Source organism: Colius striatus, chromosome 1, assembly GCF_028858725.1.
Source record: "Colius striatus isolate bColStr4 chromosome 1, bColStr4.1.hap1, whole genome shotgun sequence".
Lineage (NCBI taxonomy): Eukaryota > Metazoa > Chordata > Aves > Coliiformes > Coliidae > Colius > Colius striatus.
The window spans coordinates 194,381,148-194,514,020 of NC_084759.1; the positions used below are offsets into that span (position 1 = coordinate 194,381,148).

A 132,873-nucleotide genomic window follows, 5' to 3' on the forward strand; every position below is an offset into this window, starting at 1 on the left:
GTGTGCCCGAGTTCCTGACAGAAGAGGTGGTCCTTTTTGAACCTTCACTCAGAGTGCCTCTGGGTGAGATCTGGTGTCAGGTCTGGTGCTGCCCAGTCAGCAGCCGCGGTCGTTTCCCTCCTCACATTCCTCCTAGAAGTGTTGGATGTTTTCCAGCATTTCACACAGCATCCCTGCTTACCAAATCCCGTGCTCTGAAATTACTTGCTGAACAGATCGAGTCTCTCTGTGCAGACTGCTTTGTCCGAGCTCAGGGCATTGTCTCAGACCAGGCCTGGCCTGAGCCTGTGTTTCATCTGTCTACTAGCAAAAGAGGTAAAGCTTACTGTAATCTTAGGGGTTTTTGTGGTTTGTTTGCATGGGGCTTTTTTTAGCTTTTGAAAATACTTGTAGCACTGATAAGGTGCTATTCCACGGCTATCTGTAGCTTGCCTGTAATTACCATTTCCCCTTCTGATGTGGATGACTGATGTCAGCCAGCTAAAAGTGGTGTGAAAGTGGATAGGCTGTAAAGACACACATCAAACTAGACTTGCACTGAGTACAGAACAGCTTGAGTCTGTTCTAAGAGGTAGTCCAGTACTAGGGGTTTTTTTCCCCAATTGCTAAGCTTTGGAGCTAAATAAAGACCATATGAGAACGAGGTATGTCTGGAAAGTGGCTGAAAGGCAGGTTGATAATTGAAATGCAAAGCAGACATATGCTCTCTCTCAAACTCCATATTGCCAACTTTTACAATTTTATCACGAGTTTCGTAATCAGCATTCTTAAAGCTCCTTGGATCAAGTAGCAGTGCAAGAATTTCAGCTTATGCTTTTACTGTTGAAGAATAAAGCCTGGATATGTGACTGGAAGATATATTTCAAAGACAAAAGTAGAAAACAGACAAAAGGTCCCAAATGGGTGCATTTTTTAAGAGATGAGACAGGGCTAATTGATGATTGTGAGTATTTAAGAATGGAGTATTTAAGCAAAGGAGGGAAACAAAGCCAATGAAATGACTGATTCTGTAAGTATGCGCAAAAAGGGAAATTTTCACGTGGAGAAAAATCTCCTGTGCCCAGAGCTATGGAGTGCAGTTAAAGCCAGGATGAGGCTAGCTGGCAGAATTTTTCTTCTGCTATAAAGCAAAACAAAAAGGTATATGGAGATGAATAACAGTTTGCCTTTAACAGCAGCCACTCCAAATGCAAAAGGAAGAAAATTAAGTACATCTACCTAGTTAGATGTTCCTGCATTTTTTAAATAATCAAACAGAACACTGTCATTGTTCCTTCGTTTCAAAACCAACCATGTCACTTCTTATAGTTCTTGAAAGAGAACCCACATAACCAGTGGATTAATTAATCTCTAATATTTACACACCAAGAATCATATGACAATGCTGTGCTTCTGCTGTATCTTACACAATATGAGAAAGGCCTTTCAAACAGTAGGAGCTACGTAGAGTTAATAGAGCAACTGCTGTGTCTGCCATAAAACTTAAACTGGTGAAGATGATTAAAGGAAATTGGAAGTGTTCTTAGATGACGTGAGCTGGTGAGCAGCTATGCAGACAAGTGGGTGTGGGGGAGATTCATTCATTCATGGCATGTGCATAGGATCCATTCTACAATCCTTACCTGAGAAAGGACTGGAAGAGTTTGTAAAGACTTGATGGTCAGGTGTGCAGTAGGAAAAACCTTTTTTTTTGGGGAAATAGTTAAGAAATAAATTTCCCCTCAGACTGTTTTCACTTCAAAGGACTCTTCGTGATTTTTGTACACCCAGTGTTTTCATCATCTCATTAAAGTTTATGAATATGCTTTCTCAAGACTCCTGTCATGGTGTGGGACCTCACCTCCAGTGCCCATCTCAGGAGCTTGGAAGCTTCTTTGGTGTTAGTCCCTGAAACTGAGACAAGAGAAAGTCTCTCAGAAGTTTCCCCATCTTTTCAGTGAGAAGAGTGAAGCAATAGCTTGACAGATGAAGAGATTTGAGAAACAGGAAGGGATGAGGCAATTCTTGATGACTGTCAGAGTTTAGAGATACAGAAATGTGACAAGAGCAACCACCTAGAGCTGAGGATGGAGGAATTAATGTGAACAAGGAGCCAGAACAGAGGAAATTAGAGGGAATCTGGAAAGACAAGACAAAGGTTTATAACTTGTGTAGTTATGAAGTCAGTCTTCCCAGAAAAAGTCACGATTCCTAAGTTTCTGTCTGTTGTCCAGCAAATTATTTGATATACCCTATTTTCCAGTGACTTATCCATATAGAAAGACAAGATATTACTTCTGCCAGTTTCTCTGGTTCAAGTGGTAAAGATTTCCTTGTGACATTTTAATTATCTGGGGAAACGATGTCAATGTTTACATTAAAATGAAACTCTTACTAACATGTGCAAGTTACCCCATCTTTCAAGAGGGAGAGAATTGCAGATTTGGGGCTTTACAGTCCTATATTTAAGGAACAGGTAAATGGTCTCATGTAAGAATTTGGAACACCATGAAGAAAACACTGCTGCTCTTTGTGTTCAAGATACCACTATGTGTTAACTACAGCCACTGTCACCTGAGTAGCACCTAATACTTTGAAGTGGGAATGAAATTTCTTCTTCCAGTGTTCCCATTATTATCTGCTGTTATTTTCTCCCTTCTGCCTTTAATATCTTATTTTCTCACTTCTACCTTTAATATCTATTTCCTTAACAACTGTAAAAGTAATTCACAGATGTAGCGCTCGTTATGTAATGCTTGTTATTCCTGGAGCCATCAGTCTGGCTACGCACCTAAGAAGCCCTATCTACAGGCACAGAGATTCAGGTTGAATTCCTAGAAGCACAACACATTCCTCAGAAACCACAAAGCTGACTCATTCGGAGTATTTCAAGTAATAACTCAGTTCAGTGCATCATACCACCTCAACTCTGATACATAAAAGCTGGATGCAAAAACCGTAAGCATCAAAAAAAACCCCTTATGCCTTCCTCAGCAGGCTTTGAATTAAGACGGGGGGCTGATGTGTGCTTGATAACCTCTGCCAAGCAGATGGGGAAACAAGCTCTCGGTTTAAAATGAAAACCAAATTCTTATCTCTGCCAAGTAAAATTAATGTTATAACCTGTTTTTTACTTTTGTTTCCTTTTTGCTTACACCTTGAAACTGAAGAGTGAATTTCACTTTCTGTACATACTGTTTCCTTTTCTAATTATCACATTCAGTTAGACTGGGTTTCTAGAGCCAGGCTGAACTGTGCAAGCGTAGCAGCTGATCCCAATGGACTGACCTCTGGGTTAGGGATGTGAAACTGAAGTTCTTAGAAAGAAATGGATTTTTTGTTTTTTCCTGCTTTAATCCAGAATCTGTTCCTGCCTTAGTAATGGAAGGATCTGCTTCTAATTTCTAGCTGGAGTGGGTCATGAACACAGTCAGGGAAATTACCAGAAAGTGGTTGTGGCCCTACTGATCGTGTTGTAACTAGCATCAGCATTTTAGCACTAACAACATTTTTTGTGCTAATTGTGTATGTGCCTGTCATCACTTTTCAAACAGTTGATATAGCAGGTATTACAAGCTCATACCGTGAAACAAGCGTGGTGCTGATGGGGCATTGCTGCCTGTCCTGGCATTGATGGGTGTAACGTACCTTTCAGCTCTCGACAGAATAAATCTTCATATATGAATAAAAACCAAACAGAGCCATAAATCATTGATGTGCTCTGCTTCAGGGAATTATACTTAAGACTTCTTATGAAGAATGAGTATCTGAAATAATTATATAAATGCATGACAGGCTGGCAAACAGCTCATGGCTCCTTTGGGAAGTACTGCTTGCTGAGGGCAACCTCTTTTCTTGCCATTCCAGCAACAGAGGGTTTATTGTTGTCATATCTAGAGAGTAGTTTCCTTGCAGAATGTCTTCAGCCGGTCAAACACAAAATATATAATAAATAAAGTGTTTTCCTTGAGGAAGTGGTCCATGTGTTTATTAAGCCCTCTAGGAAACAAGCGAACAAAAAGAGATGCAATTAGAAACCAGTATTTTGGTAGTAAAAATGTCAGTAACTTTAATCACAGAACATCAACACAAATTGGAGTAGTTTCACCGAAGTCAGTCAGCATCCATTACAGCCGCCTGTCCTTCATGCTCGTGCTTTTCTATGCTTTGTTTAATATTTTATCATAAGAAATAGTCTTTTCACTAAGGAAAAAAATTCCATTTTACTTTTCATGCTCATATTGAACAGCACCTTCTTCTTTTAAACAGCTCTACTGAAGTCAACAACATGCTCAAGCCAGTAACATATTTCAAGTCAGTGAGCCATGTGAAACAATTACAGTATTCCTTCAAAGTGAGGGAGGGGAAGAGAACAGGACCTAATGAAGCCCCTGACTGTCGTCCAAGTGCCCTTTTTGTTTCCACCGGTTCTCCCTCTGTGGCCCAGGCTCTGAGGCTCCTTTGTTCTTTCCACAGACTAACCCCTGCTAGCACGGATGAAAGCTCTGTGAGCGCACACTGTCTCAACAGCTGTTGAAGGAGCTCTTTGCTCTGTGTTTATTCTTCCAGCTACAGCCTCATTAGGACTCATCAGTACTGTTTAGAAACTTGCCCTTTTTTCCTTTATGATCTTTCAGTTTTGACTTAATTTTGCATTGCAAGAGGACAGTGTTGATACTCTGCAACAGACTTGCAACTCTTTTGGGGACAGATATATTAATGCATTTATCAGCAGATTGCTTCCAATTTCCCTTTTTAGGTGCCTTTTAATTTTAATTGTAATTTTTATGGTAAAATATAAAATACATATTAAGTACAAATGCATTCCTTTGAAATGTAAGGCTACAGTGTGGTAGAGACTACAGACAGGGATAGCAAAGGATGAACACATCAGTTGAATTTCATCTCATTGAGCTTTGGCTGCTTTGAAATCAGGGTGGGAGTATGAGCTCTTTGTCTAGGCTCCTTGTAGTTAATGAACAAAGATAAGAACTCCAGAGGACAATTGATACTGCCTGGTTTTGGCACTTACTTTATGGTGCATTTTGACTGAGTCTGGATGCTGGGTCTCCTTATCCTCTTCCATCTGCTATCCTGCCTGCCAGGAATGTGCAGCTGGAGGAAAGTGGGACTGTCCTGTTCCATATCTGCCTCCAATTAGATCACATACAATGTCATATGGAAGAGGGCCCTGAGGGTGTGGTTTCATGAGCAGCTGACCTAACAACTCACAACTGTTGAAAGGATGATCCCAGACTTCCTTCCCACTCATTTTTTTCTCTCTACCCTCATCCCCAAGTCCTCTAGCCTCTTTGTTTGCCAGCTCTGCTGTGCAGCTGATGATGTGATGATACCTCAGTGATCCAGCTCTACTTGCCAACTGACTAAAATCTACTTACTGCTTTTTGAATGGGTTCATCCTCTGGCAGGTTACAAAGGCATCGCATCTCCAGTCACAGAAAGCTTTTACAAGTGCCACAGCCATTGGAAAGGGAAGTGGTGGTAGTCTGCAGCTGGTGGCAGGGAGGGGAACAGGAGATGACCTGTATGGGCAGCAGGGAAGTGTTAAACTCACGTAGCTCATTCGGAGCTTTTGCCAAGTACTTTCCTCTGACTCTCAGTTGAAAGAAACAGTCATTTTGGCCCACTATTCCTCCTGTTCCTTGCCCAGCCACCACTGGCATTGTTTCCAGACCAAATAACTGATCCAACTGAAAAATAATCTTGAAGGGACAAAGGAGAAGGTGGGAGGGGCTGGTTTCAGTAATATCAGCTACCCGTCAAGTTTAGTGAACTCTTATGCTAACAAAAATGAAAATATTCTACAGAACTGGAACCACTCACACTGAGCAAAAGGCCTTGGAGAAAACCATCTTCCCAGTACTAGTGCTTAGGACAGTTGAAGTTTGTGCCAAACTGCAGCCTTAGGATGGGCTTAACTGTCCATAGAGGGCACCTGTTTCTCTGGACTAAGCATCAACTCTGAGCTGATAAAAGTCAGGCGAGGAAATCCCATTCTTTAGCATCCTTGGCCTGGTTTCCTGTTTCCATCAGAATCATCAGAAACTCCTAGTTTTTAATACCTTATTTGTATGCTGTAACAGCCATTCCTCTGATACAGTGCAACACTTCAAATGCATTCAAAGTGTTTTCTCAAAATCTGAATACATTTCACTGGCACGTCCTAAAAATATCTTTTATTTGTTATATGTGGTGGTTCCTAACAAACGTCACATTAATAAGCAGAGAGGGCTGGGTAGGTGTACGTCAGTAATCACACACACGTTCTTTTTCCAAAATGCTTCCAGAATTCAATCTGACCTCTTTGAACAATGAACTATTTATAGGATTCATAAGGGCCTTATCCTCCAACCCTGACTCAGCCAAAACTCACCACTGACCTTGACCTCCTCTAGTCTATTCTTACAGCCTTACTCATGTGAGGAGCTTTTATTCACTGACCTGACTTGGGGAGTGTATTCCCATGGTTGCTCTTTGCAGGCTTTTTGTTATGATTTTGCAGGCTTGGTTCCCAGCAAAGTGGGTTTTGGTAAATGTCACAGAATCAGATCCTCAGGATCCATATGTTAATTTTACAACTAATAAATAGAAATATAAATAGAAAAAAAAACAAGGAAAAATATACAGCTGGATTCTGCTTCCAGTACTGAACAATGAACTCAGTGTAATTACAGTAGATTTTTTGAGCTACCAAAAAAAGCACAGGCAGGAAGAGGTTGCCCTTTATCAACCATGTTGGAAGCTGTGGCTCAGCTTTTTTTTTCTCTCTCAAGACCAGGCCAAAGCCATGGTAGAAAGCAGACTATGTCTAACTGTTCCATTACTGACATCAGAGGAGATAATTCTAGTGCTGGAACCCAGGACTGTTCCTGTCAGCCAGGTCAATACTTACAAGCAGTATCTACAAAGGGAATTGCTTCTTAATTTTATGAAGGCTCTGCATGGATAAACACCACTCTTAGGCCTGGATTCATCTCTTCTGTTCATTCCAGCTCCTTCATATTTTTTGGCAGTTGACTCTAATACCCTGCAAGCAGCTGTCTTCATGCCTTGTAATTTCTTTTCTTCCTAAAGTCTCCAGCATCTTTCCATTCCTTCCAAAACACTGCTGCCATAGGTATCTGTGCTAAGTTCCCTACAAGCACATACTGGCCAGCCTCCTCTTCCACTTTTTCCTGTGCACACTTCTCTCCTTTAACCCCAAGCAGCAAATGCAAGCATTGAAATCATCATATCTGACGTGCTAACAGCTGCCCATCCACCCTGGTGTTTAACCAAAAACCTTCTCTTCTTCTTTACTGCTCTTCTTTATGTCATTTTGGGCTACTGGCTCTTCGCTCCCCTACAAAGGCCACCAGTCCCAAACAGAGAAATGCTGCAACTGAGCTTTACCCTTCCCACAGCACTACTTCACTGTTCTTGTCGTGGCAGGAGAACAGAAATTGAAAGTGTATGTAAAATTGCATATGGATTGGATTGTTGTACCTTCAGAAGCTGTCAATTCCTAATACTTCTGAGAAAGGTCCAAGAAACCCCATAGTTATCAGCTAAAGGTATTCTGTGCTGGTCTTGATGTTAGGTTTCACTCTCATCTCCAATAGTCAGAGACTGATTTATGCCTCAAAGTCTAACATTTAATATTCCAAGGTAATCAGATTAATTATAACTCTGCATATTCTTGAAATCCATGGAAATGTTTAATTCCATTTTAACTTTTGTCTCAATGACCTTTTTTATCCACAGTCTAATTACAGGGTACATGAAAAGTAAGATAAAAGTAAGAAAGAGAATTATTTAAGAAACTGCCATCATTTAATTGCTTTGAATTAACTTCAAACTCCTACTTTATCTTCCCTGTAGTACTTTGTAGTTTTCTGTGCTCTTTCCTAAGTTAATCACAATTAATCTTTGTAATTTATCTTCAGAGAAGATGCTTTGTGTGCTCTGGATCATTCTTACAGCTTTTCCTGAACATCTGATGAAGATGAACTTTGAAAAACTTTCTTTACAAAACAGAAATAAGTTATATGCTCCTGTTTTCTCATTCACATTCAGCACACTTAGGTGATAAGGAGCAGTCTCCCTTTATATGGGCAGAGATGATTGTCTTATCATGCTCATGATTAGGCCTTTTATAAGTTTGTCATTAGAGACTGCCAACCACGACCTTGTGATAAAGGCTCTCCTAATTCCTAGAAATCTTATGTTTGTCTTAATTTTGTAGATATATACACATGCTGCAGACTTACAATACTGTTAGATCATTGGATTATTTAAATGAAAACATTTGTATGTTAGCCCATGAACTTTCTCATTCTTGAAGTGTGATTGGATGTATCTGGCCGTTTTTTTAATTTACATTTATCAGTTTATATTAATATCTATGTTATTTGCTCTGTAATACTTCTGCTATTATTGGTTTTTTATCATGACAAAATTGTGATTAACCAATCTTCTCTGCTAGAGGAAAAAAGAAAACTAACCAGGCAATTATTTGCTTTGCATAAAACTTCAGACTAACTGTACTAGTCAGGTCAAAGCTCCATTTAACATCTTGCCTCTGATAGTGGCCAGTCAGAGATACTGACAGAAAGTATATATGAATCACAGAATGGCAGGGTTTGGAAGGGACCTCTAGAGATCATTCAGTCCAACCCCCTGCTAAAGCAGGTTCACGTAGATCAGGTTGCACAGGAACATGTCCAGGCGGGTTTGGAAACCTCCAGAGAAGGAGACTCCACACCCTCCCTGGGCAGCCTGTGCCAGGGCTCCATCACCCTCACAGAAAAGAAGTTTCTGCTCATGTTCAAGCGGAACTTCCTGTGTTCCAGCTTGTGCCCATTAACACTTGTCCTGTCACTGGACGCTACAGAAAATACACTCACCCTATCCTCTCAGTTCCCACCCTTTAAGTACTTATAACTGTTGATAAAATCCCCTGTCAGTCTTCTCCAGGCTAAACAGCCTCAGGTCTCACAGCCTTTCCTTGTAAGAATAAGACTGGCCCCAGAACCAACCCCTCTGGAACTCCACTGGCCACAGGCCTCCAACTTGACTCTATGCCACTGATCACCACCCTCTGGGCTCTGTCATTCAGCCAGCTCTCGATCCACCTCACTGTCCACTCATCCAAGCCACACTGCCTGACCTTTCCGATGAGGATGTTCTGGGAGACAGTGTCAAAGCTTTGCTGAAGTCAAGCTAGATGACATCCACTGCTCTCCTCTGATCTACAAAGACAAAATATAAACAGTTCTATTTCCTTCTGGTGTAACTTTTCTAGATTATAAAAATTGAGAATCAAGACAATCTGGAACCTATTAATTATTTTGGCATTCAAAAAATCCTTTGACAGTTTCATGGTTTAATAAAAGTGAAAAAGTAGATCCATGTATTTAATTCTCCTGCCTGATAGTTCTCTGTGAGGTACTTTGTTTATCTATTAAGAAAAAATTGGTTATAATCATTCTCTAATCAGAATTTTCTAGAAATTGATCACATTTTCCTTCCCTATCATCTTTATTCCAAGGTGAGGAAAGTGTGTGAAGAATCTTCATATCAAATCTCTCACCCATCTCATCATTATTACACTTCTTTCTGGTTTTCTGACTGTATATTATATTTGAAATGGGATGCAAAGTTTTTATTTTTTGTAAGTGTTGTTTTTATTTCCTTGGGATTCTCATGGATCCATAATTTGTATCTTTCATATTGTAATAAAGCTCCCTGTAATTTGTCCTACGTCAGTGCCTATTTGCTTGTCAAATTCTCACCTAGGTCTTCTAATTTCCATTTTATACTTTATTTTCCACAAGTATCTTTTATGAAGGCATGCAAATGACTGGCTTGCTTTTCACAGACACAGAAGCCATCTAATGTTAATTATCAATTGTGGTTCACACATTGTTTTCTTGTTGCAATCCCTGTGTACCTGTCAGGGCTGGCTTTAGGGCCTGGGGAAGGTAGTAGCTGTCTAGGAGGACAGACTGGTGAGGACATCAAAATCTCTGTTTGTGCTTGGCACCATCCGCACAGAAAGCTTCAAAATATGAAGATAAACTGTCTTCCTCAGCCCCAGTAGTAAGACACCGTGGCATCATGTGAACACCATGGGGTTCAACAGGTCCAAGTGCAAGGTCCTGCCCCTGGCTTGGGGCAAGCCACAGTATCAATACAGACTGGGAGATTAAGGAGGTGAGAGCAGCCCTGGAGAAGAGTTGAGTGAACTGATGGAAAAAAAGCTGGACATGATCCAGCAATATGTGCATGAACCCAGAAGGCAACTGCATCACAAACAGTGTGGACAGCAGGTCAAGGGAGGTGACTGACTCTCTACTCTGGTCTGGTCAGACCCCACCTGAGGTACTGCCTCCAGCTCTGGGGTCTTCAGCTCAGGAAAAACGTGGGCCTGTTGGAGCAGGTCCAGAGGAGGCAACCAAAATGATCAGAAGGATGAAACACCTCTGCTATGATGACAGGAGTCATCAGGCCCTATGATTCTAAACTATAAGGGAGTAGTTTTCGGTTGGACATAAGGAAGAAATATTTAACAACATTATAAAACATGGTGAAACAGTAGAAGAGGTTGTTCACTGGGTGGTAAGACACTGGAACAGGTTGACCAGAAAAGTTGTGGATGCCCCACCACTGGAAGTTTTGAAGATTGGAAGGGATAATGAGAAACCTGATCTAGTGAAAGATGTCTCTGCCCATGGCAGGTAGTTTGGACTAGATGATCTTTAAAGTCCCCTTGCAACCCAAACCATTCTAGGATTCTATGATCACTACTTGCCAAACCTGTTTTGTATTCTGCTTCTTGCCCAGCAGGAAGAGAACAGCTCCACAAAATAGCAGTGCCATGCAGTTGTAGTAGGGTTTACATGTTCAGACATTCCTGGTGGGGACTGTGGGCAAAGAAACATAAAGGGTGGTGCTGGGCACACAAGCAGTGGGACCATGGTTCCTGGTTATGGGAACAAAAAGCTTGCTTAGTTTTTGTGCTCTGAACTGTGGAAGGATCTCACATTAAATGCTCTGAACTGCTGTTTGGACTGTAAGCCTAAGGGGGTTAGTTAATGACTTGTATGTCCCACGTTGTTTAGAGTGAACATTTCTACACAATTTTATTTGAAGAACTCTGTGAATAATAGCCTTGGGTGGTATTCTCAGGCTGGAAAACAACATTTACATCAAAAATGTAAATATAGCTTTAAAAAACAGATTTATTTTTTAGGAGCTAAATGCACCAAAGAATGCTTTAATCTCAGTCTGCTTGTTGTGTGACTTCCCTCTGAAGAGAGGTTACGGTTGTTTGGGTACCTTAAAGACACACGGCAATTTAACTGATTGTATTTCTACTGTACCTAACCTGAACTCTGAATATTTGGGTCCTCAAAAACATTTCCTTTTGTTAATTACCAGAATCTTAATCTTTATTCTACAGTTTAATTACTGATACATTCTCCGTATCAATGTTAGTCTCCGGTCCTCAAAATCCTGAAGTATCATTTTTGGCTCTCAGCATAAATGTCAACTTCATAGGTCATTTTAAATATCAGTATGTCTCAAATTGCCTGAGCTAAAGCCAATGAAGTCAGTGGAAAGTAACACAGCCTACTTCTGATCTACTCTTCGTCATTTCGGAAAGGTTTGAAGTTGTGAAGTTGTTTAATGTATGGAAAGTTAGCAAGAGTAACCTTTCTTAAACTCTAGGAGGAGTTAGAAAATTTGCTACTGTCTCCACAAAACAATCTGCTGAAGTAATCATCAGGGTTAGTGAGGAGGGCAGGCAGGATCCTGCAGAGCTGCACTTCCAGCTTGCTGGTGGGGCCCTGTCCATGCCGCTGAGAAATGCATTGAGGAGGGCTGTACCGAGGCACAACATGCAAATCTAACCAGTTGTACTTTTTGCAGTTCCCACAAGACTAAGAAGCTAACAGTAATGTGTTTCAGCCTTTTGTCCTCTGTCTTTTTATCTAAAGGTGGGATCCCCAAGCCATCACCTTCTCCAAACCATGGAGAGCACAGAGCACTTATTCCCAAGGTCCTCTCAGTGCTTCCTTTTTAGACGTGTCAGTCTGTTGAGCCGCCGCTTGCTCAGCACACTTAACAGGCTCACTGGGTCTGCAAAGTTTGCCTCTCACTTTCAAATCAGCCATGTAAGAATATCTGTTTCAATGGGCTGCAAACACTGTAAGAGTAGCTCTGCTTATGCCTGCTAGCTTTTGTCTGTTCAGGGCCACAGCCCCACTGTAAGGACAGCTCTCTGACCAGCCTTTCAATGAAGGTTGTCACAGGCAGGGGAAGCTGAGTGTTTTGAAACATGCTGTTGTTTCTGGAAGACTGGTTTAGTCAGAGCAGAGTGGTCCTTTCAGGTGAAATGCCGTTAATTCACTTATAGGTCCTGGGTGCTCAAAATTTGGAGTAACTGTGTGACTCCCTCAGAGTAAAGTATGAGTTATCCATGATTGAAGGGGGTGAGTGTGAGGTAAAAGGCTTTATCTTCGCCAGTGGGGGCTACAAAGTTTCAAAACGTAGCCAAAGGCTAATTAAAACATCCAAGCCTTTGGGAATTACCTGAGAAACTAAACTTGTGAAACTATTTAGCCAGTGGAGGAAAAGGGGAAGACTTGTTCCTCCCTAGGTGCTTTGTGGCTATCAGTCCTGCAATACAAAGCCATGCAAGCAGTGTGGAAGAATAATGGACTCAGCAAAACGACAGCAACCACAAGCTGCGCCTGCTACTGAACTAAATTTGGCTTAGTAGTGTGCAAAAGGGTGAGTTGTGCTCATAAAGGTGGAGGAAACAAGTTTTATTTTCTTAATGTTTTTTTGAGATTGGACTAGATGAGAGCATAAATGTAGTAGAAGCGGAAAACCATGAGAATTACTGCTGGGTCTGAAAGAAAGCTGCAACTTTTAGCACAACTGTGCATGTATAAAGCATGTATCATTTTTGGTTAAAATGAGGTATCTTTGAACAGTAAGAAGTAGATATATTAGGGTCTGTAAGTATCACAGTAGGTATCCTCTACTTTTATTTCCCCAATAAAAAAGAGAATGTCATTGTAAATTAACTGGCTTATTGGTCTCAGACTGCCCCAGATGCTAGATTCATATTTCAGCCACTGTTACCCTGAGAGTATATAGTCAAAGCTACTAGGAGTTATGTTTTTCAGCATAACTTTCTAAACACCATAATCCAATCTTTGATGAGATTTCCACCTTTCCATCCTATCTAGAAAACAGAATAAGTGCAAAGAGAATTAAAGGCTGATATTAAAGTCTTGGAACTATAACTAATAAATATAAAAGCTGGGAAAAAATTCTGTGCAGCAAAAAAAGAAATTAACATGATTAGCAGAGCATATTTAAACTTTCTTTTTTTAATTGAAACTATTCCAGAATTAAAGCCCCTTGAGGCATGTCTTCAGGCCAGTCTGACTGGAAAATGTTTCAATTTCAATAAACCATGGTTTGGTTTAGTCTAAAACTGGTAGGACTTGAAAAACTTCAACAAAACCTCATTTAAATATAGTAATGCCCCATTTTGGTAATGTAACATGTATAAACAAGATGTCCATCAGTTTAGTTGGCAATTTTGAAACATTTTCACTCTATACTTTGCAATCCTCTGAAGCATTTGAAAGCCACAAGTATCATGCACTTATTTTGTCTACTATTTGGAGAATAAATGTAGCTTACTTTCCACTGTTATTTTATGCTAGTATTTTTTATTCCTACTTCAGAATACTTTCAGCAGAAAAGCTTTTGCTCAGAGCTCAGCTAGAGTCTTTTATTCTGTTGGCTACTGGTTATGACCTGTGCTGGGGATTTACTGGTGCAAAACAGGTACATGATTTGGTTTTGGTTTGGACAAGAAGTTGATGTAATATTTTTAACATTTGCATTCTGTTTGCATTTTTACAGATTATACTTACAGGTTAAATATGGGTGCACATCTGAAAATCAAATATTAGCTTTTGCTGGTGAGAATAAAATCAGGATTTAAGGGAAATACGAGTGAATATTACTGATACTTTTTTATTTTGTTTCCTCCAATGTCAATTAGAATTACTGTATATTTTTTAATGTATCGTTTCAATTTCAATTTTCAATTTTACCGTATTAGACAGTCAAGACTACATTCAGGTCAGAGCTTGGATTTTTACAGAGAAATATGAAATGTATAATGAAAAATACTTGGGAAAACTCAAGACACAAATTTGCAAAAACTGAAGAAAGTGAAAGTCAGATTTATACACATTAAAAATTTGGTGAAGAATTTGGTTCAAAGGCCAAGCTTTGGCTACTCAAAGGATTTGTCCTCTCTAAAGAGGTGATGCAGACAACATGACTGCAATAGAGTATTAGGTTTCAGTTTGGTTCATTTAAACTTCTTTACCAGAAATGCAGGCAGTTATCCTTGAAAGTGGCCAAACCAGGAATGTATTGTTCTAATGTTTATGCGATTAAAAAAACCCAAACAAACAGAAACCCTTCAGCCATTCTATCCCACTTTGTCAACTCCTCTAAAGTCTCACAAAGTGATATGGAATATGTTTGATTTACAATAAAGCTTTCCAAGAGAAAATGCTGAGGGCATAAGCCACATTTCTGAAAATTACAATGACTCAAGTGACCTCTTGTTCTGACAACTGTAATTTTAAGCCTCTACTACTCTGATCTGTAATCAGGATGGGGAAAAAGAAACAGTGATGTGGGTAACAGAGAAAGGACTGGATTGCGTCAGAATATGGTATTTGGTTTTTTAGCTGACCCAATGTAATATAACTTTCAAATAAAGTGTAGTTAGAAATCTGTAAGGATATGTCTTTTCTCTTAAATTTGTTCAGTTATACAGTCATTTCAAGTTGGCCATTTGCTTTCAGGCTTGTTTGTACTGCACTGGTATAAGGGCAGTCCTCCACCTCTGGAACTGTAGTACTGAAAAGCTGGATAAGATTTCAAGAGACTAGTGGTCCATTCACCTACATTGACTGAGCTGGTCAGTTGCATCCTAGACCATCCTTACTGAATGTATGCCTGTTCTTAAAACTTCTTGTTTCCACAAGACTTCCTAGTCCACAGCCTCCTCATCTAACCTATTTTAATGTTTAACAATCCTTTAGGTTGGAAAGCATTTTCCTAATGTCTGTGCTACATCTCCCATGCTATAAATGAAGCCAGTTATTTCTTGGTTTTCCTCTTGTGGCCATGAATAACAATTTAACCATCTGCTCTTCATTTAAGAAGAGATTGTATCCTTTTTAAAAACTTACAATTATTTAAATATATTTTTAATATGATGAGGATTTGCTGTATTGCATCTAGTTAGTGGCCTGTAGGCTCACTCTCTCTATGCCAGCCTACAAGCTTTCCTTTGCAATAAGAGAAGCTCTCCCTTCTACTGGATGAATGTCCGCCTCTATGCATATGCAATGGTGTAGCCATGGCTAAATTCAGTATCGTCTTGCTCTACTCTGTGTTTTTACACTTCTAGGGCAGATGTAGCAATGACCTAGGGCATTGGCAAATACCCGTGTGCAGTGAATTCATAAATTTTACCCCATAAGCATAGTAACTCCTTACACAAGCTTAACCTCAAAATTAAAAAGGGTAGATCCTGCCATTGCTTAAAACTGTGGAACCCCGTAAGACCATAGCAATGGCTTTGCAAATCAGGTCAAAATTTGATTCAACATTTTAAAACACTAAAAGCCAAATTATCCTGTAAAGCTGAAGGAACTGACTTCCACTGAGTTAATCCTGAGTAAAACTGCTGCCCATATAAACAAGCTTGGCCTCAAAGTTTTTAACAGACAGGATTAATCAATTTAAAATGTTTTCAATATTTCAGAAACGTGAAAAGCTGGGTAAATGGAAATACTGGTTTCTTTACATAATTTTACTTGATAGTGGAAAAAAATCTTTATCCCAGTACGTTTGGTCTCAGTGTAAGTTAGACACTGTAGCTCTGCAGAATGGCTGTGATCATCCTGCCCTTACTCTGGGCTGTATAGAGGCAACTTAGTGCCAGAATAGTAAATGGGAGTAGTAAAAAGCTTGGGATAGTAAAAGCTTAACAGCAACTCAGAAGAACAAATCTCTAGGAAGTAATAAGTACATTTGAGCAGGTCCCTTTACTTGTGTCCCCATGTATGCTTTGAAATAGGACTGTCATGTACTCAGACTGTGCAAGGAACCTGTCATTTAAAGGGCCAGTTATGGGGCCTACCAACAAATTCAAACTGCCCAGAATTACAGGAATCATTAACAAATAGGGATACTTTTGAATCTCATAATTAAGGGGAAATAAGCCACTTTGTCCAGGCTGCAGAATTGACACTACACTATCTGCAGAGATACTAGAGATCTCCAAAGTGTGACTGTTTCTGTCTTTCTTTAGGTCTGGTGACAGTAACACCTTTATAATACTTCTGTAGCAATAACATCTGACTGTTTTAACTCTGGTCAGATTCTACCCTTGATCATTGTACAAATCGTCTTCCAGCATTGATTGAGAAGTGACTAGGGCAGGTGTAAAGTGCAGACTTGGATATTCTGCATTCCCCTAGCCAGTCTGCAGCTCCAGACGTCTCTGCTGAGATCCAAACCCATATTCCTGAGTGTGAACTACTGGTGAGAACTTCCCTAGAGGCATCCAGGCAACACAGCCTTATTCATTCATTTCATACAGTTTCACACAAACCTAAGTATTCTGCTTAAAATTCAGTGGGATTTTTCCAGAAAATCCAAGGTATTTCCATGTGTGTTAGAAGAACACAAAGAAAGAGCACAAAGGGCACAAAGAAAACGTGTGTCAGAAGCAACACAAAAAACAGAAGTAACTCCACATCTTGCACTCAGTACTCTAATGCAAAACCCAAGCACACAGTTTCCTGGTAAAACTTCTCAGTACTGGTTTTCATGCAAACAAACTGCTGCTTAGAGTGCTAATGCATCTTTTGCTATGACTTGTGAGACATGTTTCACTGTTTTATGATGTTCTTTTGCATGTGCTGTAATGATCTATTGCCTACATAAGATCATATTCTCAAAATACAGTCTTTTTAATGTGTGCACTAATGTTCTGGCAATTAGAATTGCATGTAAAAATGAAGATGAAATTTTGCATTGTAAATTAGCTTTTACTGTGCAAAGCATAGTGCATGTGTGGAGGTTTCAATTCAGAACTTCAGGAAAATAGATATAAAATTCGTTTTTATAAGTGAACTGATAAGGATTTCTGTGGAATATGCAAAAATATGTAAGAAAGGGAAGGATAGATAAAATGTCAGCCTTGACATTTTTGACATTGTTCATTTACATTTTTCACAAATGAAATGAAGTTCAATAAAATGCCAGATTGGCTTTTATTTTCCTTACTATGAAGCTGAATTTTTCCTTATTAAGGTAGGATATTTAGTACCTATTGCAGAATCGGTCTTTGGTCGTCCCAGCTTTAAGCTGTTCCTTACAGTGAAAGTTTTCCAAGAGTAAAAACTTTGAGATTTGGTTCTCCCAAAATGTGGCACAGGGCTCACAGAAGAATTTTTTCTGCTTAAAATGAGCTTTTCTTCTCAAAACAAAGAAGCAAGGATATGATTTAGCTTTATTCTGTGCTCGCTGCAGTCAGTAGGAAGTCTTCTACAGAACAGTATCAATTTCACAGGGAATATTATAACTAGTAACAAGAATTTTCTGTGGCAGAGCCTTGATTGCAAATTTTTCTTTGCATCAAACACACAGTCACCAAGAAATATAAATGCATTAGAGCTCTTTAGAGTTGAAAAAAAGACTGAAATCGGCTTTGAATTATTTCCAAAGGGCCTCCAAGCCTCTGTCCACATTTAAAGTTGTCTTTGGATTGCTGCAAATCCACCATATTAATTTTTTATTAAAGTTCTCTTGGTTTGCATACAGTACAAAAAATGAAAAGATGTTTTAATAATATAACTACAGACATCTGAATGACAATCAAATACCAATAATTTCCTTGTTTGCTTTTGCAATTGACAGAGAAATGAAGCCTTCCAGGTGCCGTTCTAAAGGAGAAAGGCCGTACCAGGAGGAAGGCCATATGAGCATGCTGGTAGAAATGATACAAAATGATACAAAAAAAGTAAATACCTTGTTCAGATTGATATGTTGGAGAAAAATCGACAAAACCTCTCTATGTGATGTGGCATTTCATAAAGCTTGTAGAGATGTTAGAGGTCAATGGGCAAGGGTTAGCCAGAGTTTCTGGTATACTGATGTTTTCAAAGACCAAAGTCCTTGAAAGAAATGGAGGTATCATATAATAGAAAGTTCTCTTCAGGGTTCTTGGCTTCACAATGAAGGATGTTATGAGTAGTCTCTGAAAGTATCTGTATATACTCAATAAATGAGCCATAAATAATCTTGGATAGACAGACAAGATTCCAGTGATAAGTTTGAAAATGGTGAAGAATTGCTCAAGATAGTCAAGTCTGAAGATGACAGCTGCAAATTGCAAATATTGAGTAGCTAGGATAGCTTCTGTATCAAGAAAGCCAAAATAGATTTGAACTGACCAGCTTACAAAGCAAACCTTTGAACCTATGAACAGAATGGAGGCTAGTAATTTTATGTGGTACAAGGAATTAGGAGGAACGAAATGAAATCCTATCAGACAGCAGACTTAAACAAAGCGATGTACTTTTTCACACCATGTATAATTGTGTTGTAGGATTTGATATCACAGAATGTTTGGCACTTGAAATATATAGTGCAAGACCAGGAGCTGGTAAATTCACAGATATCATTTTGGTAACTATATCACATTATGGTCAATATATAAATGCTAGCTAATGATCTGCCAAGTGGCAGTGTCTGTGGAGGACCACACTATGGATGTGTCATCTCTTGTATTCACTCCCTTAGCATCCACTGTTGGCCACTTTAGAGAGAGGTGACAGGGCAACATGGACCCAGGGGAACTGTGGTCTGAACTACCATGACAAAAAAAGGTTTTAATAGTTTCTTTGTTGAAATTTTGGAAAGAAACACAAATAATTTTGCTGAAATTGAGTCTTTGACCTCTGTGTACACCAAATATCGGTACAAAAAAATTAAAAGGTGTAAAAATAGAAAAATTGTTAATGGTAGGGCTTTTTAGTGAGTATCATTGAGTGACCATTAACTGACCATGGTGGTGGGAGACTGCCCACCTGTTGAATTTGAGAAGAGAGGGAAATGGAGAAGGATTTTAATGTATGTTGCTAGTAGTTACACAAACCATGTCAAGTCTATTCAACAGGCCTACTCTTTCTACACCTTAGAATTTTATCCTGTTTCAGCTGACATCATTGGAAAAACTCCTTTTCTGTTGAACAATTTCTCCCGATAGCAAAATTGACCTGAAATTATTCTCTCCACTTGTCTCACAAACAGTTGTTTAAAAATGTAGAAAGTAAGATACATTGGCCTTTTAAAGCTTGATTCATAAATCTTTCTTATCCAGCTTCAGTAGAAATTAAAGCCCTAGTCGGTAGAAATCTATGTTTGGTAACCACCTACCATAATCCATTGTGAATGATAAATTCAAAAGGTGACGAGAAAACAATAACTGAAAATGTGTTCTCATAAACATTTCCAAAAGGTAAGTTCTTCTGTAAAAAACAGCCGACATCACTGGTAGGTGAAAATAAAGAAGTTTGCATTAGCAAGTGTGTGGTAAGCCGTGTGTGTTAAAATGACAGCAAAAGGAGTGAGAAGATTAAGTATTTGGCATTCATAGACCATAATCTACATCCAACTAAATTATGAAGTAGTAATAGTAAGAAAAAAATCTGACCTCCAGAAAGCTATTTTAAAACCACAGGTTTCTGAGACAGATGCTTCACTGTTTTTCATGCAGAAACTGAAAGTATTTTACAATGGTAAAGCCTCTGTGCGTATTTTCTGCCAAGACAGGGTACAATATTTAAGAGATTTATTTTATTTCTGCCTTTGCAAATTATTGCCAAAGACAGAATAAAAATTTACATCAGAATCCCCTAATTTTAATGTCCTTAAGCTTAAGTCTTCATTTCTTGTGGCTGCACCACAAAGAAGAGATTCAGAGTTCAGCAGCTATCTTTACACTCTACATAAACAACTGCCAAAGCTGGTGCCAACTGGACTCCAGCAGCACTGTCAGTAATTCCCTGTACCCTTTCTCCTGTGGTTGACCTGGAGAAACGTTCTTGCTGGCTACCTCCATTCCTCCTCACAGAACGTGTGGAGTGAGAAGGCTGAGAAGGGCTGGTCTCTGGCAGAAGTACTGTTTAGGATAAAAGGCCACAGATGCCTGCTCCCACGTTGTCCCGTTCCCTGGCTGGCTGTTGTCTGTATAAGAATGTACCGCAGAAATCGGATTGCAGTTGTTGCTGAGGGTGTCTGCATGCAACATGTGTTGTCATTTGGGACACTTTTCAGTTTAAAATATGTCTCTCTGTAAAATATAAGCTAGGCTGTTCATTATTGATTAATTACATTTGCTTAAGCCTTTAGGAGATGAAATGAGATGAAGGTGTAAGAAACATCTATGCCCGTGTATAATGCTTCCTTTTAGAAAAAGCCAAGCACTTGAAATCAGTGGAGGTTCCAGCATTCTGGTGATTGACTGCTGCTGCTGAGCTGACTGCAGAAAGCAGAGTGTGAGCTGTAAAGCCTGGTAATTCCCAAACATGTGTGAAATGAGGAAATGCCACAGGTTTATAAGCTGCTTCGTAAGCAGCCCTTGGAGCAGCCTTGTGGCAGGAATGGAGCAAAGGGAGAACACTGATGCTGAAGTAGCAGAATTATGCTCAAGGAAAAAAAGAATTAGTTCACATTATGGCTTTATGTCAGAAAGTGTATCTGTGGTCATTCAGCAAGTCAAAAGCACCAGCCTTCCCTCAACAGAAAGTCATATTAGTAACAGTAAGAAAACTTTCTGTATTTTGTTGTGAGACACATGGGAAGCATAATGTAGCTACAAGAACTCTGAAGTGAGGCCGAAGGAGGAGACAGCCAGGATAAGAGTTTGGACAAGCTCTGGATAGGTGAATTGTGTAAACAAATCCTAGAAAATACTCTTGAGGAAGGTTTGGTATCTCTGCTGCCAACTATTCAGTGAGAAAACTTTAAGGATAGGAAAATATAGCTTATAATTTAATGTAAGCCTTCCATTATGTTACATATTTAATGTAAGGCTTACATTATGTTTTGACAAACAGGTTTCACTTACTCTATTTCAGAGTACGAGAATATGTAAAAAGATGTAAGACCACAGAGGAACAAGAGGACAATACACTTACCATAATCTACAAAGAATCCGTCAGACATAGAAAAAAGCAACGCTGTGCTTTTAAAGAAACCAGAAAACTTGTGTATGGATGGTAGAAAATTTCTACAGTTCTTATAGACATCTAACATAAAACCAGATCATGGACTGTAGGAAGTGGAGTAGTTCTAAAAGAAAAGGAAACAGTGTATAGATTTAGGGGAAATCCCACAGGACTCATGCTGGTATAGTGCTGACTGAAGAATGTGCAAGAATCACTTCTGAAAAAACCAAACCAAACCAAACAAAACAAACTCAAAACAAGGCAGAAACAGAAGGGTTTGGGTTTTGTGTTTTTTTCACTGTGCAGACAATATTAAGGATAAACTTATAAGCCTGTGCCCATTTGTGAGGCTGCTAGCAGAGCCTGGAAGCATTTGGTAGTGGAATTACTTGAACTCAGAGGTGACCAGGACTGCTCAGACTTTACTATTGCACTAATTTTAATTAAAAAATTCAGATAAATAATTCTTTACTCAGCAAGGAAATGAATCACAACAGGACTGCATTGAGCAGCAACATATATGGTGAAGTTGTTCCAGATAAAGAATACATTAAATATCTCAGGAATTTCAAATATTTGAAAGGTATGAAGGTTTCATAGACACACAGCCTGTATGATTCACAGGTCAATGGACTTTGAAAACTGTGTTGAAACAGCAAAGCAAACACTAAGGCAAATGAAGACTATTAAGACCCTATCTTGTTTTACCTCACTACAAACCACACCTCTGCCACGTGTGTAACACAGAGCAGGAGGATCAATTTGGCAAAAACGCAGATGTTGAAGTGAACCACTTCTCATGAAAGTACAGCTTGTGACAACTGAAATGACAAGGTTAAAGAAAAGTACCTGTAGCAAGCCTTTAGATCCTACTATCAGAGACAAAGAGGCAGCTCATTTGGAAACAAGAAAATTACAGAAAACTTTTCAAGTCAGAGAAGCCACGTTATCTCCAGATTTAAAAGGATATTCCGAGTAGAAGTATCACTCTTTTTCTCACTTAGAAATCTTGTCTGGCACAATACAGAGGACTTCTGTATTTATGTAAGATTTTGAGGTATGCAACAGCCCTTTTCCTGGTAAATCTAGTGGTTTTGCAATGACAATAAGCAAGCACAGTGGTGAGTGGAGGCTTGACATAGTTTTGGAAACCCTGGACATTCACAGAATATTGGAGATTGTGGCTCCATGTGTACAGTAGGTTTGGTGTTTCCCAAAAAAGTATGTCTGTGTGTGCACAGTATGATAGCACTGCCCAGAAATTCCAGGCTCATTCTGCAGGTCCAACACAGAGGACATTTATTCTACACATTGATTCTCCACTGACAGTGCATAATGCCAGTTCAAACCTAAATAACAGCAAGACATGCAAAATCAGAGTTTCATCTACCTCTGCATCGTCTCCAACAGTGACCACCAAGTGAGTGTCCCAAGAAGATTATGAAGACCCTCTAGAGACACTTCCCAAAATACCTTTTTAGTATCTAGTGATCAGTTATTCTAGGGCTTCCTAAACTAGATGCTGTGGTTTGGATTGAATAGCCCTCTGTGTCCTTTTCTGCCATGAAGCTATCAAATTCTTTTTTGAATTCAGGTACATTTTTAGGATCAACAATGTCCTGTCAGGAGTTCTGCTGGTGAATTATGTGATGAATGACGACATAGCTCCTTTTATTCACATGGAGGCTGTCATCTTCTGGTTTCATTTGATATCTTCCGTATTTTCTATTGAAAGAAACAGTTATTTCCTATTCACTTTGTCCAGGCTACTCCTGATTTTATTGATCTCTAGCATATGTTTAGTGGTTTTCATAACAAAAACCCTCGTCTATTTATTCGTCCTGTAACCACTCCATATCTTTAAATACACTTGTTGCACTTATCTGTGTCTTCTACAGTCCTTCTATATCTGTCTTCAGATGGATACATTAACTATAAACACCACACAACATATGCAAGTGTCATGTATTTCTATAACAGCAAAAGGATACTTCATGTTCTTGATTCCTTTTGTAGTGACTTCTAGCACTGTTTTCCTTCATTTAAAGTTCCTCTACAGTGAATTTTTTTGCTTAGTCATTATGAGCTAGGAGATTCTTCTCTGAGTCTGCAATCAACTGTGGTCTATATCACTCTGACTAATTCAGAGTCAATGGCAAACGCTTTCATCCTTTTTTCGTCACTGTGTGATCTGTGCTGAGCCATGCAGACTTCAGCACAGAGCCATGTGGGACTCCACATGTGATCTCTTTCTACTGTGAAAGGCAACTATCAGTTTCTCCCCCTTCTTCCTATCTTCTGTAACGTTCTTCATGTCTGATTATCTTCCTCAAGAGCCTCAAGGGAGGCAACTTTCTGAGTGCCTTCTGGAAATACAGGCAGATGGTATCAAACAGATCTGTGTTGCCCGCATGTTTTATTGACTCTGTCAGAGGACTTTGGTAGGTTAGTGAAGCATGACTTCCCTTTACAAAACCCATGTTGACTCTTCTTCATTATACTATATTTATCCTGATGTCTCATTGTTTATAATAATTCCTTCTGTTTTAACCAGTACTTGTTATTAGTTCAAAGTATTGAAGACTGCCCTAGAGTCCTGCTTAAAAACTAGTATCAGGATAGAACCATAGAATCACAGAATCATGGAATTATAGAATGGTAGGGGTTGGAAGGGACCTTTAGACATCATCTAGTCCAACCTCCCTGCAGAAGCAGTTCCACCTAGACCTAGACAGTATGCACTAAGTTAGCTATGGCTTCTCCAAGCTGTCTTTTATGGCAGATGTATTAAATGAATACAACAAATTGGCTCTGCACCTTTGAAGGCCACGCAGGAGACAGCCCAAGATGCCATGTCCATGCTATGGCACAGGTTGAGCAGTGCTGCTGAGATCACCACATTTGACAAGCCTCTTAATAAAAATCCTGCTGGGTGTTTGCTCTCCTGCTCGGATCTCCATTTCCAGGAGCAATATACAAGACACTCATTCATGCTTCATTTAGATGCTTAGGCAGCATCTAGAGCTGAACTTAACCATAGATCAAGCTTTTCAGGAGCTGTGAAGTTTGCTGAGTAGCTAACTTTTTAATCATTCTTCTTTAGTAGTTGTGTGTGGACCTGAGTAGTTTCATTTTCTCTATTTTTATAGTTAGTATTCAAAGCATTTGGCCGTGATATTACCTACTCATCAACTTTGCCAGATAGATGATGGAAAAAAGTGGTTTATTATGTTACAGACTCTTGGGTTCTTGGTTGTTTGAGAGAAAAATAGTGTAAAACAAAGAGTTTCTAGTGGATTCTACATGTATTTCCAATAAGACAGCCTGTATGTATAGGTAGCAGATTTGACCTACTGAATATTTGTCAGTTATGTATCTTATTCTGGGAGACTTCCTGGCCACTTCAGCAGATATGTCCTTCCAACATGCAGACACCATAGTCATCTGCAAAAACTATCAACAGTCCAGGCAGTGTGTCTATCACAGGGCATGTCTTTAACTTCAGAAAGCATTAATGGCACAGATTTGCCTCTTATTTTTTTGTACATTGCCCGTGATTATTGCTATCATAAATTAAAAGTACTGAAGTGTGTTATCTATCATAAACACTGTCAAGCTGGCTTTCTCGCTTCTTTGATATATGACACAATGCTGTCTATAACAAAAAGCACTTTGCTGCTGTACCCACACACTTATGCCATCTTCCTCTTTCTTGATATTAATATTTTTAATTTTTTTTATATTATATGCTATAATGCTCAATGATAAGTTATAACTTGCTGATTGAGGGTGTGAAATTACATCCATAGAGGAGGGAAAGCCATTCTCAATTTGTAAACACAAAGTCACCGGACACTATAATGATCCAGATGGCAGTGAGTGTGAATTTTGCATTTTGGTTGAGATGGTTAATAATGATGTGGAAACAACAAAAAACCCCATGTTGGCAGAAAATTGCCTACTGACTATGCATCTGGTAATGCAGCAGGTACGTCAATTATTCCAAGTACATGTTGCACTTAGTAAGCACAACCAAGTATAATGGTTTCTAACTCTAATCAAGCAGAGTTTTATTTTGTGATAAATGAAAATCGAAGTGTTTCCTACTTGTGGAAAGCATAAATTAGTACAATAACCAGTGAGAAAAAAGCAGTGAGATGTTTTTAAGTTAAATAATTAAACATAAAACATACATACAATCAATACTGCAACCAACACATGCTAATGCTGAAGGCTTAGCACTTTCCAAAGTGCATGCTCAGAAAATGAGAGCCAAATACATGAGCAAAATAGTTTTATAACTGATTTATTTGAGCAATTACTGCATTTTTGTATGTAAGAGCTAAATAAAAGGAAAAGAGAGCATTTTAAAAGAGCCTTCTGTTACTTCTGTTCAATGAGCGATGCTGAACTGTAACAGCTGCATTATATTCTAACCTTACTCTTTGTGCAGATTTCCTTTTATTGCAACTGAATCATTTTTTTCTTCCTCTTTCTATTTTGGTTCATAAATTTATAGACTTTACCATCCACTTAGTTTGCTATGAAACTAAGAAGCCCAGAGTCTGTATACGAACATGGAACAGTTTTAACTACTAAATGTATTTTTATTCTCTAGATACTTCTGTTGCATCAAATTTAATTTAACAGGTGTCAATAGAAGTACCAGCAGACAGAAATCAGCTTTTTAGAAAGAATATTCCATCATAATAGTCTGGTTAAGGAAGCCAAAACCGTACACTGACATTTTTCTAAATGGTCACATATGTTATTATCTGGATTCACTGTTGACATTTATTTCTTTACAAAAAAAAAAACAAGGAAAAGGAGATAAATCTAACCCTAATAAGCAGCCAAGCAAAGTTTATCAGTGACTAATTATTGTAAGGAGATGAGTTCAGGAATAGTAAGGTAAATATGAAACTGACTAAAGCAAGGAGTGAGCTACCCTTGCAAGATGACCTGGATTGCTACTTGCAAGCGGAATTTCCCAGAATTCATTCTTAGGCACACTATTATTCAATGACTCTATTCATCACCTTCATTAATGATAAAAATTAGGAATATGTAAAAAAATTTGGTGACAGATGGATGAAATATAAGAAGGAGGAATAAAGGTGATCCTTGGGGGCATGAGAGCCGGGAACAGGGTGGAAGTTAGAGTGAACTCCATGGCACTGGAGAGCAGTTCCTCTACAGGCTTTTGTCAGAGTCTGCATTTACATCTTGTAATCATTTTGTCATCTTCTAGATGTTGTAAAAATTCTTCCCCTTTGGACCTTTCATGTGAATGAGAATATGCACCACCTCTGCCATATCATGATTCCTCTTTCTCATGGCAACCACCTAAATTCTGCCTCTGCCATCTAGAATGCTCTTCATGAGTCTCTAGGTCAGAGCTGTGACCCTTGAACTAAGACATTCATCTCATAGCCAAGTCTGTCTGGGCTTTTCTCCTTCCACAACCTCCAAGTTTCTAAGCTGTACACTCAGAGAGAAAACATACTGGAGACTTTATTTATCTAATTATCCAGCATATCCAGTGAGCCTGAGGTGTCAAGACTGGATCTTATAGACTGTTTTCTAAAGAAAGAACCCTACTTGAATCCTGGACCAATTGATTTACTTGGTTTGTAGGTCCTATGTCAACGTCACAAGGTCTGTGGCAATACCACTGCTGATTAGCTGTTAATGGCATCTGCAATTAATGTCTATGGTTTATTGACATCTATGTTGTATTCCTAGAGCAATATATGGTTTATAGTGGGAGTAATAATGCTACCCATTAGGGTACCTTTGGGCTTTCCTTGCTTCTGTTCTCAGGCAGCAAGCATAGATCCTATAAGTGACAAGCTGGTCTGCTTTTGCTTATCATTTTCTGCTGTGTTTGCTTCTTTTCCCTCATAATTTCATCTACTCATTATGTCTTTTACCCTTCATCCTTGGAAAACAGACCCAAAGGTTAGGGAAGTTTTTCAATAACCTGGAAGTGGGCACATGTCTACTTTTCCTTATCCAAGAAAGACTGATCCATCTTAAAGAATTAATTTTGGTTCTCTAGCTATGGAGACCTGTTAGAAATTATTATAAATGTATGGCATAAGATGACAGCAAAAGCAGAGCTTCTCTGACATAGTTGGACAAAGGTGATTGAGGTGAAAAGATATTTTGCACAGAAAAAAAAGTCCTGGAAAAAAATGAGGTTGGAAATAAGAAAACCTTCACAATATTATAGCAGTGAGGTTTTGGAACCATCTTCTCCTGTGGCTAGTGGAGGCAAAAAAGGTGACTCATTTTGAGATGATGCTTGACAGTGTTATTAATTGGATTATATTCAGGTACGATATGGTGGCAGCAGCTTGGACTTGGTGACTTTTGGTACTCCTTTCCAGTTCTTACCCTATAGTTGTCATAGGAGGAGTTAGTGCCTAACTTCAGTCCCACAGATTTCAGCTACGTTAGGCTACGGTGCCTTTTTCACTCTGTTACCAATACACTCCAAGCCTGTTGTATGGCATCTGGTATCCCTGATGGAGATGATGATGATGTAACAAAGGTTAAATGAATCACAACATTTTTTCTATGTTTCATTAAGAACATTATATATATATCAAATCAATGATGCCTAGAACAGTACTGCACATAGATTTCTGTAGAGGGAAAACTTCACTAATGGTTTGTGTATAATTTGTATTTCCCTTATCAGTTGAATAATTCTTGAGAATTCTTCCTTTTTTGGGAAACTTTCCTTCTGAGATAGATTTTGTCAGCAATCAGAGAATTCGTAGTAAGGAACCAAGAACTGCAGGGGATTGCCCAGGTGAACTCCACATGATGCTCTTGGAAGCAATAGCATTAGAAAATTCTCTTACAGAAAAACAAAAACCAACAGCTTCTCCTCCTCACTCTGTAATAGCTGCTTGAGAACTCCTTATTTTCTCAGAATAAGATTCCTAATCATTTCAAGATTTCACAGTCTGTATTTATTTATTCTTATGATAATGTTTTCCTTTAGCTTAGGTAGAACTTATTTCCCCTTGATTTCTTAAATCCCTTGGTATATATTAATAGAGCAATCATATCCCTTTTCAACCTTCATCTCTTTATTCTCTGGAAAGAGAGATTTCCCATTCTCTTTTTCACAATAGTAGCTCCTCAGTCTCATTCCAGACATACTGATAAAATAACGTTAAAACTCATTTTATTTGAATTTTTCTATCAAGTCTTGAAAAATTCAAGTTGAAACATGAGTTTACAGAGAGAATTGGCTTTCCTACCTCTATTCAACCTGATTATTTTTAGCTGAGTATTACTGAATATGGAAGCAGTCCAGTTTACATCCTGGTTTGATTTCCTGTTTACATGAGCCAGTCTGGTGTCACCATCATATTTCTGGACCACTCTGAAAGCGTGTGTGCAGCCTTCCTTCCACCTCTGAGGAGAGCTGCCCCACACAATAGAACTATTGTTGTGCTCTCTGATAACAAAATATGAGTATTGTTGAACACAGTATATGTTGGACTTCTGTCACTGTGAAATGTCCACAGATATAAACAGCAAACCTCTCACTGAAATATGGGAGAAAACTTGTGTTACAGAGTAAACTCAGAATTGAACCCGTATTTGTTTGAAGTTAATATAAAACCAGACCTGGTCACATAGAGTGTGGTTTCCTACAGTACAATACTCATGGGCTTAAGGAGGAAAGGCATCTTTAATTTTCTTCTCTTTTTTTTCCCCCTCATCTGTTTTTGTTTCACAAACCATAGAGCTTACTATTTTCCTTAAGAGGCTATTCAAAACATTTATTTTAAGTCTACAAAATAGTCAAGAATCTGAACTGCCCATTATCACTACTAGTGGCCAGAAAAGCAGGCATTTTACAGGAGGAGCTCTTAGGGAGCTCAGCTTCACCAGCATATCTAATGCATTAATAGCAGCAGCCTTAGTCCTTGTGGTTATTATTTTTTTTAATAGGGCTTTCAGAATAAAATGGAATAGTATGTGCATCTAGAGAATGCTAATGCCAGGTAAAAGAGCTGTGTTTAATCATTTTGGATCACATTTTGTCTAATCATTTTGAGGTTTATGTTCAGTAAAGGCACATTTTAGAGAAGTGAAAATATTTTACTTTGTATTGATTAATATAAAACTAGAGACAAATCTCAGCCTGAGGTTTAGGGATAATAAAAATATTGCTTCACTAATGGATAAGAACCTTGGCATAGAAGTGGTAGCAAACAGATTAATTCTTTTGTTCTTGAGGCTGATACACAAAAACTAAATGTGATAAATGATGTGAAGCTCATTCAGTTTTTACACAGCGTTCAGATTCATCGACACAAGTGTTTAGTACTAAGAATTTTTTTTAAAGGGATACTGCAAACTTAATTTGTGTTTTCAAAATCAGATTTTGAGTGAATGCCTCTATTAGAAAATCCAGATTCTTCTCTGTGTTTGTTAAATGTGCTGATTTTTCTGATTATGCTTTTTCTTGTAGTTGCAGGCAAAGATTTGAGAGCACAAATACCTTACATGCCCTGTGCTCAGGCTTCCCTTCTGCTGCTGGTATTTCCATTTCAGATGTGCTTCTGCTGTGTCTGGGGAATACCCTCGATGAAAGCTTTGTCACAAGGAGGCAAATGAGGTTCCCCCAGCACAGCCCACCACAGGGCTGCAGCTGGCTGCTGCCTGGCAGCAAACCAGACCTGTGTCACGTTGTGTCATGTTGTGTCACGTTGTGTCAAATGTACCGCGTAGGCACATGATAGAAATATTCTCGCTTCAGAAATTGTTCATCCAATTTTCATAAGGCCAAAAGATAAAGATGGGAAGTGGCTCCTGATTTTCCTGATCTTTTGCCCAACTGTGCAAAGCAGGTATCCTACTGGAATCAGTGTTCTTACGTTAGGAGTGACATGTATAAATAACAGTCATCGGGCTTCTCAGTGATTTCCAATGAAACTATGAAAACGCAGCTCTCGAAAGGAGACACAGCAATTTATTTGGGGCCATATGCTATTTATTTTAATGCTGTTAATATCTTGCAGAAAATGTTCATTGTATTCTGAGACTCTTTTTTTTATTCAGCAAAAAAAACCCAAACAAAATACCTCAATCAACAGGGTATCTCTAATTATATCTACATACGTATTTTAAGTTAAATGGAAAAATTTTAAGTCTGGATGGTATTTCACTACTGTTTTCATTTTATAACTACTTGTGGTAAAGGATTATGTTGATGATCAAAATACACACACTTATTTTCATTTTGTTTGTATGTCAGCAATACCTAAAAACCACATTAAACCTTTATGGTGCTACAGTAAGTAAAGCAGCAAGAACAAAGTTTCTTCTATGTATGGAAACTGTACATATGCCTCTGTGTGTTACAGTTAGAAAGGAATCCAAATTATGCACTGATTATGAAACTTGGTAACTACAATCTAAAATATTGATTAGCTGTATAAGAAACGTCACATTTAAAGTGTTTTAGCAATGTTATGCAATGAATTCCAAGATATGGTGAGTAAACGAATAAAAACTAAGCAAGTAAAATTAAACTGTAGTAGCAGTATTTTCAGTGGTAATTGTAGAAGAGGAATCTGTCGTTGCCTCAATGAGAGCAATAAAAGCAAATGTCAAAAAATCCAGCAGTCACATGGCACTTAATTAGTATGAATGGAACATATTATACAGACACTGATCAGGTCTTTATGACTCACTTAAGATGAGATTAGTTTCGGGCATAAATCAGAAATTCAATGTATTTGTTGTATACAAAGGAGAAAATGCATCTTCCTCAGAAATATCATCCTCAAAGTCCTTCATATTCACACTGAGCATTTTGAGCATCCACGGGCATTCTTGTTTGTTAGTTTGTTACTTATAATCTAAGTGGTCAAATTGTAACTCAGGATCTCCCAAAAAACTTGATAAATTATTTTTAGCCTCTTCAGAAGCAAAAGTATACAAAAAGTACTTGATGCTGATATTCCTGAATGTTTCATTTAACTGTTTTCAACCAGCATGAAACATTTTGACATTTGTAGAAAGACACATTGCATTTCAGTTTGTCACATCAAAGACAAATGTTTCATTTGGACTTAGTTTTCATGCCTACCCTTGAGCTGCTCAGCAGCTTCTTGGCATTTATACTCCACTCTTCAGCTCTTTCATGTGCTGAGTCCCTATGCCGAGTTGTACTGTCTTCAATGGGAAAGACATTTCTGCATCTGTAAGTATAACAGTGCATTGTTTTTGTCAGAAAGCAGAAAAACTTTGGCAAAATTGTTTCCTGTGGAAAATTGTTTCACAGAAACAGCATTTTCCATTGAAATACCACATTTAAAAAAATAATAATCCAACCAACTGCACAGAAAATACATTTCAAGAGCGTTATTTTACAACTTATGAATGTTAGCATCTAATTTTTATCCTAGAGTATTTTGATTACAAAAATGTTTTGCAGACTCTCAGTACAGATAAAATTAATTGGGAATTCATGTACAGGATATATTGACCATAACTTCAGTATAATTACAGTCATATGTTAAGAATTAAACACTGCTGTAACTAAGAGGTTACTCCAAGTAGGTAGTTTAGAATGGATGAGTTTGTAGATTGTTGCAGAGGGGAGGAGAAATCGGTGATGAAGTGAGATAGCATTGTGACGTAGTCATGCCAGATTACAAGGAATGTGCAGAGTCCTGGATTTTCTGGACAAAGGAAGAATCAAACCACAGGAGATGGTGCCCCTACTCAGAGTGGTACATTTTTTACAGCCTTCTCTCACACCCCAGTTCTTTGATTTCTTTCTGTAACACAGTTTTGGGTAGATACGGGTTTTGAACAGGGGTCCAAGCCACACAGACATTGCAGCCAGACAGCTTTGAAGTGAGCCTGTGGTCCATCTCAGTCTTCAGGGAAACCTCTGCAGCTTGGTAAACTAGGACATGTGGTACCCCTGCCTGTTGGCTGGGCATGACCATGGTATCTATGCAGGGAAACATAGTTACCAGTTAAAACAGGCTTCCTTGTGGGGACACGAGAAGTCACCTCATACAGGAAAAAAGAAAAAAGGTTATCTTCTCTCTCTGCAGCAGCAGAGGAAAGGAGGAGCAGTCCAAGGAAAGGCAAAGGGAGATTAATAGCAGTGAAGCTGCAGGTGATCTATTTGGATTTCTCAAAGGATTGAACTTACCTGGATTCTTAAGACACAACCACAATTTTCTTCTACGGGTTTTGGTTGCAACTTCCTGTTCTATCTACAGGGTGAGTAATTCACCCTGCATCTCAGGGCTCTCTTTTCCATTCTCTCCCACAACTACATAAATACACACTCATGCACACATGCTAGATTGGTCAGATGTCTGGGCTCAACCCAGACAGTTTGAGTTTTAGATCAAAAGTCTCAGATAAAGCACTGCTTTTCCTGCTGAAAGTTTAGGGTTTTGTGTTCACAGCACAGAGATGAGACAGCCTGATGCAACATTTGCAGGGCTGGGGGAGATAAAAGTAGTGCTAGTGGGTTTGTGCTCAGGACTGTGGCAGCTCTCACCAGTACACATGCATAAGCAAACAATGCTGGGCAAAGTTCTCCACCCAGCTATTTCTAATTTCTTTGCTTCATATATGTTGTTCTTTGGCTACTGACACTGCCTGGATTGAGGGTCTTTTTTCCCTTCTGGATTGTATACACTTCTTATCAGTTAACCCAAATGAAATGTCACTGAAACACTTGCTACTCCACAACAGTTTATTACAATGCAGCAATACAGTATGAGCCAGGCCAGACTGATAACTAGGTCATGTCAATGTGAGGCAATAATGACATGAGATGCAAATGCAATAAACCATCATATTTCTTTCTCTCCTAATTAAGTCCTCTGTAACTTTATTCTGGGAATAAATGAGTAAAGAAAACCATACCACATTCAAGACTTCATCAACTGGTTGCTTAGTCTCAAGTATCAGTTTTCTAAAGTTACATGCCATCTGGCACTGAGAGCAGGTTTGCCAGGGCAACTGCTGAGCAACCTTCCTGAAGCAGATAGAAATCGAGCAAGGTGGCATGAGATTGTATGACAGTCCAAGACACAGCTACTCTTAGTGATCTCTGTGCTCGCTCACTCACTCAATTTCTGTATTTACTTTTAGTGCTGCTTTTTAGAAGGGGAGAAAGAGGAGTCTCACAGAAGGAAAAGGAGAAGGAAGAAAGGGTTTAAAAGCAAGAAAAACAGACGTCTTTGTGGCTTTTCAGGGCAGCGCGTTCAGCTTGCTTTTGGAGACTGGCAAAGGGCACACAGAGGAGACTGAGCTCTGACAGCAGGTGTGCTTGTGTGGGGTGCTCAGACTTCAATAAACCTCAGCACAGAACTGCTGCCCTTTCCCAGTTCATTGACATGTCCTTGTATCTGCTGCACGCTGGCTCCAGGAACACCAACTGCTAAAAAAATAACCCTTTTATAAGAGGCAAGCCATGTCAGACTGTAACCGTCTGAATTTTCCAACCTGCCTCCCTTCCAGAGATGACCGCTTCTGTAGCAGATGCTGGAGAAGGAAATGTGTGTCTACACACCAGCAGCTCCTCAAAACTGGCCTGCACAAGGAAGACGATGGGTTGATGTGCATTAGATTGGGCCAAGGGTGGTAACATGCCATTTTCTGGTGTAGAGACAGTAATCTTTGGCAGTCATCTGAAACAGTAATACCTTACACTGCCACGGTAAGGCCAAGCTTTTATGTAGGATTGTTTTAGTAGCAAAGCCAGCTCCATTGAATCATCTGAGAAGAAAATCCACAGTTTTTCTCCAGGGTTATATCACAGCTGCATCAGTTCCCTGAGCTGGTTCGATGTGTTGTCCAACAAGCGATTGTGCTGGTGCAACCGCAAATGCATCACACTACGGTGGGTGGGAAGGAGCAGAAAGTGGGTTATTCGGTAGAAGTCCCTTAACTCAGTTACACTTCCCAGTGTGGACCTTCATCATTACTCTGTGCAACAAAGTTTGATTAGATCAGCTGCATCAATTAAAGACTCTGTAATTCTTCACCAAGCAAGCTATACTTTAAAGGCTTTTAGTTATTATATTTATTAAGCTATTAAAGCTATACAATACACCCACCTCTAATTGTTTTGCTTTGCAGAAGCAGAACTTATAAATGTAATCTGGACACTAAAGATGAAGAAAGTTTTAATTTGTTCACACAGATGAAAGGAAGAAATAGCACTATCGACGTCTCGTCGTGTTTTGACAGTAACAAAATGCCCAACATCAGGAAAGAAAACAATTTTAAAGTGTTTCCTCGTAGGAATAATATTTTTAACATGTTCATTCCTTTTTCCTACCAGGACTATTTCCCGCAGAGCAGAGGTGGCCGCTCTCGCTGCCCGTCCCGCACGGCGCTGCCTGCGGGGCCACGGCCGCCCCCGAACCCACCCTCAGCCCCGGCCAACGCCGGCGGGCGGCACTTCACCTTCGCACATCTTTATTAAGAATATATATCACACACACACACACATATATATATATACACATCCACATATTCATAGAGGTGGGCGCAGCGCCCGCTGGCAGCCCGCGCCCGGCCTGTCACCTGCCCCGGCCTGCCGCCTGCCCACCGCCATCTTCCCGGTGTTTACCACAGCGGCCCGGCCCCGCGGGGAGCCCTTCGCCCCGCCTCGGTCACGGCCCCCTAGGGGATCCCCCTGGGGCATTTTCCACGGCTCCGGGCTTCCCACCCGAGGGCAGAATCCTTTCCCTCGGCCGTTTCGGTGGGACGCTTCGTTGAGGAGACGCCAGCAGCGCAGCCCTGCCCCGTTGAGGGCCGCCAAGCACGCGACGCGCTGAGCCGGCGCGACTACAGGTCCCGCCATGCCGCAGCGCCAGCCGCTGCCTCCGGCCCCGGAGCTGTCGGAACCCACCGCCGCCCCATTGTATTCCGGCCAGAGAAAACCGCACTTCGGTCCCCTCCCCCCCGCCCTCCAAGTGGTCCCTTCCAGAGCTCCATTGGGCGCCCTTCGGAAGGTCCCATCCGTGGGAAACGGGAGGGGCTGGTAGGGCGGGGCGAGGCGGAGAGCGCAACGCAGCGCTCGCTCGAGGCGGGGCTAGGCGGCCGTGAGCGCGGGCCGCCACCAATAGGGCGAGGCAGCCGCCAGAGGGGCCAACGGGCGCCAGGCGGGGGCGGGCCAGCTCCCGAGAAGGGGCGGGCACGGGCAGCGCCGGAGGAGCGGCAGCTGCGCTTGCGCGGCGCCAGGAGGCGGGGACTTCGTCGTGTCCCTGTGTCGGCGGCGGCGGCGTCCAGGGAGGGTCGAGCGGAGGGAGGGGAGGATGGAGCGGGCGGTCAAGCGGCCGTGAGCCGGGTGGGGAGCCGCGTCACGCCAGCAGGCCGCGGGCAGGCCCGGAGGCGGCAGCGGACAGGCGAGGCAGGGCAAGGCAGCCGGTGGCGGTCTGGTGTGGCCGAGGGGGCTCGAGGCGGAGAGCGGGCGGGCGGCCGTGGCTGGGGCTCCCGCTCCGCAGGGCGGCCGGCGGGGCAGGATGAGCCAGGAGGAGATCCTGAGGAAATTCATTAAGCGAGTCCAGGCCATGAAGGACACAGACCACAATGGGGAGGACAACTTCGCCAGCGACTTCATGGTGAGGGGCGGTGGCGCGGCGCGGGGTGGGGGGGGCGGCCAGGGCTTCTGCCTCCCTTCGGGGCGGGGGGTGGTCCCGCCAGGGGCCGAGGCACCAGGCTGCCCCCACAGCCTCTGCCCCATCCCCCTGCGAGCGGGGAGGCGTCGGGGGAAGCATCGCTTCCCGGGCAGTGACCTGCTATTGTATAGCCCCGAATATCGGCCGGCGCCCCCGTGCTTCTCACCACTTTTTGATCTTGGAGGGGGGGGAAGGTTGCCGCCTTAATTTACCCTGTTTCCTGCTCCTACCCCCGGGAGGGTTTGTCACCGCAGCTCCCTGCCCCGGCCCTTCTATGGTTCTGAGGAGATAGTAGGTGATCGGCTGTTGCAAATTAAACAGGAGCCCTCTCTTCGCCCCCCTCCCCCTTCCTTCCCTGAGCAGATAAAGGGGACAGAGGCGGCTCGGGGAGGGCTGTTGGCGCTTCCTCTCCCCAACAGCCCCTTCTCTTGCGGAGTTGCCGTGTATAATGTCATCTGGGGATAATAGGGCACTCCTTTCCCCCTTTATCTGCCTCTGTAGCTGCCTGCTTGAGATTTCTTTCTGAGGAGATGCGTTCAATGTATTGAATAGTCCTTGGAGGAATATTCATCTTCCCTAACATCTCCCTTCACTCCCCATCCCCCATCGCAGCCCTGCCTGTATCCCTCGTCCTTTCTTCCTTCCAGATCAGTTCACCATTAGCCTTTGGTTAACATGTTTGATCGAAGAAGAATTTATTGGAGAATTAACTCTTCCCCTGGTTTGTTTTAGCTGTTTAATCGGGCTGTTAAAATGTTTGAGGAGATTTATATTTTGAATAGATTGTCTGAGCTGTGAACAATAATTTTGATTGGGCAGACGTCACTGGTACTTTTCAATATTGTTTAAATACTTAATATCAAAATACAATTTGACCCACAAAAGAGCTGAAGAGGAGCTGGTTAGCGACCTCTGTGTATGTGTATCTTTGTAGCTTGTTTTATGATCCAACGCTCTTTGGGATTAAAACCCTTTAAGCTGTCAATTTTTGCTAGTGGTCTGTGAACAAGAAAAAGAAACAAAAAAAAAGGTCTCGATGTCACATCAGGGATTGTCTGAAATGTGGGGAGGAGGCTGCAGAGGTTGCGCAAGGCAGAGGGGCGTTGGGAGCACTGGCAGGTCCAGAGGTGGAAGAGGAAGTGGACTTTGGGAAGTAACGAGTTCATCCAGGGTGGGGTGGGAGCCCGTGGGAAATCAGCCATGCTCTTTGGGCAGGATTTTGCAAATACTGAAAGTATGCTGCTGCAACATATGAGTGTGTGGGAAAGGAAGAGAGAAATATGTAGAATGAGGGACGGACAGTGTTGGAGCGATAGGACACTTCTAAATCTGCTTCGCTGAATAGAATCTTCACATGGAAATTTAAAGGTTATTCTGATAGAGCTTTTCAATTAAGTGCTAGCTGTAGTAATATAATGCAGGGTTCCTTTTTCTTTGTACTGTCATTAAACACAAATTGACATCTTGTATGGATGACTCTGTTATGTTGATGTAAACTGCATGTACTTTACAGAAAGGATGGCCTAGACTAGTGGAAAATGTGAGGGTTTTTTTAATAGCCTTTATGTCAAGTACTTGGCACTAGATCTAACCCACTTTTATGTACCTTTTCATATCTGATAATAGCCCAATATTTTAGCTTTGTTCTAGTCGAGTGGTATACAATAGTTTTGTTATCCTTTCCTCTTAAGTAGTGGCACCTCTGTATGGCACATCTATACAGCTTTTGTTTCAATTTCTCTATTTGACAGTGTATTCTTTCTATAGCATTCAACTATACAGTCAGTAAGCTTTCCCATTGCTTCCTTGGGGCAACAAGGAAAATGAATGCTGCTACAAAATGGGAAAATAGGATTGTAAGAGCTAATTGGTGAGGCATTTCAGGAGAAAGGTGTGTTACCTGAAACATTGTTAAATGCTTCAGAATGAAATGCATTCAAAATTCCTTATGTCTATTTCCAACTTTCATATTTCATTTTTTTGCATAATAATAATAAGAAACCCATGGAACTAGGATGCTGATATTTGGCCTTAGTATTCATTTTATACCAATATTCCCCTCTGTGTAGCAAAGCAGACATCGTTTAGTGTGCTGAAGAGCATCGTAGTTACCGATTTTTGGTTTTCCACTGTGAACACGTTATTTTGTTGTTTTTTTGAATATGTGTTTTGGTGTATTGCCTTTTTTTAGAGCTATGCTTAGATGCTCATTAAAATGGCTTAGAAGGGAGAAGAAAAGAGAGGTGAAGGGAGTAAAAGCCTTCACTATTCTGTTTTCTGTAAGATTTAGTAGACATTTTTTGGGTGGGAGGGAGAAGGGAGGAAGTTGTATTTTCTCATTTAAGTGCAGGATGTACTGTTGCTGCTAAGCACTGGCAAATTTGTAGAATAGGAATTGCTGTTACTCATAGCTTCATTTCCAAGTCAAAATGGAATCTAAAAATAGGAATGGAATAGTGAGTGAATGCAATTGAAAACAAATCATTGTTTTCAGATCTTTATTGCCTTTGAATGTATTGAGTAATAGGCTTAGAGAACTGTGTTTAGGCCTGAGCGAGTGAAGTAAAAGTACGTGTTAGATAGGTGCCAGGCAGTGCAGGAAGAGGTGGCAGAGAAGCCAGAGTTATGGGCAAGTAGGCTGATAAGTCTGGCAGAATGCTATTGAAAGCCCATAGTATAGATGCCTCAGACTGCTGTTCAATAATGCTGTGAACAGGCCTGAAAATATATTCCACTTGGAACGTGGGAAGCTGGTTTTTATTTTTTTTTTTTTTCTCTCCTGCTGACAAGATAAATTGTATAATCAGGGCACTGATAACAAGTTTGTTACTGGAAATCAAATTTATTTAATTTTAGTAAGTCTGCACTGCAGAGTAAGCAGGACTTACTAGTAGATCACTTTGGTACTGTGGATTTGCACAATTAGATTTAAGTGAAGTGTATACTTTGAAAGCAGTATAGGCTTGTCTGTGGGTTTTGCAAGTGAGCATTTAACTGTGGGTACAGGGAGAAGTGAGCTTTTCCCTAAGATAATGCAGGTTAGGATTTTATTAGTATTAGTTACAGTATATGCAAGAGTATACTTTTTCCTTGATTTCTGCTGACAGTGCTGTTTGGGCAAAAGGAAGTAAGTATGGATTGTTTCCTTTTGATGTTTCATGTTGTACGAATACAACCAGCCTGGTCTAGATTATGATTTTCTATAATGAACATGTGTCTTGCATCAAACAGGGGTTCTAAGTCAAAGCTCCATGAGAAGGTAAAAAAGCCCTTTTTTTGTATATTTTAGGAAGACATCAATAAATAATTTTGGTTTTGCTGATTTTTAACTTTCTTTTCATGTGCAAGTCTCAACAAAAGCATTCTGATACTCTTGTCATTTGTCAGATTCCTATTGTTACAGGAGAACTGAAATACCTACAGCATAAAGCTTTACCTTAAATCAAATGCTATGTTTCAAATGTTTTGTGGTATATGACAATCTTGCCTAACCTTTTGGGTTATATCTCTGGCTAATCTCTTGTCATGGAACACAGAATGGCTGAACATGTGTGTGTGGTTTTTTGCAGTAGGTACTGTATAGGGAGCCCTCAGCTGTTGTTGGAAGGTAGTGGTATCAAAGTGATCCTGTCTTAGCTCATCAATCTAAGCAGTACCAATTTCTATTTTTTTAACAACTTTACAAGGAGTTACTAGGTACCTACATCTAGTCTCAGATCTTATTATACCTTTCATTCAGGAGGAGCTGGTAGCTGACTCAAACAACTGAGAACTTTGTGTTCCATAGAATCTGTCGAAAGCCTCTAGGTTTTGAGATGGTAAAGAACTCAATATGCTGTTTTTCTAAAGTATGAAAGGAGAGTTGAATGGATCATTGATTCAAAACAGGTGAAAAGGTCTATACTTTAAACTTTTTTATTGTTTTATTTTTGAAATTTCTGTTTTAAAGTTTCTCCCTCAATCTATCAAAATCCTATTTTAAAAAGGAGATGGAATATGCTTGACTTCTGAGGATAAAAGCTAAGCTGATCATATGCAGTGCTATGCCAGCTGTTATAAAACTTGCCTTCGCTGTTGTGTGTGTGGTTTTGTTTTCATTTTTTTTCCCCAGGAAAGGGCATCTTTAGCTTAATCTTTTTTATCTTTAGTAGTCTTAGGGACCTTAGAAATCTAAACGGTTCTAAATCACTAGTGAAATTTCATGTCACATCAGTCATGACAGAGATTTCGTTCTACATCCTAGACATTTTGAAATAGCATTAAAGACATCAAATACTATGTTCGACCATAGCCATAGCACTGGGGAAAAAGTCTTCTTAAAAGCTTGGCTGTGTATTAATGTGCATTAGCCTAAACCTTTCTGATGCAAATACCATTAATGTATCTCATGAGTATCCGTGAAGATATTTTTGAAGTTTATAAGGTAAGCATATAATCTCGAAACTTAGCAAAGAAGGATAAGAGTATTAAATCTCTCTGCATTACTTTTTTCAAGCTTAAACCCCCCCCCCCCGTATAGACATTTTTAGAGATGATGTTTTCCAGTAATTATTTACTTAATGAGTTTCATGCTTTTTAGCACATAGTTTGAAACATACACTGTCAACTTATGCTTTATCATATACGTTACAAAATGCATGTTGTCTTTTCAAGACAGATAATTTTTACCTTTTAGGGCTGGACTAGGGAAAATGGTTTAGTAGAATCAACTAGATGGTAAACTGTTTCTGGAAACTTCCAAAAAAAGCCTTAGTTGGTGTAAATATAGATTTGCATGAACTTCTTGTCAACTGGAGGGTTTTGAGTGAGCATCAACAGTTCTGAGCACTTCTCTGAAGTGGAGGTAGGGTGACCTGCAATTATTTTGTACAGTTGATAAAGAGCTCTGCTCTTACACGTATGCTAATAGGTCATAGACTTTAGATATGCTTTTGAGCCTTTTGATAATATCAGGGTATCCCATATTATGGTTTGAGTGTTAATGTATTATTTAAGTTTTGTTTTCATTAACTGTATGTCGGCTAGATGCTGTTTACTTGGTTGGAGGGATGCACACCAGCGGATAACTTCATTGTAAGGAGTAGTAGTCATTTGGGCAATTCCTAAAGCTCCTATTCCATAAACTACATCTAATTGGAGCAATATGACTGAATAGTAATTTCAGTCACCCTTGTCTCCAGGGGCTTCTGGAATTTTGTGAAATACTGTTCTTTAAATGTTAAACAAAACCACAACTTTCTGTGAGAAACGATTTAGATTAGGTAATCAGTTTTTCTGTCCCATTCTGAGGAAATGAGTGCTGTTTCTGTTGTTTCTAAGATGCCCTTCTGAATTTTCATGGAGGCAGTTGAATGCAACCTCAAAGCTGCTATAGTGACCCTGGGGTGTATGAACTTGAAAAATCTGCCTAAAATTGCTGCAGTTCTTTTGAGCAAATGAACTTAAACCAAGTCAGTTAGGCTCTAGGTTATGTCAAATAGTTTGTGTGGTATTAAGTTCTGTTTGCTTGTTCTCTAAAGGCAGCAGTGTGTAAGTGCAGTGATCTTCTGAAGTGAAGGGTTGTGTATTGATTTTGCTGAATACTGTGGAATTATTCAGATGGAGCAAGTGGTAGTCCTGGCCTTGCACCTCATGGCATGCTACACGCTCTCCAGATCACTTAAATAGCATGTCAGATATGTACTTTGCTTTTGTTCTGATTTCAGTCCTACAGTGCCTTTTGCTGCAAATAGTTATACATGTAAGCAGAAATACATGTGTAGATACCTAAATACTTTCATATACATGTGTCTTAATGTGACTGTAGTTAGTCAACCCTAAACCCTAATCTATAGTTCTCTATATGTTTGGGTGTTTGTCCATATACTAATCTGCATATATGATTGCTATAGTATGAATTTCTTGTTTTGGAGTGTACATATTTTACCTTAAAACTGCTATAGGTTCAGAATACCCTTCTTTGATGCTGCTATAGCTGTGCAAGCAGGGGAAGGTTCATCTGAGTATCTACTTATCTAATGTGTATACATTGGTTAATTGTAAGTGCAACAAAAGTCTGAGGCTTTTAAATTACCTTGAAGGTATTGATTTGTAATGAATAGAATTTCTGTTTGTTTTTCTTTACTGTTTAAGATTGATAGGGTTTGTTGTGTACTGCTACGGTTATACAGTTCTTGTTCTTGGGACATTTTTGCACAGGAAAATAGTAGTGTACTCGTTAGCGTTGAGGAAAGGTAAAGCTATGGTATTACCTTGAGTACGTGTTTGTAGAACTGAAATCAGAAGCTTTTTCTTGGTCTTATGAATAAAACTGGCTTCATGTAGGGAGAGGCATTGGTGTTAAAGGTCAGATAGGGAACTAAGTAAAACGTAAGTTAATTGAGTAGAGCAGAAGCGTGGTGTGCTGTTAGGAAGTGCGGTGTTTGCATCCTGGTAGTCTCCTTGGGCTGTTGAACTCCACAAATGCTGCTAAGTGCAGGCTTGGATATCTAAGCTGTATAAATTTGCCCTAAATGAAGGATGGATAAGTGTGTCTATTCCTGTTAACTGGTGTGTGAATGTTGCAAAGAGATTAAGCTTTTTGTTTTCCTGCTTCATTTGGAAAAAAAAAAAAACCAAACCCTTGCCAATATAAAATGAACTAATGGATTATTTCTGTGAATTTGAAGAGTCAGAATACATTCATGCAAGTAGAACACTCTGATGTGGCCTGATGTGGCTGTGGAGTCTTTGGTCCAAACCCAGGCACCCCAGAGAGTAGCCGTGTCATTAGAGTACTGTCTTGAGTCCTTCTGCATCCTTGAGGAATAAAATTGTGTTCAGATTCTGTACTTCTGAGACAGACTTAGCACAAAACTAGTAGCTTTACTAGGGAAGCCAAGAGTGTGACAGCAAAGTCACGACAGAGTTGTAAAAGAGCACAGTGAAGTCTGTCAGACTTCGGGACCATCGTTCGGGGTGGGGAACTGTTATTTTAATGTATCTTTGAATACTGATGTCAGGATGTTTCAGTCACTACAAAGTTTGCATAGGAAAGTTACTGCTTTTATCTCTGAGGCCCTTTCTTCTAGCTACCCTTTTGCTATCATCTTTAAAATAATTTAAAAAAAAATCTTACACAGCTAAAAAGATTAAAAAAAAATAGGTTTCCCAAAAGATACCATATAAATAGAGGTATAAATGAATGACCTAGTTTGGTTGACCTAATTTTTCTACCTATCTGTCCTCCCATTGAACTGATACCTTTTAATTTCTTTTAAAGGTTATTTTATTGGTGGTAATCAATTTACGGGAAGACTTAAAGGCAGTATTGCTCTAATGGAAGTGTCTTTTGAAAGAGAAGCCTAGAAGAATTGAATTTACATCAGCTCACTACATTTTACAGATGATGACACGGACTTCAGTGAGAGAAAATAGCTAGCTATTGTAAGAGGACTGAAGCTATGAATGATGTTGTGTCATGGGCTAGACATTTCCTTAGGAACAAAAGCAAATAAAGATGTATATTTCATTCATTCAGATCTCTAGAAGGAAGCTTCAGTAATTCTGAAGGAAATTCTACCGTGATGCTTCTGGCAGTTAATTTTTTCAAATTAATTTTACTTTTGGGCTCCCCTAGTCCAGTAAAAAGAAATGAATTGCCTAGTGTTAGCAATGTGCCACAGGCAACCACATTAGTAGACTGAAAGTTGTATGTGCTGTATGGATTGGTTGAATTTTTAATTTGCTATGATTTGGAGAAATACTAACACAGTTGTTAAATGTTCATAAGCTTATCCATATAATTTAGGTTCCTTTCTCTTTGGAGGAAGGTCTATATGCATATATTGGAGAGCAAGCCTTGAGTCTTAAACATTATTGAAGCATTAGTTTTAATTATATGATCTTGGCTATGAGTTTTGGTGTCTAAAGTCATGAGTTGGAAAGCATTAGTCTCTAAGGGGAAGTTAACATAGTTAAAACCATATTGCTTTAAAGAACATATGCACTTCTTTAATCTCTTCTTGTTATAGTACTGAGGTTGTTGATTTTAAACAATTTGTTTTCCGTTAACTTCTTTTTTTATATAGCTTGTTAAGTTGTGTCTGAGTTTGTCTCATATTTCTAAGGTCAGAGTACAGTGGTGTCCTCTTGAACAATTTTGCATCTTGCTGCATTTGTCTGTCTTGCTCTCTTCTCATTCTTACTGCCTCATGTGAATGACATCTGCTCTTTTTTTTAATCTGAAAACATGCAGAAGTTTCCTACTGTTTGGGGTTGTAGTAAGAGCAGCTTCTATGTGGATCAGTGAGATTGAAAACAGTTCTTTCTTTGCTTCTGAAGAGGTAAATTACGATCTTTCAGCTGTGCAACTGGGCTATAGGGGGAAGGAGGGGACAAGGTTGGTTTTTTTTTTTTCTGGATAGCTAATAATGGGCAATGAATGGGAGGCTAAAAAGAATGCTATGTGAGTGGTATTGTCTCAACAAAAGCAGGAAGATGAGGTTGAGCTGTTAGTACCTCAGCTTTCATCGCTATCTTTTGTATCTGCTATAGGGTCAATATCAATTGTGGCATCCATTTCTCCTACTGAAGTGGATGTCTGCAGCTATTGAGAGAAGACTCAAGTTCATGTGGATTTGGGCTGTACTTCAGAGACCAGTAGACAGTATTTCCAGCTAGTCACCTCATTTGAGAGTTGAAGCCAGCTATTGGTTCACAATTTTCATACTGTTTTCAGTTGTTTGATATTAGTTTTTCAATAGATATTGTCATTCATTTATGTTAGCGTTACATTATTTTTTATTCCTTTGATAGTTCTTGGAGGAGGTGACTATCTTTGAATAAGTGGATTCCTAATTCAAAGGATGCCTCATGGGTTTCCTGTCTTGAAATGTTGAAGGGACTTGCCAGTAACGACTAACTGTTGTAACTGCACAGCACTTGAGAAGCCCAAGTGGTGTTCCACTGTGTCCTCAATGTTTCACTTCTTAGTTGACTGTATTTGACTCTCGCACTTAGTCTTGTGGTAGAATTGTGCCTTTTTTTCTCAAGGCATTCAGTGTTCTGATATCATATGTGGTGCTTGGGTATAGCTTCTTTCTTGATCAGCTGCTCTTATTAGATTAGTTGTTCAGTATTTGTGCAATCTTAACTGCACGAAACAAATTAACACAGAAAGCTGAAGAAACAAAGGAGAACAAGTGATGATTAGTGCACTTAGACTGTGGATAGATTGGGTTTGTAAGTTCATGACTAGCTGTTCTGAGTGAGTAAAATTGGTCATGGGGATGCCTCAGTCATATATGTATGGTGTCCTGCATTTTTGCAGTGCATAGTTGTTTTTACTGCTTTTCCACATGTAGAAAATAGTTCTCCCTTTATTTTCTGCTTGAATATTTGCCTTGCTGCATAGGAAGCAGGATTTCAACTGGAAGCTATGCTCTCATTATTAGTTACTCCCTGATGTATATTCTGATAATTTTAGCAAATAGGTAATTGTTAACTGAAATGAATACAGTTGTCCAGTAGGAGTACTCAAGGGGAACATTTAGCTCAAAATAAAGCTGGAAATTGAAACCCTATTCTGGAGGGAAGGGCATATGTAGGTTAGTTCAACTGCTTCAAAAACCTGAGAATTCCCACAGAAGTTAAATAATTATAAATTACCTATAGGGCATCACTCCTGTTGCAACAAACTGTTAAAGGAAGGAAATAATCTCTTATATATTTTTAGTGTCCCCAGGTAGCTCTAAGTATTTGATAGCTTCCTCTAAGGCTTCCATTTTCAGTAGTGTAGGTGGTTACAAAAAGAAGCATTTACTTTTAGTTTTACATTTTAATTTGCTCATATTAATTTCAACTTTCAACTTATTTCTTGTGGGGTTGCATAAACAAAACGTAAGTATTAAGGGATGTGTAGAAGACTATATGTAAATGTTAACGGAGAAAAAAATGACTGATTTTAGGCAGCTTAAGGAATCTTGGAAAGCAATTCAAGCACTCACTGGAATTTATTTTAGCAGTGAAATGTATTTTATAGATACTTCATTTTTCTATTATTTCTGCTTCATGAAGATTAAGCCCAAAAGAGAGAGATGTAACTTAAATTGTTTCCTTTAACACCTTTTTGCTATAAAGCCGAATAGAGGAGCTTTGCACTTAGAGCTTTGGACACAAGTTTGTTTTTCAAACTGAATGTTTGGAAGTAAATTGTCATTAAAGTGGATATTTAAGCCATATAGTCACAAACCAATCACAACCTTTTATATTTTCCTTAGAAACAGGAGAGCTTTTCCAAAGGCTATTCCACAGAAGTGCTGTGGGAATTGCCCTGATACTCTGTGTTAACAGTGCTCCAGTTACTTCCTCAGATACTTTCTTGGTATTTTGATGAAGGTGATGAGTTTTGAGCTTTCATTTCTTCGCTACAGTGAAAACGACAATGAGTAGAAACTTGAATGCATGAAACTGTGTCAGAGGGAAGCCTAGTTGTATTTCTTACTAATTAAACCCATCTGTAGCCTGTTAATAAATTGAGACACTGATAACACTGAAACAACGTATACATCCGAAGGTCAGCATACTGTTGTCATCCATGCATAAACTGTGATTTCGTAAAGAGAAACAATATTTGCTTCTAAAATGCTACCTAAGTTTGTTAATGATTCTAGTACAGAATAGCCTGAATGAGAGCTTACCTGTGGTAACTTAGACTTTATTAAACAGTGTCATTTTTGATGTGTACCTAGAGCAACATATCTTTAAGTCACAGCATTTTAAAAAGCATTAGCACTGTTTAAATTGGTGACTGTGTGAAAATGAAACCAGCATCCTGTTTGTACAGTCTTATAGCATACATAATAGGCTTCCCTTCCTGTATTCATAGAAAAAATATTCCATGTCTGGTAAAGTAAGGGAATATGACCATCCAGTGAAGAAAGTATGTGGATATAAAAACCTCAGCAATGATATTTTTAGCTTTTACAGATTAAGATAATTTCCAGACATATGAAATGTACATCAGACAAGGATGTGCTTGGAAGCAAGAAAACTAATGATGAAGTGAAAAAAGGAGTTCATTGCAGGGATATAATTAAGTAGTGAACTGATTTGTTTCCAGAGAGATGGCTTTGAACTAAAAATGACTATGATATTAGTCAAGTGAGGGTTCTTGTAGGGCGCATGTTAGGGAGTCACTGGAATTGACTGCAAGATTCAGCAAACTCGTGATTTTGGGACCAAGTTCTGGAGGTTATAAAGTGTTAAGTAATACAATGGCCCTGCAAAATCTGGATGATATGCCACTGAAATGCGTGAAGGAACTCTTCTGCGTTTGTATACTGAAGCCATTTCCAGTGACTAGTTCTAGTTATACCTATACTGATGGTGTAGGTTTTGGTCCTTGCAAACTATTCCAAGTCAAGTGAACAGAACACAGCAGACAACATTTACTTATAAGATTGGTATTACTTTTTTTTCCCTTTCCCTGTTAACAGATTCTTGCTAATGTGGTATTGGATCTTATTGTTTATTGGTAACAATTGAGAAGGTGATACATTCTTTTTCTGGAAACGTAGCGTAACAATAACAAGCTTCATATGCTTGAACTGAGGTTTTTACAAATGTCTCTCCTTGTGGTAGGTCAGCTTAATGGGTGTGTGATTGTCATATTATGTGGAAAGTTGGGCACATAAAACCTTTCCATTTATAAAATGAGCTTGAGAGAACCTCCAGAAGGAAGGTGGGGAAACTTGCTTATGCAAGGTGTATTGTGAATTTTAAGGGTATCTCAAATGCCATGAAGGAAGGATTTTTGCAGAGGAAAGAAGAAATGCTTGCTTATGTGGACTTCCTTTTGTATTCATACTTCTGTTATTTGATTTTTATTTATCTTGTTTGATCTAGTTTCTGGATACTGTGTAAATAAGATACACTTTAGGAATTCTGCATGCATGTCAACTAGTAGTTGAATCATGCCTGCAAAATGTGTAGTTTTCCACAGGGAATAGTACTTCTGTCAGATCTTATACAAATTGCAGTATGTGTTTTGATTTAACACATATCAACTCTGATCTGTCTTGGATATTTTATCTTTGTTTTGCTTCTCTCTTTCTGTTGTGGTTTTGGGTTCGTTGTTGGTGTTTTGCTTTGGTGGGGTTTTTTTTCATTCTTTCCTCCCCTTTACTCCTGTGCTTCTGCTACCTTACTCCTGTACTGCTAGAACAGCTTCCTTATTTTTTAAACCATCAGTTGTTACTGTTTTTGGAAAACAGAGGCCGTTGCATGATGAGTGGAAAACCATGTGAATGAGTTAGATATCTGTTTTCAACTATGTTTTTTACCTTGTTTTTTGACTGGAAGCTCTTCAGAACGAGTAGTAGCTTTATACAGATTGTCAGAGGCTGAATGAGTTGAAGGCCAATGATTGTGTAGTGTAGTTTGGTACCCTTTTAAACTGTACAAGCATTGACTGATTGATAAACTCTTGGGTTATAAAAAGAAAGAAGGTATATGGGTGGATTTTTTTGTTTCTTTTAATTCAATGGTTGTAGTAAAACTGGCTGGTCCATTTGGGTCTGGTTATGGCTTAGCCACACACGTCATTGGCTTTCTTATCCTCTTAAAGAGAAAATTAAGTTTGCAAATGTTATCTAGGTCTGATAATCAACTTTTTTTTAATAAGTAAAAGTTGTTAAAGTGTGTTAGCTCTGGGCAGTAAGGCAAAGAGCCTGGAAAGCAGGACGATTAGGCTTGGCCAGACTGGTTAAAAGCAACTACAGGGATACAAAGGGTTTCTCCAAAGCTGTTTTGAATGTAACAGTCTGTTTTCTCTGCATGTTCAAATGTTACATTTCTTTGATTCTCTTTGGGAATAGTCATTGTAAGAATCATCATGGACAGTTCATGAATTTTCATTCTTTTGTTTGTTCGTTTCACCAGGATTAATATTCAGGGGTTTGCATTGGAGCAGGTGATATTGCTTACGAATCCTTCTCAAAAGAGAATCCGTAGTACTGAACTACTGTCTAAGTTTGATTATTCCAGAGATTCCTAGAGATCAAAGCCTAATATGAATATCTTGAAATAAATGTTGGGTCCTGACAGCTCCAAGGGATGCAGTCAATATTCAGAGAGAATAGCAATGCAGCTTGCATTGGGGTCATGTTGCAGTTTTCTAGTACTTGAGCATTTTCACATAATGTACTCTTCACCATAATGCATCCATAAGAAGCACTTGCATCCTGATAAGACATTGTGATACTTCACTGCTCCTGTGAATTAATTCACTTGGGCTGTAGAGTATGCATTTCTGTAGTTTGCATTTTAAAGCCAGGGCTTAGCAATTCTGTATGTCTCATCCTATTACTTGTCATGCAGTTACTGTCTCTTAAGAACAAATGTATATTCCTGTCTGGGCTTATTAGCATTAATAGCTGTTCTGGTTACCCAGTGGAATACTGATGCACAATGCTAGCAACTGGGAATGAGAAGAAGGTGGCCTTTAAGGGAGGGCACAATGCTAGGATTAAAGAGAGCATTGCTTTGGAAAAAGTGGTACTGTTCCTTGAAGTAAAGCTGCAGCAGACTTTGGGGCTGAGGTTGAAGTTAACTGATGCATCGAAAATAAATTGAGATCTTGTAAAGCTGTTGATCTTATTTGGAATGCTCCCACTTCCATCAAGCAAAATAAGATCAAAAAAAACTTGGTTCGTGTCTTACTTAGAGTTTGCTTAAATAGTTCTCCTTGGAGTAAGTGTGGGGAGTTATGTTATTTGGAAAGAGTCATTGTTTCTCCCCAATCCAAACTGCTCATAATATCTAGCTCATCTCCTAGCTAGAGATATTGCAATAAGCAGTCTTACCCACTTGTAGGAATTTAGAAGTTTGCTTTTTTCTGAGTAAAGACATACCTGTTTCCACACTGAAAAGCAAGTTGCATAGTTTTCCTGAGTGCAAGCAGCAGTACAATTTAGTCCTTTTAAGTTGTTCTGTGCTATTGTAGCCTCACTTTCCCAGTTGTTGTTTTTTTTCTTAAATAAAAAAACCCCACACTTTGCTTGCTTTTACTATTTCCTATTTTAAATTGTAAAATTTTAGATTCCATTCTTTATTATCTATCCTTTCCCAAGAGTGGCTTTCATAGATCTGAGGAAGTAACTTCGGTAATGCAACTTCCCTCATTTCCTGTATTTCATCTACATATTTTGTCATTCTGAAGAGCTGTGCCTACCGGTTTCACAAACTTATATTTTAATTATCTAAAAGTGCAATAAAGTGTTGATTCTCCAGTTTTAGGTCTGTGAGTTCACTACGCAGTAAAATGCTATAAGGTGTAATTTTTCTTGAGACAGGTTAAAAACCCCACCTTGATAGAGAAGGGAACAGTAAAGAGTAAAAGCTAATAGGAAACTGTTCAAAACCAGGAGTTTCTTTGTGAAGGTTACATTGCATTTTAGTGAGCTAAAACAGGAGAGTATTCATAGCGTGGCTGTGTATGCAGGTTAGCAGCCTGCTGCTCTCTGAGTAGTGTATGTTGAGCAATATTCTGAGTTGAAAGAGATAGTAAAGAAGTTCTGCCTGTGCTGGGATCTAGCACTGGTGTTTTAGAGCCAAGCAAGGCCTGACTGGTCTCTGCAGGTGGTGGGGATCTGTGATGATAATCTACATTCTGCCTCCCTTCAGAGGTTCCCACAGTCAATGTCTCAGCCAGTCACCGTGTTAATTCTGAGGCTTTGCTCAAATGATTTCTGATTTTCCAGAAATAGAATGTGAATGTGACCAGAGTTGTGTTTTCTCAGAACTTAAAAAAACCCCAAAAAGTATCTATAGGCAGAGAGAAGAGGAATGCTTCATTTAGTGTTGAGCAACTGTCCTGTTCCTAGATGGGCAAATGGAGGCTTGCAGCCAGTCTCAGCAGCAAGTTACTGTACAGGCAGCATTTGCTCTGATATGAGGAAGCAATGGCAATAAAGGAGAAAAGTGGCTTAGGAAATAAGATCAAAGGAGACAGAATGGGAATAAAAGTCTGAAGTGGAAAACTGTTAAACTTAGGGCAGTGGTTAAGTGGCTACTGTGTAACACGTCAATATATAAATAGCTGCTTTCATCAATGCTACCTGTTGCCTCCAGTGTGGTTAAAACAGTCTAGCTAACCTTTGTCTGTAGAGATAGGTATGAAACTCTGTCCTGGAGATAATTCTTTGTACCAGAAGTTCATCAGTTTTGCATTGAGGCATCATTAGTTCCACTTAACTCCAAAAATCTAAAAGCTATAGAAGTAGGAAACACCACTATCCATAACTACATAGTGGATGTAGATAGTGAAAAACCTCTTTATTGTATTTCATTTGTTAACTTCTTTAATATATGAAGGAAAGAAGTAGATGAGTAGCAGTTTATGTGCTTAGGGTTATAGCTAGAGGGAAACTTATTTACAATCTGGACTATGCAATGGAGTTGTATCCAAACAAGGTATTTCCCTTTTCCTGAAAGGTGCAAAGGCCTAGAATCTGCTTCTGCTGCTTTGTCATATTTTTGTTGATTTCTTAAAATAAGAAACTTGTGATTAGTGTCAATCCCACTAATCCATTAGCATTTTTAACTTGCTGGAGTTTCATAGTATCAAGTACATAATTATTAAAAATTACTAGATCAGACTGAATAAACCATTAAAGAATTATTGCTTTTAGAAAGCTACTGTCATGCTGAGGTGATAGGTTTGTTACCTGAACACATTCAATTAGTTGAATTATAATAATTTTAATTATTATATCTGGGACAAATGAAAAATATGAATGAAATTGTCTTATGCTTTCTAGAAAGGATCTTAAAATGTTATAAACATTTGTAGTTCTATTTCTTTTAGATGTGATAAAGTTAGAATCTGCCACATGTGGTACAATAATTGTATTGGTAATTGGGTAGAAAGATGAGTAAATGTATCAACAGATCAGTAGTGTTGGTGCTGAGTGCCAAACAACAAATAGCATTAGCATGGTGGATGAAGATATGGTTTAAATAAGACTTACAGATGATGTTATCAGAGTTGTAATTTGACCAGGATGCTCCCCTTACTGCCTTTTTTTTGCTGTTGAAGGACTATTTCTTCGTTAAAGTTATCAAAACAATTATCTTCAAAAGAGATGGACAAGCCAGCACAGTATTGTGGTAATACATATATCATAGAAACATTATGGTTGGAAAAAACCTTTAACATCATTGAGTCTAACCGTTAACCTCACACTGTCATGCCCATCACTAAACCATATCCTTCAGCACGTCATCTCTGCATCTTCTAAATATCTCTAGGGATGGTGACTCCACCACCTCCCTTGGCAGTCCCTTCCCATGCTTAATAGCCCTCTTGGTGTAAAAGTTCTTCCTAATGTCCAATCTAAACCTTCCCTGTTGCAACTTAAGCCCATTTCCTTATGTCCTAGCATTCGTTACTGGACAGAAGAGATTGACCCTCACCTCACTACAAGTCCCCTTCAGATAGCTGTAGAGAGTGATCATATCTCCAATATGCATGTGGGAAGAAAAGCCTGGAATTATGAAAGCAGCTGTCTTGAGATTTCTTTGGATTCACAGTGTGAGAGCAAAAGGGTAAAACTATCTGAGAGGTGCTCAGGCCGAGAGGATCTGGGTAGAAGACAGTCCCTTAAAAATGGCCTTGTTATCAAACAATGAAAAGTTCAAGTGATCATAACTACAATGGTGGTGTTTGGGACAAAGCAGTAATGTAAGTAAATGAGGTTATTTTTTTTTATCCATGTCAGGCACTGTGATACAACCTACTGTACATAGTGCAATAGGTATGTTATTAACTGGGGAGGAAGATAAGTGGATAATTTTTAGGATCATATGATACTTGATTTTTTTTCTTTCAGAATATAAAAAAATAACGTAATGTCTCAAATCACATGTACACCTAATCTAATACTCTATTCTAACAAGTGGATACTGAGGGAAAGACTGCAAGAAATAAAGCAAAGCCATGGGCTCAGTTTCTCCCAGTGGCAGAGTTTGAGTAGAAGCTCCCTGGCTGTGTGTGCTGTAGCAACAGATTGACAATCACAGGACACCAGGACCTGGCACTGGTGTTCTGATAGTCAAGATAATGGCAGGTACTGCTACTTGGTATATTTAAAGAGGCCCTGTCCTGCTTGCAAATGTTTCACTTTTTTAGCGCTATATAATTTCCTTTCATTCAACTTCCATGTTTTGGGTTTGTTTGTTTGTTTTAAGTTCCTATTTCTAAAGGGAAAAGTTGTGGTGATTTTTTTTTAAGCTTTTTCCTGTCTGGCAATGATGCCAGATGTAAATATGCAGTAAGTGGCTTTTCTGGGTCTGTGTCTTTAGCCAAGTCCTGTGTTTACTCAGATCTGCTTCAAGATGTTGATCTGCTTTACCTTTCGTGCTGGGGGATCAAGCACGAGAGTTCTTTGGCAAATTGATCTAGTATATTTAAAAAGAAAGCAATCAGTACTTTGTACTTCTCTGAAACTCCTATTTTTTTTATTTTTCAGCTTTGTAGCCTTCCTATTTTCCTCTACAAGAACCACCAGGTTTCATGTGCATGCTACCACTACTGTGATTGCTTCCCTTCTAGTATGGATCTTATACAGTCCTGGGTGCCTTAAAATGTTATAGAATCTTAACTTGATTTTTCTCACCACCTTTTTGTTTGTCTGTCTGCTTTTGTAATGCATGCTCCTTATTCCTCTTTGACATGCCCTTGCTTGTCAATCCTCCATAACTTGTAGGGATGGCCTTAGTTTCTGAGTATGTGGTACTGCCATCAAGTTTAAGGTTCCTTTTATGTCGTCATCTCCTTTTAGACTCAAATTTTTGGTTGGACAGTTGGATGATCATTGTAAGTCCCAACTGAAAATATTCTAAGTACATAGTTTATCTTAATATCTAGGTTTTGGACAGGTGAAATAGAAACATCTACCCATTTCTTCCTGCAACACACTTAATGTGCTTGAACTTTGACTTCTGCTCTGTCCTTTCTTGAGGGTGTGGTGTTTTCATGCCTATCACAGAGTATTTGTTTCCATGCTGTAGTGTTGCTTCTGGAGTCTAAGTCTCTCCAGGCCTGATTTGGTTTTACCTCTAACAAAATTCATTCTGTGTCTATATGTTTCTGTCCAGAAGCGTTTTGGGGTATGGGGAAATAGGAAAGAGAAATACCTTTATCTTGAAGCCTTTTTATCACTTATTTTCAGTGCAGCTTTGTGTCTGTCGACCTCTGTGCTGTCCTTCTAGTCAATAATGTTGCATGAAGCAGCGCCTGGGTCGTTAGTCTCTTACTTACCGGCCAAACTTTGTATCTAGGACTGTATTTACGTTCTGTGTCTGGTATCCACAAGTGTTCCTGTCTCTGGCTGCTTCCGTTGTGGCCCAGGTGGTGCGCAGGGATGCTTTGTCAGTTCTGCCCCCTCAGCGGCCGCCTGTCTCGCGGGGCGGGGGTGGGTCCCGCGGCCCCTCAGCCCAGGAGGACACTGACACCTAGTGGATGGGGCCGGCGCCGGGCCTGCGGCCTGCGGGACGTGTGCCTAGGTCCCGCCGTCAATTGGGTCCTCAGGGCGGCTGGGAAGAAGGAAGATGGAAAAAGAACTGCACCACTTAGCTAGTTTGTCTAACTACTTCAGGGATTTAAGGACTAATGTTTGTACAGTCAAACTGGTTCTTTGTTGTTATTGTGGGTGTTTTCCTCAGTCGAGTCACCTCCATGGGAGCCTCAGATGTTTGTAATAAAATTATTTAAGATATTGTATTCCCCAGTTGTCTTCCCAGACTATAAGGAAGAAAAGTTATCTGTGTTACACAGTGAGAAGAGGAAGATGTTCCAGCTTCTTGACTCTGAGACAGATCAATAGTGCCTCTAAATTGTTTTTCATTCTGGGCCTATCCTTCGAATGGGCCATGAAGCCCAGTAACATGTGGTAGTGTTGTTTAGCAGCTTGTCCTGGACATCTGTTAGTTTGACTGGGAACTGAGTGGCAGGACAAGTTTTAACAAAAACAGAGTTTTTACAGGAATGTGTTTGAAAGACAAAACCAGACATTTCAATTGGTGTAATAAAGTCCTTATTTCTTTATCAAGGATAATGAACACTGCACTGATAGTTTAATAGTTAAGTATAGCATCTTCTGCTGTTAGAGGTAGTTGACATGAACTGAATAGGTCATTTTGCCTTTGAGCAGTTAATACCATTGCTGCAGATAATTGTATGAGCTGTGAGGGTTTAAGTCATTTAACACTAGTGTTTGTTAAACAACATAATGACCATCTAGTAGCTTTCTAAATGAGAGTAAAACTTCAAACACTTTCAAGGCACTAAAATTTTGTCTTGAGTGAAAAGACGTCTTTCAGGCCTCTTTTAACAGTGAAAGGGTCAAAGAATATGTAGACTGGCAGTATTCATAATGAGCATGTTAAATGTTTGGAGGTGGCCTTTGTAAGGAAATAGTGCTTCCTTGTCGAAAAAAAACCATTGAATTTATCACTGAAGGACATTATGATTATTTTGCTGTCTGCTAGCATCTCTTGGTTACACCAAAAGTATCTTCAAGTAAAAACAGACTATCACAACCAAAAACTTCAACATAAAAATGAATTAATGGTTTATATGAAGTACCAGAAAGTAAAACATAAAGACTACTAATGTTTTTCTGTGCTAGAGGGGACTTAAGCAATGTGAGGACGAGTGTTTCTGTCCTAAGAGGAAAAATTTCAGTAATTTTAAGTTTAATCAGTTTTATTATCAGACCATGAAGAAAAATAAGAGTATACAGCCCGTCAATAAAACCCTAAACCGCAGCCTCAATTGACCCGTTACTTTAATTAAGAAGAAAAATAGCCTTTATCCCTTGTTGTCTGTTGACAATTTGTTTTGTCATAGCTAGAAATTTCCCAGCATGTTGGATTTACTACTCAATATAGCTTGTTTATCAGTTGTCTCATGTCTTTATTTCCTCATTGGCTACTGTGAAAACTTAACAGTTGCCACTTTATTTGTGATCAAATACAGGTGTGGTTCTTCATAGCTTGCTGTATACAGAGTTATTTGGCATTTTTAAACTTCAGTCTTTTTTCTTTTCCCCTGGAAGTCTGTCTGCTTACTTTCTGTTATATTCCCATCTTCCTCTCTTGTTGATTGTTTTCTAGCTTTGTCATCAAATGCCTGTTAGTATGCTGGTTTTCATGAGAAGTCATGAAGAAAAATGCCTGATTGGCCTGGGAAGTTTGAGAAATTCTGCTTATGAAATCCCTCCAGTCAGATGATTTTTTTTTCCCCAGTATTTTCCCTTGTAAGAGCAGACTAAAGAGAGTCTTGTCTTGCCTGAATTCTTGTAAAAATTCACATACTTTTCTTTTGAATTGGCACCATACCAAATACTTACTTGAAGCTCAGATTAGAACAGCTTCCTTTCCCAAGAAAGGAAGCGGACTCTTACTGCTTTGTCACTTATTCCACATACATGAGAATTAGAGATAAGAATCTTGAGGCTAGATCTGAAGGTATTGCTGTATGTTTCTGAAATACCTGGAAGTTGATGTATCTTCCAGAACCCCTAGGGTGTTTACAAAACTTGTTTGTATTTCAGATAGCAAACCCTCATTAAGTATTTTCTATTGTTTACCAAACAAACCGACAACTTCTACATTCTAGATTGTAAATATTCAGCTTTTTCAAGCCATGGCAATTAGGAGTTATTTTAAATTTATCAGCAGCTTGACTGACAAGGCACTTGCCCAAACCAGATTGACTTTACCAGTTGACATTAGTACCTTTTTATTTGTTGAAATTTGGCAGTGTGGAGGGACTGTATTTGGAAAATTACCTGTGTATCAAATGTAGCATGTACGGTACAAACAACAGTAAGAGAATAGTTTAGAAACTTTTATGTGATTGTGTGTATACTTTGTATGAGGTAAACATTTCTCTGGTCTTGAAGAATTTAGAAGAAATTAGATTATAAATGCAGTAAAGACATCCTACAAACTGTTTGGAAAATAACAGAGTTGGACTTGCAGGTTTGGTGGACAAAAGAAAAAAAATAAAACTTATTTCTGGTATTTCTGAAATAAAGCCTGATATATTCTGAGATTTAGGTTTTCAGTGCTGGTTTTAAAGAGGATGTACACAATACTTAGGTTATGTGAGCCTTTAGTTTGATACAAGCTTTTGCAAGTTCACAGAATTAAAAATATCCTCTAAGATATTAATCATTTAAAGATTAAACTTCAAACTGGATGACAGAGCACTGGCACAGACTGCCCAGAGAGATTGTGGAGTCTCCTTCCTTGGAGGTCTTCAAGACCCACCTGGACATGTTCCTATGTGACCTGATCTCGGTGACCCTGCTTCTGCAGGGGGGTTGGACTAGATAGTCTCTAAAGGTCCCTTCCAACCCCTACCATTCTATGATTAAACTATTTGATTAAAACAGTATTTTTATTTACCGTTTAGCAACTTCATTGTAGTATTCTTGTCTCTGAGTGTTCTAATAAAATCATGATATAAGACTGCAGAAGAGGCAACTATTTCTCTTTCTAGTCCCTTTTCAGTTTCAATGGCCTGAGAGTATCTGTGATGAAGGTGACCATGGAACTGTGTGTTAATAGTGTGTCAAACAATATGTTTGAAATGGTTATATTTGAGAAAAATTACAACCTTTTACTTTTCTTGAGGCAGCTTGATGAACAAAATATGAGGACAGTAAGAAACATTTTCTGTAGCAGTGGTAGTACTTAAAACATTGTAGAAAATGTCACATATATGTCTAGTTACTTCTGCAGAAGAACTGTCTATGATATAGCATTTGTGGAGAAGGTTTAAGGACTTGTTTTGAAGTTACCAGAAACAACTGAATGGTATGGTTTATTCAGCCATTTAGTGGTGTTCCTTTCAACTCTTGAATGTTCAACCATTAAAATGAACATTTTCATGAAAATAATTTTAAGTTATGCTTGTGAATAAATTATTGCCTAGATTCATGGTTTCTCTACTAGTTGTCGCTGCTTTTATTTCAGTTGAGTAGTTGCATTACAACTTTTTCTTCTAGAATTATGACCATTTTGTTTGTTGTTACATATAGAAGCAGAAGACTCTTCTATCTCTTTTTGAAACTAGAATTGTCATAATCTGGGTAGAAGGTGTGTGCTTTTGAACTGCTGGAGAAATGTCTGTTGGGCAAAAATTGACATATTACAGGTATAAACCATTATGGCACAAAATTTTTGCTATCAGTAAATATTGTGCTCGTTATTAGCTAGGGTTATTACAGTTGAAATCTTAGTACAAGTTTGTATCTTTTAATGAGGCTGCTTCTTTATGGCTCTTAAAACGCAATTGAAGTCTGTCATAAATGGCCTCTTTATAACTAGCACATTCCTTGGCTTTCAGATACAGCCTCAAAGAAGGGGTGAAAATAGCTGTAAGCATGTTTTCTACTAACTGGAGAAATATATTTTCTATTTGATACCTTCTCTTTGCCTTTACTTTCCCTTAAATATTCCCTCTCTGTGTGTTACTGCATGGAAGTACTGATTCAGTGTTTGTTAGAAGTTTTCTGTAATTATGTCTGGAAAGGTTTTAGATGGAGGGCTTTTTTGAGGGTAAAAGTCCTTAAAATTTTGTGGGAGAAACTCTGAATCAAATATAAGGGAGGTAGGACAAGTATGTATCTCTATCTCTATTCTGAGACAAGGGTACACCTATAAAAGTCTTTGCTCAATTCAGATGTTGCATTGACAGTGTCAGCATCACATCCAGGATGTCAAAATTTGTTTGATTTCAGAACTAGTCAGTCTCTCTAGATATGATAGACTAGTGTGGTCACTTCTCCTAGATGAGTGAAAGAATGGTTGGTGAGAGGAAGTTTACTTGGACCTACAACCAGTTTTGGGTTTGAAAACAAACAAAAGCCACTTCCAGCATCAAAGTGGAAAGTTCATCACACCTGTCTTGCTTCTGGAAAGGCTTTTCAGCAGAGCTTTGCTACAGTGGTGTTGGTGTTGCAGGTTTGAATCTTGTTGATTTTGCAGTACTAGGCATGAGGTGGCCACTTAAACTGTTCTCCACATCTTTTCACTTAGGGCTAAATCTCTGTTTAACATCAATGATTCCACTTGTTACTGTCTTATCGACCAGCTCAAATCATTGGGATCATAACAAGATGGAGCTGTCTTCCTCGTGCTTTTGGATGCCTTTCAGCAAGATACTCTGGATTCAAGGTGTTTGTGCATGTTCCCAGCTGACCTGTTATTGTGGTGTTGTGGAATTCCCCCAGAGATTCTGAAGGCTGTCGTGGTCTAGGGTGAGATAGGCAGTTCTGTTTTGCTTACACTGTAAATGCCTGCATTGATTGCATATATAGAAGACAGCTACAATACATAACCTTTCCTGTTGTCCCCTACATGTGCCTAAACCCTGCCTGACCTGAATGCAGGCTCAACCTAAATGAGGCATAAATATACATCCATCAGTTTCTTGAACAAATTGGAAAATTAGAAGTGCTGGTGCTAAACCTGTACTAGAGTTACTAATACAAAAGACAGCTACATTGTTGTGACAAAAAGGTCTGCAAGTGGGGACAAATGTCTTGATTGAATATTTCAAGATGTTTTGTACTCATTAGATTAGTGAACATAGTTAACTCTGCAAGTTTTAAGAGTTTAAGAACTTAGAGATGCCAGTAATTCTTCTTCACATAAGAAACAATCATCATTCATTTGCCCTAAGATGATTTATGTCATTTGTCTTGAAAAATTGCAGAAAATCATATGAAAGACAGCTCAAACCTTTACTTACCATTCTTGATGCTGAAGTTCAATTGCTTGTGAAAAAGAAATCAGTGAGGAAATGGGCTTAGAAAGCTTAAATAAGAAGATATGCATATATTCTATATGCAGTAGTTAAGTTTTTTACTGTATTTAGTAGTTGTTTTCTTCAGTAACAAGCTGCTGGCTTTTCTTTTCAGATAGGTTGATTGATTCCATTCTTTTGATATTTTGACACAATTTCTCTTCCAAATTATTCACTATAGCTTTCTTGAAGAGCTTCTTCCCTTTTAATCATATAGCAAGTTAAGATGAATGAGCTGTGTATGCTCTAAGACGGACAGAGAGAAAATCGAAATAAGCTGTGATTTTTTTTTTTTTTTTTTTATATATAGCTGTGCCATCTGTATGCTAAGACCACCAAAACATAGGACTGAAGGGGTAAAAGGATATAGTTAATCCAATAGCTTGGAAATCATACTTTTAAGTGAACAGCTTCCCTGATTGAGTTTTGTTTCCTTGTTTTTCTTCAAATGTTTTGCTTCTGTACACTGTTTGTATTTATATTGTTGGGTCTGAAAATCATCTTGTTGCAAAAAAAAAAAAGCGCCTTATTTCTGTTTTGAATTACCAGTAATTGTTCCTGAATCGCTTTAATGCTCTTAAGCTTGTGATTTACACTGTGTGCTGATTTTAAATGCTTTTTCTCTTTTTACGTTAAGATATGCTTCCGAGCTTTCAACCGAAAGCAGGCAATTTTGTAATGACATAGTTTAAAATTAATAGAAATCATTGTGTTCGTCACTCACAACCTATAAGTGTCACTGCTGTGTTGTGCTACACATTTTCACTTGATGCAGTATGTTAGTAGACTGCAAGGAATTGTATGCTCTAAGGAAAACATACAGTTCAGTTATAACCCCAGTTCTTACATGTGTAATGAGTGTGCTGCAGAGCTTTCTAAAACATCTTAGAAAATACACTGGTAACTTAATAAAACTTGATGATGCCTTAGTAATTTAGTGTTTTGCTTTGTCTCCTTACTTTCTTGTCGACAAACCACAGGTCTCTTCAGCCTTTTTCCATCCTTGTAAAACTAGCCCATTACTGGCAGTAGGTATATTGCTTAACTATTATGCTGACCATAAATTAGCTCCAACTGATCATACTGCTCATTTAGGCTGGAATTAACATGCAGACAGTATAAAAATAGTTTCAAAAGTGAGGAAGAGAAAAGGACACTTTTTTTGCAGCAGCCAGTCTACATTTTGATAATACATCTGTGTTATCTTCAGTTGTTAGCAGTGTGCGACATATGCTTGATTCTAACACTTGTTAAGGAAAATGTGGATTTGGAAGAAGAGAAAATATTGATGGTCTTGGAACAGTACCTAATTCTTGAGTGTGCTGTTGTTTTTGTTTTACCTGTTTGCAGTTCTAATGTGATATATCAGAAAGATGTACTGCTTAACTGTCTCCTTTCAGTACTGTCATTTGGCCCTCTGTGTATGAGAACCTACCAGCATTGTCTGTTGTAACACAAGTTCCTCTCTTCCCTGAGAATACATCAGAGTTAAGATGTTCCAGAATACACTATACCATCTAATAACGAAATGATGCTGTTCTCAGTTTACTGGGTAACTAGGAATGGATTTTCCTTTTATGTTGTTCACACAAGGTTCCTTGAACACAGTGGAGTTGTCAGACCCTTTGTTCTCCTATGAAATGCTCCCAAGGAACTAAAGTTATCATTCTCATCTATTAGCCACTTCAGTAGAGATGCCCTTCGAGCACCTGGAGCTCAAGAGTTAGTCGGTGGAAGAGAATGCCAACATAGTAAAAAGCCTTTTCCTTGTTTCTTGATCTTTCTTTCTATCAAATCAGTTTGTGGTCATATCCTTTCAGGGCTTTATTTTAGAGAAACAGGATGAAGCTTTTTTTTTTCCCCCTTTTACAGGACCATATTATTATCTTTTCATTGTTTATGATTGGCTAATGTTTGGGAAGGCTTTTTCTTTTTATCATGAGGGCCAAGCTTTCTTAAGAATAAGTATTTGAATGCTGACAGGAATAACTGTGGAAAGATTGGTATGTATCGTGCTTTTGCCCAGCCAGCAATGAAGCACCATGACAGTCTCTTGCTCACTGCTCCCCATCCATCCCCACCTTGCTTAGGATGGCAGAGATGGGAGGAAAAAAAAAACCAAGGACCTTGTGGTTCAAGACATGGGCAGGTTTTGGGCAAAACAGACTCGACTATTAGCGAGGAAAGTAAGAAAAGTTTGTTCTACTACCTGCAAGAAACAGAACAGAACAAAAGGCAAAAACAGAGCAGGATGATGACAAAAATACAACCAGCACATTAAGATCTCCTGCCCCCATCCCTCCTTTCTTCCTGGGCTCAGCTCCCTGTTCCCGGATATCTGTACCTCCTCCCCCCTCAATGGCTCCGGGCAGGGAGCAGGGAATGGGGGATGTGGTCAGTCTCTCACAGATGGTGTCTGCCACTTCTTTCTCCTCAGAGGAGGATGACTCCTCCCATTCTTCCCCTGCTCTGATACAGGGTCCCTCCCTTAGGACACAGTCCTTAATGAACTTCTGGTGTGGGTTTTTCCCAGCAGCTTCAGCTTGTGCAAATACCGGGTCCCTCCCATGGGACAGGGCCTCCTCTGGGCATAGTCACTGCTCCCGGTGTGGGGTCTTTTGAAAGCACAAACAAATCTCTGCTTCACCCATCCTCTCCACAGGATGCAGGGAGATAAAATCTCTGCTCCAGCACACCTCTTCCTCTTTTCCTTTCCTGACCTTGGGGTCTGCATGGTCCCTTCTCTATCTTTTCCAACTCCTTGCACCACCAGCCAGCAAATAAGGAAGGACAGAACAAGAAGGAACAGGAGGAACCCTCCTCTTCCAGCTTCTTAAAGACTAATTGTGGAGGTATCTAATTGGCTCAGCCGCAGAAGTGGGTCTGGCTCAGAGCTGGAGAGAGCTTCGAGCAACTTCTTACAGGAGCCATCTTTACAGCCTCTTCCCCATTACCAGAAACGACTCCACGCAAAACCGTGACAGTATGTCACAAGTGTATGTTGTTTTTTACATACTCCTAAGTCTAAGTGGCGAGAAGGTATACTCTGAGAAATCAGTTTTATCTATAACTTTAAATGAATGTACTAAGTATTAGTACAATAACTAATTTTAATTGTCAGCTTAGACTCTTGAAACATCTTGCATATATGTCTTCTCATGTTATCATGCAGTATTAATTTGCAATAATAGATGCAAAGCATATAATTTTTGCATTTAAACAACAGAGATAGTTGAGAGACATAAATACAAGCATGATACCCAAAATTGTACTAAATTGTACATTGCGCTACTTAAGGAGAGTGAGGTAACCTGTGATGTCCCGTGTGGGACAGTTCAGAATTGGTTCAGTCCAACTGGAGCTGACTTCCCCAGAAACTTTGGCCTAAGCTGCACTTTTCTCCTGCAGCTTGTGGCCTGGCAGTAGTAAGAAATTTGTTCTGCACAAAAATATTAGGACGAGAGAATAGCTGAACACAATTAATGTCTTTTTCTTTCCTTGTTCCTAGTAAGAGCAGTGCAATGTCAAGCATATGACAGAAATAGCTGTCATGTCTTGAAGTGAGTGCACTATATAAAATTTTCTAGTATCTTGGTTAAAGCTTCAATTTTTACAGTAACATTCATTGAAGCTTTTCTTTAATTTCAAGTTGAGTATTTCTTAATGCAATTAAGAAAATTTTGCAAAACACAGTTCTTGTGTGATTGGTGTTAACTCACAACTGCTGGATAGCTGGTGACGTAGAGCTTTCTAAGTCTGCTGCTGTTGCCTATTCTCACTTAGCAAGTGAACTGTGGGTGCTGCAGAGTATTCTAGCAGCTGACATTTGGTGCTATGTCCTCCTCCTCAGGTATGGTCAAAAAGAACATTGAAGCAAACACTGCTGTTTCTACTAACTGATATTTTGACCATCAGTAATGTCAGATAAGGATGAGGAGGTAATTTAAGGACTTTTTAAGGAAGTGAAGCCTTGGTGAAATATTTGTTTTGCTTTCCTTGAAAAGAAGCTCTGAAAGGAGTACCAAGAACTTTTGTTGCTTAAATAACATTCAGGCTTTTCAAGTGAGTTCTTCTAATGTTAATTGGCAGTAGAAATATTTTCTTTAATCAACAAATGACATGTGTACGATATTAAGCCTTGTGTCTTTACAGGCTTTTCAAAGTGTTGAATAGATGAAATAGATTGACTGTCAGACATGTGTGTTTCCTGAACTGTTTGGACTAAGTGCTTCATAATATGGTAGGATTCCCCAAGTTGGATTTCAAAAGCTATTTTGTCTTTTTGTAAGAACACTGAAGTAGATTTGTAGTACAGATTGGAAAACCCTTGTAGAAGTTGGAAAGTATGTTTCTGAAACTCACATTGTTTCAAAGACTCATCTTACCACCATCACGTGGTAAGTGTTTGTCACCATCCCACAAACCACTTCTGTCACACAGTGAATAAGCAGAATTAAACTAGAGCTTTGCTAATAAGAATGGAACTTAAGACATTGTTAATGTAGTTCTTTAAGTATAGTGAGTAATTAATATACACTTACTTTTTGACCATTTTTTTCTTAAGAGAACACTTAAAGCAAGATTTCTGTGGCACGAGACTAGCAGTTCCAGTGACTATGTGTCATGGAAGTGCCCACTGTTACTGCAGAGACACCAGACTGGGTCTCTGATGTCCCTGCTGTCAGCGTCAGAGTAGCTTCTGGGAAGTGACTTGACAGTTAATTGACTTAACCCAAATGAGTGCTGCTTTGTACTGTACATAGTTGTTGATTGTGAATTAGCGTGAAACTTGACTATGATGGATCTTACTGACCATCGTGTCATCAACTTACCATAGTCAGAACAAAATTCTTCTTCTGTCCTGTTATGACCCCCATTCTAGTGTTGAGTACATTCTCCTTCTTGTGGTCGGCTCTGGCCTGTAACCTAGGAAGCACAACAGCAGGCTGTGTGTGCACAATTGCAATATCTTGCTGCAGAAATTTCTGCTGCGTGTAGGGTGAAATCATCTGCCAAGTCTGACACTTCTCCGTTACTGCACTAGTTAGTTCAAAGCTTAGAATGCTTTTTAGAGTGCTTTCCTTATTCATAAGTCTATTCTTTTTCTTTCAAAGCCTGGAGTCGATACTATTCTAGACAGCAGATGGATAAGTACTACTTAGTCCTTTTAATTGCTCTCAGGACTGTACTTCCTTATATTTTATTACTCATATCACACAACAGCTGACCAATATGCATTAAAAACATGGCTCCTAAAGTACGTTAGGAACAGATGTGTGTTAAAAACAACCTGTCTTTCCCTCAGAGCTGGTCTCTGCTAATCCTACTTTCCAGTCCATTTAGCAGATGGTACAGCTATTGAATCAAGCAGGGCAGAGGGCTATACTGAATTTTCATAGCAACGCTCTTTAGGAAGTGAAGCTTGATTTCAGTCACTCAAGCCTTTTTGGCTTAAAATGAGTCCAAGCTATACCCGTGACAGTGATATTTATTGCACATCTTCAAAGCTGAAGCAAGACAGATCATCTTCCTAGGGTGCTTTTTTGATCCCTAACCTTATTCATGTATAACTTAATGAAGTATATTTTTTCTCATGCAAAATAACTTCTGCTTCTCCTCATCTTTTTTAGAGATAATTTTCTCTCTAAACTTAATTCTGTTACTTTTGCGAAGCAGAGTCATGACATTTGTCCTATAAAAATCAATAAGACAGGGGGAAAAAAACCCCAAACCCAAACCTCAGAACCAGATGGCAATGTGGAACAATATATAAAGTCATCTTAGTGTCTGGGCTTGGAAAGTATCATTGTTTATCTTAGCTTTTTTTACTGGAAGAATTAATGGAGGATTTCAGTTGCCAATTAATATTTATTTTTTTTAAAAAAAATTAAGCATGCACTGAGTTGCTCAAGTGTTCTAGGAGTTACAGAAGAATTCAAAACCAGCTTTCCAGCAAATTGTCTTACTTATGATGCCCTTATATCTGTAGATTGTTGCATAGTCACTGATAAAAAAGATACATCCTTTTAACCAGCAACCAGCTTCCCCCAATCTCCCACTTCCCCCAAAGAAAGCCAATAATAACAAGCACTTTAAAACTGAGAGAAAAAAATATAAGGTTGCAAAGGCCTGATTTAAGTGGGATAATAAAAGCTGCATTGGTCTCTTTGTTTATTAGGTTATTGGGCTGGATTCTGTTATTAGGGATTTTCACTGTTATAATTTTCTAGGGTTTTGAATAGATGGAGGGGGTAAAAAATGACATTGTTGTGAATACAGCATCTCTCATCTTAATTAAGAATACCATGTACCTGAGGGACCTTCTTTTTCTGGATGAACTTGAAACTCAGTAGGAATTGATGCCTATTAAAAGTGAGATTTTGCTTTCTGTTAAGTTGTTGGAAGCCAGGTGCTTGAGAGCAAAGTACCAGCAGCTACCAGCTGCTGTTCCTGAGCCAGCCTACTCTGTGATTTTCCACCAGGTATTTTGGCAGTAACAAATTTTTCTTTTTCTCGTATTTAATACAGTTGTTACTCCCTAACAAGACAGTGTATTTCCTCTATAACAATGGCTGTATTCCATCCTGGTGCTGGAGTTGTTTTTCCAGAATTCCATGTCTCAACATATAGAACTGGCTTCAACTTGGTTTTCAAGTGCTAGTGAGCTAAAAGTACTGGATAACTAGTTGTACACGTCATCATGGTGAACGTTGTAAAAGGAGAGAAGATTGTTTTTGAGTGATTTTTATATTTCATCAATGAAATTACTATCTGGTGAAGTTTCTGTCACCTTGAGACTTGAAAGTATAACATAAATGTTTTATTTCAGAGGTTAAGAAGATTATCAACAAAATACCGAACAGAGAAGATCTACCCAACAGCCACTGGAGAAAAAGAGGAAAATGTTAAGAAGAATAGATACAAGGATATATTGCCATGTAAGTCTGAAATATATCTTAGTAGAAGACGAAGGAAAGTGCATATTAGTCTTAATGTATTTTGAATTTTACTATTCAGTTATTACTGAAAGGCAAAATCGGAGATAATTTGCTGGAAGGTAACTTTCATGGTACACGTATTTTTAACTTGGAATGCAAAGGAAGTAAGCCTTTGTATATTTTACTAGGAGAGACATCACCTAAAGATAAAATGTGTTCTAGGTCATACACCATATCAAGATGGTACTTCTAGAACTTCCCTAAATGCTTAACTGTATTCATTCTACCATTTTATTTGTGGTAGAAAACAAGTATCAGCATAAACTCTAGATGAAATCTTAAGGAGCCTTAAGGAACCTGGTTTTGTGATTTTTTTTTTTTTAAGTAAAATAGTTATGTTTTGCTTGATTGTTCCTACAAATGGTTTCAGAAAGTTTTCAGTGCAGGATAGTCTTTGGTTTGTGTTTTGCTAGAGGCCAAATAAATTTGTTTAATATTTGAACACAGAAAACAAGAGTTGAAGCAGAATTTAAATTTTAACACCATGACTGTGTGGATAAAACAGATCAATGATCTGCTATAACAAGGTGGCCTGTTAAACACTCACTTTATGTAGTTCAGAAGCTTATTGTGCTTCTCTAAAAAGAACAGCCAACAGCGAGGTGATCAGGGGACTGGAACATCTTTCATAGGAGGAAAGGCTGCAGAAACTGGGACTGTTTAGTCTAGAAAAGAGAAGACTGAGGGGGAATCTTATTAATAATTACAAATATCTAAAGGGTGGGTGTCAGGAGATTGGGATGTCCCTTCTTTCTATAGTAGCTAGCAACAGGACAAGGGGTAATGGGATGAAGCTGAACACAAAAAGTTCCACTTATATTTAAGAAAAAATATTTCACTGTGAGGGTGATGGAGCCCTGGCACAGGCTGCACAGAGGGGTTGTGGAGTCTCCTTCCTTGGAAGTCTTCAAGACCTCCCTGGACATGTTCTTATGCAACCTGATCTAGGTGACCCTGCTTCTGCAGGCAGGTTGGACCAGGTGATCTCTAAAAGTCCCTTCTAACCCCTATCATTCTGTGATTCCATCAGAATAAAGGATAGGGTTCTGACAAATGCTATTCTTCATATCCTGGAGCATAAGTAACCAATACACTTTGTTTAGCTTTCTTAGAGCATTAGGAAGTTTATAACCCGTTTGATTTTTAAAATGCTCTTAAGCATCATTAGCTTTCATTTTCAAAATGTGTTCTAGTAATCAACTCCAGTGAATTACTGTTTCAGTTTGTTGTGTACCTGTGTGCTGTGTTTATCAACACTTATGGCAATGCTTTGGAGCAGTAAACTTTGCCCTAAAGCCACAGGCCTTAGATTGTTTAACAAGGTGGGCATAGTGCTTGCTGCTGCAAGGTGTTTGTATTTTGCTGGAGGATGTATGTATGACAATCACATGTTGAAGAGTACTGTAGTGCTAAGCTCAACTGCAGCAAAATGGTTAAAGTATCATCAGGGGGTTTTGTATTCTGCTTTTCTAGTGGAGAGGAAGCATACTTAATGGATGGAGTGAAAAGAGAGGATGTTGTTACTGTCTTAGTATTAAGAATTATTCTACTTGTGTGCTGGCATTTTGGTAGATCACGAATGGTATAGCAAAGTCTTGGTAGCACCTAGGCTGAATTGGTGAGATAGTAGTGAGTGGCTTGCAACTGACATGGTAGATAGGCTTTTCTTTCATCTACATGAAAAAAAACAAGTGAGTCATAGAGATCTGAAAGGGTACACAGTTCACAGCAGGGAAATGAGCAAACCTCAAAGCTGAAATCGAGGCAACTTGGGGGTAGATTATAGTTAAAGCAAGGATATTTTCAAACATCTGAAGGTTCCAGCAAGAAAGCAGTGAGAGACTAGCTGGACAGAAATGAAAGCCAGGAGATGTTTTGAATGGAGGAGGAAGGGAAATAGTACTTAGTCTATCCAGAAAATCCAGAAAAGAACTTACAAATGTAACTTAATTGGAGATGACTGTTATATGTACCAAAAATTGTTACTGCTACCAAAGAGATCAGTACCACAATATTACCTCAGTGATGGCTGCAGGGTGAAAGATGTATGCATGCTTACATCAGTGTGCTAAGCCATCCTAATCGATGGTTAAATGGAACATTGTGTTCACAAGTTACCTGAAGACACCAGTAAGTAATTGTCAGCTGAGCTTTTAAGCTATATGTAAATACTCAAGCTTTAGCTTCTGAACCTGGAAATCTGCAATGGAATTGTTCTTGGCAAATTCTGTTTCAGACCTGAAAATCTGAAAGAGCTGAGCTGTGGCAGATACAGGTGTACTGTAAATGTTTTCATTTTTGTTTTGGAAACTGCTCTAGAATTTTGTGTACTGTACTGGGAAGATACTACCATGGTTCATTAGCCTGTCACTTGAGTTAGTCTCATCTGCCATTTAAAAGCAGTTTTTAGTATAAAGTCTGTCACTGTCGCATGCTTACATGAGTAAAATGGTATGATATGTTTTAAGGGTTACTCTAGACGTTTGTGTGAGTGCATTATGTTTATATCTGTGTGTCCTGTAATCTACACTTGAACTTTGTTTTAGGAAGCATTATATGGTAACACAAACATTTTTTTGCTGTTGTCAGGAGTGTGGCAGAAATAACTCTTAGCATACACATTTTGTGGGCAGGCTTCCCTGTTTTATTTCTAGGGATGTTTTGACAAAAAACCCAACCAACCGACCATATTTCTTTTCATTTTCAAATAGGGTTGTTCTTTATCTTTTTTTTCTTGAGTTTAGTTCTAATAAGCTTTAGCAGTTCTATGACTGAGGAATTGACCTGGGTAGCAGAAAATAACAGAAACTGCTTGAGCAGATGCTGTTTCTGCAGATACTTCTGTTGCCTGGTTGGAAGATAAGGTTTACTGAATCTGGGTTTTCAAGTAAATCAGCCTCTATTGTAGAGATAGTTTGAAGGATTTTTCGATGATAGCTAGGCAACTTTGACGTTAACAAGAGCTTGAAAGGATTTCCAAACCTGCAAACCACCTACCCTCCTTTTTAGTAAGAATCATTGAGTTGGTTCTGTATTGAAGAGGCACTGAAATTCATAAAAATTTATATATATTTAGGTGGCCCTGCTTTGACAGGGGGATTGGAATAGATGATCTCTAAAGGTCCTTTCCAACCCCTGCTGTTCTACGATTCTATGGTTTTTATACTGTCAACAATAATAGAGGCTATTTTTAAGACTGCTGAGGATTTTGGTCTCCAAAGCAGCTTCCTCTGAGAAAGTCAGTCATGCTTGAAGGAAAAACTTGAAACATCGAAACCTCCTAAATGAAAGATTCTGCTGCTTCTAGTTTAGAAGTACCCCAGGAAAGTGCTTAAGCCCAATGTCAGTCTGTGCCTGAAATATAAACCTCAATATGTGTTTCATACAATACTTGGAGTCTTCCTTGGAGAGGATTTAAGACCTGCTGGCTGCTTTAACTGTGCACTAGTGTTCTGTCTTTTCTGTTTTCTGGAAATGTGCCTTTAATTCTGATGATCATGATCATTGTTAATGTTATCATAGAATTAATCATAGAATCTCTTATAAAGTGTATAAAATCATAGAATGGTAGGGGTTGGAAGGGACCTTTAGAGATCATCTAATCCAAACCCCTGCAAAAGCAGGTTCACCTAGATCAGGTCACACAGGAACATGTCCAGGCGGGTCTTGAAGACTTCCAAGGAAGAAGTCTCCACAACCCCTCTGGGCAGCCTGTGCCAGGGCTCCATCACTCTCATGGTGAAATAGTTTTTTCTTATGTTTAAATCGAACTTTTTGTGTTCCAGCTTCATCCCATTACCCTTTGTCCTATTGCTAGCTAGTATAGAAAAAAGGGATGTCCCAACCTCCTGACACCCACCCTTTAGATATTTATAAATGTTAATAAGATCTCTCCTTAGTCTCCTCCAGACTAAACAGCCCCAGTTTCTACAGCCTTTCCTCATATGAAAGATGTTCCATTCCCATGATCATCTTGGTGACCCTGCGCTGGACTCTCTTCAGCACTTCTCTGTCCCTCTTGAGCTGAGGAGCCCAGAACTGGACACAGGACTCCAGATGAGGCCTCACCAGGGCAGAGCAGAGAGGGAGCAGAACCTGCGGGCCACACTCTTCTTGATGCATCCCAGTATGCCATTGGCCTTCTTGGCCACGAGGGCACATGGCTGGCTCATATTTAGCTTATTATCAATCAGGACTCCCAAGTCTCTTTCTGCAGAGCTGCTCTGCAGCAGTTCAACCCCCAGTCTGTACTGGTGCATGGGGTTGTTCCTTCCCAGATGCAGGACTCTGCACTTGTCCTTGTTGAACCTCATGAGGTTCCTCTCTGCCCAACTCTCAAGCCGGTCGAGATCCTGCTGAATGGCAGCAGTTATGTAACTGCAGTTTTGATTACTTCTGATCAATTGAATTTTGCCTCATTCTAATAAATGACTTTTGGAATTTCAGTATTTGGTACTGACTTAAAGCATCAGAAGCATGAAAGTGGTATTAGTAGGGGCTACTCTGCATATCCCTACTTGAGTTTGTTGCCTCATAAAGTGACTGACTGACGTGCTTGTATAACTTACCTTTAGGAAGCTATCTTTAATGCTTAATTCTTAATGCTTGATTTACATGTGTTGTAATTCTTGTTCTTCAAAACCAAATTCCTCTTTTAGTTGATCATAGCAGAGTTAAACTGACCTTAAAAACTCCCCCACAAGATTCAGACTACATCAACGCAAACTTTATTAAGGTATGTATTACTGTCTTATCAGGCTTTAAGGCTTTTATTTCACATCAATGCAGTTTTAATATTATAAGAATGTAAAGTTGTGAGGGAAGATTTTCTTGATGGCCTGAATAAATTTGCTAACGTGATGCCACCTAAAAAGCAATTTTTAAAATTTAGTATTGCTCTTAGTGTAATACAAAATATTTCATTATCAAGTGACAGGCAATGAAATTGGATCTTCATACCAGGCAAAAATTGAGATGCAATTGTTTTAACAGTTGACAGTGTTAAAAATACCAGCTTTTAAGAGAGATTGTTTTTAGGGATCATAAATGATGCGTTTGACAAATTGTATGTGTTGATGCACACTTCTTGCTGTTGGTGGCAGAAGTGTGGCAATGGAATTATATCTAACATTCTTAAAGAGAAGCCAGAATTGGGTGAAAAGCTTGTTAGACCTTTGTTTCAAAGTGTGAATATCTTGGGCTTTCCTCACAGCTTCCTTTGATGCTGCTTCTACAGGATAATACTTATGCAGAAACGGATGTTCATATACGTCTCAGTTGTTGAATGTTTAGCTTGAAAAGCAGAATGTAAATGTCTTCAGGCTTTATATAAATCAAATTTAATAATTTTGTATTTTTTTAAATGTGATATTACTGGAAGAGAGGAACTTAAATTTGTTCAAGGGGATGCTTTTTAGCAGAAAGATTTAGAAATTTTTATCTTCAAATGTCTGAGTAACAAAGAAAAAGCAAACTTAAAGGGACTCTCCAGAATCTGAACACACTGTAACTTAAATGTTTTCTGTTAGTCTCCAGCAGCACAGTAGCAGTTTTAAACTTGTGTCTCCTTGAAATCACCAACAAGCTTCCCACTAATTTGAGTGGGATTTGTATTTCACATTGATCTTTCCTGTTGTGTATGTAAAAATAAATAAATAAATAAAAAATCTAATTCTACATGATTATAACCTAAAGCCTTTTTTATTCAGTGCAGATATATTTACTTGATAAACATTAATGGTTTCTTTATGCAATCCTAGGGAGTACATGGGCCAAAAGCATATGTTGCCACCCAGGGACCATTAGCAAATACAGTAATAGACTTCTGGAGGATGATATGGGAATACAACGTTGCTGTGAGTACCCACTTAAAACTAAGAATTTGGTGTTACTTTAATTCATGGCACAGTAATTGCCTATCTTTTGCCTGAGCTGGCTATTCTTACAAATTATGTAGACAGTGATTTAGTCCATTTACTTCTCAAATCTTGTTTTTGTAGTTGAAATAATATTCAATATATCATTTATGCTGTTTCTTCAATTCAATAGTGTAGGTTTGAAGTATGAATTTTATTTAACAAATATGCCATAATGTACGTTTATGGATAGGTTGGTTCTCAGTTAAATCTGTCCTGTAGGAGACCTTACAACTCAGACTCTTACAACTTATGTGGACTGACAAAATCAGATGCAGCATGTGAAACAGAAAAATAAAAGCCTAATTTTCTACTTATGTTAATTTTGGATGATTTACTGGTTTATATATTCTACATCTATTTCAACAGCTACTGTCAGAAGTTAACTTTTAAGTACTGATAGAATTGGATATATTAACTTCTGAAAACGTTTTTTATCCAAACACCTAAATCATGGTTATTACTGTAACAAATAGCTCACCTGTTAGTGCATTTTTTGTGCTGTTCACATTAATGTATCTGAAATATATTTGCTGAGAAATATGGCTGCTGTTGTTTTAAATAGGCTTTTGCACCTAGGTTCAGCAGTCTGTCACTTTAGGCAAATATAGCTATGCTTCTTCCAGTCAGCAAATGCTTCTGTATTTTTATGATTAAGTTTAAACTTTTTAGTCAGGCTGAGTAAATAAGATATCTGTATGAGATTACAGTGAATTCAAATAAAGTAGCCTTAAAACGTGGTATTAGTGTTGTAGATGATTTTGTGCAGGATAAAACTTGGGTACTGTGTTAGAATTACAAGCACATGCATCTGCGGGCATGAAACTAGTCTCTTCAGTAGTAAACAAGGAGTATCAGTATCTGCCCAGATAGAAGCAAGCAGTAAAGTGGTAGTGAATTTACTTGATCTAAAACCAGCTAACTTTGAGCATCTTTTTTTCTGCTTTTCAGATAATTGTAATGGCCTGTCGAGAATTTGAAATGGGAAGGGTAAGTCTACTAAATGTGAAACTAAATGAGCATTGCCCATGCAGGGCAATATGCCAGTGCCTGTGAACCTTTGTGTGCCAAATATAGAACTGTAAAAATAACCTGTCAGATTAAATGAGAGTTTTCTATGCATACAAATGTAAGGATAGACATAATGAATACAACTGCTTTTCTTGGCTCCATTTATAGTATTTAGTATCATCCCAGTGAAATCTACGTGTTAGCACACAGAACTGTATCCGTGGTCTGCTTCCGGTCATGTCACTATGGAAAAAAATGTTGCCCTTTATGGAATGTAGGCCAGCTAACAAAATCTGGAGTCCTTCAGAATTTCCTGTCAGTTCATACAGCTGCAAAAACAATCTATCTTTTAAATCTCTATTATATTCTTGTGAACCGAGAAATGAAAGAAGTGATCCAGCATTGTGAACTCCCAGTTTTCACAGAAGTTGGATGCAGTCTCATGGCTTCCCTCTGTATGACGTGTGCTTGCACATATGTAGTCATGAAGTTCGTGTCCTAATTTACCAAGTGACTTCTAGCTGTATGTATTGGTCATCTGGATTTTTGAGTTTGATTTTCTTTTGAAATGCAAAAGACAAGACATTTTCACCATCTTAAAAGAAATCCAGCAAGGCACCAGCAGGCAGATGTTAAGGAAAAACACCTAATGAGAGAAGGAAATAAGGCATTTCAGGTTGTGATTTTTGTCTTCTCAGCTTCTGTTAGTCATCATCTTTCAGTACTACACATGATTTAAATTAAGATTCTTTGCTTTAACAGAAAAAATGTGAACGTTACTGGCCTCTGTATGGAGAAGCAGCTGTATCTTTTGGACCATTTCGTGTTTCTTGTGTAAGTATAAAGATCTGTAAATTATTTTTGAAGCATTTAATGCTTTTTTACCTTAAAGTGACAACAAACAGTTTGTACTACAGAACAAATGCTTTTTTTAGTTGTTTATTACCAAATTTGACACAAAGACTCAAAGAAATGCAAAGGAAACCAACATGCTGATCAAAGCTGTGTGGAATTTTGAATCCTCCATGACTTTTTTTTTTGAAGTCTTGTATCTTTTTATGTATTATTTCTTTACCTTTACATAATGTAGTTTTCAGTGTCCAAACCATACTCAAAGCAAATTATGTGAATGAAGTTATTTCTCTCTGTTATGTCTTGTCTTCTGCATGTGCATAGTGCATGAGAAATGAAAGTAGCAGTGAAATTGTTTTTCTTCAAGTTGCATGAATAAATAAAATGGCAAGTTCACTCCTCATTTTCTTGAGCTTGTTTCTATTGGTAACAGATACAGTTTTATTTGAAAGTACTTCCTTTGCTTCTATTGTTTATTTTAAAAACCAAACAAAAATGAGTAGCAGACTGTTATGAGGTCTGGATCAGTTCTTGGAGGATTTTCAATGGGTAACTGTCAAGTAAGCTATGATTCCAGAAGGACTGAGGAAACCTGAATGTTTCCATTTCATGTTGTCAGTGTTATCAGGAGTTTTGATCACTGAGCATAACTACTAGAGCCTCTTCCAGATTTCATACTTGATCATAAATGGTAACATGAAGGATTTCTGACAGATCAATAGGCAGGATGAAGCAGGGTGGATACCTCCTATACCAGGCACAGGAGGGAATTGCAAGAGATCATTCTTTTGGCAACTGTCATCTCAGCATCACACAAGAGCATACCCCAATCAGTTTTTGCAATTGTCTTTCCTCAGTAGAGAAATCTGGATAGTGATAAAGATCATACTGCAATAACATTTCAGAAAAGAGGAGCACTTGAGTAGCAGAAATTCCCTTCATTGTGAGGTTTTCAGGGTATGAGTGAAGATACAGTGTGTGGGAGTATAGCCACCAAAATTTGTATGATCAGCATTCCTTAGGTTTAGAATAGTGTCCAGTTGCCCTTGTTCACACTTGTTTTTTATCTTTATTTCTTCTTACTTTAAACATGTTAGTGACCTGTTTGTCCAAGTTCTAGCTCTTGTAGTTCTGACTGCATAGCCATTGTTTCTAGATGACATCAAAGGCCGTCCAGCTCATCACATTGTGTTCAGTGACAGCATAATTACTTAAGGGAAGAGAATAGAAAATAAGCTGTATACAGTATGATCCTTTTCCTTCTTATCAGCTTCTAGTGATGGGCTAGCAGGGCTTCCTTAAGTGGATATGGCCCCGGGGTTAGCAGTGTTTTGTAAAATTCATCAGCCTCTGCATTCTAAAATATCTTTGGTTTGGGTTTTGGTGGTTGTCATTTATTCTTTATGACACATCATTGTGTTGTTGGAAGAAAACACTTCCTCTTGTCTATATTTTTCATCTTCTCTCCTGGTAGTTTAAGGAGGTTCTATTATGTTCTCTTAGTTACTGCGAGGATATGAATGAAACTTGATATAAGTATGAATGATCTTACTGTGAGTTCATGATTTACATTTGCTGTTCACTTATTTTAAAACAGTGGAGTTGGTCCATTCTAATTTGATCTCAAAAGCTTTTTTTCATTATTGTTGACTCAAAATTATGTCAGTTTGGACAGAAATTGCCACAAGTTCCTAGCTGAATTGCTTCAAGGTGTTTAGAAAGAGCTAGCATGACAGTTTATCAAGCTGTTCTTAATCCTGCTTTGAAATAGTCTGCCAAGAATTAAGTATACTTCAAGTTCATCTCATCAGAAAAGTGTATTTTAGACAAATTTTAAAGTATAAAGATTCTGAGTTGCCTTTTTTTACCCTTAATTGACTTAAAAATTGGTTTGGGAGTTGGTCATTTTTTTTTCTTAAGTTCTTTTTTTTCCCTTGTACGTAGTGGGTGATCATCAAGTACCTGGCTGGTATTTGTGAAAAGTGATTGTGTGTATGCTGTGATTGACTTCAGCTCCAGCTGAAAATGTGTTACATTTGGGTAGAACAGTAGACATAGTGCACAGCCAGCGGTGCTTGAGCCCATCTGCTTTAAACCTGCAAGATGTTGCAATTGTTTTCTTCATAAAAAATAGTAAACTCCCAGTAGAAGAAAAAAAACCACATTTAAGCATATATGCAATCTCAGCAATATATACCCTCAGAAATATGCAGATGGAACAACTCATCCTCTATATTGTTAATAAACTTATGAAGGAAAAGATGGTTATCAGGGGAAGTCAACATGGATTCACCAAAGGGAGAATATACCTTCTATTAGGGTATAACTGGCTAGATGAGGGGAGAGCAGCGGATGTCATCTACCTTGACTTCAGCAAGGCTTTTGACCTAACATCCTCATCAGATAGCTCAGGCAGTGTGGCTTGGATGAGTGGATGGTGAGGTGAATTGAGAGCTGGCTGAATGACAGAGCCCAGAAAGTGGTGATCAATGGCAGGGGGTCAAGTTGGAGGCCACAGACTGTAATGCTAAGCTTTTGAAGACATCTTTTTAAATTTGAGATCTCACTTGCTGTCTACAATTGTAAATATTCCTTGACATTCCAAAGATGGATTTGAAATTTCTGGGAGCCTAAAAGCTATGTTTTGGACCAAACCAAGATAATTACAAGGTTCCATTCAGATCCCTTAATTGAAAGTAATAGCAGTAATGGCAGCAGAAAATAATAGCAAAAAGGAGATGTCACATCTTAGAGTGATAAAAGGCTGAAGTTTATACAGCAGAAGCATTATAAAAGGATGATTGTGGGAGGAAGTCTGTTAGTTAAGTGAATGGAGAAATAAAGCAAAAGAAATCATTTGAAATACTCTTAAAAGGTTTGTTGACGGTTCCAGGAGCAGGCTGGTGGTTTGAAAACTCAGATTTTTATTTCAAGTAGAAATTACTCCTTTTACAGCTATCTTTTGTAGCAAGGTAAGTTTCTGATAAATTTAAATCAGTACCTTACTCTTATTTTTAGGGCAATAGATACAAACCCAGTAAATGTTAGAAAGAAGACATCTTAGCTTAAAGTTTAGGTTTTATCCTGTATGCCATGTACTGATCTCTTTAGAATTCATTACTATTTTCTTATGTTTAGGAAGCTGAACAAGCAAGAACAGATTACTTCATTAGAACACTATTACTTGAATTTCAAAATGTGAGTATGTGATCACTTCAGGTCTCAACTTTAATGGTTGCTCAAAAATGTTAAAATAAAGGAAACTCATGAAAATATGTTTACTTTTTTAGGTGCTGACTTATAAATTATCAGGTTCAGAAATAATGTTACAAGCTTAGTATATAAGTAGAGAGTAGTGAAACTCTTTGCTTCTTTTATGTATGTTCTTGGTTAGCCAAAGGTTTGTGATGGTCTTGAATAGCATGTATTAACAGCTAGAAAGTTGTCACCTAAGGGAGAAATTTACCGTTTACCCTGACTGAAAACATGATGACAGACTGACTCAAACTTGTCAAAAAAACCCTGTTTACTTAACTTCTTTAAGTCTGTGTGCTTGTTAGTTTTCCCTATGCTTTCATTTATTCTCAAGAGGGTTTTACAATGTTAGAAGATATTTCTAATGCTTGCTAGTGTATTTGTATTGCCAAATAAAAATCAAGTAAGAATGACAACCATTTCAGTGATGGGTTTTTTTTTTTGCAGTTTCTCACTCTAGCTTGTGAAAAGTTCCTTTTTTTTTGAATTTAGATGAAAAAAAAACCTGTGGAATGTTCTTGATTAAATTCAATTGCATTGTCTTTTTACTTGGAGAACTTTGCATGGTGAAATTGCACGTGATATATTTGAGGGTCATGACATAAATGTACTCTCACAAGTGACCTCAAGACTTTGGAATTCTTGATGATCTGATATCCTAGTGTTCAAGATGTAGGAATAGCTTACCATATAAGTATTCCAGTAAACCAGTTCATTTAGACTTTTTGTTAATTTGGTAACTATAAACGGTCAACAATTAGTCTCTTCACGGAAGAAATTCAGTTTATGGATCTTAATGAAAACTTAAAGCATGGACTACTGCAAAATCTGAGACCGACTCCATAAACTGAGGATGTTTATGAATGGTGAAAATATGTTCATTGGAATAAAAGCATTTACATTCTCATGTAAGTGTTAGACTTAAGTCATTCATTCTTTTCTTGCAAACTTATACTTTGTCGGGTTTCAGGTGGTTTTTATTTTCTGAAAGTAACTGTTGGTAAATAAAAGTAAGCATAGAGCTGTCATGTAAGAATATGATGACTGACAGTCTATTTGACAGAATACCTATCATTTTAATTGGCATCTTGTATTAAGAAATCATTTGGTACAGGTTAATCTCACTTAGACCTATGTTTTCATTAGCAATGCTTTGTTGCATCTCAACAACTGATGCAGCAACAATTGTGAAAATGATTTAATCATGAAGGGAGTGATGTTTGTCTGCAGTAGCTTGCTAGGTGCTTGCAGTGGGATGCATGAACTTCTTCACTTTGTTTCTGTTAGTGTGTCCTGAAGGCTCGTAACTCTGTGCCATGAAACGTTTTAGGTAGCAGAAAAGAACTGCATAGGAACTCTAGGGTTTGTAGCATCTTTTAGTGTTCAAAGCAGAACTGAAAAAATATCCAAAACCCCAGAGCAGAACCTATGGTAGTTGGAAGATTTGAATATTGTGCAAATTGGTTATTTCAGAAACTAGTTAATTTATATCTTACTTACATACACTATACATGCAAATCATGTTTAGCAACTGCCGTGAGTTCTGTTCCAGTTGATTTTTTTAGGATGCCCAGGTACTATGTATAAACTAAGTAGCAACAAAAATCTACAGTTTGTACTATGCTTTTGATGTTAGCAGAGAGCTCTAAGTTTGTGTTTCATTAATGAGTGCCATAAATGAAAGATACTTTGATATTCAACCTACGCAGCTGATAACATGATCTTTCTTCAGACTTACATAGCAAATCCACTGCAAGATTTCTGTGAATACATGTTTTGGCAATGAGATAGAACTCTTCAAAGTAAGATGAAAAGTCTCTAAGTGTAGCCTTGAACTGGAGAGGAAAATATGTTTTCATGGTGTAAAGTAGTATCCTTTTAAGTTAACTTTCTGATTTTCCAGAATAATGAAAGTTGTTGTCACTTCTGTAACAAATTCAATGGAATATCATACAGAATACCTTGCAAAATAATTTAAATTTCATGTAACTCTACAAAGTTGTTCTAGTTTCTAGGAGGAAAACCAGTTTGACTGAAATCTGAACATTGTTTTAAGCTAAAACACCCAGTTATGTCTTAAAATGTGTCAGTAAAAAAAAAAAGGTCTAAGAAGATTCTTCTGCATTTGTAACTTCCTTACAAAAAGCATAAATCTGCATGTTTTTCCTGACAGTTTTGCTAATGTGAGAAATCATTGGTTTTGTCTCTTGAAAGTGAAACTTCTTGGTGGAACTTGATAGGCAGCTGTAACTTTTTTCTTTCTGCTTACCTGGTGACACCAGTTGTATTTTTTATGAGTTCTTAGGCTGGGTTTTCTCTTGCTGTTAATAGATATAGTGCTTCTACATGTCTGGAAAAGGTAAAGCATCAAAAATAGTTGGTTCAATTGGAAAATGATGCAAATTTCTGTGCTTAAGAGGCTCACCATGTTGCTTCTCAAATAACTTTACAGAAGATAGCGTAGATCTTGAAACCTGTCACATTGATTAAAAAAATTAATATGCCTTTAGTACATTGTTTTGAGGGTTTACTAGAACCCAGAGATGTGACAACAGCATGGAAAGCTGTTGAACTATCTGTACTGTGGATGGCTAAAGCCTGCTTCTTACGTTGTCTTAGTGCTATTGTTACATGAGCTAACTAGAATGAAAGTGTGTACCTACTGTTGTTGGTAAGTGGTTCACTTGGTTAGATACGGCCTGAATGATTTATCTCATTTTCTTCATTTCCCTCTGTGTGAGAGATCACATACACATACACCACCACAAGCTCACTCCTCCTTCCTATGCCCCACATCCATTTTTTTTCCAATGTAAGTTACTGAAGTAATTGGAAAAGAACTTTTCATTATGGTCTTTTCTCCCTTTCAAAATTTAAGACTGTAAGGACAGAGAATCTTCTAGCACAGTGCAATGTTGTGAGTCCTTTAACCCATCTATTGGAGAGAGGCTTCTGTGAACTGCCCTATAGTGCTTTCCCCCTGTGCAAAGGTTCAAACAACTAATTATTTAATACAAACTCTTCAAATGTATTATCGTTAACACGTTTCTTCCTCACTTTCCTTTAGGAGACTCGTAGTGTCTATCAATTTCATTATGTTAACTGGCCTGACCATGATGTTCCTTCATCTTTTGATTCTATTCTGGACATGATCAGCTTGATGAGAGAATACCAGGAACATGAAGATGTACCAATTTGCATACACTGCAGGTATCGAGTATATTGAATTTTTTTTTTTTAAGTTTAGGTACCTTTTAATTTTTCATAAGTCTGGACTTTGGGTATGAGATGCAGTAGGTTGAGTTTAATTTAGTATTTATTTATTTTAGTCTTTTAATAAGGAACATTTTCTCATGTCAAAACTTGCCTCAGTATCATACAGTCTGCATTGTCTTTAATGCTACAGTGAAATCTTGCTTCCATTTCAGTTTGACAGAATATCAATAAGAAAAGAATTAGCCTTTGAAAGGGAAACCTTTTTCTTGTGGTTCTTAAGACACCTAAATCTGCATTAGGACAAAATAAATTTTGAAGATAATAGTAAATCAGTATAGGACTCAAGTCTCCATTCTCAACAGGAGAGATTACATGGCAGGTGCATCTCTATCTTCTGTCTTGTCTTCTGATGTGCCAAAAAAGACCTGTATTGAGCAGACCTTGCTTCTGGGCAAGAGTTTCATCTTTGACCTGGCTAACAGAAGGACTATTGACACTGAACTGCCATGAGAATGTTTTTGAGAACTGACAGTTTCTGACAGTTTCTCTGCAAAGTTCTTGCCTATGATATGATCTCAGAATCTCAAGGGCTGGAAGGGACCTTCAAAGGTTCTCTAGTCCAATGTCCCTGCCAGAGCAGGACCACCTAGAGTAGGTCACACAGGACCTCATCCAGGTGGGTTTTGAATGTATCCAGGGAAGGAGGCTCAACAACCCATTTGGGCAGCCTGTATATGATATTTGATACTTTTTAAAGCAACAAAAGTTACTGTATTTATCTGTCAGGAGAAAACTAATGCAGAGTCATAGGAGGGGAAATGTTAAACTGTTGGGGCTTATTAACTCTTTAGTGCTTGGTTATTCTCTTGAAGTGTATAGAAATCTACTGTCTTCAGCTGTATTCTTTTTGAACTTGTCACTCTTGAGTAATTGACGTCTTAAACATGATACGGATTTCAGCACTAAGTTTTTTACTTTTTACTTGTTCCTCTTGAGTGTTAATACAGTTGCTTAGGCTGGTTCTTTATAACAGTATAATAATAAAAAATATGCATACATTGTAACTGTAAAACAGATATTCATACTATTATGGAGAATAAAATAGTTCACTGTCACTTTGTGTATCTTTCAGATTTAAGCTTTTCAAATAAAAAGCAGAAAATGCAGCTATGATGCTAAATCATAAAAAAGTGGGAAGTATTTTGTTCTGCCATTTAACAACACTATCACTGAACTTAAACAAAATCCATAGGGTCAGAGCAGTGGTAACTAGGACTAGTGTGACAAAACAGGCAATGAAAATGCCAGCATTGAAACATCTTTCATGATTGCAGTGCCAGATGGCTATGAAAAACTTCCATTAAAAACTTGAATGCTCCAGTTGGCATTTTGCACTGCTAACTTATTTTTAAGACACTCTATTGCCAGGTTAGTGGGGTTAAAATTATAGCTGAGGGATTGTTATTTTTTCGTGTGGACTCTGGAATTACAGAGCTTATAGTGTGGTTTTTAACTAATTGAAAGAATTTCTAACATGCCTTAACTGTTTATGTTCGTAGTGCAGGATGTGGAAGAACAGGAGCCATCTGTGCCATAGATTATACGTGGAACTTGCTTAAAGCTGGGGTAAGGAATCTTAAAACGAATACTTTTTTAGGCATTTTTTAATCTCATAACAATGATTTAGCTCCAAAAAGTCCTAAAATAGTGAAATGTTTAAGATCTTCTGGAACTCTGAACAGGCTGGATGATTAGTTTCATTGCATTCATGCTTTAGTGTGAACTTATTTCCTTGGACAGCAAGTTTTTCTGTAAAAGAAGTCAATGTCAAATTCAAAATTTAAAAAATGTATATATTTTTATACAAAGTGATTTTGTATTCAACTTTTTCAGTGTCTCTCCTTAATCTTTCAGCTTCTAAAGCCTAATGCTTCAAATATCCATGGTTAACTTAATTCTAGAGTTTTTAGGTTATGGAGCATCCTTAATATTGCAGTTTAATATTGATGCTTTCATTGGATGTCTCATTTTCAAAACACTTGAAATGCTCTCATCTGGTCTAAATCAAATGTTAAAAACCCATTGTGGAGGGGAACTGATTTTTTTTTTGTCATTTTTTTAATAACTGTAATATGAGGAAGACAGATTGGCTACAAAAACTCCTATATTGCTGTTCAGTTAGAGTTATGTCAATGTAATTGGCTTCCTTCTATGTTTCAGAAAATACCTGAAGAATTCAATGTATTTAATTTAATACAGGAAATGAGGACACAAAGGCATTCTGCAGTGCAGACAAAGGTATGGTTTAAAATCAGTCTTAATCATATGATAATATACCATCATTCTTGGAAATATCTCAAGCACTAATTTTTTCTGCTGATCTGCTATAGGAGCAGTATGAACTTGTCCATCGAGCCATAGCACAACTGTTTGAAAAGCAACTGCAGAAATACGAAAGTAGTGCAGACTGGAAGATTGCAGATGGAGTGGTATGTTGTCTTTTCCATACAAGTTACAGTCAGTTGTCGCCGTTGGCTTCTGGTCAAGATTTTCCTGTTAAGTCTTTTTTTTAAAGTTGTGTTTGGTAGTGTTAAAGCACATACAGAACTTGCTTGGACTACAAGCATCTTTTGCTGAGTAGTGACAGCTAGCACTATATTTGTATTACATTGAGGACTTGCTTGTAAAGATAAAAGAAAAATAACTTAATACATTTGTCAGGAAGCATCACATTCTACCCTTTTAACAAAGGTGAAAGAAAAAACCCTGGAAAAACAGTATTCGTCATTGGTAATCATTGTATTTCAGGCTTGTTGTGTCCTTCCACTTCATATTTTGTGTTTTGGATTTTTTTCTCATTTTTGTGTTCAGATACATTACCTTGGCAGCTACTGCACACTAAGTGAAAAATGGCTTTTTGGGATCAATATATTTCTTCCTTGCCCCCACAGTCTAGAACTGCATACCACACTTTATCCCTGCACTGTGTTTTGGTCATTCAGTGTTTTTGTCTGTCCCTTCAATACCCAATTTTTGTAGGCTCTATACCTCTTTTAAAGCAGTCGAAGTAGTATATTCAGAACCCTTTGAAATATCCGAAAGCAATTTAAATTTCCCTTTATTAGTAGTCATACCTTCAATTTTAGAGGTTTAGCTGTTCTATACTGTGTGTTCTAGGAAGTCTAAATTTTTTTTCATTCTTGAAAAAACGCATATACTCTTAACTCATAAGAATGAATATCAGTTCATATAATAATTCCAGTAGTTCTGTGGTCATGACAAGAAATCTGATTAACTAAATGCAATCTAGATGGGGCAGACTGTTTTAATTTATTATAGGTTTGATATTGAGCCTAAATGATCTGAGTTTACATTTTGTTTCTGAGAAATGAGCATGATAAGGAATATGAAAATTTGAGCTTTGTACAGAAATTACTCCTAATTACTTGAATTTTGGTCATAAAATAATAGGGAGATCAGTCTACTGTATCTTCTGGATATTTGATCTGACCTGTGTCACACTTTCACATTGAAACAAAAATGTCTTTTATTATTGACATGTATTGCAGAACATGTGAATGAGGAGGTGACATGGTGTGCTGATACTATGTCTGTAGTAAAGGCAAGTGTTGCATGTAGCACATCTGATGAGATTTGAGTAACTGAGTAATAAAACAAGAGCAAGTAGTTTCTACATAGATTACCTGCATGGGCAGGAGAGGGGGAGGAATCCTAACCCTGAGTATGCAATGATGGGGTGTGAGTTTTGACTTTTTACTTGGATATTATTTTGGTTACAGTCAGTAAGTTGTAAAGGAAGTTTTAGCATTTACTTGGAAACTATTAAGAGCAGAGAATGTAATGTCTTTGTGTGGATACCTTGCAGCTTGAATACTGTCTGCAGGTCTGGTCTGCCTATCTCAGAAATGTATTGCAGAATTCCATCTTTAAAATTTTGGACAAGGACCAAAAATGTCATAAGGCCCCATCTAAAGAAAAAACAGATTGAGCTATTTGAAGGAGAAGTGGCTGAAGTTAGATATGGTATAAACTAAGTTACAGTGAAAAGCTGATTTCTAATAACCTTTTCTAAAGGGTATCAGTGAAACCTGGCAGTTTTAATATGAAGGACATAGCTCTTTATGCAGTATGGAGCTGTGGAGCTCCTTGCAGCTGAAAGCCTGTAGCTTTGAGGTGGATATCTCATCTTGAAATCTTCTGTGAATTTGCCTAATCTCTGACCTAGGAAATTCCAGAGTTGCAGACAGTTGGTGAACATCCTAGGGGAGGATCTCTGCGTGCCTGCTCTGCCCTCATTCTTCCCTGTAACTTTCCTTTTGGTCACTGGAAACAAGGCAAAATTAATATTTTGGTCTGACTAGGGATGTTAACAAGTAATGCTTCTTCATATTGTAGCTTGAACGTTTCTGCAGGAAGGCTGAGGAGAAAGGTCTCATAGGTAAGGAGTTCCTGTATCTAAAAATTTGCTACTGAAACGAATTTGGTACTATTTGTTTGTTAGGAAATTGACCTTATGAGTATTAACTGTTGCAGGCTTAGCTTCTGTTTTGGTTTTATAAGGTAGTCTTCTACCTCACATAGCCAGTTAAATATCTTCTTCTAACTTTAATTTGATTCTCAAAACTTTGAGGCTTGCTTGAGACAGTTAAAAAAACTAAATAGAACATTCCTAGGGAAACCAGATGTTATATATAACAGATGCTTCATAACACTCCCTGAGGAAAGGGAGCTTCTTCAGAATAGCGGAAGCACTAAGTGCATCCCAGAATGTGTGATTGATTTTAAAAAGGATGCAAACTGATGCAGAAGCTTTTCAAGTAACATCAGTAAGTAGAGTGTAACATAATGAGTATCCTTCCCTGGTCTTACTCTGCCTGTGGATGCTACAGCAACTGTGAAGTTCTGTACATCAGAAGAGTTTTAATTGCATTAAGTGGCGATAATTCCAAATAAAAACATGTGCTGTTGCTGGATAAATTACAGCTATTTATATACGAGATAAGAGGAATCTTTCTTTCATTTGTAATATTTTGATAGCACTCTTGAAGAGCTAGAGAGCTAGGGTTGGTTTCATGGTTTTGTAGTCCAATTGCATTTCCTATTTCAGGCAGTGTTTGAAATGAATCAAGTTACCTAAGCTTTGTAAGCAGCATTTGCCAGAAACATCACAGTAAAAAGTTAATCTGATTGGCAACAAGTAGCAGCATTCATAGGGAAATTGCTTAGACACAATCTGAACATGTGTTCCTGTGAGCATGCCAGCTTTTTACCCTGCTGGAAACAATACTGTAACAAGTCCACAAAACCCCCACACGTTGGGTTTGAAAACAGACTTATTAGTGAGTTGGAATTTCTGACAGTATTTGATAGAAGGATTCAAAACCTTGTAGAAAATGAGTGTATGAGAGAGTCTAAGGTAGTAATTGTAGACTCTTGGTCTATAGTTACACACACTGTGAATATTGAGAATTATAGATGTGCTTAAAATAATGCAATGTAAATGAAATTATATGAAGAAAAGCTTTCTTCAGATACCAGAGAGAGTACTTGAAACAGTCCCCACAGTAGCCAAATTACTGGGTAACAATGAAATTTGGAAAGTGTTCTGATAAGAAATACACTGAGATACTAAATTTGATATTCGTAACTACACCACCATCCCCTACACACCCTGTAACAGAACTCTTTTAAATTAAACAGAAAGTGAGTCTTGGACTTGAACCCCTTGCCAGTGAGACTTTTGACCATGTTATCATGTCCGTCAACTGTGTGCTATGTCCATAAACTCTGTGCTTTTTGCCATATTTGGTTTTGTTAGTATTGCTGTGAAAATATTGTACTTGGGTTTGTATTTGGAGGCTTTGGAAGGTAAATTATTAGCCTTGATTGTCTTGTAAGACACCAGTCAGAGCTGTATCAGTAGAATATTTTGTGTGTTATTTCAGAGGCATTTCCGTAATCTGGAGGGAACCATGGTTATCTTGGAAAGTCTGAATCAGATGGAATTCTGTCAAGTTGGATACTCTGTATGTAGAGAATGGAAAACTGATTAAATGACAACCAACAAAGTTTTCTATCTCTTTAAAAATATTCTGTGTTGAATTTTGTCTCTGGCAGTCCTGTAACGTGTTTGTTACTGTCCTTGTTTTACCCTTATCTACTACTAGGAGCTTGTATTAATAAGCACTTTATCCAAAATATGACAGTGCTAGTACTCTCAAGTACCTCTTGCATTTCTTCCTCTAAAGTGACAGAATTCTGTTGCTGTGGTTGATTGCACTTTTGGAAGCTGTGGAGGAATCAGCTACTACAAGAAATATGTTCATGCTCAAAATGTTAGTGGTTTGGAAAGTTAAGTGAAAAGACTTTACTGTTCCAGTTCTCTTTGCTGTTTTGCAGCTTGGAAAGAGATTTTGTCCATTGTAGTATTCTTAAAAAAAAAGATCATAAATGTCTTCGGAGACTTTTATCTTGTTGCCTATGCTTGGACTGTTTTATATAATCTGAATCATTTGAGTGTATCTTTTTGATCTGAAGTATTTATCTGTTTATCTACTGATGCTCTGTGGTTCCCATGCTGCTTTATGATAAGGGTAAAAAGAATGTCCCAATTCCTTTTAAGGGAAACCATGAGATTACTTCTGTGAGAGCTTTTGCTGGTACTTTACCATTACAGGGAGCTTTTGAGTGACATTAAATGTTTCCACTGTGAGTTCCAGAATGAAGTTACACATTGCAATTACTAGGCATAAGGTTTTGAATTAAAGGCAATGCCAGTGAAATCTGAGTCTAAATGCATTATTCTCTATTTGCTCCAAGTTAGTGATGGCTCTGATTCAGCTGTTGGAGGAACTAGGTGGGGAAAAAGTTCCACCTTTGAGAGTTCATAGTATAATTTAAGTCACCTTAGTAAGTTGAATTCAGATGCTGTGTATGCCGTGAGAACTCCTTGTTCCTCTGCACTACCACGGGAACATCAGTTGCTCCATACTCATGTTGACTTGGAAGTAATCTACACTTCTAAGTATTTGACTTCATGGTCTTTTGACTTGTTAATATAGTCTTTCGTAGTTAGATGTATATGGGGTTTATGTGTGTGTCCAAAGTATCTAGAAATTCCTAACTGAGCTTTTTCATTTGAACGGAGTAGTTCCTTGCTCAAATCAACAAGGACGTTAGAACTCTTGAACTGTTCCATAGTTGATGCATGTGGAGGCAAAGGTTGGGGAAAGCTCCCGTTCCATTGTTCATCCACGTATTTTTAATGATTCTGTTTCCTTAAAGGAAGAAGCCTGCCATAATAGGTAGGATAGGTATCTTCTAAGCAAGCAGGGTGCTTCACTGAACACTAATTGACTGAATGACAAAATTTTTAATCCATTTTGAAAAGAACAAGTTCTGTATAGTGAGCCTTGTGAACTATGTATGTTGTCCCGATTTTTCTAAGCTGGTATTTTAAAAATAGTATTTTTCCTGAGAATGCAGCATCTGTCTAGAGAAGCAAGAGAATGTTGACTGCTGCTGATAAGCTGTGATTAGGGAGGCTGGAAGGCTTTTTCCTAATACTGCCATCTGTTCTTCTCAGCAATGCAGTCATCCCAGGAACATCTCCTGTATTTGCTTGTTGAGCTCCCTCTGTTCTGCTCTGGGGTCCTTGTTCCGCACGTTTGCTAATTCACTTATTTGGATATATGATAGAAGGGATAATCTGTCGGTTGATATGACTCACAGGTGCTCAAAATACCACTTGTTCATTAAGTCTTGTGACCCAGATTTGAGCAGTAACAGACATGCTCTGGGAGTTCAGCACACAGTATTTCTTATCTTAAAATCAAAAAGAAATTCAGTAGTAACTGAGCATGATTACTTAAAAAGCTGCAGCAGCATAAAATGGATATGAGCACTCTTTTATTTCCTGCTTGGGTTAGTGCATTTGGTTACTGCCTTAAACTTTTATCACCTTCAACCTTTGGAGTGAAAGTCCTTCACTTACTGGGAAATGAGTTGTCTAGAAGTAAGTTAAGCCTTTGCAGAAATATCAGTCCACCAAGCTAATTAAGTGAAAGTAGTGGAGTACTTCTTTTTTTGGTGACAATAATTCCTATCACATTTGTGCTCCCGATTCAATGTGACTAGAACAGAGTGAACTGATTCTGATCTTAACCTAATGCAGAAGTGAAAGCTTTGGAACCTATATCTGCCTGAAGCCTTCCTACTGTATGAAGTGGGAGTAACCAGTGACTTCTCTTCTGGGGTTGAATTTAAAAGTACAGTTGAGGGATGGAGTGAGGGTATCATTTGTGGTGTTTGGGATTTAAAGTTTTTTTAGGAATTGTATTTGTAAACTGTGTATGTGCTTCAGACATCTCAGTTTATGCTTTTTTTTCATGGTATATCCATACATTTTATTACTAGCAGCAAAAATGGCAGTGCCTCTTCAGCTACTTCTTCCTGTCTCAACTAGAAACAGCTTCTTACACTTTGTAGAGTTTAAAAACACCTTTGACATACGCTAGCTTCTTTTAATAGGCTTTTTCTTCTGCCTGGGAGAAAAGCATATCTCAGGAAACATTCTGTTCACAAACACTTCAATTTACAAACATAGAAGGACAGGGATGCAGCTGGTGGTTTGTTTTCTGGACAAGCTAGTCTACACTACAGCCAACAGGCACACCTCTTCCCTTGCCAGTATGTTTTAGGAAACTGATTGCGTGAATAAGAAGTTTATTCTTCAAAACTTCTGTGGTGGCAGAGCTGAACTGGAATACTTTTCTGTCTGTTGTAGCATGGAGAAGTTGGTGGTAAGGGGGAGGAACTCCTCATGTGGAGTCTCATTCTGCCTTATGAAATGTGGATGTGTTGCGGTGTTGAAACGAGGCCAACAGCCCACTCTGTTCTCAGGATACAATTGCATTTCTAACTTTACTTATAATTAAGGGGATCCATTTTAGTACAGTATCGATGCATTTAGTGCTAACTGTAGTAATGAGTGCAAATGGGAGAGATTCAGAGTTTACTTTGCATGACTTGGGAAAGTGGGGAGGAGCATGATGTAACCATTGAGCAGGAAAATGAATTACTGTTGTTCAATACTGAAAGCTTCAACATCTTTGGAACCAACCTTCAGAATGGTGTTTCAACTGAATGAAGGTAATCAAATTCACTTTCATGTATGTTAAGGGCACAACGATTGGTATGGTCAGTCATCACCAAACATCAGAAAGCTGGAAATAGCTTTTCTGCATATTTCAGAGGAGCCTGGTAGAAGGGTTGGATCTCCATATCCCAAATGAGTGTTTCATTCCATCAATGATTAAAAGACATGTTGTGTGGATTTTGTTGTACTTTAAATTGGTAATGTCTGCTATAGTTTGCAGCTGAAAATTTAAACTATTTTAAGCTCTTCATGTTTTTCAGTAAGTCATAGAAAACTGACGAAGGATGTGGTCCTGCATTCAGTTTCTGGATCCAGCATAGCTTGTATGGTTCTGGGTTTTTAAAACAATCTCTAGGAGTTTTTGTCTTCCTACTACTTTGAACATTAGAACAGGCTTTTTAGACATTGTTTCAATGACAGCACTTTTTACTGAGAATGACTGTTGAGGTAGTGCTAATGCAATAAATCTCTGCAGGTGTTGGACTTGTGACCACTGTTGTTAACAAGCTAGAATGATACAAACCCTGGTATGTTACATGCATTAACTTTGTTCACAGTACACGTCACTCTGAGGTACAGTCAATGTATAGTAGCCCTAGCTCAGTAAGGTACAATATGATCAGTTGACCTGGTAGGCTTTCTTATGCATTACTTCAGGAAAAAGTCAATAATAGAAGTAATGGTAAGTTAAGGTGTGTATTGTGATGCAAATGAAAAAAAATCTGGGCTATTTGGCAAATTGAACAAGAGTGTGCTTGAATGTTTCAAAGTATAAAGGCTCAGATTTGGAAACAAAAAAGGGTATAACTTGGCTTGGAAAGGGGACTTTACATGTGATGTATATGCCTTAGTTTTTGCACAAGAGTGGGCTTAGATTGGATGTTAGGAAGAATGTTTTTACCAAGAGGGTTATTAAGCTTAGGAAGCAGGGCTGCCCAGGGGGGTGGTGGGGTCACCATCCCTAAAGATATTAAAAAGATGCAGAGATGAGGTGCCAATGTATATGGTTTAATGATGGGCCTGGCAGTGTGAGGTTAGTAGCTGGGCTCGATGATCTTAAAGGTCTTTCCCAACCATAATGATTCTATGAGATGTAGTCAGTGGGGTCAATTGATCTGTTATATTCATTCACAGAGCTTACTGGCTGGTCACTTACTGGACATGAGCTGGCATTTTTCACTCTTAGCCCAGAAGGCCGATTGTATCCTGGGCTGCATCACAAGCAGAATGGCCAGCACATTGAGGGAAGTGATTCTCGTTCTCTGCTCTGGTCAGACTCCACAAGGGGTTCTGCTTCCAGCTCTGGGGTCCTCAGCACAGGAAAGACATGGACTTGTTGGAGCAGGTCCAGAAAATGGACACAAAAATTATAAGAGGGATGAAAAATCTCTGCTATCATGATAGGCTGAGAGAGTTGGGGTTGTTCAGCCTGCAAAAGAGAAGACTCTGAAGAGATCTTATTGTGATCTTTCAGGACTTAAAGGCTTCTGAGGAAGACGGGGACAGACATTTTAGCAGTTCATGTTGTGACAGAGGAAGGGGTAATGGTTTTAAGAGGGCAGATTTTGGACTACATGTAAAGCAAAAATTTCTTTCCATGAGGATGGTGAGGCACTGGCACAGGCTGCTCGGAGAGGTGGCAGATACTCTGTCCTTGAAGACATTCAAGGTCAGGTTGGACAGGACTCTGAGCAACCTGCTATAGTGGAACATGTCTTTGTTCATTGCAAGAGGATTGAACTAGGTGCCCTTTGAAGCATAAACCATTCTATGACTGTGGAAAATCAACCAACCTTGGTTGACTGCAATGGGAGCTTCAGGTGTGATGACCTAAATCTTAGAAACATAGAATGGTAGGGGTTGGAAGGGGCCTTTAGAGATCTAGTCCAACTCCCCTGCAGAAGCAGGGTCACCTAGATCAGGTTGCATAGGAATGTGTCCAGGTGGCTCTTGAAGACCACTAAGGAAGGAGCCTCCACACCCTCCCTGGGCAGCCTGTGCCAGGGCTTCCTCACCCTCACAGTGAAATAGTTTTTTCTTATGTTTAAATGGAACTTTTTGTGTTCCAGCTTCATCCCATTACCCCTTGTCCTGTTGCTCCTGACACCCACCGTTTATATACCTATAAATATTAATATGAATAAGTGGCTTATATCTGAGAATTAAATCTCATTCCAAAAAAAAACAGTGGTCAGCAGGACAATGAAGTCCTTGTGCAATTTGTCTGAAAGGGCTAAAATAAGCCATTGTTACAGGAACAATAGGGTATTTCTGCTTGAGTACTTCTGGAATACTGTCTTGGACATCTAGTTAATGGGGAAGTTTAGAACAATAATAAAGATTAAAAGATTTAGTTCTTCACAGGCAAGTCTTCACTTAGTACACTAAGGAACAGAACTTGATAATAGACTCTCCACACTGGCAAGCAGTGATATGATGACTGTTCTAATACTAGTGATGCAAATTGAAAACATGGAACTAATGAATCTAGATTTAAAGTGCAGGTAGTTAGCTGCTGAGATCTTATGGCTTACTTGCAAAGCTGAAATGGCTTATGAAATTCAAATTCAACTATCACATTTGGAGCTGAAATTAACAAGGAATTCCGTTTTGCTTTGTAAGACCAGGGAAGGTCTGTATCTGTCACCCAGTCTGAATAGGTGAGCTGTGAAGTAGTAGACCCTGTTGCAGGTACCTGCTATTATGCTTGAAAATGTATGTTACACAGATTCTGGCTGTTTATGGTTCTCTTTTGTAATTGCTTTTCAAAAGAAAACAGAAAGAAAAGCGTTCAAGTAAAATACATATTAAACTCAAGGTAACACTGAGCTCCATTTTTTTTTTTGTTGGGTCTCTGGCTGTGGCATGTGTATGGAAATGATATATTAGCTTTAGACTCTTGCATGTTCTATTTTTGTATGTACACGTTTAGACTGATTTGTCCTGAGTTCAGCTGGGTTGGAGTTCATAGTCTTCATAGCTACTGTTAGGGTGCAGTGTTTTAGATTTGTGACCAAGAACAGTGCTGATGAGACACGCTTGTTCCAGCTTTTGCTGAACAACATTTGCACAGTGTCACTGCTGCCTGTTCTATTCTGCCCTCCCAGTCAATAGGCTAGGGGGGTACACAAGAGGTTGGGAGCGGGCACAACCAGGCCAGTTACCTGAATCAACCCACGAGATATTTTATAGCACCATATAACAATGTGTTCAGCAAGAAAGAGGGAGAAGAGGGAGGTTTAGTGAGGTTAACCATCTCTTGCTTGGGAACTGAGCATAGGTCTGCCTGTAGGAGATGGTGAGTGATTGTTTTTATATCACTTGTTTTATTTCCCTCTTCTAACTTCTCCTTTGCTTAACTAACAATTTTGTCTTGACCCACGAGTTTTCTTGCCTTTTGTCTTCCATTGCCGGGGTAGGGGAGACAAATGAGTTTGTGATGCTTATCTGCCTACTGGAGTTAACCAACAACAATGCACATTGGTATATGTATATACTTAAAAATGTGTACAGATACACATATTTGTAGATATATACATGCATAAAATATACATCTTGTATTTATCGTCCTCCTAAAACAAAACTAAAATCTTCATGCTTTGCTGAGTAAGTTAAGCTTCGTTTTACACAAATGTGAGATGATGTGGAAATGATTTAGGATGATAAGTTAAATCTTATCCATTTGCCACTTAGTGTAGCTGAAATTCCCATTTTCTTAGTGCACTAGATGAGTCTTATCTTAAGCAGAGTGATTGTACAAGTGGAAGTAATTAGACTGACTGGAAAAATAAATGCTTTCAATATGAAGAATTTGGAGGGCATAAGGGAGGTTGGTCACTACTAATGTGAAAGATCAGTTTCTGAGCATTTTCTCTAGTGGACTGTACAATTACAAAGCTAAATGTTTAGTCAGAAGAATTTCACATGAGATACAAAATATTGTGAATTTAGAGTAGAATTTTGGAAGGGATCTCTGTATGATAGCCAAAAATATGTAATGTGGTCATGTTTTATTTTCAAGTATCATTACAGATCTTTGAACCATACAATTCTAAGTATTATGTTTGTCAACTTTACAGCCATCAATGAAAACCTTTTCTTTTAATCAGGATGAAAATAATAAAGAGAATGCTGTCAGTTCTTCAGATGCTGAGAAACAGGATTCTCCTCCACCAAAGCCTCCACGGACCCGCAGGTAGTTAACTATGTTAATAAACTACTTTGACAGTATGACAAATTGACATGCTTTGGAAATAATTGCAATAAAACTACTCACACTAGACACACTTTTTTTTCTATTTGTAAGTAGAAATACACATAATATAGATAGATTTCTTGTAATTGACTTTGTAAATGTAAGCTTTTGTATCTTTGTGATGTTTGTGTTTGAATATACCAATCTTGCAATGACTCATGTGAGTAGACAAGCATTTCTATTTACTAGTCAGATGTGCTACATCTACTTGTGCTTTACTTCTGCTAGGCGATAAGCAGCAAAACATACTTAAAAGTAGACACAAATAATGACTGAACCCTCATTTTTGGAGTTAAAACCATAATGAAACACATCCTGTGTATTCAAGAAAAGGTTACCTTATAGATAAGTACTGCTGTTGACTAGAGTATGCCAACAAAATGCTTTCTTTATTGAGAAGAAAAATTGCTATCTTTCTTTCAACTGAGGAAAATCCTCTTTAGCTCTTAAAATACATGGACTTGATTTTAAGGAAGCCAAAAGTAAATCTGAACAAATAGATTTATATGCCTAAAAATGAGTACCTAAGTGGAGAGTTACATAGCTGAAGAAGTAACTCTCTTGAATTAAATGCTTAAGCTACCTAGATAGTTTCTGAAAGGCTTTTAAGGACCTTTGACAGGTGATCTTGCCTGTGAAGACACTGAAGGTAAGCACCTGGATTTCTTGAAGTTGTAGAATGATATATGAAACCACCAGCCAGCGAATACTCTTGCATAACATTGAGTCCTGTAAAGAAAGTTGTTTATGTTTCTAAAGCAGTAAAAGTAACTGGAGTAATTCAAGATCAGGTTGTTAGTGGGAATTCCTTTTCCTTCGGTACTTTATTAAGGGTAGAAGATGAGTTAACCACTTCTGTATTAACCAATACTGCATTTGGCAGGGTACAAGTGATGTGGTCAAGTGACACCATTTTTGAGGTGCTAGCAAGGTGAAAACAGTGACTACACAGTAAAAATAATTTCAAATAGTAAAATACTCTGGATTTGGTAAAGGAGGGAGTTTAAATATGTGCATATGTATATAGAAGATGTAATCAGACACAGCAAGCTGTGTGACTCAATGTGTAGCAGTGTGTGTGGATATTCAATATTGCAACATCATTTTTTTTGTCACGGGAATAAACACATTTTAAAACGGTGTTTTAAGAGTGGAATTGTTCCACTTGGCTGTCAACTAGTAATTTGGATCAGATCTGGAATATTGCAAGTGATTCTAACACCCATTCTGATGTGGATATCAGAACTACCATAAATGGACCTGTTGCTCTACTTGAGTAGCCTTTGGGGGGGTATTTGCATTATACATCTTAGATCATACATTATTTCCAAAGTAATGATCACTAATGATACAGTAGGATAAAAATATGAGTAGCTGTTATGATTACTTGAGCATTACTTATATCAAGAAGTTAGAGGAGAGCACAGAATTGAGAGAGATATGAAAATGTCTTGGTTTTTTTTCACAAACAAATGGCAGAGTTTGTGCTATGTAAGTAATATCATTTTTACTTCATTGGATTCAATTATGTAGATAAAGGTAATGACAGAGGACTTTAACCTGTGTTCCTGATGACTTCCAAGCTCTTCTTGATACTTAGTCACTCAATGTAGAGATATTGTCTGTCCAATAGGTTGTTTCCTTATTAGTGTTCCTTGAAATAATTTTAGGTGTATGTAGGCTTTTTATAGTTTTTATATATTAATGTCATCATATATTAATAATTCATGTCTTAGCACGCATCTGTTCTGTCCCATCTGCATGACATAGTTCTTTACTTGCTGCATTAAGTTAAAATCTTTTAATCTCTCTTATACAACCTGCTGTTTTTTGGGCCTGCTTCCACAAACTCCTACATTCCCATCTGCCAGTACTGGGCAGGAGGATGAGTTCCTTGGATGTAAATAAAGACAAGCTTTTAGCAAAGCTGATGTCTTTTTCAAATGGAGGTTATTTTTGAAAACCAATTAATTACATCCCTCATGGAAGACGGTTCTGAGGAAAGATTTCATTTGCTATTAGTCACATCTACTCAGAATACCCCCTAATGAGCATGGGTTTTCTTGATGTGGGAGTTAATTTTACAGATCTGCAGCCTGATTCAATCTGGAATTAGAGCCAGGTTTTGTGTATTATGGATGTTCTGGCATAGGTTAACATTCTTTTCCTGGGGAAGTTGGGAGAGCAGAATCTGTGAAATATTCTAATTTAATCCCTGTATGAAGAAAGACATGTCTCACTGCATCTGTAGCTTTTTTCTCCAAACCATTTGCTTACCACTTTTTTTCACGTCCCTTCAGTTATTTTTTTCTAAGTTGCTGTGACTAAGAATATCTTGGTACAACTATTTTAAGTATTGTTGTTTATCTTTTCTGTAGTGAATATTTTCAAGCAATGTCTAAGAGTAATTGCCTTTATAGATAAATTCACATTCAATAGGTGCTCTGTAATAATGTACCTCATTTTTAGTTTGATTTAGATTTTTTTCTCTATGAACTTGCTTAAAATGTTTAGTTCAGTAACATTTTTAGTTTGCCAGCCAAATGTGTACTGGAGTTGTACATGCACTGTTTCTGAAGAAATGACAAGCAAGTTGCTAAAGCTAGTATGTTCTTAAAAGAAATAAGGCTTTTAAATTTTAATACTGTTGTAGCTGGCTGCAGAGTATGTAATTAGTAACACAACCTGCATTTATTCATGTCTTTATTTAGGGGAAGATGGTGGATTTTTTTTCCGAAATCAAAAAAGGCACTAATGCTGAACAGTACTGTGTTCCACCTTGGTTTCAGGTGAACTTGCCTGAGATGATCCTAACCCAGCAGGAGGAAAATTAGTTTACATCTCTTAACCTCAGAGTGCTTGGCTTCCATATTGCTGTCAGATTAAGCTATGCTTGCTTATATAGTAATGCTTGTGATTCCTGTTAGTTGTTTTCTGACAGCCCCATGACTGTTTACAGGAGATGTCACTGACTTGCTCCAGCACAGCTCTTTTCAACTACTAACCACTCAATGTACTGAAGAATTTTTCTATTAAGGTGGCTTTCTTACCTGTCTCTTCTCTTGCTTATGACAGGATGATAGGACAAGTCATCTCTGTATTATCTTATAGATGTATAGATCTTTTCCTCTTAAAGTATATCATGTTAACTCTCCTGTCAGTACTAAGGATGAGATGTCACTAAAGACTTCTGCCATATCAGATAGGAAGCTTACTTGGAAGGAGATAATTAATTCCTTTAGTTCTTGTATTGTCCTGGGAATGTTTTGGGGAGGATGTGCTGCCAAGTATAACTCCTAATGGTATTTCTCTAGGCTTCTTCTATGGCTATCTCTTCTCGGAAGGTATAAGTATCTCTAGCTTCTTGATATTAAATTGGCATTTTGTTTACTTAACTAAGACTGTGAAGCACCTAGCCATACTTGCTTTGCACAGGTTCTGGAATTGTACTGCCTGCCAACATTTTATCACCTTGTACTGCTTTAATGTAATTCATATTTACTGTACAATATGTGAACATGGTCACTTAGCTTAACATCTGTCTGCATTTGATGTTAACACTAGACATTTTGGATCATGTGACTTCTTTATTATTACAAGGCAAACAAGAACAACTCATGAGGGCACAGACCAGCACCCAGCACCTTGTTCTAGAAACTGCTTGGCTTCTTGTGGCAGTCACCTTGAACTTATATCTAGGTTAAATTTCTTTGGAGGACCTGACAGGGTGGAAAGCTTGCTTTGTTTATCACATTCAACTATTTTCAGGTTAAGGCAGGAAGAGGGCATATGTAAGTTTTGATTTTGGTTCTTTACGGTCTTAAATATAATAAAGTTCTAAATTGTACAATTTAGGACTGTACATGATTTTTATATTTGGGCTTTTTAATAATTCGGGCTTTTACTTTGAATCTAGAAGAAATTATTAGTACTTCAGAATTCAGAGGGAGTGTCTTGATACCTTGTAAGGAATAGTCCTTGAAATGGTTGTGATTTTGTTTTCAAGTTCAAAAGCAATTTGAAAGAAATGGAGAAACTGAGACAAACTCTCAAACAGAAAATAAGAGGTAACAATTCTTTGAATACAATGCAATGAAGAGATGCATGTTAATGTCTAAAGGAGAAAAGGTGAAGTACTTCAGCAGTTTCTTTACTTCAAGTTATGCTTGGACTGCAATCCAATGACATGGAAGAACTTTTCAAGTGTTATGTGTAATTCTGTTCCATTTGAGGCCCTGCATTCCTTCCTATTTATCAGTCTGATTTGTATGTCACAGTTAAAAACCCCAAAAACCTTATGTAACTGAACTTTACAAGAAAAAATTGCCAGTTGATTTTCTTTTATTAATTACTAATACTTTTTAGGTGACCTGTCTACAGTATAGTTTGAGACAGTTTCACTGATCTACAGCTTTTCCATGTGAATGGCATTGATTTAATGTTTAAGTAAAAGAATGTGGTTGTCTAGCTTTAGCCTTCTTATATAGAGTTGAACTTTCCTATTTTAATGAGGAGGGAGGATGTAGAGCTTGGTATCTGTTTTGGGTTAATCGCAGCAGCTGGTCTTGTCATTACTCTATCTGAATTGAAAATAAGCAATCTATGGTTATTCCAATTTTAAGTTTCTTTTTTTTCCTTTGAACGCCGGCCAAGTTTCATTTAAATCTGAACCCATGGTGCCCTGCCTTAAAATAGCACCTTTCCATTAAGGCTAGAGTAGCTTAGATACTAAAACATCCTAAAAATTCAGAATATATTGCAAAAAAGGTGTTGCCTTTTTTGGGTTGTTGTTTTTCCACGTGTATGTTGGTGGTGGAAAGTTGTGGGAGGGCTCTTGCTTAATAAATTATTGTACTTTTGACCATTTTTTTAATAATAAAAGTTAACTCTAATTTTTAAAATCATGTTCCTTAATGCATGGTTTACCTGACAGCGCAGAAGCCATTAAGTGTGAGGTCTTTGGCACTAAGGCCATCAACTGCCTAGGCTGTGGGGCTCTAAAAACATATGAAAAAGCTGTCTTGCTCACCCAGGGACATACCAGACACGGATATGTACCAGGAAGTGCGGACGCAGTGGAATTGCAAGATAATCAGCCGTTGTGTATGAAGAGACACTGTCAAAGCTGAGCTACGGGAAAACTTTCTCTTTTTATCACCCAGTGTGATTTTTATGAATGTACATGATAAACACTTGCTTTTGCAGTATATAACAGCAGTGCAGGTTTAATTTAAAGGTCTAGTACAGGAAATATTACTTAGCCTTTTCAAATGGTTTGGCAACCTTTGGTTCACTGTCACTTTTCTGGCTCAGTATCCTCTTTGATGAGCTTTCCATTAGTTTCCTGGTAGTTTAAACCAAGCTGTTTTTACTGTACTGTCTCCTGTTGTTTATAATAATATTGGTAGCTCATCTTCACATAATTTTCTGCCTCTAGGGGGAGAAGTGTCTGTAGAGCACAGCTGTTGAAGGACGTGCCCAAAGAAAGTATTATGCAGCAGCCCCCAATGCCCAAGATTTCCTGGCAGAAATTTTAGCAAAAGCTACTGCAAAACACCTCTTAAATGTGTACCTATCCTAACATTTCTGCTTTGTAAAATGAAACAAAAACGTTATTTGCAATGCGGTACACATGAAGTAATACCGTGATGTCAGTAAAATGGGAAAAAATTGTTAGATATTAAGAGGAAACCAGGAAATCCTGGGTGGCATCCATTTCTTGTTTTAAGAAAGAACTGCATCAGAATGTTCTTTGGGCATCCATTTTCTGAGGTTGGATATCATTCAACACGAATAAGGCAAAGAATGATTCTGATAAATAATTTCTCATCTGATCACTGTTAAGTGCTCATTTAAGAGTGGAAAGAATCAAATTGAATTTCAAGTAAAATGGGGAACATTTTGATAGCTCTGTTTTAGCTATGTAAAAGGAAGATGATTAAGCAACTTTTGGGTCGGTCACTTGTGCGGTATTTCCTGTATCATCAGTTCTATGTGTATCTCTAAGGGGTCTGTTGGTATACATGTGAGGTTCTGTTGACTAGTGAATCAAATAGAGTGATTTTATTAAACAGCAATCAGTGAAAAACTTCATTAATTTTGACTGGTATTATAGGCCTATAATCTTGTAATATTTAGTTTAATGCTAATTTGCTTCATTAGCTGCTTGTGATGCTTAATGGTATGTCTGTACTAGATAAAAAATTCATGTTGCTGATTACGTGTAGAACTCAGGAAAATGGGGTCAATAAGGGAAAAATCCTCATTTTCAGTAGGAGGATTTAGTGGAGATTACTAATGCTGGTCACTGCTGGTAAAGGGGGCACATAAACATTTGTACAAGACTTATTTTCCCCTTGCTTGGTGTGTTTTGTATTCCTCCTGTCTTAATGTAAAGCAAATCAGCAATATACAAGCATGGGGAAGGGGAAAGAGAAGGAGTTTGAGGCCCAACTCATTGTGACCATAGTCAGACAGGCAGCGAATGGAAGAGAGCACCTAGGAGAAGCCCAAGGGGATCTGGGTTTTTCCATACAGGAAAAACCCAGATTATATTAACTTCTAGAAGATCATTTGGAAGCTGATGAGTTTGCAGCACTTCAGTGGGTAGGGATTTTAAAATCTGAAAATCCAAACGGTTCGCTTCAGTTTGGAATCCCTTGAATGGATGTTATGCTGTAACTTGGTGCTGATGAAATCACAGGGATGAAGCTCATGCTGTAGTCTGTCCCAAGACAAATATGCTTTCAGTTCTGTGGAAGATTCAAGTGTGAGACAGTTCTTTTATTATTAGTTTAATACAGGGCATCATAGTCTCAAGAATTTTTGCTGGCTAAGTCCATTTTAGGGTAGTATTACTTCCAATTTTGTTTGTGATGTGACATGCAGGCAAGTAATGAGAACCTGTCTGATGCTTTTCACTCATGAATAGACAGGGAGGTATTCGTGTGTAATTGTGTGGTCTTCAGTCCTATGTCTTGTCACTCTGTGTCATTGATGAAAATACTTAACAGTACTGGTTCCAGTACAGACCCCCAAGGGATGCCTCTTGTCAGCAATCTCCATCTAAAGTTACAGCAAACCTTTTCTTTGGTCTTGTCTTCATGGCACTTAAAACTGTTGTTAATGTTTTGGCACCAGTGACAGCATTTCTCTGTTTACATAGTTGTTTGCTTTAAAAGAGTTCAAAAGGTATGCCTCTCCTCTGATCATTTTACATGCATGACTGATTGTCATGATCCAAGTGAGGCTTCTTGGAGCTCTCTTGTAGCTGCTGATGTTTATTAGGCCTTTGTTAGACTCCTTGTGTCATACTGGACGGCTTCTTCGAAAGACCTGTACGAACAAGATAGCTAGTGGTAGAGCTGGATGTTTTCTAACTGTTCCAAGTTGAATTACAACCAGTATTTGGATGCTGGACCTCACCTGTAGCTCATCATGTAGCTCCTGGCTCATTGTAGTATTTATTTATCCTCTACAGAATCTGTCAAGTCACTAAAAAGCAAATACTTTTTTATTCTTGATCTTAGTAACATATGATTAACTACTGCTGTTATCACAGAAGTTTGATTTAAATAGCCTGAAAGCACGAGGCCTGGAGAATATCATCTGACTATTGTCTTCCTGGTTCTCAAAACACAAGAGTTACTACTAGCACACTTTCATCCAGACCTGCTGGGTATTATGTGTTCTCCCAGGTTTTACACAAATGCAGCAGGAGAGCACTGTTACAATGATCTGTCATCTAGCAGGTGGTAAGAGGTTTTTGCCTTACTGGAAGCCTTTGCTTTCTGGTTGTTGGTGTGTAGCATTGAATTCATTTTCTAACAAGAAAATGTTTCACAAGAGTACTCTGAATCCTCTCCTGATTAGATTTAGTTCTTCAGGATGTTGGATCGTGAAAGGAAGGTACAGACCAAGGTCTACTGGTGACTTCATTTTCCAGGGAAGAGAATGTCCTGCTGTATAACCTTGTCTCCAAGGGAAGGCTTCAAGTCTCCTGTTGCACAGCTGCATTTGGGTTATTTGTGGTGCCTATGACATAGATTATTGCAGGAAAACTGAAGGTATACAAGGATTTGTGTGATTTCGGCTCATTTAAAGGTTATTCTGGTGCTTGGACCACCTGAACATGTCAGTAGAGTCTAGGACCCTGGGACCTGTCTGTTTCTCTAACGTGGGAGCATATTTCTTCTAAATACCACTATCGTTGACATTCTGTGCTGGACTGCATAGAGAGTTTTTTACTTGTCCATGAGGGACATCTCTGCCAACAGCAGGAAGGGATCTGAGCTTTGTACATAAAATGAGCTGGTTTTTCAGCTTAAATGTGCAAACTGTGGTCCATAGTGCTTTGATTTGTCTGCCTGGATTGAAAGTACCATTTCCTTAAGTAATTTCCTTGTATTTCTCGTCACACCTGCGCTTTGCACCTCAGTTATCACACTGTTATTAGTTTTACATAACGAAACAAAATGTTTTCAAAGGCTCTGAATGAAAATGCCTAATTCCTGACTGTAGACAAGACCTTAGTTGTGCAAAATGTTTGAAGAGCTTCTCTTTTCAAGTAACATAAGATGAATTGTAATAGTAAGTGCTGTGACCTTGCTAATATGCCCTGTAATTTGTCTCCTATGTTCTACTGTGAATGGTTTTTATATAAGTCTGCACCTCGTGTCAGCTACGAGTCTGCATCATTAGCCTTACAACTACAGAGAAACTATTAAATACACGAATCCTTCTGGACATGTGCAGAGGGAAAACATCAAAAAAAAAGATACTTGGTATTAAGGAGGCTGTGAGGTTTGTTTTAAGAAGTTTTTCTTGGCTTTATTGCACATTGAATTCTGTGTGCTGGATTACTGCGAGCCACTTCTGAAGGAAGAAGCAAGCAAAAGAGGTCCTGAAATCCTGCCACAAGAGGGCCTTTTGTGCAGGGCCTTTGGAGAAAGCTTCTGGGGAAGGAAGGGAGCAACCTTTCAGTTATCAGTGATGGTTGCTTGTGGCCTGAATACACGGCTTTGTGATCTTCTGAAAGACATTTTGAGTGTGTTGACTTAGTTCTTGCCTGCTCCATTAGTCATGTTTTATAATCGTTGTCTTTGTGCAATGGAAGTGCAGCTTGGAATTCAGTATGGCTCTGAAAGCATTATTGCTGCAGAGATAGATGTGTAGATATCTAAAGTACTGTCAAAATACAGAAGACTTACACAATTGTGTCTTGGGTTTTTTTGCAGTTGCCTTGTAGAAGGAGATGCTAAAGAAGAGATCTTACAGCCTCCAGAGCCTCAGCCAGTACCACCAATCTTAACACCATCTCCTCCATCAGCTTATCCAACAGTCACTACTGTGTGGCAGGACAATGATAGATACCATCCAAAGCCAGTTTTGCACATGGTTTCATCAGAGCATTCAACAGACCTCAATGAGAATTACAATAAGTCAACAGAAAATTCAGGGAAGAACGAACCCAGTGAACGTGCAGAGAAGAGGCTGGAGCGCAACATAAGTTTTGAGATCAAGAAGGTACCTCTTCAGGAGGGACCACGAAGCTTTGATGGGAACTCCCTATTGAACAGGGGACATGCAATTAAAGTTAAGCATGTGTCATCCTGTGTAACTGATAAGAGCTTTAAGCCACAGGAACAGGTTTCAGGGGATTCATTTCTAGATGCTTCTAAAAACTCATGTACAGAATGCAGTGTGCCACAGTCTAACACAGCCTTAATAGCTTCACGGGAAAGTCTACAGAGTCAGCAGGTTTCTGATACTCCACCAAGACCAGATCGACTGCCTCTGACAGAAAAGGGACATGCCACGTGGTCACTGCATGGGCCTGACAATGCACTGCGTACGCCAGTGTCTGAAGACATGCCTTCAGACGGCTTATGTCATGGTGTTAAAACTCTCTCTCTGATATCAAACACCACAGTTGAACATCCTTCCAGTGATAACATTGATCATGCTACTATTTCTCTCCGAGCACCCCTCTGTTTTACTAATCCTCTGCATTCAGATGATTCTGACACAGATGAGATGAGCTTTGACGGAGCCTTGAGCAAAAGCGCATCTAATGTTTCAACCGCAAGTGCCACAGTTTCTACTGCCACAAGTACTGAAAATGTTTCTGCCAGGAAAGTTTTGCCAATGTCTATTGCCAGGCAAGACTTAACAACTGTAATGTGTTCTGAAGATGGCAAAGGTAGGTTTCGTTGTGGTTCAGAAGTGCTACTCATTAACCTGGTTGCATCTGTAGACTTGGACAGCATACATTTATTTTCAATGCAGTTTTCTAAAGGTAAATTTAAACAGTGAAGTATGACAGCTTCAGGAAGAGGGCAACTCCTTCCTCCCAGTGTTTGCTTTGCACATGAGCTCTGTCTGATAGGAGATGTTACAGCAGCTTCCTTCCAAAGCTTTATTGTGAGGTGTGAATGCATTCTTCACTGTAGGTTTGTGTTATTGGTTTGTGCATTGTTTTCTCCACATCCGGCATCATGGAAATGTCTATAATGCTGCTAGTTTTGGGTAGTAGAAGTATTCTAAACAGGCTTGCCAGACACCCATCAGATGCTTATTGGTCCTAGAAACATAGATGTAATCTCTGTATCAGCCTTTGAAGTTGCTTGTGATTTCTCTCCTGCATTGTAGTAGCATTGTAAATGTTTAGCCCTGCTTTCTGTTTTCTGTATATAGCTGGGGGAGACAAAGTAATATTGCTGTTAATCTAAAAAGGAGTTCTGCTTTATGACTGTTTTGAAAGTTACTCACTTGCTTTTCATCTTCTACTGCTTTTTGAAATTTTTTTGAGCAAGGCAAGTTTGCGAGACTGCTGCTGCTGCAAAAAAAGTTACATCACTCATCAAAGGCAAAAGGGGACTAAACTGTGCAGATTCAGATTTCAGTCAGGCTGGCACACTTAGATCTGGTGGAGGACATAGCTGGGAAGAGAAGTTAGGCCTCAGTAACTGCCTCTGTGAAGTCCACCTAAGTGTGTAGTAGGGCTGTAGAGCTGAAAGGAAAACGTGAGCTTCTGTATTCAGATCAGGCTCTTCTGCTAGGAGCTCCTGAGAGTCAGTCTGTTCAGACTATGATTTTTTTGAGGCAGAATGATGCAAGGTGCAGAACCAGATAAATTGGAAGCACTTGCATTATGAGCCACATTTTCTAGCAGAAGTCATCTATTCAGACATGAGAACTATTTTGCAGCTTTAAAAACAATCTGCTTCTATAGATTTTGTGATGTTATGTACAGACTCAAAACCAGGCTTGCACATACGTGTACATTTTACACCGTGTGACACTTCCAAAGTACACCTGTTATAGCAGACTAAGCCTTTAGTGTCATAGTTACATCAGTGCTTGTACCAAGCAGTCCTCCTTGGATTTTTTAGTAGATTGGTGTGCTGTAGTAGTTTGCCAACACTGTTTGTAGCCAGGCTTTTTTCCTTCTTTCACAAGGCAATCATTGTTTACCACTGTTTGAAAATGGTTACCTCTCTACACATACCTTGACACAGATGCTGTAAGAACATGCAAATAAAAGAAGTGACATGTCATAAATGCGACAAAGAATGGGACAAGTATCACTCAATCATTTGTTTCATGTAACTGCAGATCAGAAACATCCTGAAATAACAGTGCAGCCTTTGTGCCTGCTGGTATGTTGCTGATTTCACAGGAATGGCTTAAAATTTTTAGTTCTTTTGGATCACGTTGATAGTTGTTCTCAAGAGCATATCTGTTCCCATTTGTACAACAGTGAGCACTTGCCATTTTACATTCAAGTTGCAGGTCTTGCAATCCATCTCAGACTCAAGAGTATAGGGTTAGGTTGCTTTGCGCTAATGATGTCAAACCAGGTTTTGTAGTGGCTTTTTCATTTTCACACTTAAGGACTCTCCTCTCTGGAGCTGTGTGTGATGTGGGTACAGTTACCAATGAAGCTTGCCTGCAAGCTTATTGGCACCCTAGATGCTTAACCATAACTGTTGGTGTGTATGATCTACCACAAAATTAAATCCCTTTTTTAATTCAAATTATGTGAAAAGTAGTTGTACTCTGAGGTTAAAAAAACCTGCCAACCTCAAATAGCAGTAACAATGCAGCAACAACCACCTTACAACAACAAAACCCATTAAAAAACCCAAAATAAACCCCTAAAAAAATCACCTTCAGTTAGTATGTACTCTGTAATGACTTAGTTTCTGTAAAATCAGCAAATAATTTCAATAAATGAAGAATTTCTTATGCTATGTAGTAAACTTCAGATGGAGCAGAACATAGTGGCTTGTAAAATGTGATGTTCCTGTGCCTGCTGCTGGCATGTTGGCATAGCATGCTTTGTTAGCTGAAGTGTGCCTTCATCTGTTTATGAATCCTGTATAGAATTATGAGATGAGACTAATTATGGTAGCAGCTCCTTTGAATTGTTTTAAACCTTTAATTTCTACTGCAGGTCCTTTAACAGGCCAGAGTAGGGCTTTTGCTGATCTTCATTATGAGGAAAGGCTGTAGGAACTGGGGCTGTTTACAGAAGAGGAGACTGAGGGGGGGATCTTGTTAATATTTACAAGTATCTAAATGGTGGGTGTCAGGAGGTTGCGACATTTCTTTTTTCTATGGTATCTAGCAAAAGGACAAGGGGTAATGGGATGAAGCTGGAACACAGAAAGTTCCATTTAAACATAAGAAAAAGACCTATTTTACTGTGAGGGTGAGGGAGTGGTGGAACAGGCTGCCCAGGGAGGATGTGAAGTCTCCTTCCTTGGAGGTCTTCAAGACTTGCCTGGACACATTCCTGTGTGACCTGATCTAGGTGGAGCTGCTTCTGCAGGGGGGTTGGATTAGATGATCTCTAAAGTTCCCTTCCAACCCCTATCATTCTATGAACAGCTTGTGTTGACACACTGCTGAGAGGTGAAAGGGAACCGCCTGGGGACAGGTTGTGTTGCTGGCAGTGAGTGTAGCCATCTCCTCTGGCTCTTGTTTACCCTTCTGGCTAGTAAATGTTGCACTAGCCTGTTAAAAGGGTAATATGTGAGCCAGCCTGGATTGGCCCCATGATAAGATGGGGAAGCAAAACCAAGCCTTGGGGCTTTAGAGAAGTGGTTCCTGTGGAGCTTGACTAGAATTTACTGTCACACAACACAGTGCTTAACAGCAGCATTGCCTAATGGCCTTGCACTGTGCAATCTGTCTATGCTGTATTGACTTTGGAAGTATGGTTAGAGACACTTCAGAAACAATAAAAATTGCTGCTCACCAGCAGTGAGTTACTGTCTTCAGCACAGTTGAAGAGCTCCTGTGTATTTTCAACATGTCTTGCATGGTGTTCATCAGTGTTTCGGTTGGTGGGCTCCAACTGTGTACAGTTAGCAGTATCTGTGGAAGAGTTCAAGAGGCCAATGTGTTGTAATGAGCTTAACTCACTTGCAGTGGCTGCAAACAGACATGGAATGAACTGCAATTAAATTACAGTAACTGCTATGGTTACAGTTAATGGCAAGTTATTTGTTCAAGAAGCAAAGGGTACTGCTCCAGTGCTGCCTGTTAGTTCTTCTGTTTCTGAAAGGATAAAGAAGAAGTATTCACTGGCATTGTTGAGGATTTTTTACTCCAAATTATGTAGACTGAAAGTGTATTTTACACTTCTCATAACACACACGGTGATCCTACCCCCTTAATGTCAAGGTAGTGTTGTTAGCATGAAGTTGCTCCCAAGGCATTAGTATGGTAAACCAAAGCGGTTTGTAGTATTTAGAACAAGATTTCTGTATTTAGAACAAGATTTCCTTTTACTTGAAATTTAATACTAGATCTAGGATGATGTTGTGTATCAAAAGATCAACTAAAAATCTAGGAGGAAAATATAAGTGTTGTTTAACTTATCTAAATGTTGTATTCAATTTAGATGCTGATGCTAGTGAAGATTCTTCCCCCCCACTCCCAGAAAGAACGCCAGAATCATTTGTGTTAGCAAGTGAACAGAGTGAGTTCTTAATGGTTTGGGATAATCTGGGATGAAATGTGAAATGCATTTCAGTATTGTATTTGAATGTCTCTGCTTTGTGGTTAATCTTAAAGTGTTGGAGCAATCGTAAAAGGCAATGAAGTCTAGCATGTGTACTGGTTAATTTTGAGACTTAACTTTTGCAAAGCCCTTGAACACTGTCAAATTGTTTCTCATTTTCTGACTAAGCTCACTGTCACTTGTTATTTAAGTATATTAGAGACTTGAATACTGATCTTAGTGGAACTGGTTTTCAGCTTGAAGAGTATGAAAAAGATACAGTGTGGAAATGCAGCACAGGCAGGGGATTCCCCACCTGTTGTAGTTTCTTACTGCTCCCAGGTAGGAAATGGGAAAACACAGGAACAGCGCTTATCTGATTCTCCTTTCTTGGACAGAGGAAAGGTGATGACATCTCATAATGCACTGCATCTAGTGAACAAGCCAAGTTTATTTGACTGACTTTACTCTTTGTATCAAAAAGCTGACTGAAGGTGAAAACTGACACTTAAAAATTGTTTACATCCTCCTTTTCTATTCAGTGAGCTAGTAATGGTAGAATACCAGAAAGATTAATGGGAAGGACGTGATGAATTAGGTTGATGTTTGCTATCTTCCAAGAAGCCTGATGTGATGTATCTATGTACTGATGCTTTTGTTTAGTGTCACCTTGTGACCCTTTCACAAATTTTTAGCCAAATTAGTTAACATAGATGCTTTCAGCATAAAAACATTGAAGTTTTGTGAGGAGGCCCCTTGAGCACCATAAGTTGAGAATCAAACCGATCCTTTCTTTGGATATTCTGGACTTGCTTCTTTTCAGTAAGACCATAAGAAACAAAGTTTTTCTTTAAGAAGAAGCCCAAACAACAAACAATAAAAAACCTCTTGGGAACTGGGTTTACTAAAAACAGTTAAATTTTGATTGTATTTTTGCATGATGACACTAAAGCACAGGTGTGGTTATCCTGATTTGTGTTTTCCCTGCTTAGTATGACTCTTTCATATCTGCTCTTACTGTGTAGCTGGTGTAACACAAACATGATTGAAAAAGAAGCTAATTCCCCTATTGATTAGGAACTGACACATGAAGAAAATGAACATCCACAATGCAAATACTGCAGTCGTGTGTTTTGAGGGATATTGTGGAGTTTTTCCCTTACCATGAATGCATGCAAAGAGAGATTCATGTTTCTACAAGCGTTCCATTTCAAACATAGGTTTTTAGCATGTTCCTAATGCTGTGTTCTAATGTCTCATCGTGGAGAGAACTCGAGTGCACTGAGCTTGATTTGATTTTTCCTAGGCACGCCCTTGCCGAAGCCAGTTACGGTTGCACAGACTGAGTGGAGCATATTGCGTGATCAGCATCTCCCTGAACAAACAGTCTCTACAGTAAGTATAGGAGACAAGTCTGTACTAATCAGTCATTTCTAGTTCACTTGGGAGCTACAACAGAAAGTGAATTATGTACATGTGGGAAGTTACAGCTGTGAATCATCTACAACCAGCTAATTTTCCCTCTGTCTGAGCTGCTGAACTGATGTGTTAAGAGCATGTTTTCTTGGAAAGAAAACGATCTGATTTTCTAAATTCAGCAACACATTTAAAAGTCATCCTTAATACACCTTAAATTATGGCTTTGAGAGTGTAAATATGCTGCTTTTATGAGTTTATGGAGGAGAATTGCAGTCTCTATTACAGAGTCTGACAAGCTGCATGAAGCAGGAACTCGGACCAGGCTGCTCAGGGCTTTTTTCAATTGGGTCTTGAAAACCTCTGTAGATTCAGACTTTAAGTCTTCTGTGGACAATCCATTTCATTGCCTGATAAAGTTTTCCCTTATATCTGTGTTTATTTTCAACAAACCCTTTTCTGTCCATCAGGTTTTACTTTTCACATCAATCTGCTATTTGCTCAAAGTCATCCAGCATAAGCAGCTGGCAAAACTTCAAAAGCATATAAATCCCCTTTATATTCACGCCTTTTTTCATAGACCTCACTTTACAGCCACTTTTACACACCACTTGAATGTTTGACAAAAGAAGATAGATGTTTCTTTTCAGGGCCTGTACATTTAGCATGAGAACTAACCTTATTTTGTAAGTAACTTGTAATGTCACAATTTTAACTTTGTTTTTAAATGTTAAGTCAGGTTCTGGTAGTAAATCGAGTGCTGTAGCTTTTTTATCAGCAAGTTAGAAATGGAGCAGGTAGCTGTTTCCATGGATGTTATACCATGGGAATAAGAGGGACAGGGAAGTGCTGGAGAGAGTCCAGCGCAGGGCCACCAAGATGATCAGGGGACTGGAACATCTTTCATATGAGGAAAGGCTGCGGGAACTGGGGCTGTTTAGTCTGGAGAAGAGGAGACTGAGGGGAGATCTTATTAACTTTCATAAATAGCTAAAGGGTGAGTGTCAGGAGGTTGGGGCATCCCTTTTTTCTATAGTAGCTAGCACAGGACAAGGGGTAATGGGATGAAGCTGGAACACAAAAAGTCCCACTTAAACATAAGAAAAAACTATTTCACTGTGAGAGTGAGGGAGCCCTGGCACAGGCTGCCCAGAGGGGTTGTGGAGTCTCCTTCCTTGGAGGTCTTTAAGACCTGCCTGGACATGTTCCTATGCGACCTGATCTAGGTGACCCTGCTTTTGCAGGGGTTTGGATTATATGATCTCTAAAGGTCCCTTCCAACCCCTACCATTCTATGATTCTAAACGCTTTATAAGAGATTTTCACCATCTTGACTTTATGATGTGCTTTCAGGGTTTTGGAAACATTTTATAGAATGAATTTTAATATTTCTCATTAACAGGGTTTGACAGCAACTTCACCTATACTACCTGGTAAGTGATGGAAAAGTTCTTTGTTTGTTGGCTTTTTCCAAAATACAGTCTTCCTACTGAACAAAAATTTGCCTGAACTTGCCTTTTGCTTTGAAGGTAGTAAAGTATATTGCTAAAACACTGACATTTCTGAAAAGGCCTTCTATTTTTAAAACTTCTAAGGTTTTCTGAGGAAGCAAGTTACAAGTCTAATTTTTAAATGAATGTTAAACTTTTGGGTTCGCTGAAATAGTGAAGACCAAAAATACTCAAATGAAATGCTTCAGTAAAACTTTCCCATGTTAATGCAGAAATTGTAAAGGTTGGTGAATTAAAGACAAGAGTAAACCTGCAACAAGTTCAGCAATGGGGAGGTGTGGCGGGGTGTGTGTGCATGCATGTTGCATATTTACCTAAGTCTTTCCATTTTAATCTTCTGAGAAGGCTTCAGTAAGAAGTGTGGTCTATCAACTGATGCTTAACTTGGCAGCAACATGCTTTGGCTGTAAGCTTCTGCCTGCCTTGTAGCTTCTGGCTATGCTTGAATGGGCTTGTGCAGTGCATTTGGAGCTGCATGGCAAATACGTGGTATGTTTTTTTAGAATAGAAATTGATTTTCAGAGATACTACAGATTTGCTGATAAGGTGATTACACAAATGATGTAGCACATGGTTACCTGTCACATCATCTTAAGCACCTCTAGTTTAGAAAGAATAAGAACAGATGCTTTTGTATTCATGTATTAAATGGTACCATGAGCTCTTGCTGTAAGTAGGTGCCACGTGGGATTTTAAATATCTGTACAAAAGTTAGTGAAGAGGAATGTGTCACTGTCCTTAAACATCTGCTTCACAAACCATTGTCAAGTATGTTTTTTTAAGAAATGATAAATTGGGTCTTTTTGTAAGTTATATTTGATGCAAGTTGTGTTCTGGACTGAGCTGAACTTGAAAGCAGCATGCTCAGGTGCTGACTGAAAGAATGTTTCAGTAAGGGGAGTATGTGTGTGTTTTCCAGATCGTCCTGAAAGAAGCAACAGAACACCCTGTGACGTTTTAGCTCAGATTGCTTTTTCTGGTTCCACTGATACAAGAGGTCAAATTTCAGAATTTCCTGCAGAAGTAACAGATATTGGTAATTACAGTTTATTCAAAGCCTAATCACTAGATGATTTAAACAGAGTATTTGTTAGCAGGACTGGTTTGAAAAGCTGCAGCTATTACCTCCTTCCAGCTCACTGGGCTGCAGGACCCAGACCAAGAAGCCTGCCTTGTCTCTGCATTGCTGAATGAGACTTTCCCAGCATAAGTGATTCAGTCATTCCTCACTTAGTTTCTCAGAGGGTATGAAATACAGAATTAGTCAAATGGGATATAGTTTCTGTAGAGCACTGAAAACTTTCATAAATGAAACCTGAGAAGACCGCTTTGGTACACAGAGATGGAGAAAAAGCCCAACAATTAATTATAACAAAGGCTGTAATACTCTATTTGCTCAAAAGCATGTTCCAGGCTAGGTTTAAACAGTCAACTAGAATTCTGTACAAGTTCTTCGTGTTTGTATTTGCTATGGCCACGGTGCCTTTAGAGCTCCTAACACTAGAAAGATGATTTCTAGCCCAGAGAATAAACCTCTTCTGTGAGACATGGAGCGTGTTTTACAGTGATCCTTCTGACTCCTGCCGACCCTTGTGAGACTGCGTTGTCTTGAGTGTACAGAAGCATTAGATGCATTTCTAGAAGTAGTAACTATATGTTTTCTTTCCTCCTTAGGTTTTGGTAACCGCTGTGGAAAGCCCAGAGGACCGAGAGAGCCACCTTCAGAATGGACATGATCCAAGAACCAATGGACATACTGTCAATAAATTATACTGGAAAACTCAAGTGCCACTGAGAACTAGAAAAATAGTATTCCACTTTTTCTGGGGGGCAACTAATGCAGAGCAGTGTAGATCTAACTACCAAATGGTACACCCTTACAGTACAGCAAAACCTTCGACGTGGTTCACAACAGTGTATTCCAGTATTACAACTTAACTTTTTGCTGGGGCCATCTACCTGCCTTACTACACTTAGGAGAAAGTATTACATATGATTTATTTTGTAACTTCAAGTATTATTGCCTTAATGTCTTTTAACCCTGTTACACGCTGCTTGTAGACATATGTTAATATAGTAATACTTTTGACAGATGGTGTTTATGGACTACTTTTTGCTAACGTTTGATTACCATGTATGCATTTTTGTATATGTACAGGGCAAGTCAGGATATAATTTGATAAAGTTGCAATCATAAAATATTAACAGAAGATGTAAGAAATCTCTGCATGATCTAAATTTTTGTGTACCTTGTTTGTAAATTATTTGCCCTGAAGTTTTAGAAAATAGTTTGTTTTGTTTTTTTTTTTACAAAACTTGCTGGACACACACAGCCAGAATTGCAGGTTAGCAGAGATTAAAGATTGTAATACATTTTGTAAATTGTAAGCAAAAGGTTATTTTTATATTATATACCGTTTAATTGTCAGACCTAATTTGTTCTGGTTTTCATCTAGTCACGGAGATTCAGTAAGTGCCTTGGAACAGTATTGAATTCCCTTAGCCTGTCTATGTTACTTCAGTGTTTTGAGTTCATCTGGAATTAGATTATCAAAAATATTTGTACGTTTCTAGTATTTGACCTGCCAGTAAAAGAGAAACAGTTCTACGTAATCAACACTCCTTAGTTTTCATTTAATGTTTCATCAGTTGCCATCTTTTGAAAATTCATCTCTATCAACTTTCTGTGTAATAGGGTTTTACAGTTTTAATATGGCGTGTTTCTAATTTGGGGAAACCAGAACACACTGGTAAAAGGACTGCTTGAATACCACTGTCTTCTCTTACGGATGGTTAATACCATTGTTGTTCAGCGACTGTGTATGTAAGAAAGCAACTTATATGAAGGTTCACATAGAGCCCTTGCAGCTACACTGTATCTTGGCAGTATATTGTGTCAAGAGTTAATCCTTATAAGGATTCCTTACTTTAAACTTTTCTGTAATACAATCTTTAAATTAAAGAAAGTCAAAACCTCACTATGGGTGTTTTTACTCTTAGGGGAAAAAAAAACCCTGTGTTCAGAAGCCAAGGGAAATGGGGTGAGGGATGGCAGTCTTGGCTCAGCTTGTAGACCTTGTACTTGAACAAAAGAGTGACCCTCAGCACCTTGTTTTTAGTAAATACTTGAAGTTCTGGCTAGGAGTAATACCAGAGAAGTGAACAAGGATGTTTAGAGGAAAAAAACCTCCCATTTGTTTTAAGTAGTGAAAACATCTGCTAAGCTGAGCTTTAGCCACGGAAACATGTCTCATTTACTACTTGTACCTTTAGGGCCCCTCTGCTGAGAGAGCTAATGCCCAGATAACAGCCCTATTATAACTTCCAAAAGGTACGTAATCTGCACTTACTGTCTTGGTGAATGAATCACCATGTGTTTGCTACAGTCAACAAGCTGGGGAGCTCTTTCCAAGACTTGTGTACTGGAAATACATAACTTCTCATGGATATAGCTTTGCAACTACTCATTGAAACAAAAATGACTCAATTACACGTGCGGTTTGGGATAACCTGTATCAACTGGGTTCCTTCTTTGTAAACAGTTCAGACAGCTGGCGTGTCTTGCGGTTGGCTTGAACTGTGCTCCCCTTCCCCAGCGCTGAATATTGTTAGCTTAGACTTTCACTCCTGGGCTGTTGTAACGCATGACGAGCTGTCATCAGCACTGGACAGTCCAAATCCTTTTGAAACAACTTGTAACTTTTTGGAAACAACTTATGAAAATGTCTGTATCTGTTTTGGATGTACTTTTTAAGGATCATTTTGATATTTCTCTACCAAGAAAATACAAAACTGTACAGACCCTAGTTTTTTGTCACTTACCACAGCTGAATTTCAGAGCAAAGGCTGACAAAAATCTGTACCCTATATACAGGCCATCTGGTAATATTTCATTAGAGTATGTCCAGGTTCATATTTTGTCCCTTAGATTTGAGTGGATTTGGATGGAATTCCAGACTTGAGTTCATCACCTTTCTTTGCTTTAGTGATATGAGACTGCAGTTGTCCTGTATAGATTTCTATATCCTTGGACAGACCTGTTGCAGAACTGACTGTTGTCTGCTTACAGTTAGAGTTTGATATTTTCACCTGTTCTGTTTCAGGCAAACTGATGGTTTTGCAGTGCCATTACTTACTGCATCCATTGCTGGTGCTGTATGCTGGATAGCTTCACATCATAGCTTTGAGATGTTATCCAGCCTTAACACCTTCTTCAAAAAGCAAAACCTTTCCGTGCTGCAGTTTATTTGAAATTAAACCTGAAGAGGTTTATAATATTAGATTAGTTTGCAAATTGTCAGACCTAGGCCATGTACAGACCTAGACCAAGTCATCTCATGTGTATGCTCAAACAAATCACAGAACGAATTTGCCTTCTGTTGAGTTCAAGTGTTCCATGTTATTTTTTCCTCTGAGGTGCAGCTTTTGTCCGGCATGTGATTGATGGCTATGGCAAAGAACCAGTAACACTGCTCAGCCCAGCTGTTCTTGTTTATAACCAATGCTTTGGTTGGTTTGTTCCTTCAGTGTTTGTCTAACATACCATTTCTTTTCTAAATGAATTAGTATTCATCAAATCATGCAGTAACTTATCAAGAGAAGAATGAGTTGTCTGTGTTTTAGAAATGGAAATACTCAAGTCTCAAAAGAAAGCTGACCTCTACTAATATCACTCTGCATCTCTATTATGCAGCATATATTAGGGTTTGTGTTGACTTGGCAGGTAGCTTTATACCTTTTAGTAATTAGAGGCCTACTTGAGCGTTTTTATTATGTGTTAGAAAAGCCTCCTGCCTTAAGTGTGATTTTCCTTAATGAAGTTTCTAACTTGAACTGTGCAGAACAGTGAAAAGTCTCAAAGAACTGCATCTGGGTTTTGGTATATTGGATTTGGCTTATCTGGAGATGAATTTCTGAAAGAATGAACCAGGTGCTGCCCCGTGCCTGGCAGTAGGATAAGCCCATGCTGCTGGAGGGGTTGCTTTTAGCTGGAGATTCTACTGCCTTTAAACAGGGTTTTCTGACAGTTGAACACTATTTTCATAATCACATTTGAGGACTGAACTCTGCTTCAGGTTGTAATTCCCACAGTGCCACATGGCACTTGGTATGCAGTGGTGACTTGTGCTTTAACATATGGTAGGTACAAGTTCCATGTTTATACTGCAGTAACATCATTGCTGGTGGTTTATTCCAAGGTCACTCAGCACAGTCTCCTCCTTTCTTTGGTTGTACTGTAGTGTTGGTGATGAGCCTCTGCTCCTGTGTGACCTGCTGGATGTGGGAGCAGAGTTGTACAACAATTACAGCCACTAGCACCTAAGTGGAGCAGAGGCTTTGGGGCTGCAGAGGAGAAGCTGGGCAATAACTGTTTCCTAGAGCATCTGCTCTTCAGTGTACCTGTGAGTTGAAAAGAATGTTGAAAGGAGGATGGTTGGGAGGCAGAGCTGAGACGAAGGGAGCTCCATGTAGCCCAGATACTGCTGAGACTCTCTGGCCTGGTGCCAGGCAGACCACCTGCAATCCAGCTGTAGCCATTCGTAACTCACCCAGCTCCTGAGGAATGACTCTGCTTCACATAAGATGGCTGGAATGCTCAGATGACAGTGACCCAGAACAATTAAGATTGTTGAAGGAAGGAAATAACCTGCTAAGACATGAAGATTCTGAGTGGCTTTCAAAGAATAAACAATATACAAATTGTATTTCATTGTTATTATTTGCAGAAGTGAGAGCTAAGCCTTAGACTTCCTGCCTGGAAGGAGGGAATGGATGGTCAGCATTAAGCAGGTGATAAGCCTTGGACCACACAGAGCAAGCACGCTGAGAACAAGACTGTGTTTCTCCTGGTCTAACCTGGCAGTTCAGCTGAGTTAAGAGAAGCTTGCAAACACTGACAAGGGTTCCCTAAGGGATAATGACCCAGACAGAAAGGCCTTTTTTGCTACGCCTGTGCTGGTTTGTACTTGCAGGGAGGCAATAAAAGAATAGACAACTTTGAAAATGTAATTTGAGTTTAGTAACTGACTTGCTGGCTCTCAGAGCACTGCAGTGAAAGGGCTTGTGTGTGGCACAAAGGCAGCAGGAGCAGCAGTAAAGATGGAAAAGGAAGAAGAGTATTGCTGAGATGTAGTCGAAGTAGTTGGATGATGCTTCTGAGTGGGAGGACAGAAAGTCAGGGCTGCTGCCTGTGGAGTGTCTTCAGGGGGCAACAGAAGGGCTACTGAAGATCAGTTTTAACCTTAAAAAATAGTTTGAGCAAGTGTCAGTAAGTAGTTGTAATGTGGCTTTATGATATAGCGAGTCACTTGAAACTGAACTCAGGTTTAAATACAGAATATTTCCATGGTGAATATTACCCAGAGGGAAACTAGTGTCTTGGGCAATAAAGGATGTACAGCTGTAACAGGGTTTTGTTGCAGTGGGACTTAGTTACTCAACTTGGCAGAGAAATTCTGTATTTAACTGAAAGTATTACCTTCCCTTTCTTCCATAATAGGAATATTTGCAGGTCAGTAGATTCAATTGGTATCAGCACACCCCTTAAGTACACAGTGCCTGATGAACCATTGACCTGACTTACTGACCCTCCAAACAGGGGCTTCTGGAGTGAAGCAGCATTGCCACTGCCGAGGGGGCGGGTGATGTGGCCAGTCAGACATCCACTTTGTGCCATGCTCTGTGTCTCTGCACATGACTGCCAGGAGCTGCCCTGGTCCTGCTGCTTCCAGGGATGCTCCCAGCTCTCTTCCTCCAACCTTCTCTCTTAACTCAGCATTTTCTTCCAGTTCACTTGTTTCTCACCGGCTGTGACATCAGTGCCTTTTTTTCTAGGAGTTGATTACAGTTGTTTGGTATTTTGCTGTGATAAATTTTGTTTCATTGTTATTTTTTCTTTGCTAAGTTTTATTTTGACTCTACATATGGCATCTGCATTTGCATGTTCTCTTCCTTTTAGCCACATTAGTACTGTGTCTTTTTGGCCAGGTTAGTAACTCTTACTTAAGCAGATGTAATACCTGATGTGATGGGTGAGAACAGACCAAATTGAGAAATCCAAGTGCTTTCTTCTACTCAAATCTTCATTTTCAGGCTGCCAGAAAGCAATCCCACATGAGACACTTCCTTCTGCTGGCCTCATGTGAGCTAGATCACTGAGTTACAATTGATATGGGAGGATGACTCAGTTTTTGCGGGGGGTTGACATTTAGGTCATGGTGACAATATACTGTATTTTGTGTGTAATGTAACATTAAGTCACCAGAGAAATGCTATGACACAAGCTAAATAGAAAATTGTCACTCTGTATCCTAACAGCATGTATTTGATTCCTTTTTTTCCTCGGCTATTCAACTGGAGAGAGCAGAGGTAGCCTACTCCTAAACAGTTAAAGTACAAAGCCTAAGTACCTGAACCAATCATCCAGTGACTTCTTTTTTCTCTTGCCTTCATGTTTTTTCATGGTATCAAGTTACCTAAAAATGAAATTCTTTAGCCTTGCAGGAGCTTGTGGGCCTGGAAATCTCACATGAATCCAAGGCAGGAAGGCAGCTGATGGAAAGCTGCATGCTTTCCCAAAGCAAATGAATTTGGTTTGAACACACTTATCCTTTGGCTGGGCTGTAAATGTGAGCTGGTTTAACTTTGATTAGGTGGTAGTCTGCTGTTTCTCATCTCCCGTATGACATCTGTACGTCTGGCAAAGCTGGTTTTCTTATTTGGCTGTAGTAAAGAGCAGTATCTGCCCTTGCTAGTAAATCAGTAACACACAGTGGGCAGGAAGGTCAAGTACAAACAGGGGAGTGCAGAGGAGGAGTGTCAACTGGTTACAAACCAGTAGTTTTACAGAAGCAGACAGAACTCCATTTAAGTAAATTTACTTTAGTGATGAGGAGAGAATCGTTTGGCTTATGGGTGAGGAATATACCTTCAGTCCAAACTTGGCACTTCTGAACTGAGAGCGTGACTCTTCCTCCTGGGGAGGGCACCTTGCCTTGGCCAAAGAGCTGCTGGGTCCATCACTTCGAGGAAAACAGCTTCCTGGCTGCTGCACTGGTGGCCAGGCTTCCTTGAAATGTCTCTAAACCCCTGCACAAGTGAGTTATTCATTTCCTCAGGCTTTTGTGCTAATCACTCCTTGGTATATATTCCTTAAAAAAAACTTACTTGTCCCTCAATTGCATACCTGTTCTGTATACTTACCCTTCTCCTACAGGACTGACACAGTGTACAAGGCACTTGCAGATGGTGGTGATTACACCTTGGGCATTGGACTACACTAAAGCCTCTGTCAGGCTCTACTTGGGACCCCTTGTACAAAGCAAAAAGGATGTGGGTTCCCCCCATCCTGAGTCAAGGACAGTAGTGCAAGGAACCTGGAAGAGCTCCCTCTGATAGGAAATAAAAGTGACACACACAATCTAAACAAGCTTGTGTTGCACCTCAATCAAGGAAAATTCTCAGAGAAGGAATACAAATAGTGAAATGGCTTTGGAAGGGCTGAAGGAACCTTGCAAACTCGACAAGCAGCTTGGAAGAAATTACAAGGTTGGCCTTAAAATTTGGAGAGGACCACGAAAGCTGCCCTGACAGGTTACTTGTGCAGAAGTGGATCTCTTACTTTTGCCCTTGAGGCTGTTTTAAGGGTGTGGAGGACACTGAAGCTGAAAACAAGTAGTTTTGTCAAGTGTGATGGAAAACAGCAGAGCTAAGATAAGGATAAATGACCCACTTGGCAGAAGTGTGAAAGGCAGCTGTTCTCTCATGGGCATAAGCAAGATGCACTTTGTGGAGGTGAAATGAGGCATGAGACAAACAAGAAGGCTGAGAAGATAAGCTCTTACATGTTTAGTGGGAAAGACCTGCAAGATCAGACTACCCTAAATCAGAGCACCTGCAAAGTCCAGGTGGCTTTTTCCAACCATTTCAATGTTTGCACTTAATCAAAAGGTGGGTTTCTGACTAGAACTAGAAAATATTGGCTTTACTGCCCCAATACTGTGGTATCCCCAGTCATCCTCAACATCTGTACCAAATGTTGAACTTCACCTCTAAGGCTGGCAAAAGCTTAGTACTCACAGTCTTCATCCAGTGAGCATACAAGGTCTTGTTTGCCTGTGTGCTCAAATCTCAGTCTGAACTTCTGGGGTAAACTGTCTTTCTTTGAAGAGACTGAGCTAAAAACATCTTCTGTTTAGATCTATTAAGCTGTTGCTGCTGTAGCAGTTGATTTCTTTAACCACTGGACTCATTCCTCTGAACATGGAGCATGTTTGTATGAAGAACTTACTGTGGTGAAGCCAAGGCAAGAAGTTCGTTTTGCGTTTTGGCTTAAATCCTGCCAACAGCCACTTGAGTAACTTCTGCATGTAAACAGCTGTAGTGAGCTCAACGAGGCCATTCAGCTGCAGAGCTAAGCATGTGGGGAAATGTTTGCAGTTCTGGGGCTTTCATAGGAGAGGGGTGAGCTCTGTCTTGGGCAGATTTCAGCTAGCAAGGTGCAAGTTGTCTTTTACATCTACAGTTCCTACTTCCATCCACAGTTACAGTCCTTAGTGTAAAAGATCACAGGCATGTGACAAAATGGAGCTTTTGGATAGGCAGGGCTAAAATCCCATGGAAAGCTGGACTGTCAAGTCAAATGCAGAGCTGGACTTGGTTCAGAGGATCCCGTTGTTCAAACATGGGGTATCAAAGGCTGTGCTGAGCTTTTCTGTTTACTGGCTCCTATCATGCTTCAAGGTGTCTTGATGTGTGGCTCCATCCCAGTCTATGCTCCACCTGCATCAGCTCTGGCCTAATACCAAATGGACAAAAAACCTATCAGGGTTGTGGATCTGAGTATTTTTCAATCTTTTGCTTCATTTATTCAAATATTTACGATCTCACCTCCCATTTTCATTTGTTTTAAGGGGTGTCTTCATTGCTCAAGTGAGCCTGGGGAAGTTGGCAGCAAGAAGACAGAAATGTTAGGAGAAACCATGCAAAATCTCTGGTGCCCATGAGCTGTGGCTGTTCTCCTTTTCCCTGCTGCATCTCTAAACTGGTTTCATCATTCCCTGCATGTGCTTTATGGTGAATATATAACTTTGTAATATCACACATTTTATCTGCACTGCCCAGCACACTTTTCTTGTTAGGATTTCACCTTCATATGCACTGAACATGTTTCTTTGCTGTAAGACAAAGGGTCTGATACAGTCTAATTCCACACATTGCTCTGATGCCTGAACATGGTGATTGAACCAACCAGTGAAAGGCTGGCAAATAATGTTAAAAAAATAGTCAGATGGCTTCATTAGACACAAATGAAAACTAAAATAGCCATGACTGTAAGGAATCTAGGGTTATGCTTCCCACTGATGCAAACAATCCACACCATCAGGCTTTTTTGAGAAAGTACTCATATGCTGGTTTTTATTATAAAGTTAATTAAGAAATGACTCATAACTTGGGTCATGAGGCCTGTGGGGAGTAACTTGTGAGCACTTCAAGAGTGAACAAAGCTGCCTGGGTAGAGAACATAATCCAAAACATGTTCATAAAATATTGTGTTCTCTCTGCTTGGTGTGTGGCAAGAAGTGAGTCAGGAAAAATGAGGAGCACGTAGCTCAGGAGCAGAGGGAGGAAGAGCTGAACTGGAGTACAATGAGGAAACTGTCTTTGCCTGTGGGTAATAAAAGGCCAGAGTGAACTTGTTAAGCAGGTTCCCAGAAGGGCCTAAGAGGTGTGGTTGGGTAACAGGAATGCAGCACAAGGAAGACGCTTTAAACAAATTGGTGGGGTTTGAGTTTCTACAAAGCATGCAATTGTGTACTGGCCTTTTTGGTTTTGCCTGATGAGGCCCTGGGAAAGATTACACCTCAGGGTGGGACAAAAATTGGTCCTGGGACTGAGGAAGGATAAACTGATCTTTGAAATGTCCTGGTGTGGGTGGGAGAGGTTTAGAAAGCAATCTGTTGTGTGTGGATTTTGAGACCTCAAGTGATACCTGAACAGTGGCACTTGATGATACCATTGCCATGTAATGAATGCATATTTACCTAAGTGCCTGCTGATCTGCAGTGCACTGATAAGAAGGAAGCAACTAATGATTTTGATAATGTAAATGAACCTTTGTCATACTTTATGACCTGTGGAACACCTAACAGTACTGGAAAGTGTTGCTGAGCAACTCTTTCTCCTTCTGGGTCCTCAGACAGGGAACTGATAGAAGTTTAGTGATGCTGGAATGCACAGTCAAGTGGACTTCTTCATTTTAAATCCACCCTTTGAAATACATTTTCAGACCCTACAAAACCATTTCTACAGATCTATTAGTTCTTTACAGTTCAGCTGCTATGTGGTGGTCAAAGGTGTCCTGAATTTACCTTCCCATCATTTCTGTCTTTCACATTTTCTGTTCAGAAAAACCAAACTCCACCTGAGGCAGTTCTTCCACAACAGGGAGGGTGGTCTCGGGCTCCTTCTTTATAAGACAGGGAGTTTCTGTTGTTATCACTTTAAAAATGAAAGAAGTCAGTGACCTCAGTCACCTGCCAGCCTTCTCTGGGTGGCAAAGGCAGAATGCCTACATCAGCCAAAAAGGTGTCTGCTATAGATCTCCCAGACTGGTCTACAGTATTCCAGTTCAACTCCTCCAGGAGGGATTTGGCTTCAAGAGAGGCAGCTCTTGAGCTGAGCTTGTTCACAGCCCAAAGTCACTTTGGAGTGTATCTTGGTAGGGACCAGCATTTGTCACTAAGCTGAATACTCTATGTTCTGGCAATTCAGAGCTCCTCGCCACTTCTGCAGCATGTGCTGTACTCTAGGGACTTCTTAATTCATAGAACATATAGGTGCTCTTAGAGACCACATCATGAGCCCATCTAAACTTATGTTTAAAGAAGTGAAACACATCCCCTCTGCTTGAGTACCGTAAGATCTAGAGAGAGGACATGAGGGTATGTGAGTTCTTGTCAACTTGCTGCACTCTTCAGTTTCAAGATTCACATGTCTGGCTGGAGTCAGTATTTATCTCAAAGATATTATGTACAAGTCTCAAGCAAGCACTTTTCAATGTCTCTCTTTTCAGTAATTAAGATTCATTTCATGTGTGAAGGATTTTTCCATCTGTTTCTTTCTCCCTTCCCTTCCCTTCCCTTCCCTTCCCTTCCCTTCCCTTCCCTTCCCTTCCCTTCCCTTCCCTTCCCTTCCCTTCCCTTCCCTTCCCTTCCCTTCCCTTCCCTTCCCTTCCCTTGGCACGAGGGAGCTCGCTTGGAGCAGCCTCTGGCCCCGAGTCTGTGGTGAGATGACAAATCCTTTCAGTGCATGTGCTGGACTTTGGGGCCATCCATCCCGTGTGCTCAGCGTTCCTGCCTCTCAGCCAGGGCAAGACCGGGCAGGTATGATGCCGGTATGACCGTGGTTTCCTGTGAGCAGGTTGGGAGAAGCCACGCTGTCTCCCATGTCTAAGGCAGCCATCCAAGGCTGAGAGTGATGTGTGAGATTTACATCAACATTGTTTATAGAATCATAGAATGGTAGGGGTTGGAAGGGACCTATAGAGATCATCCAGTCCAACTCCCTGCTAAAGCAGGATCACCTCAGTCAGATGGGTTTGGAAACCTCCAGAGAAGAAGATTCCACACCCTCCCTGGGCAGCCTGTGCCAGAGCTCCCTCACCCTTACAACAAAGAAGTTTTAATTTGTATTTAAGTGGAACTTTTGGTTTTCCAACTCTTGTCCATTACCCCTACTACTGTCACTGGAAACAACAGAAACCAGTGTTGTGCCACCCTCCTCATAATCACCCTTTCAGTTACCCATTCCATCCTGAATGGATCCCAAAGCTCCTAACAGCCAGCCAGGACATTTTTGTATGACCAGTATATTTTTGTGTGACTTACAGAATGTGAGTATGTTCTAATGATCTGCAAGTCCAGTATCTTCCTCTTAAAGCTGGCCTGCAGTCTTTGTGAAATGCTTTCCTAATCCCACAGTCTGGAAACTTCAAGTACAATTATCTTCCAGTGATGTTGATACATTGAAGAAAATCCAAAGATGTTACAGTAAATATGGTTTTACTTGCATCAGTTTGTCTTGAATTAACTGTTTCCCAGAATCACTGAGGCCACTGATCTGAAGGGTTGCTGCCTCTAAAGTGAAATAAAATCTGTGCATAGGCAGGAAGGTCTTTACTATGGATTTTTCCATATAGGTGTTATTTATATGAGTGAGAAGCTGAGGTGAGCTGTGAAAGATCAGCTGCTGCTTATAAGTATCTGTTCTCTATTGAGAAATACCTCACTGCTTCCTTCACAAGAAGTGGTCAGAAACAGAGGGAAGAAAGCAGCATTTCAACCAGTTGTTTCAGGGAGTGCCTTTATCCCCTTTCAGATGAATGTGAGTTTGTCTGGCCAGCCATGTGTAGTAGTTCCCTACCTGTACACCCTTTGCCAAAGCTGAGTGACTCCCAGTGACCATGCACAGATCCTGTGTCCCTCTGGTTGAGAAGCCCCCCAGTCTGTGATTCAGTCCTCTCTTGCCATTCACTTGAACTCTGGCAACAGTAAGAGGTATGCACAACTCACAGGAATTGCTTGTTAAGGAATAAGGTCTCTACATTTAGAGTTTTGTCTCTTTCGTCTTTTACTTTTCCTTTATAGAATCATAGACTAGTTTGGGTTGGCAGGGACCTTAAAGATCATCTAGTTCCAACCCCCCTGCCATGGCAGGGACAATCTTCCATTACTCCAGGTTACTCAGGATCCCATCCAACCTGACCATGAACGCTTCCAGGGATGGGGCAGCCACAACTTGTCTGGGCAACCTGTTCCTTTTCTTAGGAAAATACCCTCATACAGTCCAGCCCAGAGGAGTCTTCTCAGCTGGAGAACATCTGGCTCCAAATCAACATCTTCCCTTGCTCTTTGGAGCTTGGGCTCCTATGGCATTTCTGTTTGTGTTGGGGATGGGGAAATAAGGTTAGAGACTCTGCAAAACAGATAAGCAATGGAAATGACAGGCTTGTAGGTGTCACATACCTACCTGTGAACAGATACCATGTTTCAGCTCTAGCAGTCTGTAGGGGCAGTTTGGTGGCAGCTTCCTTGCCCCTTGCTGCATTAACCCTGTCAATATCAGTGGAGTTTATTGCCCTGATCCCACGGATCTGAAACTGTCTTATTGGATCTTCCAACAAATCTTATGCACAGCTCTGAATGTTACCTCAATAGTGCTGAGAGCTGCCGTTTTTTTTCTCAACCTGTATTTAGAGGAGACTTTGACAGTACTTCACTAGAGTTTTAGCTTTTCTTGCTTCCAAACCAATAGCCCCACAGGCTAGGGATTACAGATAATCACCAAGGGATTCTGCCCCTGGATTACACTGGTTGGAGGAGTCTTGGATGGAACTTGGACAAAGATATATCTCTCAGGATATTAATACTCTGGTAGCTCGTCCCGTGGCCTTCAGATTACCACTGTGAAACTTGCCCTATTACAATCACCTCAGTGCTCCCTGTTCTAGGTGCAGTTGTCCTTTGCTGTTTGTTCTGCTGGTTCACTCTGAATTTTCCCTCTAACCTGAAACTTAACAATCTGTTGTCATCCCCTGAAATAGTACTTTGTTCAAGTGACTTTAACTTTTCTAAAGTCTGCAGTGGAAAGGAATGGATATTCTAGAATTTAGCCCAGGAACAACCAGAAATCAGTGTATAGATTTGACATTATAAGTGAGGTTTGATCTGGGTTGTTTGCTTTTACACTATCTAACACCTTAATTTTGTCCCTTTCAAAGATCTACTTGAGCAAGTTTGTGCTACAGTCTCTCTAAGGCAAAATATTCACTAAGTCTATATAGCATGTTTTGGCTCACATCTGCTGCTGAACCTACTGGGCAGTGCTTCTGCACAGAGGAAAAAAATATTACAACGGTTGGAATGAAAAAAAGGCACAAAGTGCCTTGATTTACTTAAATGAAACTGCCTGCAGCTTTATTCTCAAGAGAATTAACAACAGCAAAAGCCTGAGGTAAAACTTTTCCATTCTGATCTGGGAAAGCCTGATCGGTTCAATTCAGCCCTAGAAAAAGTGTTCAAAGGTTTCATGAGAGAGGGGAAGCAAGACCTCCTCTCCAGACAGTTCTGGATTTGAATAACGGAGATGGTGGCTTTATGCCAGAATTCTGGGTTTCTCTGTAAAATCTTTGGAAGTAAACAAGGTAAAGTCTCCTATAGTCTAAATATCTTTAGTACAACATTTCAGTTTCCTTTGATTTGCTGGCAGCTGCTGGATGTGCATTGCTCTCCTTGGGGTGTGCTGAAACACTGAACACATGACAAGATCACAGAATCACAGAATCTTAAGGGTCGGAAGCGACTTTGAAAGGAGATGTTCCCAAGCTTTGTGATAAAGCCTTTCACATGCTTTTCCTTCACACTGTCAGAGGCCAAGTAAGATGAAGATGCAGTTTGCCCTAATGACACTACTGTTTAAACAGGCTGTTTGGGGGTTGTTCATAACCAGACAGCAGCTGGATCAATTCTCACACCTCTATACATGACCAAATGCATGAAAGTGCTTGAGGTTACGTGTAGCCCCATGACCTCGGCTGCTGCAAAGACTCTTGAATTTGACATGAAGTATAATCCAAATACTTCCTCAGAATGGACAATGTGCTTTGGAAAAGTTCAAAAGACTGTATGTCTTATCTTTCAGAGAGATCACTGCTTTTTGCCCATTGAACTCTGCCTATGTATATGTTACAGAATCATGGCTGAGGTTGGCAGGCACCTCTGGAGGTCATCTGGTCCAATGCTTTGCTCAAGCAGTGCCACCCAGAGCAGACTGGCCAGGACTGTGTCCAGACAACTTCTGAGTATCTCCAAGGATGGAGACTCCACAACTTCCCTGGGCAACCTGTGCCAGTGCTCTATCACCCTCACAGTGAAAAAGTGTTACTGTTCAGAGGGAACCTCCTGTGTGTGCCTTTTTCCTCTGGTCCTGGAAAGAGCCTGGCTCTGTCCTCTCTGCACCGTCCCTTCAGGTATTTGTAGGCATGGACGAGATCCTCCTGAGCCTTCACCTTTCCAGGTTGAGTGGTCCCAGCTCCCTCAGCTTTCCCTCACAGGAGGGATGCTCCAGTCCCCTCACCAGCTCTGTGGCCTTTTGTTGGATTCTCTGATTTATCAATCTCATCAAGCCTGATTTCCCCTGGTGAGTCCATGCTGACTGCTCCTGATGACAGGCACAGGTAGGATTTGCTTAGGTTTTTTTCACATTGTTTGTATTACAGTTGAACAAAGGACATAATGTATGCACAAAAGAAGACAGCCTACCATGAATTTTTTACATATTTTTGCACTTATAACAGCCTTTGAAAACACAGATTAATAAGAAATTCCTTCAGCCCTAAGGCACAGCCCAAACCCAGCTGATTATCTCTACAGGAGTCTCTGCTGCAACTTTGATCATTTTTCTCCCTGGTTCTCTGTTACATTCCTTTCTTATAAACAAACTCAGTTAAAGCATCAGTTTTCCTCAGGGGCAGCCATTCCCCATATTGCTTTTCTTACTAAAGTTTAAATTCAGCTGAGCTGTAACCAAGGAGCAGTCAGAAACAGCAAGAAGGGGCAGGATAATGCCTTCAGTATCAAATAAACTCATTTTATGAACTTGTAACTTTGTCATATTGCTTCACAATTTGTCAGTTCTGAAGAGACTGCTCTTTAAAAACAAAGAAAGAGCTGTTTAGGGTATATGACAAAAGACTAGTAACTTCAGAACTGTGTCCTATCCCAGGCATTAATTTTACCCTTTACATGCACAAATTTTTAAAAAATCTGCATTCAAAGTTTAAAGAATCACACGCAGAATCCCAGAATGGCTGGGGTTGGAAGGGACCTCTAGAGATCATCCAGTCCAGCCCCCTGCTAAAGCAGGTTCACCTTGATCAGTTCACACAGGAATTCATCCAGATAGGTTTGGAAACCATCAGAGAAGGAGACTCCACACCCTCTCTGGGCAGCTTGTGCCAGGGCTCTCTCACCCTCACAGGAAAGAAGTTTCTCCTCATGTCCAAGTGGAACTTCCTGTGTTCCAGCTTGTGCCTGTTGTTCCTTGTCCTGTCATTGGGCACTACAGAAAAGAGATTCAACCCGTCCTCTCAGTACTCACCCTTTAGGTATTTATAAGCATTGATAAGGTTCTCTCAGTCTTCTCCAGACTAAACAGCCCCAGTTCCCGCAGCCTTTCCTCATATGAAAGATGTTCCAGTCCCCTGATCATCTTGGTGGCCCTGTGCTGGACTCTCTCCAGCACTTCCCTGTCCCTCTTGAGCTGAGGAGCCCAGAAATGGACACAGGACTCCAGATGAGGCCTCACCAGGGCACAGTAGAGGGGGAGAAGAACGTGCTTTGACCTACTGGTCACACTCTTCTTGATGCATCCCAGGATACCATTGGCCTTCTTGGGCATGAGGGCAAATTGTTGGCTCATGTTTAGTTTATTACCAACTAGCACTCCCAGGTCTCTCTGCAGAGCTGCTCTCCAGCAGGTCAATCCCCAGCCTGTACTGGTGCATGGGGTGGTTCCTTCCCAGATGCAGGACTCTGCACTTGTCCTTGTTGAACCTCACGAGGTTCCTCTCTGCCCAACTCTCAGGCTGGTCGAGATCCTGCTGAATGGCAGCACAGCCTCTGGGGAATCAGCCAGTCCTCACAGTTTGGTGTCAACAGGGAACTTGCTGAGAGTACACTCTGTCCCCTCATCCAGGTCGTTGATGAAGATGTTGAACAAGACTGGCCCCAGAACCAATCACTGTGGAACTCCACTGGCCACAGGCCTCCAACTCGATTCTGTGCCATTGATCACCACTCAGTTGGTTCTGTCATTCAGCCAGCTCTCGATCCACTCCAGAGTAGCCCACAGCCAGAGGAAAAGATGGTGATTTCCAGATGCTACCTACAGAAACAGCCCTTCTCTTCACCAGTACAGGGCTCACTGCATCCTTGCTCAAATGGCTGTAGTATATACACTGCAAGAAGGTTTAGGCCCTGCACTGCATTCATAAAAACGCAGATAGGATATGGTGACTAAATCTTAGAGTGGTCAGATCCTGAAGGAATTTAAGTGAAGGTGGCTCTAATGGTTCTGGATCCTGAGGGGGATGAAAGAAAATGACTACTTGTATATCTGTACAGATCTATGCAGAACAGAGAGAAATCAGGTGTCTCAAGTGGTGGTGAGGAGGGTGCTCACCTGTAAAAATTCCAGAGTTACAAACCAACAGCTTCATTTGAAGAAAACTAATTTCTAAATGAACAATTACTGAAATAAGAAAATGAGTAAGACTTGCATACACCCTGCCCCTAAATACAAGGACTTGACTTGCATCCTCCTACTTCTAGACTCAAGTTTGAGTCACTAATTGTGTTCCTTTTGTATTGAAAAATCCTAAGGACTTTTCAAATTGTCTAGTTTTTTCTGGATGCTATGAAGACAGCAGCAAATTATCTTTTTGACTGCAAGAAGGTATCGTTTGATATATCAGCAGTCTCCAAGTTTCCTCCATTGCTGTGATTGTTATTACACTTCAAAAGTAAAGTTAAGGCATTTCACAGGCTTAGCACAAGTCAGCAAAAAGGTTGTAAAGACTGAAGAGCTGTTACACCAGTCAGCTGTAGCTATTTGAAAAAACACAACCACATTGAACAAGAAGCAGTTGTTGTAGGTCTCCTCTGAAGTGTAAGCTTCCTCTTGTGGTTTTTATGGATTCTACAAAGGGCTGACAGATGAACAGTGTGATAAAAACCATTGCTGGCCCTAGTTGTCCACTCTGCCCTTCTTACAAATGTCCAACCCGCTGCCCCTGAGTGGTCAAAAAGAGACATCAGCTGTTTCTGTGAAAAAAAAACAAGCCAAAAAGGCTTTGTAGTATAATCCCAGGTTTTTACCTGTTGGAGTCTCTGGGCTGCACGTTCACCTTGCTCAGGCACAAGGGTACAGTGCCCTGAAGGGGGTGGAAGTTCATGCCCTGGCAGCAGGGCTTGGCACCCTCTCAGCAGCTCCCCGTTACCCACCACATTAATCCCACCTGCCTCATTGAGGGCAACTGTTTGGGTGATAATTACAGAAGAATTTGGGTATGCCACTGGTTGTTCTGAAAGCTCTGACTACAGAGAATGAAGCTTTTCTAGGCTTTTCTAAAATAAACCACTTTCATGTGATAAAACTACCTTCGTAAGCACGTTTGGTGCAGATGAGGTGGCTGGTTTTCACTCCTGTTTCCAAAAGTGAATAAATTTACTTGTAATGAATTGTAAGACAAAATGAATCGCATTAAAAATTACATTGAGCTAATTTTGCAGACCAAAACCAGCATAAGGATGTCTAAGTGTTATCAACTGTTTTCAATTTACTCTTGGCACAATTATTTCCATGCTTGAATTAGCTGAACTGATGCCAAACCAAGGCAGCAAGCACGTAGAAAGCAAACTGTTGAAACTACAGAAAGACTAAATAACATTTGTGAAAACCTCTGTTTGTAGATGTGAGTGAGGTTCCAGAGTATCCTTTTGGTAGGCAGCTAAGAGCACAGAGCCAAAACAACTTAACTCAAGCTGAGTACAGCACTTGCTTATTTTATTTGACAAAGTGTGGGTGAGAAAATACATGACCTTCTTCAGCTCCCTCAGTTACTGAGAGAAGAGAGGTATTTAACCAAGCGTTTGGGTTACAGAATCACAGAATGGCAGGGGTTGTAAGGGACCTTTAGAGATCATCTAGTCCAACCCCCCTGTAGAAGCAGGGTCACCTAGATCAGGTCGCATAGGAACATGTCCAGGTGGGTCTTGAAGACCTCCAAGGAAGGAGACTCCACAACCCCTCTGGGCAGCCTGTGCCAGGGCTCCCTCACCCTCACAATGAAATAGGTTTTTCTTATATTTAAATGGAGCTTTTTGTGTTCCAGCTTCATCCCATTACCCCTTGTCCTGTTACTAGCTACTCTAGAAAAAAGGGATGTCCCAACCTCCTGACACCTGCCCTTTAGATATTGGTAAATATTAGTAAGATCCCCCCTCAGTCTCCTTTTTAGTAACCAATTATATCAGCATTTTGTAATTATTCTAATTAAAATTACCAGAGGTTTATAATAAGTAGGCCTACACTCTGGGAAGCTAATCCTTAATGGGTGTTGGATACCAAGAGGTCCTGGCATTTTTGCTGTTACAATTTTGCCTCTTTTGGGTTTTCATAATCTAGAAAATCTTCAGAGCTCCCTAAGTGCACATAAAATGATAGTGAAAAGCACATCAATATAATTTCCATGCTTACAGTCTTCTACTGAACTAGGTAAGCTCCTCTGCACTCTGTGGCTATGGATTCTGTAGAGTGCTACAGTCTCTCCAAGGACTGATCCCCACAAAGGCTCTCCGAGTTCATCAATCGGTGTGGTCACTGCAGGGGGCTGGAGATGTGACATGAGACACTGCTATATTTCTCTAGAATAAGTTGTTTTGGGGGGCAGTGTTTTTGGCAGTATTCTCAAGATTGCATCATTTTATCATAAGTACAGATATTCTGCTGCTTCAATTAACGTCATCACGGGTTAGTGATTCTAACCTGTATTTTATGCAAAGTACGTTGCTTGTGTTTACCCCCCTTTTTTTCCAAAGACAGTTTTTCTTCCGAAGCATTTTTGGAGTTTGTTTGTGTCTGTGCCCTACTCATACGTGTAGGAACCTCATGAGGTTCAACACGGACAAGTACAGAGTCCTGCATCTGGGAAGGAACAACCCCTGGCACCAGTACAGGCTGGGGGTTGAACAGCTGAAGAGCAGCTCTGCAGAGAGAGACCTGGGAGTCCTGATTCATAATAAGCTAAATATGAGCCAGCAATGTGCCCTCATGGCCAAGAAGGCCAATGGCATCCTGGGATGCATCAAGAAGAGCGTGGTCAGCAGGTCAAGGGAGATTCTGCTCCCTCTCTACTGTGCCCTGGTGAGGCCTCATCTGGAGTCCTGTGTTCAGTTCTGGGCTCCTCAGCTCAAGAGGGACAGGGAAGTGCTGGAGAGAGTCCAGCACAGGACCACCAAGATGATCAGGGGAATGGAGCATCTTTCATATGAGGAAAGGCTGTGGAAACTGGGGCTGTTTAGTCTGGAGGAGGATGCAGGAGGACCTCATTAATACTTACAAATATCTAAATGGTGGGTGTCAGGAGGTTGAGGCATCCCTTTTTTTCTGTTATATCGAGTCTCATGACAAGGGGTAATGGAAAGCAAAAAAACACAGGATGTTCCACTTGAACATGAGGAGAGACTTCTTTCCTGTGAGGGTGAGGGAGCCCTGGCACAGACTGCCCACGGATGTTGTAGAGTCT

General features: G+C 39.2%; 1 protein-coding gene across 3 annotated transcripts; it reads left to right on the forward strand.

The window, feature by feature from the left end:
* Positions 1–35,661: 35,661 nt before the first annotated feature.
* PTPN12 (protein tyrosine phosphatase non-receptor type 12) lies at positions 35,662–113,937 on the forward strand. Of its 3 annotated transcripts, XM_062019492.1 has the most exons (18): positions 35,662–35,974; positions 66,721–66,829; positions 71,548–71,624; positions 72,649–72,744; positions 73,756–73,794; positions 74,578–74,649; positions 77,806–77,865; positions 80,990–81,132; positions 82,698–82,764; positions 83,359–83,436; positions 83,529–83,627; positions 94,426–94,511; positions 103,808–104,772; positions 108,484–108,561; positions 109,889–109,977; positions 111,401–111,431; positions 112,429–112,545; positions 113,184–113,937. In XM_062019492.1, the coding sequence occupies exons 1-18, from the start codon at positions 35,876–35,878 to the stop codon at positions 113,243–113,245; spliced, it is 2,367 nt and encodes a 788-aa protein (XP_061875476.1). In that variant the 5' UTR covers positions 35,662–35,875; the 3' UTR covers positions 113,246–113,937. The 3 variants fall into 3 exon arrangements, with proteins under 3 accessions (XP_061875476.1, XP_061875469.1, XP_061875459.1); XM_062019485.1 differs by lacking the exon at positions 112,429–112,545 and having other exon boundaries at positions 35,759–35,974; XM_062019475.1 differs by lacking the exon at positions 108,484–108,561 and having other exon boundaries at positions 35,759–35,974.
* Positions 113,938–132,873: the final 18,936 nt, after the last annotated feature.

Bases quoted from the DNA above. Each gene is read 5' to 3' on its own strand.
- PTPN12 (XM_062019492.1), top strand. From the start codon at position 35,876: ATGAGCCAGGAGGAGATCCTGAGGAAATTCATTAAGCGAGTCCAGGCC. The intron at 81,133-82,697 runs GTATCGAGTATA...TTATGTTCGTAG, and splicing joins CCAATTTGCATACACTGCAG to TGCAGGATGTGGAAGAACAG. The intron at 109,978-111,400 runs GTAAGTATAGGA...TCTCATTAACAG, and splicing joins CTGAACAAACAGTCTCTACA to GGTTTGACAGCAACTTCACC.